This window comes from Panulirus ornatus, chromosome 20 (genome assembly GCF_036320965.1).
Source record: "Panulirus ornatus isolate Po-2019 chromosome 20, ASM3632096v1, whole genome shotgun sequence".
NCBI lineage: Eukaryota > Metazoa > Arthropoda > Malacostraca > Decapoda > Palinuridae > Panulirus > Panulirus ornatus.
In genome coordinates, this window is record NC_092243.1 from 10295421 (window position 1) to 10439599 (window position 144179).

Below are 144179 nucleotides of genomic sequence, written 5' to 3' on the forward strand. Positions count from 1 at the left end.
ACAGTGTAAGGAATGATTCGACTTATGGCAAGACGTTAGAATGTATCAGCAATAACAGTGGTGCCAGCGCTGAGCATTGAGGAACCCCAGTGCTTGTTGTCATTGTCCATCTCAGCAAGTGCTCCTTGCATGAAATGTCACTGTTCTGTGACAGATGGTCAAGGGTTTCTCCAGTAAGACAAGAATACATGTTTCTCTTTTCTATGATGTTGTTTACACTATGGTAGATACCTGTAGATGTTTCGTATATGATCTCATATCCTTCTGGTCACACGATACCCTTCATAGGGGAAGTTCCTATTGGCTGGAAAGCCGTCATTCTATTTTCCTGCTAATTTTTCCCCATAGCTTTCAGACAACACGTCAATGACTGATTTAGAGCTTTGTCCGACCACTGCTGCATGTTTCTCCGGTCCCTTTGCATTATCATGCCGTTGTTTTCGCTTCGCATTTCTTTCATAGTTTTAGCGTCACTAGCAAACATAGTCAAGTATGACTTCACCTCGTTTAGTTAATCATTTATAAGAATAAAGAACAGCTATGGCTCCAGCAATGACCCCTGAAGGACCTCACTGACACCCACACCCAGCTTGAGAAGCCCCTGCTAACATTTGTTCTCTGTCCCTACCCAGCTAGGTCGTCGTTAATCCATTTGGACGTCTACTTTCATCATCGGTCGTCTGTAGGGGATAGTATCAAAGGCTTTCTGCCAGCCCAGGAATATACAATCCACCCACCTACCTTTTTATTCATAGGATGTTGATTACTCGTTCGTAAACATATCTAGTAGATTCGTCACACAATGATTGTTCCTTATGAATCCATGTTAACTCCCATTGAGACAGGTTATTCTTCTAACTGCTTCCTGATTATCTTATATATCTTGCAGGTAATGCCCTCTAAGGATACTGGCCTGTAATTCAGGGCTTCCTCTCTCACTTTTTTTTTTTCTAGTACTGGAACAACGTTGCCTCTCTTTCATTCCTTCGGAATCTTTCTTTCACTGAGTGAGATGTCACGGAACATCAACATGTTTTTAAGGAAGGCTTCCACGCACTCTCTGACTACAGATGGTAAGATGCCATCTGGACCAATGTTTTGTGAGTGTCTACTTCCTTCATGAGCCTCATCACTTTCGTGGATCAGTGCCACTATTTTCTAATATATGCTTCCCTTCCCTGGCTAGTCGTAATGTAACTTTACAATGCAGCCTAACTCTATTGTTTCTTAGGTCTGTTTCATAACGTCTCCCTCCCAGTGTACCACTGCTTTATTACATCTGCGGTCAACCTATTCCTTCATATTTTAACCTCCTTTCCCATTTCATTCTTCCTTATTGTCGGTACACACTTCACACCCTGGCCCCAGACTTCACGAAATCTACACAACTTTGCTGCTCTGTATCAAGAATCATGGACTTTAGACTCCTAGTAAGTGTCTTTAAAGTAGGCATTTGAAGGCTTCGTGATTTCTGTCTCTATATCTTATATAATTCTGGACTGAATTTCAGCCTTTGAGCATCTACCTCTATAATCATATACAGGTCAACTCAAGTGCTAAGTGATCAATTTCTTCAAGCGGAGGTTCATGTACAAGGAATATTCTAAATTCCTAGCCTAACTGTCTGCAAAAAAAAAGAAGCCTAGCCTTGTTGGTCCATCCATAACTCTAACTGATGACCACTGATAACGCGTCGGTACAAAACATTCTCCTACGCCCAGTCTGAGAACTTGAACCTCTACGTGTTCTCACCCCCCGTAATGATCTAAGGTGTTCCGGTATATTTCCTTAGAGCTGAGGATCCTTGAAATAAGACTTTTACCACCGCTCGGCATGGCTACTACCTCCGCCGCTTCTCTACCATCAGCAATATTCCATCATCATTATTACCAAACAGTTAATCTAATTGTTCTGATCTTCGTGGGGTATTGTGCAACGATGAGATTATTAGACATTTCGTCAGCTGTACTTTTTCATAGACTGTGCGGATTAAAAGACCTCTCTGTTTACCATTACCTCTTTGGATTTTGTAGTTTCACTCAACAGTAGGGCCAGGCCTTCCCATTCTCTGTCTTTCTCGTTATCATATTCTCTGGAAAAGCTACGTGTGATTTAGCGTCTTTTGATGGATTTTGTCTCCACTTTGCCTGTAATTTCTGGCTGCTCTCCTCCACTCGATCCTGAAATCAGGTCCAACCTTCCCAGTCTGCCACCGGTCCATTAACATTTATGTACATGATCTTTGGCACGACCCCTCGTTTGCTGACACCTGTTGCTCTTGTACTTGCTTCATCTTAGCTGTTTTTCTCCTCTGTTCTCTCTGAATTCAATCCAAATCCTTTCTTGCTCTTCCCGTTATATATATATATATATATATATATATATATATATATATATATATATATATATATATATATATATATATATATATATATATTATATTCCTATGAGTCCACGGGGAAAATGAAACACGATAAGTTCCTAAGTGCACTTTCGTGTAATAATCACATCATCAGGGGAGACACAAGAGAGAAATATAAGTCAGTTGAAATACATCGGAGACGAAGCTCTGTATGTGTGTGTTTTGTGTGTGTGTGTGTGTGTGTGTGTGTGTCTGTCTCTCTGTCTGTCTGTCTGTCTGTCTGTCTGTCTGTATGTATGTATGTATGTATGTATGCACGTATGTATGTGTGTGTGTGTGTGTGTGTGTGTGTGTGTGTGTGGTCAGAGGCAGCTGAACGGACCCATGTATTCCACCAGGTCACCAGCCTTCCGCCTCGCTCTCCAGTAACCTGATCCCCTTACATTTCATCAGATCCTCAACAAAGACCAGTTCAGACCAAAAAAGAATTTCCTCGGTGTCCGTCTGGCTTATTAAACTAGTCAGTGAGTTAACCGCAGGAATGCGTGAGCAATTTCAAACTGAAGTAATGTGTTTTGTTCTTGTTAGATATCACACACACACACACACACACACACACACACACACACACACACACACACACACACACACACACACACACATCAGGCGTACCGCTGGGCCCTTTCCTGAGTCCTCAGGTCTTGATCTGCGTGAATGTCTCGACAGAAGTCTTGGACTCCTACTTGACTACGCTTGAGGCTGATGCCAAAGCCATGAGGGAGGTAAAATCGGAAGAAAGATAGCATCAACTTACAGAGGGACGCAGACAAATTCCAAAGTGGGTCTGACATACGGTTGATGGAATTCAACCCAAGTAAAGGTAAGATAAAGAGTATGGGACATGAGGTGAGGTGCAGGAATCTGTATGTGAGAGGGTCCCACGTCACACACTCTTATCATATACCTACTTTCTCCTGGAGCAACTCACCCTCCTCTCATCCTACTCGCACACACCCTTCAGTCTAATATCTCCTCATTGCTTCATGTAGCTTTTCTCCAACATCATATATTCCTAAACCCTCTACAAGACCTTTCTCTCGACAGATCGTACGTTTTCTCCAGATCATTAGATATCACATAAAAAAATCTTTCTTTCTCCAAGTATTTCTCACAGAGATTCCTCAAAACAAACACCTGATCCACACATCCTCCCTCACTCCTAAAACCATATTGGTCCCCCTCAGTCTGATGCTCTGTGCATGCCACCACCACAATCACCGCCCTCCCCTGCACCCTTCCAGGTATACTCTACAGACCGATACCTTTGTAATTCGAGCATTCATTTTCTATGTCAATTGCCTTTATATAGGGGCACTAAAGTATACGTGCATTTTGTCAGTTCTTAGACACATTACCTTGGGTTATATATACACTGAGAATCATGATTGACTGATCAATAAATAACACTGTCATCCCTTTCTTTGAGAAGCATACTTGAAGTTCCATTCACCCCTGCTGCTTTGCCGCACTTCATCTTTCACATTACTTTCACAACCTCCTCTGTTCACGAAATCATTCACTGTGACTCCTTCGTTGCATATACCAGTCGCCCCAGAAAGATCACATCAGACACCCTATCATCCAACCCGTTTAACAAGTCCTTGAGAATAATTACTCTATTTCTTCATTAACTTTTCAAAACCTGTTGCTACTTCCCCATGTATCATTCTTGCTGTTGCTCCCATTTGATTTATGTTTTCACAGTGTTCACTTCCTTCCAAAACATTTTCTCATTCGTGAAGTTCATCGTTACTCTCTCATCCTATGTTTTTGATTCGCTTTCTTTATCACTTCCCATATCTCTCCCTTGACCTGCTTTCTCTTGTACATCTCCGAATCACTCACGATCCATCCTTACAGATGCTGTCCATATGCATCCCTTTCCTCCTTCATTTGAAACTTCTTAAGTTCTTTATTCCACCACTCACTAACCTTTTCTCGTACACCTCCATCTCACTCCTTCCGTATATGACACACTTCACCCGCGCATGTAAGCAATACTTTCCAAAATACCTTCCACTCTCCGTCCACATCCCATGTTTCATTCACTTCACCTTATGTCACTCATCACTCACTATCTCTTGCCATCTCTGCACACACAGACTTTTTTTTTTCCAAGTTCCTTATTTTCACTATTTCATTTGCATACGTCACTTCCTCTTATCCCTAAACCCACTCACGCTCACCATCACCAAGAAATGGTCAGACATCCCACCTGCATCCCTCCTCAGCATATTCACATCCAAAACCTTCTCCTTTGCATGTCTTTCCATCAGAACGTAATCCATTTAATGCCCTTTGATCCCATCTCATGCACATTTTCTCACCCAAGTATCCCCCATTCACCAGTCCTTTTTTTCTAACACAACTAGACAAGTTGTTCCAGATCACCAGTGTAGTAATTTTTTTTTTTTTTTCAAACTATTCGCCATTTCCCGCGTTAGCGAGGTAGCGTTAAGAACAGAGGACTGGGCCATTGAGGGAATATCCTCACCTGGCCCCCTTCTCTGTTCCTTCTTTTGGAAAATTAAAAAAAAATTGAGAGGGGAGGATTTCCAGCCCCCCGCTCCCTCCCCTTTTAGTCGCCTTCTACGACACGCAGGGAATACGTGGGAAGTATTCTTGCTGATTGTTTTTATAAACTTTAGGCAATTGATAGTTTTTGAAATTTCAGACACCCTCAACTGGAGAGTGGTTGGTATCAGGTAAACAAAATTCTTTATACTCAAGTTGGGAAAACTGTCTTAAGTAATTACTCTCATCTTTGTTTGTACGTTTGTTATTTGTAGTAATACAAATGAAAATATGTATATGTATCACAAATGCTACTTGATTTTAAGTTCATTTCGTAAAGCAGATATACGTATGGAACAAAACGTTGCCTTATTATTATTATTATTATTATTATTATTATTATTATTATTATCATCATTATTATTATTATTATTATTATTATTATTATTATTACAGTTTGACAATTTTGATTTTGTTTCAGTTTTTAGAGAATTTTGGAAACAAATATTTCCAAGGTGAGAATGTAGGTACAGGGTGTTCCACATTTTATAATTTATATGACAGCATACATTTACGACACAGAAAGAAATGTCCAGCAGCGCGGTACAGTCCGAGCGTTTGGGATTTATTGTCGGTCGTTCTTACTTTTAGTGGACGTCACCCGCTACACAGGCGTCCCTCAAATAGTTCACTGACCTGAAGAATTCACGTATTTCCACAGATATATACAGTAAACCTGAACACTGAAGTGTAATGGAAGAAAACGGAGACACGAAAGTGAAATTGAATACGCTGATCATAGCTAAGACAATCATACCTATAGAGTCAAAGTTCGAGCTACGCTAGGGATAGCGACTTGAACATAGCTGAAGGAGGCAACACTGCCACGGGGAAAATCAGAGATACAAACACAGGAACGGAGATGGATGTACAAGCTCGTCTTATGCAGTGAGAGCGTTGTATGGTCTTATGATTGTCTTCATCTCCTGAAGAAGGTGTTGAAGATTTTTCGATTAGTGGTTATAACTTGACATTGACGGCCTTAATGACCCCGACAGTTGATAGGCTTGGAACCCAAATAACCAAGTGATTCATGCGAGTCAAACCCGCCAAAAGATATGAAAAAAGAATATCTATGATAAGACTTTTGTCTTGAACTCACAGACGGACCCAAGGCCATCCGATCGACGAAGTGGTCAGTGGGGTTCGAACTCACACGATGCGGTATCGACAAAAGAGTTACGCTAGGTTTATTTGAGTGGGAACCATACGCCAAACTGGGTTAATGTCGGTTTTGTGGCAGTAATTCTTTTTTTTTTATAGGTCACCAAACGTCACGAGGACGTATTTGGTGATACCCTGCCGACACTAACCCCTGGAGGGTTCAGCCGTGGTATATAAAACAAGAGCCAGTCCATCACCAGTACCTCAACCGAGGCCAACGGACGCGGGAGAACCAACTTGCCGCCGATGGTCGCCGACATCGCCGACACCCTCCAGCGATAGGAACGGAGAGCTCCGACGAAGTACAGCGCCGTGTGTGTTGTAAGGGAGTATCATCCAGGTCCAGTGAGACAGACGGTTGGTTAGGTCGCAGCAGGAAACGGCATCAGCGGACATGGAGGCGACGCCTTGGCTGGTGGTCGTAGCCTGCGTTCTCGTCGCTCATGCCACCAGTGCTGCCGACGCTGGACGACGGGAGGGTGGAAAGGTAATCGTTGGAAGACCTCTTTGGCGAGGGACTTCTGGGAATTCTCTCTCTCTCTCTCTCTCTCTCTCTCTCTCTCTCTCTCTCTCTCTCTCTCTCTCTCTCTCTCTCTCTCTCTCTCTCTCTCTCTCTCTCTCTCTCTCTCTCTCTCTCTCTCTCTCTATCTCTCTCTCTCTCTCTTGGTCATGGGGAGCTTAACCAGCCTTTATTTACATCCTTTCCCCCTCAGACTATGTATGACTCGTGGGTTTTTACAAGAGTGTGTCGTACCGTGCACATTTATGAAGGATCTTACTCAAATATAAAAGAAAAAAACTAACTGGAAGTTAACTTCTCTCATCACGCAGTCTGTGTCCAAACTCTCACTTTTTTTTTTTTTTTTGTTATAGCTTAGTCTTTATCACACTCAATGATGCTTTTAGCAGTGAATTAAACGTTCATATCTAGTCTGTATGTAGCCTTTGCTTGTAACACAGCGTTGTCTAAACTCTGGTAACCGTCTTTGTTATTCTCATTCGTACCTCCTCCATATCTGTGCATCTATTTGTCTATCTCCTTGTCTCTCTGTCTGGGTACTTGAAGAAAACACTAAATGTGAATAATGATAATCTAAAATGACCTTCTACTTCACCATTCATTGTATGATATTTTTGGAACAAATTACGGTATTGCTTCAAAAGGATGATAGTAATGTAGAAATTGATAATGGTGTTACGAACTTAGAATGAGTTCATTGTGCATATTCATAAGCGTCCCGTAAAGATTTTGATATCTCAGATATTACATTGGGCAGCTGTCGAACCATAATGCAATATCGTAGGATTTGTGCTTTGTGCTTTCTACAGTAGTCTAGAACTGTTCAAGCTTTGTCTTGACCTGACTATTATATCCATCTCTCATGGGACGAATGTTCTATAAGGATGAGGATTTCAGTGTCCCTGTCGCATCCTGTGACGTGCGTAGACGTCCTTCATTGCCCTTGTCCTATCCTGTAAAATCCTAGGACACCATGTATGACCCTGTCCTATCATGTAGTGTCCTAGGACGCCCTGTCTGGCTTATCTCATCTTGTAACGTCCTAGAACAACCTGTCTGACCCTGTCCCATCCTGTAACGTCCTAGAACACCCTGTCTGACCCTGTCCCATCCTGTAGCGTCCTAAGACACCCTCTCTATCCCCGTCTCATCCCGTGACACCCGTGGAACACTCTCGGAACGCCCCTTCTTTTTTTTTTTTTCCACTGCATGACGTATGATCTGAGTTCAGGAACGTATCACAGGCGTCGCAGGCGGCGGTGGTGGAGGAGGACGAGGCAGCAGCGGGCAAGAGCTGCGACAGGAGAGGAGGGACGTGCGTGTGGAGTGAGGCAGATTGCCGGACACCCCTCCTCAGCCAGGACGACGATTGCCCCCGCGGAAACCTCTGCTGCAAGCGTGAGATTATTACACACACACACACACACACACACACACACACACACACACACACACACACACACAACACACACCTGTTGGCTGGGCCATTGCTATATGCACATCTGTCCCGGTCACTGATGGCTAGATACAGACGATGACAGGTGTCCTCGTAACGGTTTGGACGATGTGTACTCCAGAGACACACCTGTCTAAGATGTGGGTCGTATAAAAGTATGTTTTGACGGTTCCAGGGCTGAGGGAGGGTACAATCTGGTACAGACAGACACGTAAGAGGCAAGCTACAATACAGTGCTACAGGAGGAGGGGAACAGAGAGCCGTTTTTGTGGTGACTAAGTCGTCGACGTTCTTGATTTCCTGAAAAGGTTGATGTAGAAGTAGACAGGTAGGGTTTTACCTATAAATATTCTTTAACACACTGTATACCGCTAGCTATATACTGTATCACAAACGCTTAACAGAGATTTGTAAAGTATACATACATCTTATCTTAACCTGAAACTTACAGATAAGACATACGAGATACTCAGGTATTACATTCAGTGATTACAAGTGGAGTAACACCCTGTACACGTAAGGAATACGTGGGCAGTATACTTTCTCCGCTATCCTCAGGGATAATATACATATACATATATGCATTGTACCTTCTTGTTACATATACAGGTAAATCATTATTGTATCCCCTATTTACGCACCATCCACTGAGATGCACGATTATTGTACTCTTCTTTACATAATGAATACAGGTGAACCATTCCTGTACCCCCATTTACGTGATATCTAGAAACATATCATTGATATACCTCCCTAGCTGTGTAGCATACTCAGGTGACACAATAGTTTAAAGCAAAACCCCTTGACACAAATCGTATGTGTATAGAGTGCTTGACACTCAAGGCATGCAGGTAGGGCCGTACCCCTTGACATGTTATATGCAAGTAGTGTCATATCCCTCGACACAATGTGTAAAGGTCGTGTCATACGCCTTGACACTTGATCTATGCAGATCATACCACACCCCTTGACACAGTGCATGCAAATCGTGTCGTACCCCATGACACCATGTAAGCTAATCGTGCCACACCCCTCAAAAAAATGTGTCAAACAACTTACCACGGCGTAAAGAGAAAGCGCCATGTCCCTTCATACCATGTATGCAAATCGGTTCGTGCCCCTTAACACAGTACGTATAGGTGTCGTATCCCTTGACACCTTAATGTAAGCAGGGAGATAGTGTACTACTTGACACTTTCTGTCAACAGGTGAGCCGACGCGACCGCAGAACAATCGGGGGAAATCCTCTCCTGGACGAAATCCCAACGGCAATGGTGAAGTCGGTGAAGAGACAAGGAAACGCGAGAGGAAGTCAAGGAAGAGACCGAACGTGAAAAATCGTAGTAGTGGAAGTAGGAAGAATATGAACAAAAAAACACGAAATGATGGAGATAAGAAGAGTTTGAACAAGAAAAGACATAGTGATGAAGCAGGAAGAATATGAACAAAAAAACACGAAGTGATGGAGATAAGAAGAGTTTGAACAAGAAAAGACATAATGATGAAAGCAGGAAGAAAATGAACAAGAAAACACGAAGTGATGGAGATAAGAGGAGTTTGAACAAGAAAAGACATAATGATGAAAGCAGGGAGAGAAAGAACAAGAAAACACGAAGTGATGGAAAAAAGAAGACTTTGAACAAGAAAAGACATAGTGATGAAAGCAGGAAGAAAATGAAAAAGAAAACACGAAGTGATGGAGGTAAGAAGGCTTTGAATAAGAAAAGACATAGTGATGAAAGCAGGAAGAAAATAAACAAGAAAACACGAAGTGATGGAAATAACAAGCGTTTGAACAAGGTAAGACATAACGATGTAAGCAGGAGGAGAGTAAACAAGAAATCACGAAGTGATGGAAAAAAGAAGACTTTGAACAAGAAAAGACATAGTGATGAAAGCAAGGAGAGAATGAAGAAGAAGACACAAAGTGATGGCAATAAGAAGAGTTTGAAAAAGGGAAAACATAGTGATGAAAGTACGAGCAAAATGAACAAAGAAAAACATAGTGATGGAAGCAAGAGGAAGATGAAAAAGAAAAAGCATAGAAATGAAACTAGGTATAGAATGAATCAGAAAAAGCACAATAATGGAGGTAAAACAAGAATAGACAAGAAAACACAAATTGATGGAAGTAGGAAGAGTGTGAACAAGAAAGAACATAGCGATGGAAGTAAGCACAGAATGAACGAGAAAAAACATGGCAATCGAAGTAGAACGAGAATGAACAAGAAGACACATATTGATGGAAGCAGGAAGAGTATGAAAAAGAAAAAACTCAGTAATGAAAGGAGGAACAGAAAGAACAAGAAAAAACATAGCTCTGGAAGGACAACGAGAATGAACAAGAAAACACACAACGATGGAAGTAAGAGGGGAAAGAGGACAAGAAAAATGAAGAGAATAAGCGTCGTCTTGAACGTAGAAGGAAGAAAAAGAAGAAGGAAGGAGTGACAAAAAGCAAGAGGAGTCGTCATGAACATCGCATGAAGAAAGGAAGCGAAGGCATAGCAAAGCGTAAACGTCTCAACGGAAGGAAAAAGATAAGAAAGTGAACAAGAAAAAAAGTAGCCTGAAACGAGGCAAGGAGAAGCGGTACAGGAGACAGAAGAAGGATCGACGTCGTAAGGGAAACCGCAAAGATGACACAGGAATGCCCAAGACGGCACGACGAAGGGGAGACCGCGAAAGAAATGTTCGACGACGAAAATCCAAAGCTAAACGCAAGCATACGAGCTTAACCAAAGCGCTACAAGAAGAAGAGGAAAAGGAGGATATTCGTGATCCATTGATCAGTGGATCTAAACCCAGGAAAGATTGTTACAAACGTCTGCAGACTGTATGCAAGAAGTTTGGAGGAGTTTGTAATACTGACGGTAAAGTCTGTCAAACCACCCCCAAAACTTTATCCGTTGGTTCCTGTGCTCCCTATTGTTGTTGTAAACACTGTAAGTAATGCCTGTTGTATCTGTTGCTGCCACTTAGTGTTGTGGCTATTGCCAACACCCATTGTTGTTTATGTTGTGGTTTTGATATTCAATGTCTTCTATATTTGTTGTAAGTAATGTCTGTTATATCTGTTCTGTCACTTAGTGTTGTGGCCATTGCCAACACCCGGTGTTGTTTATACCGTGGCTTTTGTTAACACTCATTGTCGTGTATATCGTTGTGCTGTGACTGTTGCTAGCACCCAGTGTTGTCTGTGTTGTGGCTCTTACTGGCACCTAGTTTTGTAGCTGTTGCTGACACGCAGTGTTGTGTTGCGGCTGTTGCTGACACCCAAAGTTGTCTGCGCTTCGGCTGATATGACGTCCAATGTTTGTTGGGTGGTTTTTGCCAACACCCAGTATTGCTGACTCCCAGTGTTGGCTGAAGTGCGTATGACATCATTTTACACGTTAGCGTAATTATTTTACGTTTATAACTAGTTTTACTGGTCTTAGTTACCATTTTTTCATTTTTCTTTATATTTTTCTGTCAGTAGATCGTTAGAGAGAAATGTAATCCATGATTTGTCTGGCAGCATAATGTGAAAAAAACCATTGTTTTTCAACTATGCATTGCAATGGATGATATACAGCAATCAGTTGACAATCATGTTTCCATTTCCCAGTATCATCGGAGGATGGAGGACAAAATGAAGACGGTAAGCAAAGTTCAGAGGAAGAAGAACGAGGAGGAGAAAAGTCAAGCAGCAATAGAGACGGTCACTCGAGTAAGTTCCTGGTTCAGTGAATCACTCTGCGTCGGTCAAGTCAAAGTCCTCTCGGGCCCGCTGTCTGTCTTCCTACTGGATCGCTAGATAATCTCCACCATTATGATTTATCAAATGATATGCATAATTATCTGTCCTGTGTCCGGAAAGATAAACACTTTGAGTATCAGTTATCATAATGCATTTAGTGAAATCCAGGAAAGATTTCCGATTGTGATTCATTCCTAGAACTCGCTCAAGAAACTGAAGTAAGGACTCTCGATCGTAATCAGTGTCTTCCGAGTAGTCTTATAATAATCACACAATCTAAGGACAATTATGAAGTCAAACGGACGTTGCTTCTTTCCTTAATCCTGAAACAACATTTTACATTTTGTAATAGTTATCCAAAAGAGTTAGAAATTATGGTTTTAGAGTTAGGTTTGCGGGTTTTCATACAGCTGGAGGTGTCTTCCTTTTGAGAAATGTCAGAAGCGAAAAGGGTTCAAAATTACATCATTATTATTTTATTTACATTATGCACATTGATCTGTTAAACCTTGACCAGTATCATCATATCAGCGTTCAGATTGTGAGAAATATCCGATGATTTCTTTCAAGCAATTGTTCTGTAAGAATGTTATTATTGCAAGAAAGATATGAGTTCGATAGTTGCATTCCCTATTATCAATGACCGTTCTACGTGTTTTTTGTAATATTCCCGGTGTTTTTTTTTCTTTTTCTTTACTTAGAGTAAAAGAAACATTCTTTAATACTGTCTGCCAACAGAGTGCAAACCTAAGAAGAAGTGCAAGAAGGTTGGCGGATCGTGCAAGAAGTCGTGTTCGGCGGAGGAGAGCGGGTTGAGGAAGGGCTGTAAAGGGCGAGGCTGCTGGTGCTGCGTGGCGCCAGCTCCAGGTGAGCAACGCTGAAGTTCTGTGGCGTTATGTACCCACAATCCAACACGTTGCATCTGTGTAGAAAAAAAAAAAAAGAGGAATGAGGTTGTTATTCATCTTATTTTCATGGTTATCTTAACTATCTTTAATATGCCTAGATTCAGGAGTTGCAGTAAAACCTTAGATAAGGTTTTACCATCGTTAAGACGATCAAAATATCAAGAAACTCCACTGTGATTATGTGAATGACAGACATCAGACATTAAACTCGTCAATACCAGAGCTATGATGTACCCTCACTCACAAGGTACGTGACGTTCCCAACAAGACGATATGGATAGTTAACAGTTACCTTCAGTGGGGTGAGGAGGGGATCATCATGATTGTATCATGTTGGTGTTTAACGGTATAGATTCTCCCTGCGATGAGTCATGGTTGTGCAGTTTATCCTACGGGATGATCATGGTAGTATGCGATCTCCCGCAGAATGCTCGATCACGAAAAGATGCAAGAAACGGGGCGGCACCTGCAAGGATAAATGTTCGGTCGGTGAACAAGAGATTGCTGGTGGTTGTGGTGGCGAGAACTGCCGGTGCTGCGCTCCACCTCAAGAAAGTGAGTAGAGATAACTTTAAGTCTCCATCGCTCATGTATGTTACATCGCGAGAATGATGAAGTTGTCGGATGTGAATCTATTCGATATTGACCCGAATGTCCATCTACATCTTTAGAAATACTGTTGGGAACTTTGGTATTTGATTATATAGCATACTTTAGGATGCATGAAATGTCTCTTATGTATACTTTCTGTTTTATCATGCGGAAGAAGATATCCCGAAGATACGCCAGCAGTTTGTTTTTATGTAAGCTATACTGTATATTGTATATGCTACGACGGAACATCTCTTGATTTTCTTTATCAAATGCTCCTTTCTCTTGTACACAAGTTTTATCTTTAGAGTTGCTTACCTATGACACGTAACCAAAAAAAAAAAGGAGAAAATCTGTGCAAGACGAGAAGTTCCCGCTGGAGAGAACTCTGGAAAAGTAAGAAATTCCCATGAATTGATCTTGTTCTTGAACAGACTGCAAACCCAAAAAGAAGTGCAAGAAGGTTGGTGGGTCGTGCAAGAAGTCGTGTTCGGCGGATGAGAGCGAGTTGAGGAAGGGCTGTAAAGGGATAGGCTGCTTGTGCTGCGTGGCGGACGCTGGAGGTGAGGACCCACACTTGTCTAACAGTAGATACTGAGGAAAATATTCTTAGCAGACATTGAGAATCTTTGACAACACATGGTAAGTGGAGACGTGCAAATATCACAATTCTTTGAGAGGTATTTTTTTAACTAAATAAACAACTATGCCCAGTTAGGTTTCATATCAGTATATTTAGTTCGTAAGCTTCACACACAGAACTTACACAAAAGTACAAAGTTACATTGTCATGACATCACTAAAACGCAGAGATGTATATGTTCTTTCAGAATGTATTCCTAAGAAGAAATGCGGTAAAAGAGGCGGAACTTGCACAAAAGACAGCTGCTCGAGTGACGAGCGAGAGATTAAAGGAGGCTGCAAGGGACAGAGCTGTCAATGCTGCGCTCCTGCAAACAGTAAGTGTCGCAACTATCAAATGGTTGGTGTATATATATATATATATATATATATATATATATATATATATATATATATATATATATGTATATATATTACATAAACAGATGGATAGATAGGTGTTACCGGGCTCCGCCTGCAAGAGGTTACTCTTCAAATGAAAAATCACCTTTGGTAAGGCTATATCAATGGGAGTACAGTCTTGTCAAAGAACCTCTTACTCCTGAGGAAGTCCCTGCTATTGGGAACAGAACAGCCTTGGCCTGCAGGAGCCTTTAGCTTTAAAGGGGTCTTGGGTAAAAGCCCAGTGCATATTTACCCTTTCTTTTTTTCTATTTTCAGTTTTTTCACCGTAACTTTTGCTTCATCAAAGTGTGTATAAATTTCCTACATCAATTTTCACTGTATTCTTGAACAGGAGACGTTTTGGATACACTGACACTACTCATCTTCAGTCAAATTCATTGTAATTGACACAACACGACATAAAGAATAAAACAGGAATGACTCACATCTTGAAGTGTTACAAGTGAGGGCAGTGACGTTCATAATATGTTAATTAGTGGACCATGTATCCTCGGAGTTCATGCGTGGTAATGTAGTCGGTAGGAGTTTTTGTCAATGGTTAAGGGGTTTATCTGGGGTAGTCCGGTGGAGGCAGAGAGCAGATTTATTTGGGGTGCGGTAGGAAATAATTGTATAGTCCAAGATCGTCCTGTGTTTCAATGATTTATGAAGGGATTATAATCTCTTATGTACATAAGAGAATATAAACCCTTCATTTTTGAAGAGCATTATATGAGTATGTTTGTGTGTTCCCTGGAGGAAGAGATTTTACTGGAATGGATCACAATTGCTTAGAGTTAGGCCTGGACTGGTGCGATAAGACTGGACTTTCTTTGATGGGCGCCAAAGTTGGTTGCTGAGGGTCTTGTGATTCAGTGTGCTGAGGAAGGAGTACCAAGTCTATCTATCTTTCAGTGATTGGGTTAGTGATGATGTTATATAGAGTGTGGATTTGTTCTCTGATTTTTCTTGATGATGAGCTGTTGTGTATGAGCGGGTTTCTTTGGTGAATGAGGAGTGCAGCTTGTGTGTCCTTATCACAAAAGCTATTATTCCCTACATGTTAGATTAACTATTGATAGATCAGGTTTAGTTTTCTCATTATGACGATCAGCGCTTAAAGGTTCAGATTTCCTATTTAGAATTGTGTATAGACTACCATCCCAACGTGGTATCGGTTACAAACGTCGACCTGAATTGCAAGTTTCATGTCCTGTGACATCACGTCATTTGACCAACGAACGAAAGGTCCGCATCATGTGAACTTCTTGGTAAGAAAGCACCAAATGGTGTATTTAAGAAAAACGAGGCTCATATGCATTTTTTTTTCTCTCTCTAACACTGTCTGGATATCCTATGAAGCAGAGGTGTGTTCTTCACCCAGGCTGTGAAGCCCAGCCTTCTTGTGACCAAGGCTACGGAGTGTGTCGAGCCTCTTGCCACCATGGGGAGCGCGAAGTGCGAGGCGGGTGTGATGGAGGACATAAATGCAAGTGTTGCTCTTCGCGTCCTCCTCTCTGCCTGCCCGACCCTGCGTGTCCGGGCGTGTGTGTGGACAAGACGCACTGCCCTAAGCCTCTTCCATATTACCACTGTGAGGGTTACGACTGTATATGTTGCGATAGTAAGTACCTGGTATATTTACCGTCCTGTTTCGTTGAATCTTGACCCTCACAAAGGTGGGTAAGTGTCCGGTCTTGCCGCCAAATGTTTATCCCTAAACTTTTATCAGATGGTGTCTGGCATATATTTATAGACATATGATTAGATAAGCAGATAAACATGATGCTGAAAAAACTATATATATATATATATATATATATATATATATATATATATATATATATATATATATATATATATATATATATATATATATATATTTTTTTTTTTTTTTTTTTTTTTTTTTATACTTTGTCGCTGTCTCCCGCGTTTGCGAGGTAGCGCAAGGAAACAGACGAAAGAAATGGCCCAACCCCCCCCATACACATGTACATACGTCCACACACGCAAATATACATACCTACACAGCTTTCCATGGTTTACCCCAGACGCTTCACATGCCTTGATTCAATCCACTGACAGCACGTCAACCCCTGTATACCACATCGCTCCAATTCACTCTATTCCTTGCCCTCCTTTCACCCTCCTGCATGTTCAGGCCCCGATCACACAAAATCTTTTTCACTCCATCTTTCCACCTCCAATTTGGTCTCCCTCTTCTCCTCGTTCCCTCCACCTCCGACACATATATCCTCTTGGTCAATCTTTCCTCACTCATTCTCTCCATGTGCCCAAACCATTTCAAAACACCCTCTTCTGCTCTCTCAACCACGCTCTTTTTATTTCCACACATCTCTCTTACCCTTACGTTACTCACTCGCTCAAACCACCTCACACCACACATTGTCCTCAAACATCTCATTTCCAGCACATCCATCCTCCTGCGCACATCTCTATCCATAGCCCACGCCTCGCAACCATACAACATTGTTGGAACCACTATTCCTTCAAACATACCCATTTTTGCTTTCCGAGATAATGTTCTCGACTTCCACACATTTTTCAAGGCTCCCAAAATTTTCGCCCCCTCCCCCACCCTATGATCCACTTCCGCTTCCATGGTTCCATCCGCTGACAGATCCACTCCCAGATATCTAAAACACTTCACTTCCTCCAGTTTTTCTCCATTCAAACTCACCTCCCAATTGACTTGACCCTCACCCCTACTGTACCTAATAACCTTGCTCTTATTCACATTTACTCTTAACTTTCTTCTTCCACACACTTTACCAAACTCAGTCACCAGCTTCTGCAGTTTCTCACATGAATCAGCCACCAGCGCTGTATCATCAGCGAACAACAACTGACTCACTTCCCAAGCTCTCTCATCCCCAACAGACTTCATACTTGCCCCTCTTTCCAGGACTATATATATATATATATATATATATATATATATATATATATATATATATATATATATATATATATATATATATATATATATATATATATATATATATATATATATATATTGATGTATGTAATGTATTTCTTACGTCATGTATTTCGTGCGCCAACAGAGGGAGTTTTAACAACAGCAGTGACAGCTACCACAGAGCTAACTTCCACAACTACAACTACAGCGCCTACCACAACAACTACAGAATCAACCACCACCACAACGACCACAGAATCAACCACCACCACAACGACCACAGAGCCAACCACCACCACAACGACCACAGAGCCAACCACCACCACAACGACCACAAAGCCAACTTCCACTACAACAACCACAGAACCAACTACTACCACAACAACCACAAAGCCGTCTACGACCACAACAACCACAGAGCCAATTACCACCACAACCACAGAAACAACTACCACAACGACCACAGAACCAGCTACCACAACAACAACCACAGAGACAACTACTACCACAACAACCACAGAAACAACCACCACAACAACAACGACAGAAACAACTACCACCACAACAACCACAGAAACAACTACCACCACAACAACCACAGAACCAACTACCACCACTACAACCACAGAAACAACTACCACTACGTCTACCACCACAGAACCAACTACCACAACAACAACCACAGAAACAACTACCACAACAACTACAGAACCAACTACCTCCACAACAACTACCACAACAACCACAGAAACAACTACCACCACAACTACCACAACCACAGAACCAACTACCACCACAACTACAGAAACAACTACCACAACAACGACAGAAACAACTACCTCCACAACAACTACCACAACAACCACAACAACCACAGAAACAACTACCACCACAACAACCACAGAACCAACTACCACCACAACAACCACAGAAACAACTACTACCACAACAACCACAGAAACAACCACCACAACAACCACAGAACCAACTACCACAACAACCACAGAAACTACTACCACCACAACAACCACAGAACCAACTACCACCACAACAACCACAGAAACAACTACCACCACAACCACAGAAACAACTTCCACAACTACAGAACCAACTACCACTACAACAACCACAGAAACAACTACCACCACAACAACCAGAGAAACAACCACAACAACCACAGAAACAACTACCACCACAACAACCACAGAATCAACTACCACCACAACCACAGAAACAACTACCACCACAACAACCACAGAAACAACTACTACAACTGCCACAACAACAACCACAGGAACTACTACCACATCAACAACCACAGAACCAACTACCACCACAACTACCACAACAACCACAGAACCAACTACCACCACAACTACCACAACAACCACAGAACCAACTACCACCACAACTACCACAACAACCACAGAACCAACTACCACCACAACTACCACAACAACCACAGAACCAACTACCACCACAACTACCACAACAACCACAGAACCAACTACCACCACAACTACCACAACAACCACAGAACCAACTACCACCACAACAACCACAGAACCAACTACAACCACAACAACCACAGAACCAACTACAACCACAACCACAGAACCAACTACCACTACAACCACAGAAACAACTACCACCACCACTACAACAACCACAGAACCAACCACCACCACCACCACCACCACCACCACAGAACCAACTACCACCACTACCACCACCACCACCACCACCACCACAACAACAACAACAACAGGCAGCAACGCATAATTACGTCACCAAGAATGACAAATCCATCAGTCGAATGTCCAAATGATAATACAGCTCCTGAACCAGGGATGTTCTTGCTGTGTGACCTGGCCAACAAGGAAAACGGCTTAGATAACTATTACCTCTCACAATCCGATGAAAAATTAGCAGGAAAAATCAGGACATCGCTTTATCTACCTGTAGCCTCTCGCCACTTTCCCTCATAAAGAACATCCACAATGAAATGAAATGAGTGAACGTCTCTGGCGTCTACCACATAGGTACTAGTCATCTTCATAAACATTTATTCTCTCAGCATCCAATTTCTTCTACCCACATGTGTCTACCACAATGCACCACCTGAAAACAAATCTTTTCATGCCATTATATCTGATGGACCCATATTATTTGAGTGATTTTAAGACATAGATAGCACTGAATTGAATATATATATATATATATATATATATATATATATATATATATATATATATATATATATATATATATATATATATATATATTCTACAGTGACATCAATGGGCTGTTAACCCCAGTGATAATAGAGAGAGAATAATGCCCAGTTGTAGAAGGCGACAAAAAGGGGACAGGAAATTCTTCCCATCTATATTACTTATTATATTCTAAAAGAAGAAACGGGAAAGAGAGTTTTCCTCTGTGGCCCAGCTGTCTGTCTGTCTCTTCCTAACACAACTACATCGCGGGACGCGGGAGCAGCGAACATGTCTGGAAGAAAATGAAATCTTATATCTGTAACTCAGGTGGAAAATTTAATTACATTTTGTGCATATATTATGCTTAATAAAGAACACACGCATGAAACATCTTTTAATCATCGTATACACTAACCTCTCCTATTGTTATGTGTATAGCAAAATCATATCAAACTGGTTGTAATGTATTTTCTTTAATAAAGTAAAATTTTTCCATGTTTTCAGAATTATGAATTCGTATGTTTGTCTGAAGATGGTATAGAGAATCATTTATATTCAGGAATCAGATTACATATATGCAATTAAGATAACCCGTAATGGAAGTTTTCTGACCGATTACTTTGGTCAGAATTACTGTGGACGAGAGAAAAAAAAGTCTTGAGAATTGGTTCAGTTTCATACACGGGACAACGGGAATTTCGAAGCTTACAAAGATGTCATTCAATTCATCCGAGATCTATGATTTATACCTAACATTTTGAGAAATAAGTGTGTCACAAATTTGGAATAATAAGCCATAAAACCTGGGGAACTGTTTATTACTTTCTAAAGAAAATTTTGATATATTTCTCAATTTCTATAGACATAAAATTCTTCATTTCCTGTTTTTATATCTTTGAAATCTTGCTTCCTCACTGAAGGAACTTTTTTCAGGGGAATCTAGTCTTCAATTACGTTCATATTGCATCGCTGGGAATTATGTTATACTTCCTTTTCCCTTTGATGATCCTCTTAGTAATCCTATGGCCTTTACCGTAACCTCTTTCCGTGGTGTCCGAAAAGCTCTTCTCTCTCCCTGGACACAAAAGAAGGCTTATCGTCCAAATGACATCCATCCCCGTGTACTGAAAGACTGGGCTTCTGAACTTGCGCCTGTGCTTGCTCGTCTTTTCCATTTCTGTCCATATACCAGTTTTTCATTCGTATTGGAAGTATTCGCTGGTTACAGCCCATCTCTTAAGAATATAATGACCATTCTAACCCCTCTAACTATTGTCTTGTTACTTTGACATCTACCATTTCCAAAGACTTTAAATTTCTCCTTAATTCCCATATCCTCAGACATCTTAAATCTCAGTCCTCTATCTGAGCACCAGTATGGCCTCCATAGGGAGAGATCCACCAGTGATATTTTGGAAGTACTTAAGGGGATTCTAAATGGAGGCGACGGTTAAGAGGGAAAATACGTATAAAAAGAACATTCACTGAAAATATCTGTAGGAGTCTAGTGCTGAGACTCCTTTGTTTCCTTCTGAGGGACATTTCGTCTGAAAAATACTGTGCGAAGGAAAGTTTCCCATTTTCCATTCACAAGGTAGAATTCCCTCGTGGGTTGTTAAAAGTGAAGCTTTTCCAATTGACACTCTATATAGGGGGCAATTAAGTAGGTCTCACTCGCGACAAGGTGAAAAGTAATACGGTCAACGCCCTAACGGATTTCCTTCCTCTCTAGAAGTAGTTTATACGGTGTGTAACGAAGACAGTCTGCAAGAAAGTAATCCATTTTCTTTCTAGCAAGCATTTAATAGTATCGGTATTTACAAATCCATTTCCTCTGGATCATCCCATTAATGACATTAATATTAAAGCGATTGCATCACCCAGGTATAAATTGACATTACCTGTCAAAAAATTCGTTCATTTATCAACTGATTTATGATATGCAATTTTATGAAGCGACAATGGCAAGAGAAAACGAGAGTGTGCCATATCTTTAAATGACCAAATATGTTGACATTTGCTTTCGTCACTAAACTTCATCGCCAAGTTGTAAACAAATTCTGAATGAACTCGAAACGTCAACAAATTTAACAAAAGAGCATCGTAGTAATAGTGAAAACTCTTTAGATTATACATTTTCTTTACAAAATAGAAACGGATTGGCTTCGCTATCGTGAAGAATCTCTTTAAGAATTACTATTCAGTACCTTATAGCCAGTGTTTTGAGTAGTGTGTACCGGCAGCGGCAGGTTCAGTCAGCTGGTTCGAACTTAGAGATTATGTTGGATATTGTGCTCTTCCGTGTAGATCAAGGGGGTAACCCTGAAATCGTCAGAGAGTCACAGAGAAGGAGGTACAAGGATGTAGCAGCCGTAGATGCTGTAATAGAACTAGACACGAAATGGAGGTCAGGTGAGAAATCTGAACCACGTGAAACCGTAGACTACCCAGCTTCCCACGTTTTAATTTTTTGCTGCTAATCATAAGGTATCAAGTGTAAACACTTAGGATTTAATTTTTGATGTCAGGTGATGAGCATTGCTGTACTTCTTGTGATGCAAATAGAGAACGAAGGGTTAAAGTACAGCTGTGAGTAGTAAATAATTGTACACTTGCAAGTTTCATTTGGAAATTTTTCTACAGTTTTGTCTGTAGTTCAGGTGTAATACATAAGTAATGATAAAATTATTGTATAGCTGTAGCACTGTATTTACGAAGTGATTTGGTTAAAGCCCATTATTTAGATTTTATGATTAATATGATTTTATGTTATATTGATAGTATGATTAATATGATTGTAGAGGGGAGAACATATACAATACTGATTTGAGTGATGTAAGGTTTGGGATTCACAAAGTGGGCAGGGATTTGAGATCATGGAAATCGTGGGATAGAAATGTGGAAAATGAATTAACATTTTGCACACACCAACAAGCCAAACTAAACGGTTCTCTTAAACAATGAATAGCAGCGAATATCACCAAGTACCTCATAATAGATATGATAGAATGAAACTATATACACATCTAGAGATGCATAGAGGTTTGTGGAGGATGAGTATACACATAGGCATCAGTAGCAGGTGGAGTTTATGCAGTTATTTAAAAGAACTTTTTGTCACCTGACGAGATATTTCAATGCCTGACTGCACATCATATACTGTTACATCAGTACTAAACTTTCACTAAAGATTTATTATTCCTTTGTGTTAATTGACATGTTTCTTGTTTGTTTTAGTTTTCTTATATAATTTTTATTAATTTCCATAGTGAGAAATTGTTTTTTACCTAGGTTGCTAGAAAAGCACCTATTTTTCAGAGACTAGGAAGTATGCCGTTACATCACCTGGTTGGTGATTGCATAACAAAATTACATACAGTTAAGTAATAGTTTGTTGATTTAGATATATATTTTATTAGTCCTCTGGGTCTTATGCAATATCGCTGGTGTATTTAACGACTCTATGGCAGTCCTCATGAATTTTGTCGGTATTTGTTTTTGTTTTGTGATATTGGAGTTTGGGGATATTGTAATCAAATGTTACCAAGTTATTATCCAGAACTGCTTTGCATTGCTATTAGATATGAATATTGACCAAATGTATTCTGATATGCTAATGTAGTGTTTGGAGACTACCGTAATTGATCATATTAGTATATCAGGAAATACATTGGGTTATGAAGATAAGTGTTGGAATACACCTGTAAAAAATTGGCAGATCCTGCCGAATTAAAACCACCTTACCAAATAATGAAAAATATTATAATGTTACACTGGTAGAAATGTCAAACAGAAGAAAGTACAGTTCAAGAACACAGTCAGTGAAATAAATAGTAGAGCACAATACACTGAGAAAAAAAGTCCATTTCAAGAGAACCATTTTAACTTACTGTAAAACACTAGATGTTGGTTAATTTGATGATATGTCTAATGTTTTAGTTCATCATTTAATGCAGTTGTGTGTTTCATAGTACACACTGTATGAGATGAACAAATGGCCAAGTGGAAAAGAAAGCACAGATTAAGGCTAAATTAGGTATAATGTACAAGACAGGTGATAATTTAGTATGTAATATGAATTCCTGTTTTTCAACCTTTCATTCCCGTAACCCCACATTTTCCCTCACCTCTTCTGCCCTACCTACAGTCAGATAATCGATAACATAAGATGAAAAATGACAGTGCATATTATAATCCTTTAAATTACCTATACTAATTGTAAGGAGTCTAGTCTTTGTATTTCAATCGAATCCATGCTATTTCTGTAGTGTTGATGAGGTATAATTACATTAAGTGATCTTGTGATAGATGCAGTGAGCGGCAATGGGGAGGGCGTTATGAAGATTAAGGAAACTGTGATCAAACAGAGACAAAAAAATCAGCAGAACTTAGGAAAATTTGTTTATGTTTGACTGCTGAAATTTGCCCAATTTTTTATGGCATTTAAGGAAAAAGATTGTTTTGTTCTTGTGTTTCCCTTTATTTGGTGGGAGATTTGTTCCCAGTGTTTATGCTATCTCAGTCTGCAAAAAGCCACTTCTAACAAACACTTGCCTATGCTGCCAATGACATTGCTATCAGCAGATTTTGACCTTTAGGTAGGTTTTCACTCCTCTTGATTTTGGCAAATGTTTTTCCCTCTTTTAATGTTAATTAACCTCATAGTTTTGCTGATCAAAGCGCTCCCTAATTAAAAAAAAATTCATTTAAGGAATCCTTTGATGCTTATTTATTTCATATATGTACATTAGCTCCACTCTTCTACTAATTTCAGTAACTGTGTACCTAACTTACGTAAGTTTCTCTAACATCCAGAATTTATCTTAATTTTCAGTTATTGTTTAGTAAAATTTGCCAATGTTAACCCTTTACATGAGTGAGGTGCATGAAAATAGAGAAAATTTGGAATTTAATATAGATTATATTCCATTATAGACAGATTGAAGATTAGGTTGCAGAACCAAGTTAAAGACTATGAATTTCATTCATGTTGTAGATGAGTTTCATGGGAAGTTGATAGATGTATTTGATTTGCTCATGTTTTACAACATATGTATATGTTAGAATGTCCCAGAAGTAAGCTCTGAAACCTAGATTATAGACCATAAACCTGTTATTTCAGCACGACACAAAGGCGATCTTTTGAACAGAATGGTCAACACTATTTCCAAGACGATTGGGGAAAAGAAAAAGGTGAGTACTTTTTATATTGCAGTAACTTTTGCTACACAAATACACATTTTTGTATATTTGGATTCATGCATTTGCAGCTACATTACCATCGTGTACTTATGAGCTTTTCAGCAATCAGTACATTTTGAGGAATTAATTCTTGTAATTGTTTGTTAGTGTAAATGTGAAAATTTGTGAAATTGATTTTTTCTAATTAATTGCAGTACTTGATTATTGTATTATTAGTGTGCAGAGATATAAATATTCTTATGCCAGTATTTAAAGCAGGGTGAACATGTTCAGTCTCATCCAAAGTCATTGACAATGCCATGTCTTTCCTTCTGCTATTCTGTATGATTCTACTAATGTAGAGTCTGGAGTCCCATGTTATGCACTACACTCATTTTGACCCTAGTCTGGGCCCCTCATGGGTGAAGACAGAAGGTAATGTAGTAACAGGAAAATCTCATAGGTAGAAATGGGATGAAAAAACTAGGTCATGTGGTTATGGGCCTTTATTGTGAATGATACTTGAGAGACGAGGAAAGAAAGGAGAATTGATAGAGGGTTAAAGAATGGAAGGTTGGATGTATTTGGAGTTAGAAAAATACATTTGTATTGTGTGGGAGGTAGGGGACAAGCAAGATGACAGGTTATGGGAACGATTAAATGTGAAAGTTGTTTGGTCAGGATGGGATTGGAAGTTATAAAGGACTGGCCAGAAGGACATATCCCTAAGGTTTCAGTGGGTGTTATAAGGTATGAATGTGTCAATTTTAGAATTGTATGGGTGGAATATAAGATTAGAGAGGACAGATATGTCTGTGTGTTTACACTCCTGTAAACAGAGAAACAAAAATAAGTAAGTCATAGATATAATGACAGGAGCAATTTGATGATGGTATAAAGTATTCTTAAATGGGAAGAAAAATAGTTGTGTTGCAGAATGTGAATGCTGAAACTGTGGAAGGTATTGTAGGAGGATTGGTAGGGAGCACCAGATGTGAATGCAAATTATGAAGTTTTTGATAGACTTCAGTGCTTGAGATAGGTATGCAGTTTGAATAAATGAATACATGGATAAGTTTTACTATCTTTTATGTTTGTTTGCTGTTTCCTGTGTATCAGAAAGGGCTTTGAGGGAATATACTCATGGCTTCCCCCATTTGTTCATTTTTCTAGAAAATATTAATATATGAAGGGAAGATGTTTATCTCATTCCTACCCCTCTGAGTTACCTTTTTTGACTTATGGGAGGTAATGGGTAGTATTCTTTCTACCCTAATCCTTGGAATGATTCTTAGATGATCATTGAAAAAAGCTGGTGAGGGAATGAACAAAAGGAATTGATAGATCATAATGTAGCATAGGAAAGGATTAAGAAGTGTTGTATATGAGAGTAGTATGTGGAAGTTTTTGAACTCATATCAGTTTAATCTAATTTCATATTTGAGGAATGAGAAAATAATTAGTGCATTCTTATTTTACCAGTTAGCCACACAGAAATTGACAGTAGATATTAGTTTTGTTTTGCAGTCATATAGGGCAGAGAAGAGAATAAAAGTTGTTTTTTCTGATATAGAGCATTACATTTTATTTCGTAATACTGGTATCAAATGAGGTGATGGTGGTGAGGGTTATGAATGTCAGGGATGGTATGGGATGTGAATATAGGTGAGACTTTTAAAGAATCAACAGAACCTGAGCCTTGGAAAATTATATCTAACCTCCCTTACAGATGAAATGTATCTTAATTTTCAATATTCTAGTAAAAATGTACCTGATACACCTATGATTAAACTTCTTGTTGACTTTCTCTGAATATCAGTAGATCGATGATATATGAGCACTCAGGCAGGTAGTGCCTGGTCTGTTGCCTCTGCCCAACCTTCCCATGTAGTCTCCATATACAGATTGTATTAGTGTTAGTGTATTTCTACTATAAATCTTGGCTGTTAAAGGAGGTTAAGTTGGGTTTCCATTGGTTCTGTTGATGATTTTATGAAGTGATTCTTATTTTTACCTGAACTGACTCTACGTTTTCCTTGATCCCTGATGTTCATAACCCTCATCACTATGAGCTTATTTGATATCACAGAATACAGCATGATACCTTATGTTATTCTCTGCAGCTTTTTTCATATTTTCCAGACACTGCAGCACAATTGAACAAAAGCTCTCACCAAGCAAAGCCAATTTTGTTGGATGTTAGACCTGTAATTTACTTCCTTTTTTTTTTTTTTATATCTTTCCATTTCCCACCTTAACTATATTTGCATTTTCCACCTTAGCAATATAGCATCAGGAACTGATCACTGAGCCTTTCATTGAGCTTTTCAGGCCTGGTTCCATTTTCTGCTCCTTTTCTTAAAGCAATACTACAAAAGGGAAGGATTTCCAGGCCTTACCCCATTCCCAACTTTCTTGTAACCCACAACACTTAGTAAAAACATGGGTAGTCTTCCTTCTCCCCAGAGATAATTTACCAGATTAAATATGAAGAGATGAAGGAAGCAGAGGAAAGATTGAATGTCCTGAAAATGAAGCTGGAGTACTAACAAAAGGTAAAGGAAAAATTTGCATTGTGTGGAGACAACGAAGGAGGGTTTGGAGGGTAGATGGTTGGTTTATTCGAGGCAGCAAAGGATGGCTTAGGTTAGAAAGCAAAAAGGAGGAAGATAGAAAAGGGGTTGTGTGTTTTGGAGTGAAGTAGTAGGAAATTCACTAGAGAACAATGAGGCAGTCATAGAAGAACTCTTTGCTGAACAAATTTCTGGGGAAAATTAGTAACAGAATGAAATGAGTATCAGGAGTATGGTAAAGAATGCATTGGATGAAGGTGGAAGGATAGAGAAAAGTAGATGGATGACCTTGAAAGAAAGTTGAGTGAAAGGTTTATGGAGAAAAAGAAAATAATGGAAGGAAATTAAAGAAAAAAAGAAGAGGGAAGGTAGTAGAAGTAAAAGAATGAGAAGCAAGAGACTGCCTTTGACTAGATCAGATGACATTAAATCAATGAAATGATTACCTTAAAGAACTCACGGCATCAGCGATTGGGATTGAGGCAGCAATATAATTCAAGGGGATATAGTGAGGGAGAGGCAAAATTTCAGTGCAGGGTATCCAAGGATGAGGTAAAAGCAACTTTTTACAGGTTTGATATTGGAGAAATTCCTTGAGTGGATTGGGCCTAAACATGCAGGAAGGTGTGAAATATGATTTTGTTCAGTGTTATGCACTTGGGGACAACATGCCATCAGTGGGCTGAACCAGGGCATGTGAAGTAATCAAAGGGAACCATAGAAAGATCTTTTGGGCATAGCTGGGCTCTGGTGTTAGTGCATTATGCGTGACACGTAGAGAGTGGATGTGAATAAACGTGGCCAGTCTTTGTTCCTGACTCTATCTCACTATGCAGGAAATAGCAAGCAAGTTTGAAAGAAAAGTATGTATACATAGTCATATAGGTGTTACCGGACTCCAAGTTGTCTTTGGTGAGACTTTATCATTGTCAGTGGATGGAAAGGAGTACAATCTTATTGAGAACCTACTTATTCTAGAGGAGTCCATCATTTCCTTGCTCTTGTTTTGATTGCAGCCTTTAGGCTGCAGAATTCCCTTTAAAAGGGTCTTTGGGTTGTATGATACTAATGGTATATAAACATATGTTCAAGTATGTCACAAAATTAGAAGTAGAGTAGGCATTTATGGTTGCTAGGACTGAGATTGGTTGTGGTATCATGTCAGGCATCAAGGGGAAAGGGTGAACAAGAGGAAGAACCAGTATGTTTGGCACCAGATTTGGATGCTTTGGAGCACCAGCTGACTGAATACAGCTACATCTATGGTCACATGCCTTGCCAAAATGATCATCAGTTGGCAAGTCGACTCACAGTTCCCCCATCCTCAAACACCCACCCTGCAGTGTGTCGATGGTACAACCACATGACCTCATTCTCTGCTGTAGAAGTAAAGGCCCTGCCTGAGCCTCAGCAACTTCCCTCCAGGGTTCCATTGGTAAGCTGCTAGCTCTAGTGAATGTAGTGATGAAATATTCTTTCAGTGCACTATATTTGCTGTGGTTAAGTTGATGGCTTTAAATGAATGCTTACCTTTGATTATTTCTGTAGTGTGCTTAATGTAATTATTTTTTAATTGAAGATTAAGTTTGCAATAGATTCAGGATAAACAGAGATCAGATGTCCACAATAGATGAAAGGATAGACTAAAACCACATTTGAGAAAAGAACATTGCAAATGTGCAAAAAAGCAATGAAATTTAAGTACTTAAAGAGAAAACTGAACTTTTTATCTTTCCTTTTACAATGACATGGATCTTCATGTGTTTCCTGTGCCATTGCCATTTACTTTTTTCTTTTTTCTTTTTTCAGTCTCATGATCTTTCTGCTTCATATGCCATAGTTTTGAGAGATTCAGTGTATTTAGTCAATGATTTGTCTTTATCATCAGTGAAAGCACAACCATTGAAGAGATTAAGGATTTTACTTTTCTTCTTTCTGTAGTTGTATTGTGTTGTTACAGTCACATTGTAGGAGGGTCAGTGGTGTGCAATACACACTCCATCCCCACTCTGTACTTTTGAGTAGAGGTATGTTATTGTTTACCCTTTTGCACTCCCAAATATTTTCTCTTCCCTATATGTTAGTTTCCTGAGGCAAGCTTTATTTAGTTTCATAATGCAATCACCTACACTCATATTATAGCCAAACTGAGCTCACAGAATACATGAGAAAACATAATGAGCATTGCTATATAGTCCTCATCTCTGATAGTGTGGAAGTAGTCGCTAACCAAAGTGCATGTGAAAACTTTCTGAACATTTCACCTTGCTTTAAATGTGGAAATATTCACTGAACTGCATTTTATTTGGAGAAAGGTATGATTGTTAATAACCCTATACTGGATGTTTTTTGTTTCTTGCCTTTTATTATCTGTATAGGTGTAAGTTAAACCGGCCCTTTTAACCCTTTAACAGTTGATTTGCCCTCTAATGGAACCTTCCAAACAATGGTGTTTTGAGATATTCGAAAACAGTTAAAAAAATTTCTGGTCAGATCTGTAGATAGAAAATACAAAAAAGAGAAAAATGTGATGGATTGTTGTTGTACAGACATTTAGATTATTGCACATTATGGACTCAGCTGATCCTATATATGTTGACTTCTTGCTCATCCATCTTTGTCTCCCCACCGCCAATGGATTACTTTTACGCAAAACTCTCCCCACTGCTGATGGAGTACTTTTACGCAAAAACTCTTCTCACTGTTAACAATGTAACATCCTCCAAATTATTATCGAAGTGAACTGTGCCCCAGTATATATTATCTGTGTTTGCCTTTTCCATCATCCATGAGGTAGAGTTAGGAACAGACACAGAAAATGGCCTCATTTGATTGCATCCACTCCTTATCTGTTTTGCATAATGCACAGGCCCCATAGACCTTTCCATAGTTTACCCCAGATAATTCACATACCCAGGGTCAAGGCATATCCACATTTATTTCCTCCTAGTTCTCTCCATTCAAACTCACACTCCAAATGAGCTCTTTCTTTTTACTGCTAAACCTAATAACCTTGTTTTTATATACATTTATTTTCAATTTTCTACTTTCACATACTCTTCCTTACTCAGGAACCAGTTTCTCTCTTGAATCTGCCTCTAGTGCTGTATCATTAGCAAACAAAAACTGACTCACATCCCAGCCCCTCACCTCTCACCTGAAGTAGACTGCGTACTTGCTTCTCTTTCCAGGACCCTTGTATTCACCTCCTTCACTACCCCATCCATAAACAGATCAAACAGTTATGGTGACAGAACCAGGGCATATGAAGCAGCCAGAGAAAACCACAAAAAAGTCTGTAGAGCCTGGTTATGGACACAGGGCTATAGTTTCAGTACATTACACTTAGCAGCTAAAGAATGGATGTGAGTGAATGAGTCCTTTTCTGTGTCTGTTCCTGGTTCTGCCTTGCTAGCATGGAAATTAGCTAACAAGTACAAAAGAAAACGGTAATAAACAAACCTCTAATGACTTATTGAAAAGATGATTATAGTATAATTTGAGGGACATCGCTGGAGAACTGAGTCAGCTACTTGGATGATGGTTTGTTATGGTTCATCATAGATAGAAAATATGCATCTTGAACTGTTCCCACCCTTTTTTCCTGGTTTTACATTTGTTCTGTCTCTTTTTCTTCATGAATTGGAAAATATGTAAAACAGTATTTGTAATGTTCTTTTTGAAAAAGCATGTGCAAAATGCTTACCTAGTGTTCAGTATTGGAGAAACACAGCTATGTCCTTTCCACTTTTCTTTGAGATTTTAACACTAAGATGTCTTGAAACCCTCTGTTAATATGAATAAAAATTTCCAATTTAGTGATGCTTGTTTCTATGTAAAAACAAAAAATGGGAAAATGTTGATTTAGAAGTATCTCCAGCATATATTTCGATGCTGTAGCCTCAGTCGTAGTGATTGTTCAAAGGAGCAGAAACTAATGCTGTTGATCAACAAACCAAATTTACATATTAACATCATCATTTCACTTCATTAATGATTTAGGTGATTCCCTTTTATAACATCATGAAACCCTGGTTAAAATGTATGAATTCATCCAGTTCAGTGATGATTGTTCCTCTGGAAAGAAAGGAACCATTGGGGGAACTGTAAATCTTTAGTGATTTTAGATGTAAGGCAAGTTAGGCTTAGGTAGCACTGATCAGGTGGTTGCTGCATGCTTGAGAAATTAGAAAATTTTTCCTTGATATTCCCTTCTAGATTTGGCTTGCATCTAATGTGGTGGGAAATACTGTACATAAAAAACACACATACTCATGCCTCTGCACATACATTTATGCACAAAAGAGAGGCTGGGTGTATTGTTTGTACAGTATCTGGACTGCCAGAAAGCATTTGCACTTGGGAACTTATTATTTCATTTTCATTGTGGTTAAATACATATGGTTTGATCGAGTAAGTAATGAAAGGGTAAGAGAGGTGTGTGGAAATAGAAAGTGTTGTTGAGAGAGCAGAAGAGGGTGTGTTGAAATGGTTCGGACATATGGAGAGAATGAGTGAGGAAAGATTGACAAAGAGGATATATGTGTCAGAGGTTGAGGGAGCAAGAAGTGGAGACCAAACTGGAGATGGAAGGATGGAGTGAAAAAGATTTTAAGTGATTGGGGCCTGAACATACAGGAGGGTGAGAGGTGTGCAAGGAATAGAGTGAATTGGAACAATATGGTATACAGGGGTCAACGTGTTGTCAGTGGACTGAACTAGGGCATGTGAAACATCTGGGGTAAATCATGGAAAGGTCTGTGGAGCTTGGATTATATATATATGAAATGCTAACTGTATATGATGTTAAACTGCTTTTAACTTTGATTATGGTGAAAATATAGGGAAACCATAATCAGAGTTGTAAGAGTGTTTGTGGATCATCTGTTTATTTACATTTGCATTAACTGCCTTATCTTATAGATGGCAGCTTCCTGTGCCATTTGATGTGCATTTTTGAGCCCATGCAAGATGAAGCAAGTTTTGCAGTAGAGGGGAAAAAAGTTTTTGGGTGCCATGGTGAGATACTGATTTTTGCATTCACTAGTCAAACATGCTATTTGCATGTATGTACTTTTTTGGAGCAGATGGGGTAATCAAGTTTCACTGAGAACATCTTCCATCACATCATAACTTCAGAATACAAGCTGAAATATTGAGGGCTATATGATCATTTTTCACCTTGAATTACTGGGAGAAACAGAAGCAGAGCAAAGTGATACAGTAATTGTAGTTTAACTTGTGACTCACTGAAGGCAAAAGTTTCAAAGTGATGTGCAAGATACCTAATGCCATATGGGCTGATGGCTTCATTTTGTTTTTTCTTTTCACCTTTGGTTTGATATCTAACACAAGCTTCATTCAGACATGGGAGTTAGATTTTTATATAAACAGGAGTGTCTCCTGTATTTAAGAATAGATTCTACATATATAATTTTGGTTCATGTATCACTTACCATTGCATTGACTGTATCAATTATTAGCCACAGGAAAGTGTCCCCGGAAAATGTGATTAGCCCCAGACCTAATGGATCTGAAAAATAAGTTCATCTTTCCATGCAGTGAATATTTCAACATACTGTTTTTTCAATCATCTTGAATTGTTGTATAGTATATTTATCTTTCAGTTTGATTATCTTTAAAACATATGAAAAGAGGTGGATGCAGTGTATATTTATTTTCATATCTCACTTCTGATTTTTTTGTGTTTTGATTTACATTGGACTTATACTGTAGTATTCAATTTACCATCTTATTATTTTAGGCAAAAGAGGCAGAGGGCACAGATATAAAGGTTCCAGATGAAATAAAACAAAAGCTTACAGAACTCACAATGGACCTTCTTCGACCACTTACAGTTTCACAACTGAAAGAAGTAAGTTGTTTTAATTTAGTCAATATCTAACAGGGAATTGGAGTAAAAGAAGCATTTTATGCACAGATTTACGATATCTATTGTGGATTTTTATTTATATGATTTGTGCTAGCACTGCTATGAATATATATATGTCAGGTTTTTATATGCTAATGAGCTATATGATAATGATCATATTGATTGTATTGCACAGAAATCAGAGTGTACCTGTGGAATGGTAATATCAACTGCATAACATGTTTTTGATTTCTGCTATGTAAAAAGGATGTAAGCTACTTCATACATAAATTGTGGGACAGTGAACTGGCTTTATCTTATCCATCTCATGCAAGTTAATTAACAGCATTGAGTTTTAAAGTTATTGCATTCAGAATTACAAATGTTTTCTTGAAAAGTTTGATATTCTCATTCCTGAATTGAATATTATGCATTTTTTTTTTTACTTTTTAATTCATATTTCTAAGCTGAAAGGACTATGGAAATAATTAAGAAAATGTGATGTTAATGGAGAAATTATTGATATAAAAGTAATTAGATTTCCTTTTGAATGCTTGAATAATTTTGTGATTGTGTGTCTTTTGAGATCTATCTACCTATCTGTCTATCTGTCTGTCTATATCTTTGATGCCTGTTCCAGTTAGAATTCCCTCATAGAGGTGGTTACAGCAACAGATTTCCCATAACTAAAGAAATGTAGGGCCACTCTTTAGCCTTTAGTGCCTCACCCTAAACAGGCCACTGGCAGAGTGCAAGTGTAGTGCATTGTTTGCAGAGGCTCCTATCTAATGTTCCTAATGACTTCTTCTATCTAATGCTCTTACCTACTACTTCCATCTGATGTTTCTACCTAATGCTCATGCCTAAATCTTCCTACCTACTACTTCTGTCTACTGCTCCTACCATTTTGCTAAAAGGCAAGGTAAGCATTTAGTGCTCACCACAGGAAAATCTAGTTATGAAGAATGAGCTGCATGGGTTAAGTGTTGTCAAGTGTTACACATGACAAGAAGAGATTGTATGTTTGTGGACAGAATGCCAGTAGTCCACATGTTAGTGAGGCAGAAAGAAAAGACAGCTACCTGGGTCAGAGAAGTGCAACTTAGCAACCACTAGAGTGCTGGCTCACTAAGCAAATGTCACAAACCTTCCTGATACCCAGATGGGTAGTACTGGTGATATACCTCCTTGGTTGTTGTCCGCCTACCGTTTACTACTACTACCTTCTGAAATGATAAGACGATTAGAAATTCCACCTTATGTGAAACTGCATGTTTCAGTTAAGAAGCAGTAATTTTGCACTTCACATTAAGAATGACTTTGGCAGAGAAGAGACTTGTTTTTGCTGAAAATATGTGAGCTATGAAACTTACGTGTCTGCCACACAGCCTTCTCTTATTTTAGTAATATATGAACGCCTTAACTGTGAGCTGGTGGTTTGCAGGAGGTCGTGGTGAGGGTGTGGTGCATATGCGATTGGCTGCTAGCTGCTGCATGGTGATTGGTCCAATCTGGCAGCCTGCCATGCAACTTTTGGTGGGTTCTCTTTTTAATGTTAATCACCCCTTTTGGATAACTCATGTCCGGTGCAACCTCCTAGGTATAACAGAGGGAACAGATGAGTGATGTATATCTAAGACAATGCAAAAACAAGCTTCTTCAATGTCAAAGCTGATTGTATGTCCCTTGATAGAGTGGAAGTGGAATGAGCTTTATAGTTCCTGTTTATTTCACTAAATGAACATTTTTCTTTCGTCTTTGTACTGATAGGGGTATCACAGTGTATACACAGCTCATGAGATCTGGTTTCAGAACTTGGACGTTTTTGCCAGAGTGCTATTTGCTTTATGTGTAAACTAAGCCAGGCACTCCTGCATCAGAAAGTCAACTTCGGTCACTGAGCTCACAGTTTGGCCGCATGGGGATAGGATAACTATTTTCAACCCCCTGTTGAGTCAAGTGGAAAATTACATAGAAATGGACCTAATAAAGGTTTTCTTATCATGTTTGTAGCTTGTGAGTCAGGCTAGTTACTGACCAGCAAAATGATTCAGTGGCTGTTGGTTTGAAGACTGTAACAGGAGTTTGGGGAACATCTCATTGTACATCATGCCATAATTCCTCTCATATGAACCTTATGCTAGTCTTTCCTAGGAGGTTGCAACCATGGGAAGTAGCATGAAGGATTGTAGTTAGATTATGGTGATACTTCTGTATTTTATGTGATAACAAAGTTTTTCCACTAGGTGAAGAAACTTGTAGATGAAGCGATGACCCAGAATAATGAAGAATTAACGAAGACAGAAAATGACAGGGATACTGTTCTGAAGGAGATTGGAAACATTGTATATGATGATGTTCCTGTTAGCAATGATGAGGTTAGTTTTCTTTCAGTTTTATATTGATTAAGAAAAGATTGATAAGTCCAGTTAGTGCAGTTTAAATCAGTGGATCTAATTTCATTTCCTTCTACTTTGCAAAATCATTGTAGCTTCTTGTATTGCTCTTGATAACAAGCAAGCCACCTCATGTGAAATTCAACATTAATTGATACTTTAAACCATGTCTTTATTAGTAAATTCAACATTAATTGATACTTTAAACCATGTCTTTATTAGTGTGTTCATTTTGTGTGAATATTTTGGAAGAGAGCTGATTTATTATGTCATAATATTAATTACGTTAAACAGATTAAGGATGAAGCTTTTCTTTTATTTATAGGATAACAATGCAGTGGTGAGGACATTTGGAGAAATAAGTAAGAAAAAATATTCACATGTTGATCTTATTTCTATGATTGGAGGATCAGACTCAAAGCGAGGAGCCGTGACATCAGGTTCGGACAAATTCAGTTTTGTAATGAGCATTTGGGCATATGCAAGTGGAAAAAGTATTGAGAGATCCACTGGAAATTTAATAGTTCAGATGTGCTAAACTATTTCATTTTTTATTTTAATTTCATTGTGCTGTACTTGTTTTACCATTTATGAAATGTACATTTTTCCTTTATTTGTAGCATGAAGTATAGTTCTTCCTTAATATTTTAGTCATAGACTATACTCTCAATTATCATTAACCCAACTGTAATGCATGAAATGCTTCTTGGAAAAATTGAATATCAAAATGGATATCACATACATTTAACCTGTTCTTTGCTTGCACCAAGAAATAACAATTTAAAAGAATGAAGAATGTTAGAATGTCCATAACACCAAGGAAAATGCAGAAGTGTAGAGAAGTAGAAAAACAAAGACAGAAGAACAGGAATAGAGAAAAGGGAATGAATCATTGTATTTCTGCACATTACATGTTTGCACATGCAACACAGCCAGATGGCATAGACAGATATGTCACATGCCTTTGTCTTTTCACAATTTGACAAAGTGTTCAAACATTGAGTTGCTTTTACTCCCTCATTCAGTTCTTGCACCTTTCCTGTGATCTCTATCCCTTTGTTTTTTTCTTGCATATGAAAAAATTCAGTGATAGATCATTAATTCTGACATTTTACATTAGCAACCAATGTTTTTCTACATGTGAGCTTCCTGGTTTAACTTTTTGGCTGCTCTAATTAAGTAGAACCCCAGTGTAGCACTTTGCATTAAGTGAAAAAGAAATATTAACTTGCCATACCATCTCAAGAGTTGTCTTTCTCTGAAACAGAAGATATACATATACAATGATATAGTTAAACTTTACTTACATGTGTGATGAGCTTCCTAGATGAAACATTTTCTGTTAGTATGATGTATCCTTTATGCTGCCAAATATACACATTTCTCTATTCAGTTATGTTACAATTCTCCAATTTCCAGTTATATATGTCCTGTTGTTTGTATGCATTTGCATACTTTGTTTGTATAAATTTTTCTCTACTTCCCTGGTAGTTTCACTTTTGATGTACTGTCCTCTTCAGCATTTTGTTGGGTACTGACCAGCTGATGGGAAGGAAAAAGTATGGGCAAGAGATGTGGAAACATTGTTTGAGTTGCAATTAGGTGTTTTCTGACTCTTTATTTCTGTACATAATGTGTCTGGGATTATGGAAAGCTAGACTGCATACTGTAGACACACAGTCAGCTGCCAGAGGCATACCACATAGTGTATGGTTGATTGTATACCTCACTATGTGTGCTCATGTCCACTTGGAGCACCATCACTCTTATTACAGAAATTATAGTTTCTATTACATTCACAGTTTTGAGTATAATTGTGTACGTGTACGTGTACGTGTACAGTAGGGTTGAGGGTCAAGTCAATTGGGAGGTGAGTTTGAATGGAGAAAAACTGGAGGAAGTGAAGTGTTTTAGATATCTGGGAGTGGATCTGGCAGCGGATGGAACCATGGAAGTGGAAGTGGATCATAGGGTGGGGGAGGGGGCGAAAATTCTGGGGGCCATGAAGAATGTGTGGAAGTCGAGAACATTATCTCGGAAAGCAAAAATGGGTATGTTTGAAGGAATAGTGGTTCCAACAATGTTGTATGGTTGCGAGGCGTGGGCTATGGATAGAGTTGTGCGCAGGAGGATGGATGTGCTGGAAATGAGATGTTTGAGGACAATGTGTGGTGTGAGGTGGTTTGATCGAGTGAGTAACGTAAGGGTAAGAGAGATGTGTGGAAATAAAAAGAGCGTGGTTGAGAGAGCAGAAGAGGGTGTTTTGAAGTGGTTTGGGCACATGGAGAGAATGAGTGAGGAAAGATTGACCAAGAGGATATATGTGTCGGAGGTGGAGGGAACGAGGAGAAGAGGGAGACCAAATTGGAGGTGGAAAGATGGAGTGAAAAAGATTTTGTGTGATCGGGGCCTGAACATGCAGGAGGGTGAAAGGAGGGCAAGGAATAGAGTGAATTGGAGCGATGTGGTATACCGGGCTTGACGTGCTGTCAGTGGATTGAATCAAGGCATGTGAAGCGTCTGGGGTAAACCATGGAAAGCTGTGTAGGTATGTATATTTGCGTGTGTGGACGTATGTATATACATGTGTATGGGGGGGGGTTGGGCCATTTCTTTCGTCTGTTTCCTTGCGCTACCTCGCAAACGTGGGAGACAGGGAGACAGCGACAAAGTATAATAAAAAAAATAATAATCTCTAAATAGTAAACCATGGAAAGTTTTGCGGGGCCTGGATGTGGAAAGGGAGCTGTGGTTTTGGTGCATTACACATGACAGCTAGAGACTGGGTGTGAATGAATGTGGCCTTTGTTGTCTTTTCCTGGCGCTACCTCGTGTGCACGCGGGGAGAGGGGGGGTGTCATTTCATGTGTGGCAGGATGACGGCAGGAATGGATGAAGGCAGCATGTATGGATATGTACATGCTTATATATGTATATGTCTGTGTATGTATATGTGTGTGTGTGGGCGTTTTTGTATATACATGTGTATGTGGGTGGGTTGGACCATTCTTTCGTCTGTTTCCTTGCACTACCTCGCTAACGCGGGAGACAGCGTCAAAGTGTAATATCAATAAGTAGTATTCTAGTTGTTACCAGATTCTACCTACATGAGGTTACACCATGAGTAGGAAGTCACCTTTGGTGAGGTTGTACATCATCACTGGATGAAAGAGGTACAATGTCTTTGAGGATGTTCTCACTCCAAATTGGTCTGTCGTTTCCGTACTACTAATTGTAGCACAGCCTTGAAGCTACAAGAGTGACTGGAAAAGTATTGTGCATTAATCAAGGTCTCATGCATGGTTACTCTTATATGCATACATATAGCAGAAATTTGAAAGTATTATAGTTTTTTTTAACTATCTTGGTTAACAAACTGGGTCAGCCAATTTCATTATCAAATATTTTCAATTTCTTATGGTGTAAGCAAACCAGACGTATGTACTCAATACATAAATGTTGGAAAATGAATTTTTATTGTTGCTTGGTCTTTGACTCCTGATTTTGTGACTGTATAGTAACTAAAGTATTCATGGAATAATTCTCTCATTTTGCTTTTACTGTACCTGTAGAATATGCATAAAATTTGGAAAATTTCATATCAGGAGGTCGTGGGTACTATTTAATGGGCCCAGCAGTATTCTTGGAGCGGGCACTAATGGAATTATCTCTGAGGATCCTCAACAAGAAGGCATACATTCCCATAGTTACCCCATTCTTCATGCGTAAAGAGGTTATGCAGGAGGTGGCACAGTTGTCACAGTTTGATGAAGAACTCTATAAGGTACAGTACAATGCCTGTATTCTGTTCTCTACTTCAGTAATGTAGATAGTATTCCTTTTGGTATATTTTCATGTGTGAAAGTTATATTTAGATGATATATGTTATATATATTGTATATTATACTTAGTCGCTGTCTCTCACATTAGCGAGGTAGCACAAGGAAACAGACGAAAGAATGGCCCAACCACCCTCATACACATGTATATACATAAATGCCCACACACGCACATATACATACCTATACATTTAACTTATACATACATATACAAACACAAACATACATATATACACATGTACATATATTCATACTTGCTGTCTTCATCCTTTCTTGTTGCCACCCCACCACACATGAAATAGCACCCCCTTCCTCCAGTTTTTCTCCATTCAAACTTACCTCCCAAATAACTTGTCCCTCTACCCTACTGAACCTAATAACCTTGCTCTTATTCACATTTACTCTCAGCTTCCTCCTTTCACACACTTTACCAAACTCAATCACCAACTTCTGCTGCCACCAGTGCTGTATCATCAGTGAACAACAACTGACTCACTTTCCAAGCCCTCTCATCCACAACAGACTCCAAACTCTTGCATTCACCTCCCAAACAACCCATCCATAAACAAATTAAACAACCATGGAGACATCACGCACCCCAACACAAACCGACATTCACTGGGAACCCGTCACTTTCCTCTTTTCCTACTCATACACATGTCTTCCATCCTTGGTAAAAACTTTTCACTGCTTCTGTTAACTTATCTCCCACACCATATACTCTTAATACCTTCCACAAAGCATCTCTATCAACCCATCATATGCCTTCTCCAGATCCATAAATGCTACATACATATCCATCTGTTTTTCTAAGTATTTCTCACATACATTCTTCAAAGCAAACACTTGATCCACAGATCCACACATCCTCTATCACTTCTGAAATCACACTTCTCCTCCCCAATTTGATGCTCTGTACATGCGTTCACCCTCTCAATCAATATCCTCCCGTATGATTTCCCAGGAGTACTCAGCAGACTTATACCTCTGTAATTTGAACACTCACCTTTATCCCCTTTGCCATTGTACAGTGGCACTGTGCATGCATTCCGCCAATCCTCAGGCACTTCATCCCGAACCATACATACATTGAATATCCTTAACAACACAGTCGCCCCCTTTTTTTTTTTAAATTCTACTGCAGTACCATCCAAACCCACCGCCTTGCCGGCTTTCATCCTCTGCAACGCTTTCACTACTACTACTGTGTTTGCCAAACCATTCTCCCTGACCCTCTCGCTTTGCACACCAGCTCAACCAAAACACTATATCTGCCACTCTATCATCAAACACATTCAACAAACCTTCAAAATACTCACTTATCATCAAACACATTCAACAAACCTTCAAAATACTCACTCCATCTCCTTCTCACTTCACCACTACATGTTATTACCTACCCATTAACCCCTTTCACCAATGTCGTATTTGTTTTCTTGCCTTACACACTTTATTTGCCTCCTTCCAAAACATCTTTTTATTCTCCCTAAAATTTAATGATACTCTCTCACCCCAACTCTCATTTGCCTTCTTTTTCACCTGTTGCACCTTTCTCTTGACCTCCTGCCATTTTCTCTTATACATCTCCCAGTCATTTGCACTACTTCCTTGCAAAAATCATCCAAATGCCTCTCTCTTCTCTTTCACTAACAATCTTATTTCATCATCCCACCACTCACTACCCTATCTAATCTGCCCACCTCCCACCTTTCTCATGCCACAAGCATCTTTTGTGCTACCTCACTGCTTCCCTAAATACATCCCATTCTTCCCAACTCCACTTAAGTCCTTTGCTCTTACCTTTTGTCATTCTGCATTCAGTCTCTCCTGGTACTTCCTCACACAAGTCTCCTTCCCAGACTCACTTGCTCTCACCATTCTCTTCTCCCCAACATTCACTCTTCTTTTCTGAAAACCTCTACATATCTTCACCTTCGCCCCCACAAAATAATGATCAGACATCCTTCCAGTTGCCCCTCTCAGCACATTGAAATCCAAAAGTCTCTCTTTCATGCGCCTATCAATTAATACATAATCCAGTAACGCTCTCTGGCCATCTCTCCTACTTACATACGTTTTTTTTTTTTTTTTTTTTTCATACTATTCGCCATTTCCCGCGATAGCGAGGTAGCGTTAAGAACAGAGGACTGGGCCTTTGAGGGAATATCCTCACCTGGCCCCCTTCTCTGTTCCTTCTTTTGTATATCTGTCTTTTTACACCAGGTATTCCCAATCACCGGTCCTTTTTCAGTGCACAATTCTACAAGCTCTTCAACATTCCATTTACAACACTGAACGCCCCGTAATAGATAGGGTTGTGCAGAGGAGGGTGGATGTGTTGGAAATGAAATGTTTGAGGACAATATGTGGTGAGGTGGTTTGATCGAGTAAGTAATGAAAGGGTAAGAGAGATGGTTTTTTTTTTTTTTTTTTTTTTTTTTTTTTTTTTTTTCAAACTATTCGCCATTTCTCGCATTAGCCGTGTGGTAATATAAAGAGTGTGGTTGAGAGAGCAGAAGAGGGTGTACTGAGATGGTTTGGTCACGTGGAGAGAATGAGTGAGGAAAGATTGACAAAGAGGATGTGTGTGTCAGAGGTGGAGGGAACAAGAAGTGGGAGACCAAATTGGAGGTGGAAGAATGGAGTGAAAAAGATTTTGAGCGATTGGGGGCCTGAACATACAGGAGGGTGAAAGGCGTGCAAGGAATAGAGTGAATTGGAACGATGTGGTATGCTGGGGTCGACGTGCTGTCAATGGATTGAACCAGGGCATGTGAAGCGTCTGGGGTAAACTATGGAAAGTTTTGTGGGGCCTGGATGTGGAAAGGGAGCTGTGGTTTTGGTTGCATTACACATGATAGGTAGAGACCAAGTGTGAACGAATGTGACCGTTTTTTCTTTGTCTTTTCCTAGCAATACCTCGCACGTGCGGGGGAGTGTGTGTGTGTGTGCTATTTTTCATGTGTGGTGAGATGGTGATGGGAATGGATGAAGGCAGCAAGTATGAATACGTACATGTGTATATATATGTGTATGTCTGTGTATGTGTATGTATGTATAAATTGAAATGTATAGGTATGTATATGTGCATGTATGGGCATGTATGTATATGCATGTGTATGTGGGTGGGTTGGGCTATTCTTTTGTCTGTTTCCTTGCGCTACCTTGCTAATACAGGAGACAGCAACTAAGTGTGATGAAATAAGAAATAACAATACGGATAATGCAACAAATCCAAAGTCCACAATCCCTAGCCAAGCTCCAGAAACCATTCTGTGATTTTTCCTGCCCTTATCATATGCCATGGTTCCACCAGTTACAGCATCTTACCCCCTTATACCACATCATTCCTCTTAAATCTTTACCATGCATGCTTCTTATCCTCCATGATGTTCAGGACATGACAGCTCAAGCTCTTATTTACTCTAACCTTCCATTTTGTTGGTTACTCCCTCACCCTTGTTCTACCCACCTCGGATGAAGATCCTCTTTGATGGTATTTCTGTGCTCATCCTTTCCATATGTCCAAACCTTTTCAGCACACAGTAATCAGCTCTTTCAACCAGAATCCTTTTATGACCAAGCTTCACTGTCATTCCTTACACAATCAGCCAGCAAGTCAATCCTCGTCTGTTCCTTTGCTGTAAGAAGTGTTAGGTAGGCATTAACCTGGAGTGTGCTATCACCTAGATGTTGGGAATAATAATGATAGCAGCACACTGCATTGTCTGTGATGTTTCACAGTATTTCCTCCCTTTTTTATTTCACTTCCAAAGATTGTCTTACAGTCCAGGTGACACAAGTGTACCATGGAACATCCATTTGATTTTTGTTGCCATTGTAGTATAGCAAACACTTTGAAATTGCTTTGTATGTCATTGTGATCATCCATCCACCTTTGGCCATGGAACTTGATACACATATTTAGAATATTTTCCATATAGGTATTCTCCCCATTCTTATTTCAGGCCCAGTAACTATGCTTCAGTTCAGGCAGTGCTTGTGTTCAGTGGAACACCCTTCTAGTTCTGTCACTTGTGCAGCATAGCACCATGTAGGGATTGCTGTATCTATCATTGTCATCATCCATCACCCAGCTGTCCATCACTTGAAGTCTCACCATGTTTTGATAAAGGTTTACTTGACCTGTCCTGTAAGAGTAGGTCAAATGCTTCAAGCTCCGCATTTGTTTTCATCAACATTTGAAGAACTGGTTAACATGAGACCCATAAGCGTAGTGTGGATTTTGCTTTACATACTTTTTATAAAAAGGTGTATTGTGGTACATAACTTGGCTAGCTTTTCCATCTCTAGCCATGAATATTTATTTATATTTGCCAAACAGTATTTCCATTCATTCTTATTTCAGTCTCTGGTCATCCAAGTGTTCTATGGCACACACTTTTCTATCATGTTTTATATCTAGCCTTTCATAGTGTCAGGTAAAGAATATTGCCAGTCAACGAAAGTTGTTAAATAGATGTCATTGTGATATGATTTATTTGCATTTTCTTTACATGTATATAGGTATTAGGTAAGGGAGACGTGCCAGGCTCAGACCAAGTAGATGAGAAGTATCTGATTGCTACATCTGAGCAACCTATTGCTGCTTTCCACCGTGATGAATGGATACCCACAGACCAGCTGCCAATTAGGTTAGTTTGAAAAGCCATAATGTTTTAATGAGTATTTTCTTCACTCAGTACAACAGTTATGTAACAGCAGAACACTTTTTTTACATTTTCGTTTTGTATGTTTAATGCTTATATGTTGATGGTGAATTTAGAATTGGATTTGTGTGCTTTAGCGTTTGTTTGTTTCTTTCTTTCTTTGTTTTTTAATTATCGAACTAAACCGTAGAAGATGAGATAAGATGTTTAAAGGGAACTTATACTTTCCCAATTTTGGGCAGTCGTTTAATATAGGACTAAAAGAGATTTTATTAAGAAATCTATTGGGTTGAAATATTTTGTTTAGTATGGTTTTATTTATCTTGTCTCCTTGCCTTTCCTACTTTAACAAAGTAGAATAAAGAGTGTACAACTAAGTCTTCATGGATTAACCCTGCTGACTCCTTCATTTCCTACCTTTAGAAGAGTAGTAATGCTGGAGGGAAGGATTTCCATCTCCTTTGCTCCCACACTCTCTTAATTGACTTTTACAATATTTAGGAGATGCATGGGTAGTATTTTTTCTTCCTTGTTCCTCATTATGATAATATAACACAGCAATTGATTGGGTTTCCAGTTTTTCTCATGCTATGTAATTTCAGGTATTCAGGATTGTCTTACTGCTTCCGCCAGGAAGTTGGATCTCATGGACGGGACACTCGAGGTATCTTTCGTGTGCATCAGTTCCAGAAGGTGAGATTGTTACAAAATTACATGTAAACCATCTACTTGGTTTATATGTTTGATTGTCAGCTTTTAATGTTGATTATTTACAAGACAGACAATGTCATGGAAGTTTTAAAAAAGATGATTTATTTCCACTGTGGTCCCACACATGAAGTAAACTTCGAACAATTTCAAATTGTTAGAGCAGATGGAACTCAATTCAGCCAAGAAAGCAAAGCATTCCATGATGTGCTTGAAGAAAAACAGGTAATGAAGATGAGCCACACTAAATTGAGCTAATTATAGTGAGCATTTCAACCTAAAACATAATAAACATACTATCATACAGGCCAAAAAATAAGCTTAATGACTTTAACCCCTTTTCCTTACAATCCCAAGCATGCTGGGGTAGAGCTTTCATGTAAATGAGTATTATCTCAACTTAACTCAGGCCACTTATGTTCTGGAAATTGTTATCTATATCCACCAATATCTCTGATACCTGTTCCCTCTAGGAACTCCCTCAAGAGGGTGGCTACAAGAAAGTCTTCATAAGTGGTGAATTCCATTGCTGCTTCGTAGCCTTCAGTGCCACTCCTGTAATAGGCCACTGGCAAAGGTTGACTCTAGCACAGTGTTTCTAGAGGTTCCTATCAGATGTTTCTACTTATTATTTCTACCTAATGTTCCTGCCTGATGTTCCAACCTACTACTTCTACTTAATGCTCCTTCCTAATGTACTCATCTACTGCTTCTCTCTTTTGCTCATGCCATTTTGCCAAAAGGCAGGCCTTGTGCATAGTGCTCAGTGCAGGAAAATTTACAGTTACAGAGAATGAGTTGTGTGAGTTAAGTGTTTTTCAAGTATTGTTTGACAAAGAGAGCCTGTATGATTGTGGACAGAATGCCAGCAGTCCACATGTGAGTAAGGTAGAAAGAAAAGACAGGTAAGAAACAAAATTAGATTACGGATGTTGGTACAAATTCAAAAAAAAGATTAATGGATCAACGGACAGTAGATAACAGTTCCAAAGACTAATTGATTTATGTGAATCATTCAACCTTGAACAGATAAACCATAGACCAGCACAAGGGAAAAGTGAAATAGACCTTTTCACTACAAATAGAATTCATATTACTTACTCGATCAAACCACCTCACACCACGTATTGTTCTCAAACATCTCATTTCCAGCACATCCACCCTCCTCCGCACAACTTTATCTATAGCCCATGCCTCGCAACTGTATAACATTGTTGGAACCATTATTCCTTCAAACGTACCCATTTTGCTCTCCGAGATAACGTTCTCACCTTCCACACATTCTTCAACACCCCCAGAAACTTCACCCCCTCCCCCACCCTGTGACTCACTTCCGCTTCCATGGTTCCATCCGCTGCTAAATCCACTCTTCTGTTATTAAATACACAAAGAATGGTAACATTAATGTTAGTGAAGGCCTAAATTAGATAGCTTTATTGTTGATAAGATTTGTAAACAGTTCCCTTTCTTGTCCACATAATGAATTTTATGATATGCACGTTGCCAGACTTGAACACTCCCGACCTCCATTTGGTTGTCTCTTGTTTACGAAATGGCTTCCTTGCTTCGTCACTTCCTTGTATATCAACTTACATATATTTCTTTCTTGTATCTCCCCTTATGATGTGATCATATCATTAAAGTGAACCAGGAACTTATCATATTTCATTTAAATCCTCAGTTTAACAGACTATTTGGGCGAAGAGGTGTCCATTAATGCCAAAAGTCCATTAAACCGAGAATGTAACCTGTGGTCCATTTTCTAATACAACATACAGTTACACGCTTTCTTTTAACTCCTCTATCATGTGATGCCATTTTGAATTGTAAGTCACCATTCTATGTATACAACCTCACCACCCAGTAGCTTGAGGTAGACTTTGACTGAAACAAAGCAAATATACCCTGCACTTTCAAAAACAAGTGCGATATGAAATGAGCATGGTGTGGCATTTGAATTTTTTTATATTTCTATGATTATTATTAGTTAATGTATTATTTTCATAAAATTTTATGCAGTCAAAGCAGACTAAGTTGTTTACAAATTTTGTCTATGACAAAGCTATCCAGTTTATATAGACCTTCACAGATATTTGTGTAACGCTTCTTTCTTTATTTGACTAGAGAAGATTCATTGATATTTCTCTTGATCACAGAGTTCAGGTTTAAACCTGATTGATTGAAATCATAGCTCATTATAGTGCTCTAATCGTTATGCCACTACAAATGTGTTTTGAACTGATAATGTTGTTGTGATGCTTCAGGTCGAGCAGTTCTGCTTGACATCCCCTCATGATGGTGCATCATGGACTATGATGGAGGAGATGATCACCAATGCAGAGGAATTTTGCAAGCAATTGGGTCTTCCATATCGTGTGGTCAATATAGTCTCTGGGGAGCTTAACAATGCTGCAGCAAAAAAGCTTGATCTTGAAGCATACTTCCCAGGATCAGGTAAGCTTGTAGTAGAATAAGAATGATCAAAATGCTCCAAATGTTAATGAAAACTATTTATATTAAGTATTTATTTTTATCTATTATACATGATCGCCGTTTCCTGCATCAGCGAGGTAACGCCAGGAAACCGACAAAGAATGGCCCATCCACTCATATACATATATATATATATATATATATATATATATATATATCCATAAATGTCCATACATGCACATACATATACTTATCATTTACACATATAAATACACATACATATACATATATATACATCTTTACATATTCATACTTACTTGCCTTCATTCATTCCCTTTGCTACCCTGTCCCACAGGAAACAACATTGCTACCCCTTGCTTTGGCGAGGTAGTTCCAGGAAAGCAGACGAAAAAGGTTACATTCATTCACACTCAGTCTCTAGCTGTCATGTGTAATGCACCAAAACCACAGCTCCCTGTCCACATTCAGGCCCCACAGACCTTTCCATGGTTTACCCCAGACGTTTCACATGCCATGGTTCAGTCCATTGACAGCATGTCGACCCCAGTATACCACATAATTCCAGTTTACTCTATTTCTTGCATGCCTCTTACTCTCTTGTATGTTCAGGCCCTGATTGCTCAATATCTTTTTTTACTCCATCCTTCCACCCCCAGTTTGGTCTCCCACTTCTTGTTCCCTCCACCCCTGACACATACTGTATATCCTCTTTGTCAATCTTTCCTCACTCATTCTTTCCATATGTCCATATTGAGTAGCTTTAAGTATTTCCAGAAGAAAAATTTTACTTCATTACCAAGCACACAGCCCCAGAATAGTTTACTTTAGGGACTTGTTATATCAATCTTTTAGCTACAAATATCATGTTGTGGTTCAAGATGTGCTTTCTTTTATTCAAATATGTGTCATAGAAGTGGAGGGAACAAGGAGAAGCAGGAGACCAAATTGGAGATGAAAGAATAGAGTAAAAAAGATTTTGAGAAGTCAGGGCCTGAACATGCAGGAGGATGAAAGTTGTGCACGGAATAGAGTGAATTGGAATGATGAGGTATACTGGGGTCAATGTGCCATCAGTGGGCTGAACCAGGGCATGTGAAGCATCTAGGGTAAACCGTGGAAAGGTCTGTGGGGCCTGGATGTGGATAGGGAGCTGTCTGTTTCCTGGCGCTACCTTGCTGACGCAGAGGGTGGTGATGCTGTTTCCTGTGGGGTGGGGTGGTGCCAGAAATGGATAAAGGTGAGCAAGTATGAATATGTACGTATATATATATATATGTGTGTGTATTTGTATGAATATGTATATGTATGTACGTATATGTACATGTATGTGCATATGTGTATGTGAGTGGATGGGTCTTTCTTCATCTGTTTCCTGGTGCTACCTTACTAACGCAGGAAATGGCAATCAAGTACAATGAAATATATAATGAAATTTTTCATTGTAGGATAAGATGTTAAATAAATTTTTTAATTCTATTAGCCTGTGTTCATGAATATGACAAATCCCTCAGATGCATACAGGGAGCTGGTCTCATGCTCAAATTGTCTCGACTACCAGTCAAGAAGACTCAAAGTTCGTTATGGAGCAACCAAGAAAATGAATGTTGCCGTAAGTGTTTTTTTCTTGTTTACACTTTGTCCGCAGTATCATGTGGTTGCTGATTAAAAGGGAAATGCATCATTCATTTAAGTTATCCTAATGATCGGGTACAGTCTTAAGTTTTTTGCTTTTCAAACAGCTGCTTAAACTTTTCATAGATATATCCCTCACAGGCTTCACTGGGTTTACTCTGGTGAGTAGCCATATTCCTGAAAACTAACGAAACACAAAACTGATTCTTTATTTATTTTTTTTTCACTCTGTAGGTTGAATATGTACACATGCTTAATGCCACCATGTGTGCCACAACTCGAGTAATTTGTGCACTACTGGAGAACTACCAGACAGAGGAAGGCATCAGGGTGCCAGAGGCCATTAGAGAGTACATGCCAGAAGGTAGGATGAATTAGTGTTTCTTCTTACTGACAGACTTAAACTGTTCTTATTTCTTTTTATTCTTCTACAGTTGATTTTGTATGTATAGCAGAAGAGGGAATTGATTGTATGTTTAATGTCATATGTTGGTGTTTTGTTTATTTGAGATGTGTAGTTGTTATAATTGGATTCTAAGATTTTTTTCATTTCTCTTCAGATTACAAGGAATTCATCCCATTCAGATATCCAGCACCCATTGATGAGGAAGCTAGTAAGAAGAAGAAGGGAAAAGTGAAACAAGAAGAATGAATTTTATTGGATAAGATCAAACTTTTCAAAGTATGAGGTGATAATAAAAGATAATTTGCAGTATCAGGGTTTAATTCAATATATAATACATTTTTCTGTTTTTGTTGTGGTACAGCACTTATTCATTTTCTTGTAAGCAACATATGAATCTCCCACAGATTCTACAAATCTTCATAATTTTCTTTCTCGTAAATCTTGCTCTTCACACGTTTCTTATAGTGGTCACCTTTTCATATGCTTTTGATCTATTTGCCTTTATTTATTGAGTTTACTTTTGGTAAAGGGACAAGACCCAAAAAGTAAAAATGATGATTTCTTTTCTGCATTGTCACAGTTGTAGAGGTGGATATCCCCAACATAAATGCACCTCCTATTTTGGAATTTTGCAACATTTCACGTATAATTAGGGAACCAGTTCATTTAACAGAAAGCAAAAACTAGTTTCATTAGAATTTTAATCTAACATAAATTTCAGTCTATCAACTGAAAATGGAAAGTAAAAATCAAGAGTGACCATTAGTCTTATAAACTACAGTACAGTGTGTGAATGATCCACTCAGACTAGGTATGTTATATGATCTTAATTTTTCCATCCACATTTGAAAGAGCCAATGTTTTCCTTTCAGTACTTTTCTGTTTTTGCTGAATGTCACCAGTGTTAACAATATACCCAAGGAAAAATTTTGATCCTTAGGCTGCTCAATCTGCCACTTGATATTCAAACATCCACAGCTGTTTATAAACTTTTGAGCTGAAATTGAGAGAAGTCTTACATTTGTTTTGATATGGCCTAGAACATTGGCACCATGTCATGCATTGTGCTTGTGACTGTTTTTCATCCTTTTTCCAACATTATACATATAGTAACAGCCTCAGATTGAGGAGAAAATTTTATGTGCCAGTGATAGCAGGGGTACAACAGAAAATTGTAAAACAGTTACTTTACATTGAAAATTGGTGGGTTAAAGCAATTTGTAGCATGTGAAATGTCTACCTAAATTTTGAGTCCTAGGACTTGCATTGGCTTGTGTGGGGACGCTACATATGAAAAAAAATCAAATTCCAGTGCTTATGTTTCTTCCCGTGAATTTAAGTTCTGTGAAGTTGGCCTGCCATAGAAGTGATGTAAAAGAAAACACTGAGTGCTGTCAAGAGTGTGGATAGAAGACTGGATTCATCATAAGGATGAACACTGATCATTTTAGTAAGTGTTGAAAACATTATAATTGTTATTTTTTTGCCTTATATGTTATATTATTATTGTTTTATCAAAACATTGCTGAACTTGTATCATGTATATGTTTAAAAATGGTTTTCTGTGTTCTTATGGTTGTCTTGGGGCTAAAGGTTTACATGTAGAAATACTTCTCCAGTTCTGTGATAGGAGCCTTTTGGAAAATGGGTTTTGCTAGTAGGAATCCTGTTAGTTAGCAACTTTTAAAGAATATATATGTGTAAAACATCTGGGGTAAACCGTGGAAAGGTCGGTGGGGCCTGGATGTGGATAGGGGGCCGTGGTTCGGTGCATTACACATGACAGCTAGTAGAGACTGAGTGTGAAAGAATAACTTTTTTTGTCTGTTTTTCTGGCTCTACCTCACTGAAGCAGGGAATAACAATGCTGTTTCCTGTGGGGCAGGGTGGCCCTGAGAATGGATGAAAGCAAGCAAGTATGAATATGTACATGTGAATTTATGTATATGTCTGTGTATGCATATGTATATGTATATCTTTTCTTTCTTTTTCTTTCATACTATTCGCCATTTCCCGCATTAGCGAGGTAGCGTTAAGAACAGAGGACTGGACCTTTGAGGGAATATCCTCACCTGGCCCCCTCCTCTGTTCCTTCTTTTGGAAAATTAAAAAAAAAAATGAGAGGGGAGGATTTCCAGCCCCCCGCTCCCTCCCCTTTTAGTCGCCTTCTACGACACGCAGGGAATACGTGGGAAGTATTCTTTCTCCCCTATCCCCAGGGATAATATATATATATATATATATATATATATATATATATATATATATATATATATATATATATATATATATATTTTTTTTAAACTATTCGCCATTTCCCGCGTTAGCGAGGTAGCGTTAAGAACAGAGGACTGGGCCTTTTTTGGAATATCCTCACCTGGCCCCCTCTGTTCCTTCTTTTGGAAAATTAAAAAAAAAAAAAAACGAGAGGGGAGGATTTCCAGCCCCCCGCTCCCTCCCCTTTTAGTCGCCTTCTACGACACGCAGGGAATACGTGGGAAGTATTCTTAATCCCCTATCCCCAGGGATATATATATATATATATATATATATATATATATATATATATATATATATGTGTGTGTGTGTGTGTGTGCGTGTTGGGCTTGTATGTATATATATGCATATATGATTGTATAGGCCGTTCTTCGTCTGTTTCTTGGCACTTCCTCACTAACGGCAAATATATGAAAAAAAAAATTTCATACATATTTGCCATTTCCCGCATTAGAGAGGTAGTGATAAGAACAGAGGATTAAGCCTTAGAGGGGAAATCCTCACTTGACCCCTTCATATGTGTGTGTGTGTGTGTATGTGTATTGTGTTTTGCAGGGTATGGGAGCACAGTAGCCCTTAAATTGATTGCAATTTTTTTGCGCTTAGTCTTGGCTTATTTTTGTTTGAGCACTAAATGGGTAAAATCTCACATTGAAGAAAACATATGTATGACACAATGTAATCAAAAAGTTATTGAAAAAACTAATACTTTTCATCTTTGTCAGTTTTTCACTTAAAGATAGAAGGATGGTAAATGTACATACCTCATGTGACAAAAGTACTTCAGGAGCTCTAGGTACAGTACAGCTTTCATCTTCAGTGAAGTGTTAATGAAAGGGTAAATGGCTGACTTTATATGGTATCAGCATAGCTAGTAGTGTATGATATTGTTGGACACATGATCTGAAAAAATTGGTTCAAGTTGAAGACGCTAGATAGGGTAGGTAGACTGATGATTTTCTTCCACTGAATATCTCTTTCAGAAAAGAAATTAATTTGTTTAACATGAGAGAAAATTAAAAATTTTGTTAACTGTGGTGTTGGTTAATACTTGAGAAAAAGGATCTTACTGTATTCCTCACATTTTAGGTAATAATATGTTGACAACTTATACTTGATATCCCTGTACATCAAAATACTCAGTTAAAACTGAAAAAGTACCTATGAATTAAAGGATGACTTAGTAAATTGCTATAGTGCAATTAAAGTTTATGAGAATTCTCTCTGTATAGGATTCAGTCTGTGAGATACTTCAAGGTTTGAAATGGGACCAAGTTGATACAGACCTTAAAACGAAATATGAATTTTTTTCATATACACAATTAAGCGTTAAGTAATATCAGAGTTCACCAATTTGAAACCACTTACCTATTCCTGCACTTGGGTTGCCTTAAATGAAGTGTGCCTCGAATTTAGGCAGATATTGCTGTAATGACAACTAGTACTTAGATTATAGCATTCTTCCTGCAAGGTTCTCCATGGAACTTGCATAAACATTTGTTTCCATACAGTGACTGGTTCTTTTTATGGAAATACGTGTACAGTAATCTTTTATCAGCTCACTTCCATTATGTTTCCCTTTCTTCTTCTACTGAAGAATGTATTTTCTGCTACCTTTACAATTCCTCTCATGAATTTTATCCTCTTTGTTTCCCACTTTCTACAGTATATATTTTGTAATTTTGATGGCCATAAGACTAAAATTTTTGTAGTGATTTTTAGTTTTTCTTTGCACATGGTACACGGTAAAGTACAGATGTATACAACTTTGCTATTTATAGTATTTGAAATAAAAATTTCTCTAATTAATGTTTTCTAACCAAAAATTAGATGGCCATATCTTTGAAACGTGGTAAGTCAGTACGCCACTTCTGTGCCTGCAGGCAGGCTGTGGACTAAGTAATTTATTTTTATGGAAACTTTGTTAAACAAAATAAGATAGGGTTATAATTGATGAGTGATGTGCCAAAACTAAAGTTAGTTTTTATACCGGTATTGAGCATCCACCAGCATTAATAAATTTTACTCAAACTTTGGTAGGGTCTTTGACAAATGTAACCATACAGTAATAATGCATAGAATAGAAAGGAAGGGAAAGACAATCATATTAAGATAATGTTGTTGCTGATGGCATTGGCGATAGATTCAAGTTAGAAATATCAAAAGCTGGTGTCTGTGTTTGGGAGAGTGTGTGAAAGTCGAGCGTAAATATGAATAAAAGCAAGGTTATTGGGTTTAACTGTAAAACAAGACAGGGTATTTGGAGTATGAGTTTGAATGGAGTGAACTTTGAGGAAGATGTGTCTTAGATACTTGAGAATGGATGTGTCAGCAAATATAACCATGGGAGCTAAAATGAGCCAAAAGATGGGTGAAGGGGGCAAAGGTTGTGGGTGCATTGAGGAATTTGTAGAAAGAGAGGGCACTGTCTTTAAGGGCAAAGATGATTATTTTTTATTTAGTAGCTATGTCGGTGCTGTAAGGATGCAAGGTGTGGGCCTTAGACAAAAATGTAAAGAGGGTGGATGTGTTTGTCTGAAATGAAGTTTGAGGAAAGTATGTGGTGTGGGGGGGTTGATCAAATAAGAAATGTTATGTGTGTTTACAAGAGGAGTATGTCTATGAGACCTTAAGAGGTTGTGCTGAAATGGTCTGGAGAGGATAAGTGAGTAAAGGATAACTAAGAGGTTGACATGTCAGATATGGAGGGAAGAAAGAAATAAGGAAAACGAGGTGCATGCTTGTTAATATGGCTTGAGACCCAGCCTCCCTCTTTTGTAAACACAAGATATACAGTAGTTTTCTTTCTCTGTACTTCAAAAGAGGTTAGTCAAACAATAACAAGGCAATAGAATTTATTTCTTGACTAGTTCCAATTACATTATTAAAATTTCATCTTTTCAATTAGATGAAAATAAAAAAAAAGGTTAGTCGAGAAAATGCTTCGACTTTGATTTTCAACCATGAAGGCACTCCTAAAATATTACTCGAGACCAACAACAAACATATACATCTTTCATACAGTATAGTTATGCAGTTACAGTCTGACCATGAATTACTTTTACCTTTAGGTGTGATGAATTTCAAACTGGACACTACATACCCCTCCTGTCATCTCATGATTGTGAAGTCATTGCATTATGGGAAGTGACAGGATTAGCATCACTGGTGGCTCCACTTATTCCTGTATAATGAAAGGACTACCAATGTGGAGCCAGAAGTGTGAGTTTTATTTGGAATTTTTCACTGTTTTACGTTGTTCAACTCTTAAGGGGTAAAAGTGATTTATGGACGGACTAGATATACTTAAAAAAAATTGGATTTCGGAAATCCAGTAATTTCTTTCAATAGAATTATGTATTCAATGAAGTATTTTTATTATTGTTATTCATTTTATAAATTTGTGATGGGCATAGACTTAGCAGGAGATATATATCACTAGAAAAATACACTATTGTATACTGGTGTGATAGCTAACAACAAACTCAGCTGACGCACAGCAAGTTGGATTTTTCTAATGTATTTCTCTTAAATATATTCAGCAATTTGGAAAAAAATGAAAAAATCTGGCTATGTTCAGGTCTCAAGCATTCCATATTTTTGGTGATTTACCCTAAATTACATTTCCCAGCTTAAGAGGATCACAAATTGGTTATCATAAAAGGCTGATAAGAATGTAAGACTGGAGAACATTTCAGAGGTCAAGAAAAATTTTATTTATCAGGTGTAGTCTTCTTAGCAGGAACTTGAGGTACAATTTCATTATTCTGTTTATTTAAATTCATGTGCATTTACTAATGGCCAGACTTCGTAAAGCTTCAGTCATTTTGCATATTCTAAACAGATATCTAAGTCAAATAGATGCCTTCTGCTTGAACTTATGAGACTAAAATATTAAGATTATACCTTTTCAGGAAAGGTATACAAATAGAAAGATGAAAAAGTTTGTTGAGAGTAATAGGTTTTTAAATATAAGAATGGCAGATAGGAATGTTTTACATAAATGAGTGTAGCTTATCAGAAACTTTGGCAGTAGGGCGGATTGAGATAGAGATTAGATATTAGCATGTTCCACCTTTAAATCACTGCAATATGGAATATGGTTATGAAATTTATATAGGTGATTGACCAGATAAATAGGTAGTATGATTACCCATTGCTACTCAGCATATTCAGTACATCATGGGCAACATTTCGGCCGATATACCAAATGTATTTGTTTAATATCTGGTTCTATAACAAAGTTGATAATTCCTCATTGAAGAGAGCCAAGGTTGTATTCACATACAGAGTGCATAACTATTAGTAGCTACTTTAAGAAAAATGTTTTTTCTTGTTTGATTCCTACAGTAATTATGTTCTAAAGTATGATGAGGGAAATTACTTCCTGATCGGCAAGCTTTTATAACCTACTTTTCAATAATCTCCATAATTTTTAGTTATCACAAATTTTATGGAATCATTGAAACAATTTATAAAATTACCTTATTCTGTGGGTTAACTTTAACAAACTTTATAGTTAACTGACAGATGTAGAAAGAATGTAATTAAAAAATGAAGTGAAATGAGCACCTTGGTAGGTATTTGAAAAGGGAAAGGTTATCCCATTTTGCAGCAGTGTACTCTATGTAGTAAGATGATGTAACATAAGTTATGTTCAGTTTTAATTAAATAACACATCAAAAATTAAAAAAGGGAAGTAAGGAATTGGTTACCAATATTTTGATAGGAGATACAATCATACAAAGAAACCATTTTATATTTAATTTCTGTTCTGTTCTGATGTTATCAAAGTGATTCCTACTCATATCTGTTCTTGTAATGATTCTTCGTATATTTAGCAGTTAGAGAAGGCTTTACTATTTCAGAATTGTTGGTTAAGAGAGTTATATCAGTAAAGTACATTACTGCAGTTTTACAAACAAAAATTAATGGTGATAAAGTACATAGAGTAGAGATAGATGATGTACAAATACATTTCCTTACAGCGATATTATACACATACATTCTCATATGCAAAAGTTTGTTCCTTCAGTGGTGAACAATAATATTACTACCTTGCATTAGTGATAATCATTGCAAGCGCATAAACTACAACTAAAGACTGGAAGCAGGTAGCATCATGGAAAAGCAATGGCCTCATTTGCACTGGTTGATATTATCATCATATTCACTTGTACTTAATTCATAAGAATATCATGTTTAAACAGAAAGCCCTTGACTTAATTTAATCCAGTCTATATTACTTCTGCAATGGCCATTCATTAAAATTTTGAATAAAGCTTATTTAATACGTATGTTCAATAATTAGTCATAAATATAGATATGAAGACCCCCATTACTTGTACACTTATAAAGTGAAAACCACGAAGTAGTTAACAAGAAATTGTCTCAGGCCCTGACACAAAATATCTTTTGACTACTAAATATAGTATACACCAATACAGTAACTGGTTTGCTGCACTGAAGTATACAAGGGGAATCATAATGTAATTCATGAGCCAAAAAAAAATTAAACTTAAGCCAAAGTAAACTACCTGCAAGTCAATCCCATGCACAGGGCCATTTTAGAGAATTATTCAGGATAGCTCAATAAACACTTTTAGGAAAAATAGGCTAATAACTAGTGACCCATTCTGTGAACAGTGCATTTATTCGCATTCACTGCAGCCAAAACTTGACCCTTTATCTTCTTAGACAACAGGCATTATCAAGAAATAACAACCTGTGTGGAATGATCAACAATGGGATTTAATGATATTACACGTCACTACTTAAATGATAAGAGATAAAGGTACAAATCATTTAAATTCTATGTTAAAAAAAAACTGTAATACATACATTATTAAGTTAAAAAAAAATGCAGGCATGTAAATTATACCACATTTGACTAGATTTCACTCTCACTTAGAGAAACCAGTTTCCCTTTTACACACCAGCTTTCTTTAAGAGTTCATCAGCAAACTGCTCCAGGTCAGCACTAAATCTGCGACAAAAGAGAAAACAGTTAACAATACTTGTCATAGTGTGTTTATACATATATTTGAATTCCCATTGTTATGAAGGTCTATACAGATGTTATGTACCACAAGTTAAAAGTAAACAATCAACTACTGGTGTTCATTAAAGTGACAAATAAAGATATTATTGCAATGACAATTCAAACAAGCAAAAAATTCTGATTAATAATAAGCATATACAGTACTGTATTAATTCCACACCAAATTAGTTAGCCACAAATGTTCACCTAACACAAAGGAAGCAAAACCAGACAAATTTCACTTTTCAATAATTATATGGTCACAGTCAACACTTTCCTCCACAATATTTATTCCAACATGTTAGTGACCTATTTTTCTATTTCCAATTTAAAGGTTATTTTAAACATTAACTCTGTGTCTAGTTATTTTATAACACAATAAATGGGACTAAAGGTATCAGTAATACAGATAAAAAACCCGATATCCATTCATCAGCAACTCAACATCTTTAAAATATGGGAAGTTACTCCTAACTTATGCCCTCTCCATCCTATTGAATATGAAATAATATAGCAAAAGATGTTACATAACTAGGCAATTTTCTTCTATGACAATCACTAACGATACCAATAAAGATAAATGATTTACTGAAAGAGCTGAACCTGAAAATATAAAGCAGGGCTTGATTGCGGATAATAGACTCTAGTTTCAGTATACTACAAATAACAGCCAGAGATCAAAACATACACAAGGCAAAAAAAAATGTCTTGCCTCTGTGAGAAGCAAAGAATATAACACCATGATCAAAGGATACTGAGAAATACCCATTAATAGCCTTGCTTTCATGAAATTGTAATATATCAGTTACAAGCAACTTTTCCCATCATTTGCCATTATATATGCTATATTGATTTCATATTACAATGGAAATAACTATAAAGTGGGGCTATCATAACTGGAAATTTGTCTTTCGTATACACTTACCAACCCTACTCTCCTGAGAAGATACTTTACTAAGTGTACAAATGAGGTCACTGTTTGTATGTTTGGTTATTTGTTCCAGACGCCACCTTGGTATGGCAGAAAAGGCAACAGGGTAAAAAAAAAAAGTTGCTTCAAGAATACTTTCAAAATGTATATATCTTACATTCTGTACTGTAATTAATGAAGCCCATGACATTTAGAACATAATAATTATGTAAGAAATGCCTTTTGAAATCTGAAAGTACTTTTTTTTTTAAACTCAAAAACTTTCAGCAAGTGAACTATTGCAGGGGAAAAATAGAAACGATATGTATGATGCTTAACATGGTATGCACACAATCATCTTTGGAACCACAGGATGGAGGTCTGAAACCCTCGTACTGTTCAGCTGATGGCTTCATACAGCAGTTACAGGAAAAATTTTCAAGTAAATCAATTGGTCTCTCTTATTCACACAACTACTATTCTGGGAGAAAAAAATTCTAAATCAACGAGGTTTATTTCTTCACTCCTCGAAGTGGCCCAATCATCATCTAGACCTTGATTCCCTCACACACAAAAAATAGACAGAGACTTTACACATTTTCAATTCCAGCTTGCCCAGTGATCACTTGCATGATGAGTTCAATTACAATGCTGCTTGCACTTCAAGGGAGCCCCACTGTGACATTTGTTTTTCTCTCTAAACAGGTAAGCTTTGGAACTCTTATCTCCTCATGTCTCTCCTTACAACTATGACCTGCCATTTTTGAAAAGCATATTTTTTTCCATTTCCTCCAAATCTTAAAATATTTTCTTTTTCTTATTTCATCCTCTTTAACCCTTTTCTAATTTCAATTATGGCCTAGCCTCTGTGTAAACTTATTCTATGACTCAAGCCTTCAACATAGAGAAAAAAGTCCATAAATCTCACTTAATAATTACACAAGAAAAAAGTACTAATTATTTTAACCAAGCAGTTGCCTGGTGCATAGAAAAATTAAAGAGGTTACAAACATGTACTAGAAAGAATAAAGCTCTAAGCAATAAAATAATTTTTATATCAAGGCCATTCAGGAAAAGTAAAAAGAAGTATTGAATGCTTAAATAACTGGAAAGGTAATTGCTTCTCCAGATATCAATGACCGTCACTCTCAACACTAATGTTCTTAGTGGTCACACAACTTCGCTAGTAGAGGACTAAATGCAGCTTTTATAAAATCTGAGGCTGATTTAAAGCCTGTAACTAAAATACAAGCACCAAAATCTGGCCAATTCAAACAATGCTACATGCAGCTTCACCCTGAATTGATGGAATGTGACAAACTGAATCTGTTACAATTGAAAGGCAAATTTCTAACCAGTTTACAAAGTAAGTGCCACATCTTGAGCATTTGTAAGAAAGTCAAAATATTACACTGTAGATTTTTATGTTATCTGTGTAGCACAACAGAAACTTGGGGATTGCTTTGTCCATCATCAATGACACTGTCTATCCATCTATCATCAGAAGTCACCCCCATGAGGGTAAAGTCAAATGCATCAAACTGTCTTTCCGATAGCTATTTCCCAACCATCCAAAGAAATAAATGACAAGCCCTATAAGTCTAGTTTGGATACTGCCTAAGTTATGCCTCTGGTAGAAATGTTTAACCTTGAACTTATCAAACTCATAACTTGAAAAAATAAATTTATTCATGGAACTTGATACAGATGTTTGATATTTTCCATCCATTCTTGTCTTGCTCCCAATATCTATGTTTCAATGCAAGCAGCATAAGCGTTCCACAGAACACCCAACTAGTTATGAAAGTATCTATGAACACCAGCAGGTGGATCAAGTACATTCAGCACATAAAATCATTCATACAATCCTCAACCCATGCCCAGTATGTTAAAGTGAAACATGAGCTTCAACACATAAAAGTGCTTCAACTTATTTCACTTCACACACAAAGTTGAGATGTAAAGTAAGAATAACATCTCAATTCACATCACCTCTATTTATATAATGCTTCATTACAATGCACACATTTTTATGTAAATAAGCCTAGTTCAGCAGAGTAACTTTTTATGTACATAAATCTTCAAGCTGACCATACTAATTATGATTTCATGCCTTCATATGACATAAAAGCAAGTTTTCTGTGTTATTGTAGGACAGCTTAACCCTTTCACTGTTAAATCTGCATCTTTCCAAATAAAGGTTTTTCACCTGTCTGCAACATATGAATTTACTCCATGCCAGGATTATGTAGATTTTTTCATAAAACTGCAATTGCTATACTTATGTATACAACATTTCTAGACATTTCGAACATCATATTTATAAGCTTCAAGGTCGAGTTGAGATTAAAAATAAGTACCAAACAAGGACCTTAACTATAAATTTGGTTAACCGGTCATTTTGAGGCACCCCTTTGAAATTTATCTACACAGAGAAAGGGTTAATGATCTTCCAGCAAAACAAGTTTACAAAGGAAATTCACTCTGGGAGAAATGCTTCAACAAGACTTCCTAACTCAATAAAAGGTTCCAGAGAAAAACTTGGGTTTATAAATCTATAATGATGCAAACTCTTGAGACCATACAACCAAGAAAACTCTTTACTCATTACTGACAGGGCAATACTACATACAATATAATAACAGATAATACACAACTCTTAAAATCTAGTCTAATTCTTGGATTAAAACCATATTCGGCATAATGTAGGGTAATGAAGAACACATTTTATGAGCATAGGAAGTATGAGCCACAAAAAGGAAACTATACAAATTTGGGATATAATAATAATAAGCCTTTTTGAAGCTTGGGTTTAAGCATGGGTATGTTGCTGTTTTGTATTATTATGCTCCAGGTATTTAGCTTGCAAGTATCAATGATCATACTTATCAAGAGGAGCAGGCAGCATAAACTTTGCACTGGCACTCCTTCTTTTATACTGCAACCACCTGGACAAAATGTCATATGCCATCAACAATATATTTTTCAATTAAATGCATACAAATTACTGGAAGTATGAAGTCAACTAAACTATGTATCCCTAAATTATCATTGACTGTATATCTCACATGAAAAGCAGGCTAATTACTACTTTACAACAATGATTTCTGCAAAAAAAATTTAAGCATTGATATTACTGGTGAGAAGTGCCAGAATCATTGTGCGGTGCTCTTTAATGCAAGGTGCTATCTACTAGATGTCAATACCTCCATGAGAGAATGGTCACAAAACTAAAATATGGCAAGACTATGTTTTCCTCATTAACATTCACAAAATAAAACCCACTCCTGCTCAATTATTGCACTGTATTGTATAGTTCTTTAACGTGAATTCATCTACTTGCTCACATGTTTACATGGTACACTATTCTCTAGGTTTTACTTTCCTTGAAAAAAAAAATTCAAATAAGCTGAACTGTTCATACTATTTTTCTGCATGAACAACACATATATCAAAAATATATAGAAAAATAATTACTTGGGAACTCTGCATAATTGAAGCAAACAAAGGCTGTTTAATGTACAACCAATGGAAGTAAGAAACACAAAAGGGAACAATTAAAGAAACCAATATGAAATCTTCATACATCAGAAGAAAATACCAAATGAATCCTAAATTGATCATTATGTACTGTGTGTAGCAGAAGAAAGTATTTTCACTGTCATTATCAGATAACCCCAAGAATCCCCTTCTCCAGGGGTATCTGCAGCTTCAAGGCCTCGCAGGCATAAAACTCACTCCCTGAACAGTGCAAATAGATAATTACTACTATCAGTAGCAGGGAAAGGGTGGACTCCTCTGATGTAAGAGGCTCTTTAATGAGACTGTACTGGGATCATGCAACCTCATGGAAGGTATTTTACATTAGCAGCAAAACCACAAGCAGCTGGAGTTCAGTAACACCAACAGTAATATCAAAGCAAGAAATCGTAAGAATTACAAGTTATACCTTTCTTTTGGCAAAATCTTATCATGAGTACTTATAGGTAGGTAGGTACTCTTAAAGGAAATACTGTAAAATAAAAAGAAATGGTAAAAATTACATGTAATCCCTATATTGGTAAAATCTTATCAAAGGTACTCATAGGTAGGTAGGTAGGTACTCTTACAGGGGATACTTTAAAATAAAAAGAAATCTTCATAACTTGATGAGGCATAGGGTAGAAGCAGGTAACCATATTTCAAGAAGGTGGGAGAGACCAATGCTGTCACACCATAATTTCCCTACAAGAAGTCGACCCAGCACACCTCATAATATCTTTTTGCAAGCTCTTAGAAAGAGCAAATCCTTTAACTTTCATATTCTTATATTTTCAACCTCATCTTATTATTTTTGTCTGTCCCCAAATCCCAGAACACTGGGCATACACATACATTAGCATAGTCATGTTTAACATGCATCTGAATGTTAGACAATTAGCCTCGGAGTACTGCCATAGGTATTTTTTCTCATTGAAAAATTCATTTTCATTCAAAATGTTGCAGAGTGAACTTCTGAAATTCTTGACTCACAAAATGAATAAGGAGATGAGGAGTTTGATAAGGACGATGATTTGGATACTGGCTAACTTTGGAGAGAATGACTAAAAATATTCCTAATAATGAGAGTAACAATGACCAACACAAGAAAATAAATGCAACTTGTGTGGTGTTAGCCAATAAGCTGGCCCAACCAGCCTCTCATGTTGCCTGCTCCATCCACATATGATACACCTAAAATGAAAATCTGGTATGTGGACACAGGATGATGTCACACTTTATACTAAAGTGTCAGTTAACAGCCAATTCTAGGTCACTCACCTAGTGGGATAGAGAGTGGTCTTACTCAGCGACCTAACCTAACCTAACCTAACCAGCTTCTAGAGTTTCTCTTTTGAGTTTGCCTACCAAAAGTAGTGTTATTCATAAACAGGAGATACTTATCTTCTTTTTCCCCTGACAACGTGATCATTACACGAAAATGCACTTGAGAATTTATCGTATTTCATTTTATCTCATGGTTATCGGCAAATACTAGTTCACGTGCACTAGTGTGACCTCTAGCAATTATGGAATGTATAAGAAACAGCTTACATATAACTTACTCCCTCATCACTAATTTATGCAATTTTTAATGAAAGCTTCCCAGAAAATGTGGTAACGAGAGCCCAAAATGATGATATGGTGGGATGGGGTGGAGTGAGGGTTACTGGTTAGAAGGAGGGGCACTAGGGCTGTTTTTATCAACCCCTGAATTACTTGTCTCAACATTTTTTTGCCATATTGCAGGGAATAGAAACTTTAAATAGCCCTTCAGAGCTCTGAGATTCTTTTCAATGAAACACTAGCAAGGGTTCAAACTGAAAATTTCTCTCAGTATTCCCTCCCAGAGGAAGCACCAAGCAACCTTTGGCTATACAGTAATGAACACTGGAATAGCATTTTCTTCCTTGCTGATGAATGTCCCGGCCTGCATTCTTTTACATAATGCATGATGAGTAGAGGAATATCTAAATTATCCCAAAACATTTTAACATTATAGGAAAAGAATACACCATATACTACTAATACAATAATATGAGATATTCATTTTTTCAAATCTGTTTGGAAGTTATGAAATCTTACATGTCATCATCTGAGTTTGTAACCCAAGACTCAACATCTGAGCTTGTGACCCAAGTCTCAATAGCTGTAAATACAACAAGTCTCTTTCCAAGACTGTCACTAAGAAGGGGCTTATGGTATTTCGTTTAAGTTACCAACAAGATGATACGAGTCAATTTTGTTTAACCAAAGTTTTCATTTCTAGGAAATTTCCTAAAAGTAACTTGGAGACATCAAAAACTGACACTAGTCTATTGATGACAATTATGACACAGTTCAGCCTAAAAATCAAGTGGAAAGATAATATATACTGTGCTGTGAACAAACAAGTGATATTTTATGTGCTGTGCATTTCTACTCTAACTACTCACGGAGATGGAGTCAACACTTAAGGCGCTACTACGACTTCGCCTCTTTCTCTCACCAAAACACAGCTCACTATGCATAAAAGAGATCAACTACTACAACCCGTTTATAATACAATCATTAATGAAATTTCTTGTTACCAAAGAGTACTAGGCATTTTATCATAAAAAAAATGAAATTGAAAAGAATATGATGACACTAAAAAGGTTATCATAAAAAGAAGAAAAAGAAATAATCTTAATTAACACACATGGTATAAAAAAGTTAAAATATATAGTTCCACAAAATTGAACTGTATTCACAAAAAAATCTACTATGATTTCTCTATATATACCATAACACTTTCAAGTATCTGTATTTCAAATCTCTGTTATCCAGTTATGATGAAAAATTCTGTTCCTGGCAGAAGCCTTTTAAAAAGTCTGATAAAATTCAAATCAACAAAAGGAAAAGAATAAAGAAATTAATATTGAATAAGACAGACATTCCTGCACCATAACATAGTTGTATATTTTTTATGGCAAACCTGTCAGTTTCAGCATGAACAATTCTATTTGGAAAACTGAACTGGTAAATGATTATTTCAACTATTCCCAAAAAATGAGCTTCATTCACCCACTGAAAACTTGAATAATCCAAGAACTGCTAATGAGAAACTACCATAAAGAAAGACTGCCAATGAAAACTGAATAATCCAAGAACTGCTAATGAGAAACTACCATAAAGAAAGACTGCCAATCAGAATTAAAATTTCACTGCAATTAACAATGCAGGTTAATGTAAAATTCTGAGATGTCAAAGAGAAAGAAGTAAATGCAAAAATTTCATGAAATAACAGGGATATCAAATTCCTCAACTTAACATATTTTGGCAAATGTTTTATATCATCCATTCACTAAATTGCTTATCTATGCTAATACTTTAAGAGCATGCTCATGTCACTTCTCAAACTATCAACTGCTACCTGGGTTTTTAAGATGCAAAAGACTTTTTATTACAAGGCCATGTATGACAACACACACGCTACTGTTCCAATATTACCTGTAAATTACCAACCCAAGACATAAAAACAGTCAAATCTTGAGTAGTCTTCTAAATAAGGGTTAAAAAAAAATCCTCACACATTTTCACCAAATGAAAGGCCACGAGAATAAACTCATTCCAAGCACAAAAAGGCAACATACAGTACTCCTCTTATTCTTCCTTAGCATTAATTAAATCATTATCTTTCTTATCCAATTCCCAGTTCTAACTATACTGGTTCTGATTAGAATCAGAGCCACAATTATTTTAACTCATGAAGTGAGAAAGATTACAATCCTTCAAAGTTTAGTACTACCAAAGTCCTCTTTATTGCATGGACTCTTGATTATCTGTCAACTCAACTAAATGTAGTATAAATGCTCTTCTAGCCATCAGAAAAATTATGGGGTGAACTTAATTTTACCAAAACGAACTTGTATGATGCCACAAGGCACTTGCTAAACTGCATCATTCTAATACATCAGCCACCCACAATGAAAACAATGAACTGTACGAGTATATGAAGTGTCATACAAACTGAGAGACTGAAATAAAATGCTGACCTCAACTTTACTGAAAAGGTGGAGCCTGAAGCAACTTTACAATGTGAACTAGAATCTTGATAGCTTGATTGGCTGTCTTTCTTTTCGAGCCGCTTGTCAGAAACTGTGCTTAGCACACTTTTTTCCGATTCACAAGTTTGTCACCTGGAGATTATGTTAACCAACCTCTTTAAAGCCAGTTAATTCTTTAAAATAATGACGTATTTCTCCATGTTTAAACTGATACATTAGCCATGATACTTGTATCTCCATTTGAATGAAGTACAGCAGTGTACCATAACTAGATAAATCCTTATGCTTACTACCAGATATGATCCATGCAATTCCTTTTATTCTAAATTCATAGAAAATACCACTGCTAAATCACTAATATCAAATAAAGGAGCTTCAACTGTATATGGCTATTCTATTCGTATTAATAAGGTAGATTTCTATCATAGATCAAGCATCAGGAATGATAATCTAACATACCATTTCTAGACAGCAAGTACAGTCAAACTGTCTTTATTATATGAAGCTCAACAACTTAGCTTAACATAAAATTCTCATACTTTATTATACGAAACAATAACTTAGCTTAACATAAAATTCTCATTATCATATAAATGTATAAATATATTCATACACTTTATACACTGTAAATCACACAAAATGCTATGGCAGAAGCTCTGGATAATTATGAGCATTCACTCACAATTCTGCATAAGGTACTAATAGAAATCTTTCTGAATTATCAGTGCTCTTTGAAAGGAAAATAGTACAGAACATCTCACCGGTTAGTGTAGTTAGATGACGGTCGAGAGCCTTCAGTATGACCATTGATGCCTGGATATTCTTCACTTTCAGGAGATGACAGCCCATCTGAAAGAAATTAGCACCCTACAGTTATAACCACACAAAGTCATATCTTTCCATGCTGAGAAGAAAACATAACAGACCTTTCCAACTTCTTTTACTTCTCTTACATGGATAATGATATCAACCATTTCATAAATCCAAAAGCAAATCAAAGAAAGCCCAAGGTCTGCTAGATGCCACATATGTTATGAAATCTTATGTGATGTTGTCAGACTCCTGGCAAGAGTTGAAAAAAGTGTTATGGAACCTACAAAAGACCATGTTGAGGTATTGCTAAAATGGCTGGGCTAGCATGTAGCACTCACTGTAAATGTCACATTTCAAAATACCATTATACTCTGGTTTTTTGTAGATGACTATACAACTTAAGAGTATTTAATTCTGCTTCTTATATATATATACAATGAAAATTGTGTACATAAGCATTCTCTCTCTCACCTGAATGTTCTCATCAATGAACCCCTTAACTCACTTATACTAAATATTTTCAATGTGATCTTCAAATTCTAGCTTTTCATTCACAATTCCTACATTTTTACCACATTCCTCTCTTTAACTATATTTTCTAGCTGAACCCTACAACAGTTTCATCATTGTGTTGATACTGGCTCAGAAATCACTTGGAAAACTACTGATAGCAAATAACACTGATATTTTTCCTTTATTACAGTTAATCTGCTACGTTAGTATGCCTTGTACTTGAATACTCCTTAGACAGGAGTCTAATTAGAGCTGCTGAGCAGTGACTCCACAACAGAATGGAAAAAAGTTTTGTTATCTTTTTAGCCAGTACTTATTACACCCTGCATTAACTGCACAAAAGAGGTATATCTATATATCTATCTATATCTCTGATGCCTGTTCTATTCTGAAACTTCTTCAAGGGGTTGGTGGCTTAAACCTTTAAATACAAAAGCTTTACAGCAATTCACTTCCGATTTATTTGTATATGACACCATTCTGTGGTTTCCCCTGGCTCCTATACATGTCCAGACTCAACTATTGGCAACCTGTCCCCCCCCCGATATACCAAATTGCCCCAGTTCATTCATATGTAAAATGATTTTGAAATGTATTTACCTGAATAAAGCCCCTGGTGATCCAACACATCAGAATGATGAAGGTAAGAATGTCCAAGGCCTTCTCCACCAGCCATTTCTTCACCACCCATGGTGTCAATATTCTCAGCTTCTTCTACCATATCCAACCACTGACTATTGTACCATCGGAACTTATGGCACTGAATTCTTATGGCCCAATCTTCATCATTTTCCTTTATTGAAACAAAAATAACTTTCACTTTATACTATAAGTAACTCAAAACTGAATACATAAAAGGGGAATCATTAAATCAATATGTACATTCATATGATTCACAATACATTCAACTACAAAAATATTGAATTCCCTTTATGAGACACATTTCAATTCTTATAAACTGTACAGCTACAATGACCATAGAAACTTCAAGCCCTTGGTAAAGACATGTCAAAAAATCACTTCAGAAGCCAAACTACCAGAACAAGATAGGCTACCATTCTCCATGTAAAGACTATCTAGATCCAACCACTGAAGCATCCAGCAGGTCATCATTAAAACAGTGAAAGCTACACCAAACAAACACAATCAATTCACAATCATACACTGCAAAGCAGCAAATACCTCTAACCCACTTCATTCTCATCATCGCCTCATTAGTCTGAATAAGGCAGCTCCTACATTCAAGGTGTTCAAGAATCGAATATATACCCAGTTAAACACTCTGTGATAGGTGCCACTTGAGGAAGAGTTCTCCAATGTTTAAAGATTTTTCAGGTAGTGGTTATAAGTTGATGGCAAAGGGAGACAAAGTGTTAAAAGAAATCATCAGCAAATGAGTGAATACCATTAATTGCCATGCTATATTTGACTATTTCAAAATGGTTTGTTTTGCAATCTTGTTTGGAAAAATTACAAAAAATCTTCACAGCACAAATTACTAGTTGTCCACTGCAGTATGTGCAAACTTATCAGTTCACAACTAATATCTTGTATCTTACATCATGTATCTACTTGAAACTCACTAACAGGCTGGCCCCTACACATGGTTCTAACACTCTCCTACAAATAATTAAGTAAAATCATAATACTGTTTTCAGAGTATCTCTTTCAATATTACTCACTATAAGACAACCTGTGAAGGAAAATGATGATTAAGTACAGTTATCTTTTGTCCTTTCATGATAAAAAGCAGGGATCACACATATGTGTTATAACCTCAAGGTGTTGCTCAAGATGTCATGCTGTCTGTGGTTATCATGTAAACTGGTGTTACTGGACGCCATTTCCTTGGGGTTGCACCGCGATTGGAAAGTCACCTTTGGTGGTGCTGTATCGATGGAGTACAGTCTCATCAAAGATCACCTCACCCCAAAGGAGACTATATTCCCCTGTTACTGAAAGTAGTGCAGCCTTGAGCTGCAGCCTTTAGAAAGGTCCTGGATAACACCATGACTATTTCTTAAAAATTGGTTCTGGGGCAATTATAAATAATAGCATAAACTCTTTCTTTCAGCCTACTATAATTCAATCATAATTCTTATCCTGGTATCACTGACTACATTGGTAGTACTTGTTAGGCTTTGACTAGGGAGGTTTATTACTGGTACTTCTTGCCAGGGTATCAGAAGGGTAAGTGATGGCTGTGTAGTGAGCCAGCACTTCAGTGGTTCAGTGGTCGTCAAGTTGCACTCTTCTGAAACTAGGTAGCTGTCATTTCTTTCTGCCTCATCTACACATGAACTGCTGGCATTATGTCCACCAACATGCAGTGTCTCCGTATCACACATAACACTTGACAACAATTAACTCACACAACTCATTCTTCATAACTCTACATTGTCCTACTGTTAACCCCATGCAATAACCCTGCCTTTAGGCAAAATGGTAGGACCAATAGAAAGTAGTAAGTAGGAACATAAGGCAAGAGCATTACAAAGAATCATTAGGTAGAAGTAGTAGGAAGGAACATTAGGTGGAAGCATTAGGTAGAACCATTAGGTTGGAACATTAGGCAGGGACATTAGGTAGAGATATGAGGTACAAGTAGCCAGTAGGAATATTAGGTAAGAGCCCCTTGAAACATTATGCTAGAGTTGCCGTCCGCCAGTGGCCTGTTACAGGTGAGTCACTAAAGGCTGAGAAGCAGCACTGAAGTTCACCATTTATAACGAACACTTATATTTTCCCAATCAGAACTTTTTGCATGTTTATATAATCCCCTAATCCTTTCAATGCTCTACTTGAAACCAAAATAACATCACTTTCCAACAACTTTACAATAACATTCACTTTACCTTCAATCTTGCTATTTACCATTAATAGTTCACTTTCAACCGACAGTGCAAGGTATCCCTTAATGAATTGTCCAAGCAACAGCAGAGCCTGATTATCTCACATAAAAGATATTACACTACACAAAAGAACAAATTCTTTCATTAAATCATAGGGAAAATTCAGGCAAAAAGCTGACTGAGCTAGCATAATCACTTTCCAAGTCAGTACAGAATGGGTTCTTCTCATGTTATGGCTCAGATTAGCTGCAAACTCTCCTCTAAGGAGACACTCATCCTCCAACGCATAAAGAAATTGCATAACATTAAACTATCAAATAATTTTTTCCTTGATCTAAAGCAGAATGGCTCATACAAATGCCCATTAAATATTCTAAAACAGTAACATCAAATGAAGGAGTCCCCATATCAATGCAATTATGAAATCAATGAAGCAGTCATCCTTGTATACACAAGGAAATAATATTAAGAGAGAAAACTGCAAAATTATCTAGAAAAGTAAGCACAAAGGGAAAAGGAAGTAAATATTCAGATAAAAGTAAAGCAGAAATATAAAAAATCAAAAATAATAATGAAAAATAACTGTTTCTGATTGATGGAAAACAGTTTAAGGCAATACCAAAGAGTGATGTCAATTCAAAACATTCTAGGTATGTGTTAACTATGTCTCAAAGATAATTTCACAGTAGCTACTTGTAACTAGGTACCCATCTCCTTATAATCATACCATTCTACACTTGTTAAGAAAAGTAAGTTCTTTTCAACACTTTAACATTCAATCAACTACAAGCAAATACACTTACACATCCAATAAAAGTAACCAGAACTGAATACTGTTATACAAATTTTATCATAAAAAATAAACACCTACTATCAGAGTGACATAAAAACCTACTAACCCCAATAATATCAAGTGTTGTATCACACACTCTTCGGATTTCTGTGTTCTTATCATGCATAAGATCAATGAGATAAGCAGGGACTTCAGTTGTGGATATGACCTCAGGTCGGGTTGCTTCATGTCGAGTTAGTTGGTAGAATACATATACAATCTGCAGCACCACTTCATCATCCTCTTGCTTAGCTGAAACATGGAGAAAATTTACTTGAAATACATAATGCTAACAGCATAATAGCATATCAGTGTTATGCATTATAATTTTTTCCATCACAAGAGCTAATTTATCCATCAGGTACAAAATGTTCTCCCTAAATCCCATATGAAAGAAAAATTTACCCCCCGAAAAAAATCATAAAGTTTTTCATAAAATACATACCATGTACCACTGATAATATCAAGAAATTCTTTTTATTTTTCCATATACATTGAATGAAACCACATGCTGAGATCCATTATAACTTGGTGAATTTTCATTATCTAAATCATTATCACTAATGATACTGGATTCAGAATTTACATTGGAACAGAAATAAAGGATAATTCAGTATCAGTCTATTTTCAATTTAATTTCTAAAGTTAACAAAAATTTTGGACCAAATGCCATATCAACTATTTACCAAATACATATACTATGATTTACTCGGTGGAATGTCAAGCTCGGATTCTCATGGTAAGTATCTCTCTCACAAAACTTGATGTAAACAAGTGCATCACTAACTCCTAAAATGATTCCTACATCTAAGTTGCTACCAGACTATGTCTGCTTGTAGATATGCCGCAAGTGAAAAGTCACCCCCAGCACGGTTGTATCATCAGAGTACTGTCTTGGGAGTCTAGGGTTATATAATAAAAAGAGATTAACTTAAAAGTTAATCAATCAATACACAGATCTACTGAGACTGTTAATGATCCATAAATGCTACATACAAATCCATTTGTTTTTCTGAGTATTTCTCACATATATTCCTCAAAGCAAACACCTGATCCACACATCCTCTACCACTTCTGAAACCCCACTGCTCTTCCCCAATCTGATGCTCTCTACATGCCTTCACCCTCTCAATCAATACTCATAACTGTACAGGTATGTGTAATTGTTTTATTCAAGTCTTCATGTATATCTTATCAAACATACCATTTCTTCGTAAACTGAAGCTTTTTCTTTTTCTACTTATCCACTCTGAAAACACATGAAACAAATGAACAAGAGCTTCATTTGCATATACTCACTCTGGTTGTCATGTATAATAAACTGAAGCCAGTAACTTCTATCCACAGTCAAGCCCTACAGACTTTTCCACGGTCTACCTTGACCTGGATGAGCCTTCTGACAGCATATCAACCACTATATAACACATACACTGAATTCATTTTGCCCCATATACCCCTCTCACCTCCATCTTTCCATTTCCTTCTCAGTTGTTTCCTGTTACCCCCTTGACCCCTTCACTTAAATTAGTGTTTCTTCACTCATCTTCTCAACTGTCCTAGCCACTTCAGCACAGCCTAGTAAGCTCTCTCAATCTGACTGCACTCTTACAGGTATTTCATTTCTAAGTCAAGCTTTGTTTCTTCTGCATTCAAGGTCTAAAACTGACATCCATAAAACCCTGCTGGGACTACTATCCCTTCAAACATGCCCAACACAATCCTAACAGACTGTGACCTCTCCTTCCACATGCTCCTTAATGTACCCAAGACCTTAGCCCCCTCTTCCACTCTATGACTCAATTCAGCCCCTACAGTTTCATCTCCTCCTTTCCACTTCCTTCAAGTCCTCCCTACTGATGCTTATACTCAAACCATCCTGTTTCATGCCCCTAGAGCACCTCATTACTGTAACTTATACTTGTTCACATTCACACTCTCTTTCCCCTTTCATGAACTTTTTCCTAAACTTTTTCAGCAGCTTCTGGAGATCTAAGAGGAAAAAATGAGTTATCAAGAAAATGACAGCTACAGAATGAATGTGAGTGAAAGAGGCTTTTTCTTTGTCTGGTCCTGATGCTACCTTGCTAATAAGGGAAACAGCAAACAAGTATGAAAAAAAAAAAAATTGGAGAGATTAAGTTTATAAGAAGCCACAGTACACCCTACATTTGTGAATGATACTGAAACAGGTCTGTGCATGCAGAATAGCTATTAGGCTGCAGGAAGCTGAGACAGATTTTTTGAGAGGTGGATGTGGAGTCATAAATGTGAATGGAGAAGAATGAAGAATCACTGAGAGATTCAGTAGCCTAAATGGAGCAGTTATGTAAAAGGTGGAATACTTGAATGGTACAAACTCATGCAAAAACTAAAAATAAAGGAATGATTAAATTTTTGTAAAAAAAAAAAAAAAAATCCACAGTAAGTGTAGAGGAAGACTAGTGAGAAAGAATACATTTGTAAAAGGGGTACTGCCTAAGAAGGGATTAATAGAAATGTGAAAAGATCATAGTGTCTGGAGGCTCTACATGAGACAAAGGAAAAAATAGGCAACAGGGGGTACCAACTGACTGCACTAGGATCCCATCCTCTATCAAGGAATAAAGTATTGAAATTATAGAGTACTGAAATTATAAAGGTAGCTCAAGAAACAAATATAATTATTTATCGGGTTTACATACCGTTAAGAAGATTGACCAGAGAATGAAGTATACCAGTTTCAACAATAAGTTCTGCGGCAGCTTGGTCTCCAGCTATAGTTCCTAGTAGTACAACTACCTCAAGAGCAAGATCATCTTCCACTGCATCTGAATAAATCCAGTATCATCATTAGCAATTTTTCATTAGAAGCAGATACCATCAAGAATTTCACATCACTGGCCATTAACATAATCTCAAATGATTACACAGTTGAAAAAGATTGATCAATCACAGACAACATGAATTTTCCTCTTCCTTCCATTTTCATGTAATGCTGTCTCTATGAAACCTAGTTACTGAATAATCCTACCATCAGTTTAATTTTAAATCTTGCTCTCTCTATAAAATGTAATTAAGTATTCCTAATACCTTAGTTTTAAACCCAACGCTTTCTCCATTTCATATTCAAGCACAAATGTACATATTTCTGAAGAGGGTCAGCAATCTAAGGTTATGTTCCCAAACCTTTCTTTATCATTATGGGAATATATTTATGATTAACATGGTTTTCTCTCCAAAGGACTATGATGCACTACTATATCAGTGAAGCCTCAAATACCCTGCAGAGTAGAGGCTGGGGGCAGGAATTCCTCAGACAACAGCACTAAAGAATGACAGATACAGTTTAGGCCTATATCTTTCTATTTACACACATTTTCACCATCAAAGCCTTAGGAGAACTTATCAGATCAACTAGTATTTCTTTCCTCACAACATGGTATATTTTCTTGATAATGCTACCCAGTGTTAAAGTTAAAAACAAATTCAAATGCACGAAAGTGTCATACTAAATATACATTTTTCACATTACTGAATTTCAATAAATTTCTTTAGGGTAAAAGGACGCCCATGCCTATTTGTCTAATACTGACAGATGCTCTGAAACTAATGATTTATTCACCTGTAGCAAAGATAATGAACTATCTTCTGTTATAATTTGCAAAATACTCATTCCTTACTATTATGCATTCTGAAGTTCTAAAGTAAGCAATATTACCTGGCTGAAGACTCTCCTTGATCCAGTCTATAAGGTTATATTTGGACAGCAGCTGGCAGTAGTCCAAGTCAGGCAAGGATAGATTGCCCAGTACACCAACACACTCCAAAATAAATTCATCACCTCTCCCACCGCTTACCAATTCACAGAGCTCACCCACAAATTCCTGAAAATATTTTCAGAGTACAGTATTTCTCATTTTACATTAGTTTTGTTTGAATATTCCATGACTTTAGTGCAGTATGGACTGAGCTTTGTGAAATGTATACAAAGCAAGATGGATTGTGTGTAAATGATGCCCTTGTTCATTAATTCATGATGCTACCTCACTAAAGTGGGAAAGGCTTTTATGTATATATATTCCATTCATACATATTCACCATTTCCTATGTTAGCAAGGTAGCATCAAGAACAGAACCGAGTCTTAGAGGGAAAATCCTCAACTGGCTCCCTTCTCTGTTCCTTCTTTTGGAAAAGTAAAAACTGGAGGGGAGGATTTCCAGTCCCCGCTCCCACCCCTTATGGACGTGAAAGAGTGGGTGGAGAGCTGAGCGAAAGTTTTGGGAAACACATAAGTGTGAGGCAGGGCTCTGTGATATCAATGTGACTTTTTAACATATGGTATATGGCTGGAGTATTAAGAGAGATGAAAGCAAAACTAGGGAAAAGGGGTGCAGAGATGGAGTGTGGTGGTGAGATATGGTGGCTAGAGTGGCAAGCCTATTTAAGGAGGATACTGTGTGGTAAACGCTAGGAGAGTAAAGTAATGGTGTTTGAAAAGAAACAGAGTGAAAGTATAGATTTTGCAAAACCATATAGAGTGAAAGAAAAAAGTGTACAAAACTGTGCTGTGGATATCAGAGGGAAAGACCTGAAGTCAGGGAATTTAAGTATCTAGGAGTTGTCTTAGGTAAGTGTGGTGATATGGAAGGAGATAAGGGAGAGAGCAGTACAGGGTAGAAGAGTCATTGAATAAGTATGGAAGTGAAGAGAGGATTAAGGGACAGCATAGTCCTCCCAACCCTGACCTATGCAGCCAAAACACAGACATGCAATGAGGTACAGAGGTCAAGAATCCAGGCTGTGGAAATGAGTTATTTGAAAAGAGCTTGTGGTGTAACTAGATAGAATGAAGAAAGAAATGAAAGGGAGTATGAGAGATGTGGTATGGCAAGGAATGCAAAGGGAGAGAAGCGTGGAGTGGAAACAATATTTACAATTCATCAGCATGCTTAAGTAGTTCTACACCTAAAGGTGTCAAGAGAATAAGCATGGGCTGTCACATAATCCTGATCTATTATACATGCATATGATGCATCATCTTTACTAGTTCATGCGAGACTATCTTTAGTAATTTAAGAACATGAGAATCACAATTAATGCTTTCAGCTGACTATATGACCTTGACCTCTGACCTCTTAAGTGTTTGACTAAAAGACAACTTTAGGAAATTAAATCTTTTCTAATCAAGTTTTTCAAACTATCTATGGTAAATTCTGATCTACAAGCAGGGCAAAAGAGAGTACTGGTTGACTTATTGAAATGAGCCTCTTTTAGGTGAAATTGCTACTGTAGGCATGGGCTACTGATGAGCAAACATCTAGATAAATAATGTTGCATTTTCCCTGCAAACCATGCAAAGTGGTAATGAAAAAATAAGCAATAAATCTAAATGAAATATAATGTTACATACTGTGAAAAGAGCTCTGGTTGGTCCTTCATGCTGAGCAATGTTCCTGATCATTTTTGTGAGTAATGGATCCCTGTATTTTAGTGCCCTCTTCATCAGCAACTTCAACCCAGCTCCCTCACAGATAAGTTGGGCATTCCGCTTATTTGCTGCAAGGTTCACTGCTAAGGCCATCAGTTCCAGTGGAACTTGAGGCCCTTCAGAGTTCAACACTAATTTCATTACCTAAAATAAAAAGAAATTAAGAAAAATAATCATCTAAATACACTGAATTTCAAGTTTCATATGGTTTAGAACTATATAAAATGTGCACCTTGTCTCATAGGTTATGTAACAACTTATGGATGAAATCCACTCAAATGAATGTTTATCAACCTATAAATATCTTCAATAGCTTCTCTTATAAAGCAGTTCTGCATGTCCAGCCCTCTCAACTTGAATTCTGCAATAGGTTAGTGCCAGAGTAGCACTAACCTGTTGACACCATGGTGCTCTGTCACTGCCTTGTTGGCATCATAATGCTCTGGCGCTACCCTGATGACACTAGGCAGCGCTGTCACGAACCTATTCTGCCAATTTTCCTCAATACTTCCACATAATTATGTTGCATTCCCTCACTCTTCCAGTCCAATTCACCTTTCCTTCCTCTTTATTTCATCCTACTTACCTCATTTAAATACTCTTTTGGTTAATATCTCCACAAGTCTAACTAGCTAAACATTTACTTAATCAGCCACTCCTTTCAAGATAGTTTCCCCTTAGTCAGTCATTACTCATTCTGAAACCTCCCTAACTCCATATCCACTTCTTTAAAAATTCTCCTCAACTCTCCATTCCATTTGCACTTTTACATTTAACTTCTTATTTCAAGATCATAACTGTGTGCAAGCTACAAAACATTACCGATACATAATGTCATCTTTAATGGCTTGCAAATTCTATATCACACTCTTTATAAAGCTCTAAAAATCTACTTGCTTTTTCATCTCCTTCCAAATAATTTCTATTTAACTAGTCCAGCTGAATGTAGAATTTAGTTATCTACACCCTCTTACCTTTTCAAAATTATGAATGGCACATTAAATAAACAAGACCAAATTAATTAGATGTCAACAAGAAATTACACAGGAAACATGACAGAAAAGATGTGAAGAAATATCTCTACATACTTAATGTACGATGTGTCACAGAAGTCAAGAATCCAGGCTATGAAAACAAGTTATTTGAAAGAAACATGAGGTATGACTATATGGAATGAGGAAAATAATGATGGGGTGTATGAAAGGTTTTGGTATAGCAGAGAATGCAAAAGGGATGAATTATGGTGTGTTAGAGTGGGTGAAACACAATATTATGAGGTGGTTTGGGCATGTGAAAAGAATGCAATATGAAAAGTTTACAGGAAGAATGTATCATCATACAATTAAAGGGGTTAGTATGAGAGTGGAAGAGTATTAGAGGGATAGAAATGGAGGAAGAATGCATGGAATGGTGTACGTGAAAGAGGCAAGTAAGGACAGGGAAAAGTCAAAACTCTTTTGCCAAAGCCAACCTTTTCATGGGAGTTCCCAGAGGGAACAAGCATCAGAGATACAGAACAAGCACAGTGAATAAACAGTGAATGTAACGCCCCAAAAAATTAGATAAATTGTATGACAGCGAAAAAAGGTTAAGAGATGGCCAGTGTAAAATTCCTCCTCCCCATAATGTACAATTAGCTAGATAATCTTTCCCACACAAACACAAAACACAGCTGTAAGGAGAGAGATCTACATAATTTTCTTTGTATTACAGCATGGACACAGACAAAAACACAATGCCAATGGCCTCAAAGGATGGGGAAACACTTATGTAGGTCGCAGATAAAGGAAACTGGGCAAGAGAAAAACAGTGGACATATGAGGCAGACAAGAAAACATAGTTACTGGAGAATGGCATATATGTCAGAGTATTGAGGCTTAACATTATTATACATGATAGTGAGTAAGGTTTACCAAAAACATTCATAGAGGTATCAAAGAAACTTTATCATCTAATTGTGTAACAAGAGGTTAAGGTGGAGATACATCCAAAAACATGCCCTTTGTAGTAGTAAGAAGGAAAATGAGCAGAGAAACACTGAAAGCAGTGAGTACATGGAAAAAGTATGGGAGACAAACTACGTAGCCATCTGCAATACAAAACTCTGGTTAATGGTAACACAAGCATGGCTAGATTGGCCTATAAAAATCCAACAATGTGAGATCATAAGCAAAAATATATTGCCGTTCCCTGACCACCTCCTTAATTTGAAGTATACAACCAGATATCAATACTGGTGGGTTACTCACCGTTGGAATACAATCTGTGTATGTAAACATTGACTTGCACTTGTCATCAACACTCAAATGGTAAAGAACTGCCAAAACTGCTTGCTGGTGGCGTTCCTCCCCTAAAGAAGAGCAGTTTAAAATTTAAGATATATGCATAAATTCAAGAGACAGGAGTCTCAAAGAATAATTTCATCTTAATTCAAACTAATCAAAAGGAGAGTAATAACAGATATAAAAGAAGTAGAACGAATGATAGGAAGATTAAATCATAAAAAGAAGAATGGAATACTCAATAAAACTTTGGAAATCATGGAAGGTGGTATAATGCTTCTGGAACACTAAATCAAAAGCTGAAAATAAGTATGAAATAATTCATGGAGGAATACTAAAACAAAACCATATAATAATACACCAAATGTAAAACAGTTATGTCTGCTCAACCAATTGTGAGACATGAACGGACAGATGTAGAATTTCCATACCTCAATATGTATGTATCAAGTTAGTCACTTTTTATGAAGAGGAAAATGTAAAAACATAAAGAAGGGAGATGGTAAGAAACTGAAAAGAAATTAGTTTCATCTGGAGGGATTAATTATTGCACTTTGAAAATATTATAAATGAAAATCTCGGAGGGATTAATTATATTGCACTTTGAAAATATTATAAATGAAAATCTCATCTCAATCATTAAAGCAATGGGAGAGGTATCCAGCTAATTCAAACAAAATATCTGCCTCCCCAGATAACCACTTTCATGTGAGGGGGAACAAAAAGTACTTTCAGCCTAAAACCATACAGCTGTCAAAATAAATCCAATACACAAGTAAGCTAGCCTGAATGCAGCTATTCACCAAGATGGGTGGGTTATGTGTAAGTCCATACGTCAAGATCTGTGATAAAGAATAGAAAACATTTCTCAAAAAAAAAATGCCAAATTTAATCTCACAACACTGTTCAAATGAAGCAGGCTAATCATATGTATACACAGGTAATAAACATGGGGATGATATCTTCAATCACTAGATGAATTCATATATCTTCTCTTAACTATATACTTGATTACAATACAAGATAAAATGATAATGGACCTTGATTCGCTTTGGGTTTATTCAAACAAATTCTAAGGCAGGTAAATTGAAATGTAACTGACACCAGAGAAAAAACAAGCTACAAATCAACTCTGGACCAAGAAAAAAATAAATTTTAGACTTTAACAACCACATTCCTCAGAATCACTGCTCACAAATGTCCAAACAGTATGTACATGTAATGTTAGCTATTCATATCTGTGAATTGTCAATTTCAATTGCGTATTTTGAAAATTTATCTACAGAATGTACTGTATCAAGCAAGAAGCATGTCTCCTCACTGTGGTGTCAAAGGAACTGTTTCAGAAAATAAGTAACTGTAATCTGAGTACAAAAGCCTCTTCAAGGTCACTGGTGGTATCCATCCTTCTCCAATATGACTTCACAACTGGACACATGCTTCACAAGTTGCCACTATGCACTCTCCTATCTTTCATATTCTTCAGAATATGAGAAGCATGCACATTTAATCCTCTTACATTAAACAAGGAATTCATTTTGATAGCTTCCTGGTTTTGCTTGATAAACTGTGGATTGATATAGTACTTCTTTACTCGTGCTGCAACTAGATGGCCTATTTAGAAATGAGAGCTTTGGGATATAAGCACTACTCAGAAGAGAATCAGGCTTGCCATAAGTGGTTCCTGCTGCTTTAGTGGGATGGATGAGGAAGCCTGTCCTTGAAATACTGTTAAGCACAAAAATAATGAAGGGCTGCCGGGAAAAACTGTACCATCTAATTTACATTATGACAATGATTGATGAGTTTGTAATGCAGCAAAATGTTGGTCTAAGGGTAAAAAGGGGAATCTACTACTGTATATGAATTGTATACGAGGCACTATGGGAACAGTAAACATAGGGCAAACACAATTTTAAGAAAGATATAAAATAAGGAAAGAGATGGGTAATACTTTGTTGACCAGGATGTCTCCAGCTGTGATGACTGCATGACAGACTTTCTTGACTGGGATGAAATTCTCCAGCCTTTCTTTTTTGACCTACTAACCCAACCCACTGGACAACAGACTCTACCTTTAAGTGGTTACATCACAAGCAAGAAATCACCTTCCTCAAAAGGAGTCCATTATATCACTGCTTCTGCAAGGAGTACAACCTTAAAGCTGTAAGAGCACCATGGTAAGGGCCCATGAGCTGTATAATAATGCAACCTATTTCCTAAACTGTTCATGTAAACTCCTGAAATTTCTTCCAAACAAGTGTCAATATTCAAGGAACAATCACATACTTTCCTTGACCACTTTAACCAAGCTACCAGTGTAGAAGAAATTGAATAACACATTAACATAAAGAATGTTATGAAGCATATCTGTCACATAAATAATAAAGAATACCTTAAAATCTTAATGGAATTCGCTTGTAAGTGCAGGAATAACTAGCTTAAACACAAAAGCTACCGGAAATGATAACATAAAAAAGAAGTAGCCTGTACACAGACTGTGATTCATCTAAACTCTGGCCATTCACCAAAACTCATAAGTTACTAATAATGATAAAAATTCAAAAAGCATTGAAGTTATATATAGCAATCTAAAAAGCATAAGAAGGATATAAAATCAAATATGCAAATGACAAAAATACAAATTTCTAGAGTGTAGAAATCGGAGTCCCACCCTCATGCACAACTCTTATTGCCTAAAAAGACTTTGTCTAAGATAAGCATTCCACATTAGACTACTATGCCTGATAAACTAGGTTCTCTTACTTCTCAATATGTTTCTTTTAGCACATGTTCTCCCAGACATATTCAATCAAAAACAAATAAGAAAGCTACAGAAAAAGAAGCCATATATAGAAAAAACTTAAAACTTACCAATGAGTGCCACCAACTTCGGAAGAAGGCCAACTTTGATCATCTTGCCTCGCATACCAGCATCAAAGGACAAGTTTAAGAGAAGTCTCACTGTGACATTGAGGAGGTCACTATTTTCTGTGGCCACCAAACGGCTTACCTTCTCAACAATGTTCAAATCAGCCTGAAGTGAGATGAAGCAATACAGCATTCAGCACTATGATCATAAAAGATGGATAAAAATAAAAGACACATATCAACAATACATACACCAAAACATTCTTCTTTTTCATACTTGTTCACTGTTTCATACAACATACAAACAGTGATCTCATTTGCTCACATCCACTCACTACCTGCCATATATAGTGCTATGAAACCAGATCACTTGAAACATAGCCAAGTACCACACATCTTTCAGTGGTTCCCCTGATTGCTACATATGTCTGGTTCAACCCACTGACAGCATATAAACCATATTGCTCCAGTTTGTTTTATGTCATGCATGCCTCACCTCCTGAATGTTCAGAAACTGATAACTCAAAAGCTCTTGCACTCTAATATTCCATCTAATTTTTTACCCTAACTTCTTCCACCATTTTCTAGGGTCGTGAGGTATTACCAGAAACATATGAATTATGGCCCTCTCTACCTGTCATGTATAAAGCACCAAAACAAAACCCTCATCAACAACCCAGGTTCAAAGTCCATTATGTGGTTTCCTCTGACCACTTCATAAGCTTTGGTTTAATCTAAAGTATCTGCAAGTTACCTACCCCCTGCATGACGCACTGCTCCCACTGGCTCTAGCTCTGACAACTAACGGCCTCTTCAGTCCACCCTTCCACTTCCTTGGTCTCCCCTTCTCCCTCATTCCTTCCACTTCTGACACATATATCCTCTTAGTCAGTCTCAAACCATTTCAAAACACCCTGGTAAGCTCTCTCACTCAGACTGTACTTCCTACCACAACTTTCTCTTACACTATCATTCTTTACATGATCAACACACTTTACACCACATATCATCCTCTGGAATTTCATTTTCAACATGTCCAACCTGTTCCTTTCTTTTGTGTTGAAGGTCCTAGACTCACATTCAGAGAACAATAGCAGGACTACTGTACTTTCAAACACATCCATCCTTTCCCAAACAGACAATGAGCTCTCCTTCCATACAACTGTTGAAGCATCCAGGACCTTACCTCCCTCTTCTGTTCTATCACACTTCAGCCCCCAAGGTTCCATTTGCTGCCATGTCAACTCCCAGGTACCTTTAGCACTCCAATCATGCAAGTCCTTTCCATTCAATTATACTCAAACCATCCTGTCTCATTCCCCTAATGCACTTCATTACCTTACTTTTGTTCACATTTGCCCTAAACTTTTTCCTTTCATACACTCTGCCAAACTCTGTCACCAACTTCTGGAGTTACTCTCAGGAGTTTAGTATCAAAACTATGTCCCCTGTAAACAGAAACTTATTCATCTCACATGTCTCATTACCTTCAGCATACCATAAAAACCATCCTTCGATTTAAGGCCCTTAAATTTACCTCCTGTGCCACCATTTCTGCACACAGATTAAAAAACAGTAGTGACATCACACATCCCTAAAACAGACCTAATTCAAACAGGAACCAGTAGTTTTACTTCCTTCATACTTGTATGCATGCCTCAATCTTTTGGTTGAACCTCTCATTGCATTTAGCAACTGTCCATTTACCTCATAATTAAAACATAATATGGCATTTTAAGAAAATGGGAAAATCGTACAGAAAAGATAACTCACCATATCATCCTTATTTTCCATGTATACAGATAGCTTCTTGAGGAAAGACACAACCAAAAGTAGTAGATCTGGAGAATCTCTCTCAAGCATGCGAACAAGAAGGCCTACAATGTTCTTCCTCCTCATTTTTTCCTCAACACGAACATCTTCAGCAATATTTAACAGAAGATAGGTGCACACACGTAAAACCTGATCAAAATAATTTGTACCGTATTATGAGGCATGAGTATGGATATATCAGTGCTTCATATTTCTTCAGTCATTGGTTAAAGCAGTTCGGAAATTTTATTTCTTGCTGAATCTTTTGATGACAAAGATTTTCTGGATTCTCTAAAAGGTGGCTTTAGAGTTCTGGGACTGGACAGAATGGAACTTGTGCCCTCCACTTCTAACAAGTACAGCCTTTTAGTCAAGAAACATAAAATACTATCTACATAATACAATATTCCTATGAGTCCACAGGGAAAATGAAACATGATAAGTTCCCAAGTGAACTTTCGTGTAATAATCACATCATCAGAACAGTCAGTTAATAAACATCGAAAAGACGAAGCTAGGATGCCATTTGGTAAACATGCATGTTTACCAAATGGCGTCCTAGCTTCGTCTCTTCGATGTATATCAACTGACTTATATTTCTCTTTTGTGTCTCCCTTGATGATGTGATTATTACACGAAAGTGCACTTGGGAACTTATCATGTTTCATTTGCCCCGTGGACTCATAGGAATATCTTGATCACACACAAAAATGTGATCCCTTCCTCCATAATATTATAAATCTGAATTACCTCTGAATGATTTCTAAAAACTTAAAGATATCTATGGAAGATTATATTATAACTGTCTTTTCTTAAACCTCAAAGCTTTGGAACTCTCTTCCCTTTCATGTCTCTCCCAATAACTCTGGCCTGGCACATTTTATAAGATAAGGTTTTCACTTCCTCCGAAATTCATGAATGTTTTCCCTCGTCTCTTCTTTTTCCTTTTCATAATCCTTTCTACATTTCAATTAAGGCCTGGACTTGATGTGGATTTTTGTGCATGACTGGGGCCTCAAATGTAAAAAAAAAAAAAAAATCTAAAATCATACATTACTGGACTCTGTCTGCTTGAGGTTACACCGAGTGATATGACACTTTTGATAAGGCTGTAACATTATCAGTTGGCAAAGTAAGGGTACAGCCTTGTTAAACAACTACCTGGTTCAAAGGTGCCCATCCTGTGCCTGCCAATGAGTGCAGCCCAACTCTGAAGCTGAAAGGGTCCCTTGATGAGGGGTCATGGGTCTGCAAATATTTGCAGACCCATGCAAACTCTGAATATGCCTCCTAAGTCTGCTCAATTTCCAATTGAATTCACTGCTATTATCTTCCTAATGTTGGAGGCTCAACCAGCAAACCAAAGTCCACATCAAGGCCAAGCCTTACTTGAAAATTAAAGAGGTTAATGAAAGGGAAAAATTTTTTTGGAGGAAATGAAAAACCAATCCTTCAAAATGTGCCAGGTCATAGTTACTGGGAAAGACATGAGAGGGTTAAGAGTTCCAAAGCTTTGAGGAGTAGGAAAAGAAACAGTTATCAAATAGGCCTGCCCGAGTTGCCATCGACCATGCAATAATCATGTGATGCAGCAATTTGCCAGGTATTGCATGGTCTAGCTAGTGGTGGGAACACACATTATGAAGCCAGCTCTTAGGAGGAAAAACCAAAGTAATACCTATAAAAGAGGGAAAGTGAACCAAAATTGTAGCATAGATCAAGTGGGTCAAGATTTGAAGTTAGCTTGGGAGAGTTGAGAAGTCAGACTGCTTTCAACTCGGCTCTGTCATGTTAGGAGGCAAAGCTAGAATCACATTCAGTTTACTCAAACTTTCTTTACAGTCTCACTCTTCAGTTATGCCCAACAACATTAGTTTCTAATCACTCTAGAAATAAAACAAGTAACAGCAGCATCACTGGCCTGCCACACAAGGTCAGTCACCCTGTCAACAAATACAACATTAATATTTCAAGAAATTTCCCCTTCTTTCTTCCTGTCTTGCACCTGACTGATTAAATTGGATTCCCTGATACCTCTTTCATTTTCTATATCAAATCTTAGTCACTAAAATGTGATGTAAAAAGAATTTCTTTCTCCAATAATCTTCCTCCTAGCCAACCTCCTAAATGATATAATCTTTAGTTCCTCATTGGAAACACAAAAATCCGCAACAAAAAATCTAAAAGAATGCAATGTGGGTAGAATAAGAACTGGTTTAAATGAGTTATGAAGCCAGGTTGGAATCCCTTGTTACCCACACAAAGGGAAACAAGGGTATAAGTACTGTTCTAATCCTTCCTGAATGGAAAGGCTCTAAAATTCATGCCTGTTGTACTAAGAAATGAGAATTCACATTAATTCTTTCTCACCAATCAATATATATCTTTTTTTAACTCACACTCTTTTAAATCCTTAACATGAAACTCTTTATCTCTGCCACAGTGCTGCTCCTCTCTCTCTTAATTATATGAATACTGCTTTGGCTGCAAACTAGAGTTGGCTGCTTGTGTAACTCCTCCCTTGGCAAAGTTAGGCTACAATCAAGTAAGCCATTATTTCCTACAGATATTGTGGTTGTGTTATGGTCTCAATGACTGACTGATTTGATGTCCATTACTTTCCTTCCATGGCTAGACTGTGGTACTCGTGTTCTCCCCAACTCCTGCAATCTCTCTTCATGAACAAAACAAGTCTTTTAGCATTTGAAGAACAGATAACACTTTCCTATAATTCCCCATTAGGCCTTTTCTGATTGGAAAAATAAAAGTAAAAATAACAATTATGATTTGGATGGAACACAAGAGTCCAACACTCACTAGGTGAAGCCAGTTAAGACCTCCTAGCCTTCCCTAACCGATTAACCCCTTCCTCTGTCTAAGGAGAGGCTTCTTTTTCATGCATACCAAAAGAAACTGTTACAGGCCTCTCCCTGGCAAACTACTTTGATCAGTTCCATTAGGCCTCAGGCATATGACCTCGCTAAATTAATGATGAAAAAAAGTTGGAGTGAGTCATGGGAGAAAACAGAGGTGGCAATGAAAAAGGAGTGACAAAATTGCACACAAGAATACTGCTGCTGGAAGAAGAGGTTTTTCTAATTTCAAAATCTAGTGTCTTTCTTTGCAGGAAGAAATATTTTGCGAGAATACAATGTTTAAAAAAAATGTGAAATGAGAGGGTTTTAAAAGAACAATCAAATTCAGTGTAGGCATCCCCATACTAAAGAAGGTAACAGTTTTATGGACATATAACAATCCATTAAAATTAACTCCAATCCCATTTACATGGGCTGAATAAGATGCATAAAGAATTAAAACATTTTTGGGAACCATCTTTACAGAGGTGAGATTTCAAATTCTTGCTCTGCAGGCTGGCAAATGGCAGGGATGTACAACTTCCTAAGGTTGACTTCCTACCCTAACCTGAACACTCTAATGTTTATAAAATAGAATATCAAAAAAAGTCATCCATGCTAAACCCCCACAAACTGAATGATATTTACAGGACTTGGTATCTGATTATTCAGTTCTACAAATTGTAAAATCTAAGTAAAGCAGACTAACTCCCACTTCCAAAACATCAATACACTGTACCTATTTGTACACCTAAACCCAAAATGATATAAACCCACTCAAATTAAATGACTGGCACGGATTAAGAGCATATTTTCATGAGAATTAAATCGTGATCTGAGCACTTCTTTTGCTCATCTATCAAGTTAATCGTTAAAAACAATAAAAATGTAATGTCAAGATGGCAAAGATTAAGATATCTAAAAATGAAGAGATATTACTGGTTAGCAAAATACTGGTTAATATCTGTAAGTAAAACATATCCACCTGGTCCTGCTTCTCCACAACAGTCTGGTACTTCTTCAGATTGCGTTCATAGTCCTGCTGTAGTTTTGCTGGATCACATGTCATATCTCCACCTTTCTTTCGTTTTGTTAGCTGGTCCCGGTACTGGTCAGTTCGCTGAAGTTCACCATCGATGATGTCCATACACAGCGATCCAATCTAAAGAAATAATGAAGAAAAGTTCAGATAACATACATTTCTACATGCAAATACAATCAAGTTGAAATAGGAGGAGAAAGTGTAAAGCATCGGATATGACTGCCAAGTAGAAAATTTTTTAAAATCATATAACCGACACTCCTTTAACAAGGTTCCTACATACTCAAACTTATGCTACAATCAGTAGCTGAGAAAGAATGGACTCATTTCAAGTGAATTCTCTGCCAAGATTGTCCTCGTTTCATCCACTATAAGAAATAAAATGAACAACATGGGATAAACCAACCGAGACTTAAAATCTTTGAAACATTCATAGCTAGGCTTTAAAGTGAACATTCGCTATTCCTTGTCTGTTTCCTTGCGCTGCCCCGCTAACATGGGAGACGGCAATAAATATAATAAAAAATATAATAAATAATCTTCTAAATGATATCTTTTCCCTTCACTTTTTCATTTTATGTCATTCAGCACAATCGTCTCTATGCCATTAGCGTCCAATGCAGCTTCATAAAGATTTTCTATTCTTGTCTTTGCAATCTACAACTTTAACATTTGCCACTCTCATATCAAAATGTAAGCAATAATCCAAATTCACTTCCTGATTCTTATGAACATGAGTAATTCTTATTCAATAAACCTCATAAATTTCTATTTAAATCTAACTTCAGACCCATTTAGTAATAACAATATCGATTTGAAATAGTTACATCTTTCTTTTTTTCATGTCACTATTATGTATTAAATAGCATGCTCTATGTAATGTCAAAAAATTTCATACACAGTAATTGAAACACTGACCTTGAAATGAGATATGACAGTGTGAAAATTTGAGAAGACAGAGAAGCAGAAGAAGGTGTACACAATGTTGTAGCTGAGATCAAGGCTCTTCTTCCAATCCTCCCGTAACACTCTTGCCAATGCTCCTAAAACTGTCTCTGTTGGTGTAAAAGCATTAACAAAATCTGTGCAGAATCAAAGTCTTACCAATCCAAATATCTTTAAATACAGATAGATATTAATCTATTACCTTTATTCACTCCCATTTACACTTGGTGCATCAGGTGCACAGATGATGTAACATCCTAAATGGTACTGAAACACATGAAAAGTTAGGCATCTGTGACATAACAAACTATCTCTCACTTTCACAGTGGTGCAGCGTAACCTGAACCTTTCCTAAAAATTTCAATTGCTCTACACCATCAATTGTCAAAGACAGAGATGCACCATCTAAAACATTTCCTTAAGAGCTCAATATATTGATTTGGTTATTACATGTGTGAAACATGCACCACTTACTTACTCCAAGAACTATGAATCTGGAAACAAGAAAGGGCTGTCAGTAAGTTTACAAGAATTACCTAAAAATGGGCAGGTATGAGAAAATAGAGAACAACAAGGAAGCAATAAACTATGCTATGCAGTGAAGTTTGCAGTACATGAATGTCTGAATGGAATATTTAAATAAAAATAATGTTAAGCAACAGTGATTTCTTTGTTTCTCAGTATGTAAGACAATATCAACTGAGCTTAGTCTAATGCCAGGTCAGATGTAATCAGACATCTCTTATTAGTGAAAACCCAAAATTTACTCCTTTAATGAAAAGCCACCAAACTACCACACCAACAAGCTCCTGAAAAGCAATGAAAAGTAATAAGTCAATAACTAAATATTTGAAACCTGTCACAAAAATACCTTACCAGCTTGACCATTAAACTTATCACTTTAAGACAAAGACCATGATGGTAGAGAAAGAGTGCCAGACATGAGTTACATACAAATTATTTCAACTTAAAAGTGCAAATACAATGAAGTCATTTTACTAAGGGTGCTCTTTTTTATCAACCAAAAGAGCCAAAGGGATTTTAAACCTCAAAATCGGATACAAAAGCAAGTGATATCAATGGTAGTTACTGCATTATACTTAACAAAGGTGAAGCTGCCTTTCATTTTAAGACAGCAAGAGAATAAAATATCCTTTCAAACACAGCATTCCACAGCATCTATCTAAAAACCTCATCAAAATCCCATTTAAAAATACTAAATAAACTTGATACTGAAATCTTGCCCACAGCACTAAAATCTATAAACCATGTTATTTGGGCTGTGAAACATATCTATGCAGAACCAAACATGTAGAGATCATTTGTCTAGAAAACTCAAGGATGTCCTTTTAAAAAATATTCATTACACTGTGCAGTATAACAGTTATGCTTTGTCCAAAATCTTAACCTTGTAAAGACATTCATGGGATGAAATTTCATTGCAATCCTATGCATTTTCTCTGTTTATCTTACCTTCCTGTCCCATAATGCCTTACGGAAACAACCTAAACTGGTATAAGTCAAAATGCCAAAACAGTAAATCCCAATAATTGACACCACAGGAAAATGGGTAAGAATCAAGACAGGTGTATGCAGAACAAAATAATTATATACATGTACCACATGTATCTTTTAGTTTTGGGAAACTGTGTAATATATAATCCAAATCAAGATTGGCTAAACGTATGGAACACAAGTATTCAGTATTTGCAAGTGGGCATAAAGATTTAGGGATGCTGGAAAAAGGGAAGAAGTAAAGAGAGCATATATACACAAATACGAAAAAAAATGACAATCACATACAAAAAAACATAAAAGGTACATAAAGAGTACAAAGGAAAAGATGGAATAATATATCATACAAAAAATTTGTAACATTGTGCGATAAAAGAGCAATAAGAAATCTACCATTTTGAAATAACTATTTCAAAAGAAAGGAGGCTACACAAAGTATCGATTACCTAATAATCTACTTGGTAAAATATTACTTCAGCCAACAAGCTTATGGAAAAGTAGTTTCAACCTACCGTTTTGACAAAGTTCTTCTAAATAATCAGGATTCCTTGCAAGCTGCAGGATGAATGATGCCCCTTTTACTTTCTCTGCCATATCTTCATATAGCATCTCCATGTAGGAATCCAGCTCATTTAGATTAGCTGGTTCAGTCATGCCATTAGGAAGACCTGGATTTGGATGATCAAGGGAAATGTGTCCATCTGAAACAGAGTTCATCAATGTCTCTTGTTCTAAGTTTAGACTAACTCAAAGCTTATACGTGTCTACTGAAGTGAAAACCAGATGAGAACGTCAAATTATTTCAAACCTAATAAATTTGAAAATTTATAAAGGATGAAGAACATAATTTTTACAACTAAGTATTTCAAGGAAAAAATTATTCTTCTTTTTATCTCTTAACATCACGACAATGGTAAATTCTATCATCGTTAAGAACTTATTTCTATAAACTTTACAGCTAATTAGTATTACTCATACATATATATATATATATATATATATATATATATATATATATATATATATATATATATATCTTCTTTCTTTCTTTCTTTTAAACTATTTGCCATTTCCCGCGTTAGCGAGGTAGCGTTAAGAACAGAGGACTGGGCCTTTTTTGGAATATCCTCACCTGGCCCCCTCTGTTCCTTCTTTTGGAAAATTAAATTATTTATTTATTTTGCTTTGTCGCTGTCTCACTAATGAAGAAGTAATGAGCAGGCCCACGGCAAACATACTGACACAAATCACGTTACCCCACCTACAAGTGTTGGTGTCTGCCTGTGAAGTTGATGCCCTCTAGCACAAACCTACAATGGCAGGAATTACCCACCTTACAAGCAACAAAATAGCTTTCATAGTTGCACTTTATTAGGGAAATAAGCTTGATATCATGTGAAATACCCTGGAAAGGCCAGTAAAACCTTTCTGTATATTCTAAATGTTCTCAAATATCAAGTGGATGCAAATCCACACTTGAGTGCAAAATGATTAAAAGAAAAAGCCCTAGACTACTCAGTGATGTATTGGTAAGGACAGAGCAGCAATGCTTACATGAGGCCCTTACATACATGAGCTGCTGGCTATTTTCCAAACCACTTGTGACCCAGGCACCAGGAAAAAAAGTTGATTTTTGCAGGAAATACGTAATATCAAATACAGCTAAGCTCAGAAGCATCTTATGGATTGTTAAGTCCACTTTTTCTGTAACAGGTGGCAGTGGTGGGTATCTATATGGTAAACTAGGCTGCGATCCATTTGACCCTAGACACAATGTGAACGCTACAAAGTTCCCTGTTTCATTTATGGTATGGGATTGTTGCATTATTATGTTGCTGGGAACCTTGTAGTGTTCCCAAAGAATAAAACTATGAACAGACATAGTTAACTTGAGCTAATGTTTAACCATTTTCCAAATGCATTTAAAAAATGCACAGCCAAAGTGCACATACAGAATGGGCCCCCACAACACTGCCAAACTAGTCGCTGATTGGCATGAGTACTATGTGGCTGAGTTTTTCAGTGACTGGCCTGGGAATTCATTGGATTTGAATCAAGTAGAAAACTTGTGGGAACTTATGAAAATGAAATTACATCACAGGGATACTTTATCACTGCCTAAGGTGGACACACTGCCATTCCTGAAATCTGGACAAAGATGGACCCTAAATGGTTTCAGAACCTTGCTGATTCAGTTCCTGGTCATTTCAAGAAGTGTGTAAAGAAAAATAAGAATATAATACTATTGGGAGTGAATAAACAGTTTTCATGGTTTTTATTTCATGTTCATCCTTGATGGTTGCACTGCAGTCCCTAATGCCTACTTCAATGGTGGGCACCTACACCCGATAAAAACTTCTCACTGCTTCTAGCAACTTTCTTCCCACACAGTATAATCATAAGACCTTCCACAAGGAATGTCTATTAATATCTCTAATGTCTGTTCCCATTGGGAACTCCTTTGAGGGGGTGGCCATGGCAAAAGAGTCTCCATAACTTAGTCATGAAAAAGATTTCTATAAAATTATAAGAAAAGTATCATACCTTTCCCAGAGTCTTTTCGTGAGAGGAGGTAGCTGATGAGGTGCTGGACTTCACTGAGTTTGGAAGGATGAATGAGTTTACATTTATCAACCACTTCTCTTGCTAAAGCTGCAACATCTGTGTTGTTGTCCAAGCTTTTCAATCTTATTATCTTTTGGCATTCCTGAAAATATTCACCTAATCAAAACCTTTTTGAAAAGGACAAAAACAAAACAGGCAGTGTTAATTCATTTATTTCCATATAAAGCATACCCTACTTTAAGATTAATGATAAACCCATTCATGATAAGCTTACATTCAAAATTAATAAACATCCTTAATCAATTTTCTTTTGGTCATTCCAATAAATGTTTATTTACTGTATATAGAGCAATGTGACTAAACGATGTAATCTTATCAATACATATGTAAATATATACACATATATGCTTAGACAGACTGGGCAAATGATACCGATGGTCCAAGGTTTTCTGACCAGGATATTTAAAATACCAGTACCTCATCAAGCATAAAAATTTCCAATCAAACCCCCTCTTACATCTTTGATTTCAACTTCCTGTTCCTCCTTTTTACATTTGGTCCTCAAAATTTCAAATACTACTGTGACTCCTACAACTCCTATAACTCAGATTCTCCATACTTCTTCCACCTCATTTCATACAGCTATGTTGACATCATTCAGCTTCTAATCTAATTTCTCTCAGCAATCCAGTCTTATCAATTATGCAACCCCAGGACCCCTTTTATGGGACTCACACAGTATCAAAGTTGTACTCCAATTAGGAGCACAGATATGATGCACTCTTCTGAAGAAAATTCCTCCTCAAGACTACTCTCCTTTCATCTAATGAAAATAATACAACCTTGCCAAAGATGATCTTTCCCTCCAGAGTAACCAATTACATGCAAAGTGTGGTCACACCAATCCACTCGTATGATTACAATATCTGGTATATAAGTAATCCATGCCTGACATTCCTTTCTTTGCTAAACGGCAGGGTACCAAGCAAGAAACATTTCTCCACACTCCTCTGGATTAATACCTTCAGAAGAATTTACAATTCTGAACCTGCCCTACCTTTAATTTTCTGTGTTGAGTCTCAGTTACCTATGTAAGTTCTGTTTCATTAACCACAGAAGATTGTGAAATGTTTAACCAAATTACCTTCTTGTCTCCCAGCATAGCATCCCCCAGCTGACCAAGGATCGTGGCTTCCAGTTCATAGTTAACAACAAGCGCCTTCTCAGTTGGATGTACATCTAGCGAACCAACCTTTACCTTCCTGGTCAAAAACATTTTGATTTTAATCAATTACCAAAATAATGATATTTCACCTCTTCAGTATACAATCATATTCATGTAAAATCATAGATATTACATATGTCCTCACCTTCTCAACTGGATAGTTCAAACAAAATCTAATACACACACATAATCTCCACATCTCTGCAGGTACTACTTTCATAAAAGTATCACTCACATGTATATTACAATACCTGAATATATCCATCTTAACGCTGGTATGTCTCAGTAACTACTGCCGCTCAACTTACACAAGTATGTACTTTCATCATTCACTCAAAACTCCTTTTATTTTTTCAACATGACCATACTACATCACTACTTCATCCTTGATCTTAGAAACCACTCCATGATTTCTTCACTCATTACAACTCAAAACTCAAACCTGTTTCTGAAAGACCTCACTTCAACACCTTGCTTTCATTACCTATTTCAATTATTACAAACCTGCTACATGATGTCACATTGGTCATGTTCACTTTGGTTGGTTTATCATTCTCCTCAGGAGCACACTATAACTACCAATTCCATTATCTTTTTTCTTTCTAATTCCTCTTTCTCATCCACATATGCCTCACATGATGTTCCAGAATACACAAGCACTCTGAAACTAACCATTTGTATGTTTATTATACAGTACCTTATCAATTAGCATTTCCTTATTCATCATCCCTTTAATACATATATATCCTTCTCTTTATCTACATACCACATCTGAAGCAGTCTCTGAGACCTGATATAAGACATACCACAAGATTTTAAACTTTACCTCCTTTAGCATCACTCTGGTGTAAAGCATATTTTTCTTCAATTTTCCATCAATACTAGTATGCATATCAAGGTCAAATTAAATTTTCATCATTCACTAAGCATTATCATGAATACCTTTTAATAAATCTACATAATAAATGGTATAATTCTGCCACTCTGAAAGCTGATTCACTATTGAGCTCTTGGCTTTTTTTGGAATTAAGATGATTTGCTACAGAGGTCTAGGCTTTTCTGTAATTCTATAAAGGTAGCAAAAATCTCTGAATATAAATGAAATGGTTGCATCCATTATTTTCATTCACTGCTTTAAACAAAATCTGTAAATCATCTATACCCAAAATGTCTGGAAAAATGTTTGCAAATGATAATATTGAAAAACACTATACGTTATGAGAAAACTATTGAAAAACAATATACACTATGAGAAAACTGATCACTTTGAAGGTTAAAATGGAAGTACTCATGGGTAAGAAGTAATGCTTTTGGTAAGCAAAATTTGTGATGTTAATCAGGTGGACTTTCAAAGACAGAGTGGAGGATATGGTTATGCCTAACGTGTATATCATGACGATCTTAAATTTTGGTGTTTTAAAATTGAACAGAAGGAAACAAATGATTCTTAGAAAGAAATAGAGAGAGAAACTGCATTCTAGCAGCATTAAGTTTTACACAGTTACTGCTTCCCAAATCTTGAATGTTGCACAGGTCAGAAGTGAGACAGGAGTTATGATCAGTGTGAGACAGAGACTGAGTATTAAGGGAAGCATGGGGAGGAAAAATGAGCAGAAGTATGTAAAGTGAAATCATCAGTATTAAGGGAAGCATGGGGAGGAAAAGAGCAGAAGTATGTAAAGTGAAATCATCAGTATAAGAGTAAATTGAGTTAGAAGAGACATCATTTATTGAGGGAGGAAAGAGAATAGGAGATAGGACAGAACCCTGAGGAAAACCACTATCGATATGACAGGAGAGGAAAATTGCTCCAATGACAACAACTGCAATGGAGTGGACTGTGAGGAACCTGTGCAATAGTGAACAATACGAAACCGTAAAACCAAAGGAAAGAAGATTAGAATGGAAAAACCTAAGCCAAATCCTGTCAAATGCTTTAATTTCAAGGGCTATGACAAAAGTTTCACCAAAATCCCAGAGAGAGGAGGACCAGAAGTGAGTCACATAGGAGAGACCACCAGTAGACCTAGCACTGGAAAAATCCATACTGGTAATGCAAAATTAAGTAAAACACCAACAGAAATCAGCAGGACTAATCAAAACCTACACTTACCTCTTCTAGCAGTCAAGATTTATTCACCCTTTCGGTGTCACTGTCAAAATATACCAAACACCCCTGCAACAGTGTGTTGCATCAGCTGGTAAAAGTGTAAAGAAACACTACACTAAACAGGTGGTGATGCTGCTCCGCAGCAAGCAGTGACTGCAAAAGGTTCCCAGCAGAAGGCCACATCAATGCTGGTGTATTTCTAAAACAAACATAAACTGCTAAAGGAAGTTAAAGGTTTTCATAAGTCTTGTTGATTTGTCCATCTGACTTACTTGTCATTTAAATGAGCCTAATTCTTTCCTCATGTTCACAATCCTCACAAAAATCAATTACCATATCTATTATCACAGGATGAAAAAAAAAGTCCAAACCATGCAGTGCGGGTCTGATCCATTCTACTCAGAGCAGAGAATGTAATGATTCTAGTCATATCCAATTCCAATAAGAGAACAGAGTGACAGGTTTAAGCTATTACTTTACTTAAGGTACTGTAAACAGTGGAAGGTAAGAGAAGTTGGATGTGGTTCTCAAACATTCCGCCAGTTTCTGCAAGTGTTTTGGTCATTACAAAGTTGAACAGCATCACCTGAATCCATTAAAAAAATGAACGGTTTTATTTTGCACTCACGGTATACCGCATTCACAATAAAATGAGAACATTATGCTTTACCTGGAGCATTACTTTTCATTGTATGATAATAAATAAGTTATACATGGGAAGACCATGAGGCTAAGTTCATTTAATGGGGTAAATTAGAGTAAAAGTAGGAGAAACAATTGTAAAAATTATCAGAACACTATCAATCTAATCAACATTTCTATGCAGCTGAGATTCATTTCAATTTCTAATGTTTTACTTGAATATCACACACCCGTGACTTCAGTATCATGCCAACTGCCCATAAAATATTACAAAATGACACATCAGGCTGCATGTGAAGCTACCGCTCAACCTCTCTACAAGTAACCATTGCCCATAGTCCCCAGCTGCTTGGGAGTTTAGCTGACATTTTCAAGGATTCTGTTGATATATACTAATATCTATCAACTATTTACATTTCAATTTATCACAACTTCCCTGATCTTCACAACTCTCCCCACTATCACCAACCTATTATCAGAAGTTTTAGAATCAATGCTTCGAATCAAATGCCCCTGATTTTGTCTTAGTGGATACATATGTATGAAGTATCATTACAAAATAAAATCAATGCCATTCCAAAGTAATCTAAGCAGTACCCTTAGATTTCATAACTGCCAATGTTTCATTTAACTAAAACAAGACTTTCTCTGATGTTCTTAACTCTCCCTACCCTTCCTTAATCATTTCTTTAGAAAAAAAATAAATGCATCAAATCACAGTCCAATGGTCTTGTTTTATTCCATACGATTAACCACTGATGCATAATGAAATCAATCATATTCAAAAGTTGTATCAGACATGATTTTACACATCCACCAGATCCATCTCCACTCACAATTTCTCATATCTAACATTGAATCAATTACCCAGTGAAGTTATTCTTTGAAATAAAATGATTCAGGTCATGCAAACTTACTTTAGGAGCACCAGAAAAATGACTGCGTGTAGGAAATGCCTATCATCGAACTTCCTACACTCATCAGAAATTATCAAGACTAGCACTGCATGACCTGCTTTATCCTCTGATAATGAATAAGTAACAGTGGTAAGGGGTATAATTGAAAAAATGTGCAGTTAAAAAAGATGTTGGTGAATCGTATTAATCGAAAGGACATATGATTTCCTCACCTAACAGCTACGTTTTGTAGCAGAAATATATACCAGGTAAATGGGGGAACAATGTGAAAGACAGTCAGAAGGAAGGCTGGGGGACTTTGGTGCCACCAGCTGCTATTCTTTTCTTTCTTAAGTTTCAGCAACAATGAAATCATGGGCGTGTCTCGTAGAGAAGTCCATTAGACCAATGAATAGCAATTCAACTCTCAATAGGTTTTACCGATTTCTGCCAGTGTTTCATCTACCTAAGCATTAACTGGCCCTCCCTAATAACCACTCATCCCATAATATGGAAATATTCTCTGTATCCCTTAGAAGAGCTTGTCCAAATACGGTAAGAGTAAGGAAGACAGTATGCGTTTATAGAAGATATATACTATCTTGAGATACACCTTCAAAAAAGTATATCCTAATTGGCTGTATAAGCTATTCATTAAGTCAAGTCTTCAATGACAATGAACGAGCCATAAATCTTATTCTAGAAACACTAAGGAAAACCAACCTAGTCATGGTCCACCACTTATATATATCTAATGTCGTTTAGAGACCATGTTTATTACCAGTTAACTGCAAGTTAGTTTATAAGTACACTTACTTTTTCAGATATCTTGCATCCTCTACCTGCATCATCCTGTTGTCCTGGTCTTCCTCTTCTTCAGCTGTCAAGTGTCAGGGGTCGTGTCAGTGGGCCATGTTTGTTGACACAAACATTCGTCCAGCCAAGCCCAGCCCAGGTGGTCGAGACAGTGAATCACAAGGGTCGAACTGTCTCTTTAGTTTGAACCCATTAGTCGAGCCCCCTACAACAGGAAAAGAATGAATAATTTAAATGATATAAGACATTGAATCAAACTGAAAATAAAGGATTCCAGATATTGAAGGGGAATGATAACTAAGTAGAGAAATTTAAAGAAACTTAAAGAAAAAAGTTGAAGAAAAAAATCTAAAATTCACCAGCATCTATAATCTTTTCCCTTTACAGCAAAGATTTTTTTTCTTAATGTGGTAACATGCGTACAACTAAGGAAAAGGGAAAGACATGAAATTACAGTAATCATACGTAGCAGACCAAATCATGATAAATTTGGAAAAAGGGGAGTAAATGGATCAATTTGATATACTAAAAATATGTTAAAAACATGCCAGACCACAATAAAGGTTGACAAATAATAATGTATACATTGAAGGGCTTCTGAAAAGACGAAGCTTTCCAGCAGTATGAGTTGAACTGACCAATAGTTTGACTCATTGAGTCTCTTGAGGAGTAATGATCATCTGTTCAAGCCCTTGAACCACTAGATCGAACTATCAAGGTAGTTCGAACCTGTGTTTGATGAATACTGTAGACTTTCTAAAGCCTTCATAAGACCACCCTTTTGCAGCTAAACAATATACGATAATCTTAAGATGAAACACATGGTATTATATATATATATATATATATATATATATATATATATATATATATATATATATATATATATATATAGTTATAAAAATCACAGTGTAGGGATTAGTTAAGCGAATAACTTTACAAGTGCGATAAGTGAAAATTAAACTTTATTTCATTGCACAGAAGAGTGATTTCCTTCATTGCCACTATCATAACTGCCTGCAAATGGAGTTTTCAAGCTACCATCCCTTTGAAAAGTTTAAAACCAAAACCAGGAATGATATCTCCCTTCACGCACATCCTTATCTAAATTTAGAGTCTTAGTTTGCCAGGATCTGGGTCAGATTAAATGACCCTCAAATGTGACACTGTAACGCATTAGCATAATACATTCCACAGCTGTTCAAATGAATATATATTGATAATAATGATAACGATAACGAATAACAGCCGTAATCAGGATACGGACATTTTTTACATAAATAAATAACTGTACTGGGTGCTGGCTGGATCAGCTGAGCTGCTATCAGTTATGTCATGCAAACACACGTGTAGAGAAAGACCTTGGTGGGGGGTAATGCCCTCCATATAAAGTTCGATATCAAAAGCTCTGAAATGAGATATATTTTAAAGTACATTTTATTATCCGTGGACTTCCCACAAAACTGATAAAATATATGATGCGTAAGACCATTGAGGGTCTGTGCTCCACCAACACACGTACCCTGAGGGTGGACCATGCTGTCCATCAGTCCATTACTATCAATCCGTCATTGAAGATGAATCTTATCAATGGGGAGATGACGCTGGCCTCGTTCATGCACTGGGGATCAGTGAGAGGGTAGTTGTAGCAGAATCAGCTCACTAGTAAACCTGCAACAATGTCATCAATATTACGGGCTTACTCCCACTTGTTGAGGAAGTACCCATTGACGGTCCAGTCACTGCAAACTGGTAAGTGTTATGTAACTCATTTTAAATGAATGAATTATATGCATATAACCTCTCCTTTTTTTAAAGTGTCTTCTCATGTCCTGCGTATTAGAGGTAGGATTAATTAAGGTGATACAAGCGCCTTAGTTTCACCTCGCATGGAGGTTATTAAAGTGGTATGAGGTTTAGTTCTGCATCGCTATTTATGATCATATATGGACAAGACTGGCATCAGTGCATTCCTGGTAATTAGAGAATCTGATATATAGAGGTGAGGTGCGTGATTTGAAGCATTGGTATTTGTCCCGAAACAAGGGGATTAGTAAGGATGATGAAGATCAGGGAAAGTGTCAACAGGTGCCAAAAGCTTATAAAGGTGGTAGTAAGGATAATGAAGTTTAGGGAAAGTTTCAACAGGTGCCAAAAGCTTATAAAGGTGGTAGTAAGGATAATGAAGTTTAGGGAAAGTTTCAACAGATTGACGTCATAAGCTTACCATTTCTGGTCTGGAGCTCCATACCCAGTAGGCTCTGGTATATTGTTCATTGCCTATAGTTAGGATCCTTTTTTAGAGCTGGGACAATTGGGATGAATTAAATTTGTAGGGTAGGGGTATCATAAATTTAACTGGAACAAGTGGGATTGGTAAATTTATAGGTTAGAGATACCCAAAATCTGAGATATCAGTGACTTTGTTTAGCTGTGACGGTGGACAATCTAGGAATATAGGAGTAAGGTAGTATAACTAGGATTCTTTTTATTATACGATCTTAGGAAATTTAATGGGGAGGGCTATGGAGTTTAGTGATGAAGATCAGTAATGTGAAATTTAGTTGGGAGGGCTATGAAGATCAGTGATAATGTGGTGTCGATCATCATAAAAGTACGTGAAGCAGAAGCTTTGAAAACCCTACGTAAATCCCCAGAGCAACCAATGTGTACCTCATTTTAAGTTTATTTGTAGACATGTGATTGGTATGATCTGCTTCCAACCACTCACTGTATGACCTGCATTTGTGATCATTGTGAGGAAAAATCTTCATCGTTCTCACCTGAAAACTTAAGAACAGATTCTTTTACATCATTTCTTTGTAATTCCAAACCTTACTCTAAGAAGAGTCACTGGTAGGTCAAATGCATGAAATAAAAACTATAAAACACTTTCAGTTCATAATGGAAACAGTATCATTGATGTAATCCAACTACAGTATTGAAAATTAAGTTAGTGTTGAAAATTAAGGTTAACTTCAAACATTAACTCCTTAAGGAAGTCAGGTTTGCACCGGTTTCATTGATATCTTGAAATGTTTTGCCTATTTTTATGTTGATTAACCTCCACATTTTCTGTGACCTTCATAACCTTCCCCATTATAGAGATTAGGTCATAAGATGTGTAAAAAAAAAGGAAATGATTCCAATCACACTCCTATGGTCTTGCATTCTTCAGCCAGTGCTTAATAAAGTCAATGATATCGCAAAGTTAGGCTTTTAGCTACCCAAAACTTTCACTTAACTGTAGGATCACTTTGTACTGAAGATTCTTACTCACTCTATTTAAATTTATCCATTCACCATAGCTTTTAGTGCACCTCCAATTCTCTTTTCTTGAACCATTCTTAAGTTTACCTTCAATATCCTCAGTATGTTCTCTGTTAAACTTTACTTCCTGATGCATAGAGCCATCAACACCTTCAGTTCTTTATTGTTCAAACCCGTTATATTTCTTTCATATCAGTAATCTGTCCGAACTGTCCCAAAGTTTCAAAGCTGTACTAATTACTGATGACATAATGCTTCATTCATTTAAGGAGGTAAGCACTATAGAGTACTGTTTGATCAGTATCAGGATTTATTGTGACCTCAGAAAGATGAATGACTGAAAAAAAATTTTTCTAGGTACATTGATGGGTGCCGGCGATGTATTGTCTCAAGTTTTTGTTGAAAAGAAGTCTGTAAACGAATATAAGTGGCAACATACTGCCCGCTTCTTTGCACTTGGTGTTTTTATGATTGTAAGTAAAACCTCTGTAATTATTAGCACAGTTATTTTATGAATTCCCTCAATATCTCTGTTAATCATGTGTCAATAATGTAAAGATATTTCAGATGGTAATCATACATGTTCACTCACTTTTTATAGTCTCTCTGCAGTCTTTGCAGTAGTTTATAGACTTATGTGATAAGAAGGCTTTGGGTACTATAAGCGGTTATTTTTTCCAGACACCTGCTCTAACAACCTGGTATGGAATCTTACATCGTAAAATTGGATCGGGTAAAGGACTAACAGCTTTAAAAAAAGTGGCCTTGGACCAAGGACTCTTTGCACCCTCTTTCTTGGGAGTATTCCTGACTGTGCTGGGACTTGTACAAGGGAACACTTTTGAGCATATTAGGGAGGACCTCAAAAAGAACTACAGAGATATTTTGCTTGCTAATTGGAGTGTAAGTGTTTCCCCCGAATGAGGAGTAGGCTGTAGTGAAGGTATTGTGCTATTCACTTATCTGCCATCTGTCTGTGACATACTTTTTTGTATGTTATGGTAACTCTTTTTTTATATCAAATTTGAAATTTTGCATAAATTATCATATTGGGCAAGAGTTAGTGCATTTGTTAATAAAGAGCTGAATCATACATCTTCATGTCCATGTTTGCATGATTCAAACTTTGGTGTCTGGTATCGGATAATCAACCACTAAATGGCAGTGATTTTAATTCATACATGTTGAAATTACTCATTTAATCATTTCTAAACTCTTCAAATATGTCATTGAATTATGTATCCATTTGTGTCATCTCCCTGTTTTGTTGAGAATCTTCTGAAAATTTGATTCTCTCTCTTTCTCTGGTAGTAGGCAATCTGCTGCCACAAACCAGGGAGGAATTATTGTTACCACTTGCTTGGTATCTGGAGGGTTAGAGATGGCTGTGCAGAGCAAACATTTCAGTGGCTATTAAGTTTCTCTCCATTGGCTCAGGGTGCTGTTTTTTCTTTCTTTTTCACCCATATATTGTGGGATGCTGGCTTTCAGTCCCTAACACAATCCCTCCATTTCACACACAGCACTTAACAAATAATTTTTACAACTCTTTCTTAGGAGCTCAAGATTTTCCTGCAGTGAGTGCTTAATGCTAGCCTTGCCTTTCTGTATAATCTTGTTATAGGTACTCTTAAATGTGTATGTGCATGTGTGAGATGCAAGAAACTATACCAATGCCATGCACTATAACATGAAAGATTATTTACTGTCATAGCAGGAAAAGTAAGAAACATGCTTGGAGTGACTACAGAAAAATTTAAAAGATTATACTCATGTTTGGAGTGGCAACTGAAAAATTTAAAAGATTATACTCATCACTGCAGTCAATGCCTGATCAACCTTGAACTGATATTAGACAAATGGCTGAAGTCACTAACTGATCAGCCTTGAACTGATAAGCATGGAAAGGGTGTAGCAACTAAGAGGAAAATTGTAACTAAACAAGCAAAATCCATTTGGGAACAATATGCACTAACAATGTCTACCACACCAAATCTTGTACATACTTATAGATAGGCTGGTACTCACTCTCTTTCTCAGATACTCTTGAAATCCACGTGGTTATAACAATTTCTTTTTCTTTAATACGTTTACTATTTCCTGAGGGAGTGAGGCAGCATCCAGAAGTGAGCTGATTTAAAGTTTATGTTCCACCTCTCTAATCACTTAGGGTGTAGATTGTATTTTAGCAAGTTTTGACTCCTTTGGTTCAGAGAATCTTTATATATTGGTTGATCCTATAGTGTGTAGATAAATAGTATTTGTACAAGTCTCTTCCCATTGTAATCTCTATCCTAATTAGCAAGTGGTTGTTTGAGCTACTGAGCTGACTGGCTTTGTAAGCTTTCCAAGTTCCTTTCATTTGTACCTCATTGTCCTTTCACATTGTTTATCTGGTAGTTGCAAAGATTTATTCTAAAAGGGCATGTTTACAAAGTCCTACTGAACATGCTTACCAGATTTTTTTTTCTTTATTGTCTTATCAAGAAATATTTGATGAATGTAAGGCATGATGAACAGACCAGTATTTAATGCTTTTCCAATATCATATCAAAGTTTTCCATCTTTATGTGGAAGAGGTTGGCAATAGATGTGATTTGTAACATGCAAGTCTTCAGGTTTCTTTCCCTCATATGTATTTATATCTGGATTAGGTGCATTAGAAGCATGTAGGATTGCAGTTCTAGCCTTGTTTTGTTTTTTTCAGTCTGCTAATATCTATCAAAAATGTGTATGTTACAGGTATGGCCAGCCGTTCAGATTGTCAACTTCAACTTTGTTCCCCTACATCACCAGGTGCTTGTGGTTCAGACATTTGCACTGCTTTGGAACACCTACTTAGCATGGAAGACTAACAGAGACGTCACTCATGAGTCACCTCAGTCATTAATAATTGTCAGGGAGGATTGACTTTTTCCTGTAGATATTATTTGTATGTGTTGTAAAGATCTGTGAGTGGGTGAGACACTTTGAAAGATAATTAAATAGGTATTAATGGTTTTGAAAAACATCTTTTGTGTATTTTTGTTAATTAAGAGTTCTTTAGAAATATGAGATTGAAAAAAAAAGTTATGCTTGATTTTATACTCAAAAGAGATCCTCCTCCTGTTGATACTATAAAATTGTTAGTGTAAATTCTATACATATTTCACATGCTATAGCTCATAAGTGTGATGTGAATTTCAAAAATTTGAGTTGTGAATTTAATGCATGACTTTCCTCGTGACATTATTCCAATTATACAATCTGTGCAAAAAATATTCGACAGTTACCATTTAGAATAAGGCTTTCATGCATCAGGTTTTATAGGTGTGACAAATGCTATTACTCACTTGTGGTGGGGATGTAAATTGTCTGGCAGCATGGTATAGTCTTAGAAATCAGATGACATGACTTGCTACCTGGCAGCATGGTATAGTCTTAGAAATCAGATGACATGACTTGCTACCTCTTTTACCTTATGGTATTGATAGTGGACGATGTAACTGAAGCTCGCTGTTCCTGTGTTTTGTAATGTTTTTGCTGTTTCTGTTTCATGTGATATTTTTCCTTAGCCAGTAACTAACCATATGTCCTAAAAAGTTGGAAGCAAGAAAATGTGTATACCGTCAAATTTTCAAGACATCCTAATAGAGCCAAATTCACCATCGACTTTTTTTTTCATCAAATGTCATCCCTCCCTAAAAGGCTTTCTCTGGTCAATTTTAGAAGATGAGTAAAGAGACTGACATCCTGATAGGAATGGCTATCTCATCACATGCTTCATGAGCTTATAGAAAGAAGGGTAAAAGCTTCATAAGTCAGTCCTTGTATGGCTGGTCTTCACACAAAAACTAGTAAGTGATGGGAACGAGCAACCAAAGGTGTGCTGCTGGTCTTGGTCAGAGGACCTTTGACACACATGGACAGCTCACAAAGGCATTGGCCACAATATAACTGAGAACAGAGGGAGGAAAGTAACATCACAGCAGACAGATAGGGATGGTTGAAAAGAGTTGATAGGAGAAGAGCTAATAAAGTAAAAGGCTTTTGATTCCATGCAGGCTTTGAGGAGCTGAATAAGAGCCACCAAGTAACTGAACAGTACTCTATATTGGGACAAATTAGGCCTTTGCTGTAGGGAAAAGTTTCTCTCAAGAAAAATTAATGTAGCACTTAAACAACTCAAAAATTTGGGAAGCATATTTTGCCATGCTTATTAGATGGGTTTCCCTTCAGATAGTAGAAGATAAGAAGATATGGTCATGCCTAATATGATTATGTTATAGCAGGGCTGAGTCAAGATATTTCAAAACTGAATTGTTGGAAAAGACTGAGAATTAGAAAAAGACAGGTAGGAATTGCCTTGTGGCACTGATGAATGTAGCCAGGTTACTGCATGCACAGGGCTGAATTAAGAGAGGGACAGTCTTCACTGCACAACAAAGAACAAGTAACAGTGTAGAAGGAGAGTTGTCAAGTGCAGACTGGAATCCTTGGCACGAGTAAATAGGATAGTACGTTAAATAAAGAACTATGAGAAAAGAAAGAGGGTAAGCCATAAGACTGAACTTTAAAGGACACTACTATTGATAGGGTAAGAGGGAGAAATCAATAATCAATAATTACTTCAGTAGAATTATCAGAAAGAAAACTATGAGTTAGAAAACAAAGGTAAATGAAAAAGCTATATGTCATAGGAAATTCGATAAGCAAATACTTTTATTACACTGTCAGCTGCCTTAGAGATATTGAATGTTGTGACAAAAGATTTACCAGTATTCCCTGGAAAGGAATGGCCAAAGATAAATTATAAAGAGAGAAGATCACCAGTAAATTGCACTGCAAAGCCATATTGGTGATTTTAAGGAATGAAATGAGATTGTAAATGCTTAAGGGAGTGAGTTAAAGAGAGCCTAGAAGACTGACATAACATAAGTGAATGCAATGGCATGGTAGTTAAAAGAGTTTTGTGTGCACTCTTTTCTTCAGGATGGGCTGAACCAAGGAATGCTTCCAAGAAGAAAAGATAGGATTTTTAGATGGATGAAATGTGAGCAAGGACTGAAGCTAGCTCAGAGGTGCAATCCTTCAGGACATGAGGAGGTATGCCATTTGGTCCATGTGTTGTCCACCTGTAACTGAAAGAGAACTTGAGAAGGACCTTGCATGGGGCAAATTGTAAGAGAGTGCTTAGGCTCAGAAGGTGGAGTGTTGGAAGACTAAAAGTGGAATAATTTAAATTAGAGTTGCAGGAAAGTTTTCTCTAAAAGATTGGCTCTATCAGCTGGAGATTAAGCTATAAAGTGATCAGATTAGAAACTAGGAGGGAAGGTTAAAGTTAGAGAAGTTGGGGATACTTTTGTTAAGGTGCAGAAAGATATATCATTTGAAGAAGTCAAATCAGAGCACTACTTTTATGAAACTGTGCTTGACTCGACGAAGAACAGGTTCACAGTGGTTGTAAGTGTAGATGAAAGGAGAATGATGTGCATCTACAACAAGAGTGCCACGCCCAAGATTTACATAACCCTGAAAACTAATAAGGAGCCACCCTTACATGGCAGTGTAATTCTAATGGTTCCTTGGTCATTCTGAGACTTATACAGCAAAACATGTATTGTTATGAATATTGTAAATCTTGAATGTCAAGAATATGTTAAGTTTACTGAATCAATAATCCTGATTCAAAAATTTCACCATTATATTCCTGATGAGTTTGTCAAGCAATATGTTAAAGATGAAACATCTTTCATGCTAATTTTTATAAAAAGCAAAGGAAACGGTTTTTAATAATATTTCTGCGGAAGATGAAAGCCGGCAAGGCAGCAGGTTTGGATGGTATTGCAGTGGAATTTATTAAGAAAGGGGGTGACTGTATTGTTGACTGGTTGGTAAGGTTATTTAATGTATGTATGACTCATGGTGAGGTGCCTGAGGATTGGCGGAATGCGTGCATAGTGCCATTGTACAAAGGCAAAGGGGATAAGAGTGAGTGCTCAAATTACAGAGGTATAAGTTTGTTGAGTATTCCTGGTAAATTATATGGGAGGGTATTGATTGAGAGGGTGAAGGCATGTACAGAGCATCAGATTGGGGAAGAGCAGTGCGGTTTCAGAAGTGGTAGAGGATGTGTGGATCAGGTGTTTGCTTTGAAGAATGTATGTGAGAAATACTTAGAAAAGCAAATGGATTTGTATGTAGCATTTATGGATCTGGAGAAGGCATATGATAGAGTTGATAGAGATGCTCTGTGGAAGGTATTAAGAATATATGGTGTGGGAGGCAAGTTGTTAGAAGCAGTGAAAAGTTTTTATCGAGGATGTAAGGCATGTGTACGTGTAGGAAGAGAGGAAAGTGATTGGTTCTCAGTGAATGTAGGTTTGCGGCAGGGGTGTGTGATGTCTCCATGGTTGTTTAATTTGTTTATGGATGGGGTTGTAAAGGAGGTAAATGCAAGAGTCCTGGAAAGAGGGGCAAGTATGAAGTCTGTTGGGGATGAGAGAGCTTGGGAAGTGAGTCAATTGTTGTTCGCTGATGATACAGCGCTGGTGGCTGATTCATGTGAGAAACTGCAGAAGCTGGTGACTGAGTTTGGTAAAGTGTGTGGAAGAAGAAAGTTGAGAGTAAATGTGAATAAGAGCAAGGTTATTAGGTACAGTAGGGGTGAGGGTCAAGTCAATTGGGAGGTGAGTTTGAATGGAGAAAAACTGGAGGAAGTGAAGTGTTTTAGATATCTGGGAGTGGATCTGTCAGCGGATGGAACCATGGAAGCGGAAGTGGATCATAGGGTGGGGGAGGGGGCGAAAATTTTGGGAGCCTTGAAAAATGTGTGGAAGTCGAGAACATTATCTCGGAAAGCAAAAATGGGTATGTTTGAGGGAATAGTGGTTCCAACAATGCTGTATGGTTGCGAGGCGTGGGCTATGGATAGAGATGTGCGCAGGAGGATGGATGTGCTGGAAATGAGATGTTTGAGGACAATGTGTGGTGTGAGGTGGTTTGAGCGAGTAAGTAACGTAAGGGTAAGAGAGATGTGTGGAAATAAAAAGAGCATGGTTGAGAGAGCAGAAGAGGGTGTTTTGAAATGGTTTGGGCACATGGAGAGAATGAGTGAGGAGAGATTGACCAAGAGGATATATGTGTCGGAGGTGGAGGGAACGAGGAGAAGAGGGAGACCAAATTGGAGGTGGAAAGATGGAGTGAAAAAGATTTTGTGTGATCGGGGCCTGAACATGCAGGAGGGTGAAAGGAGGGCAAGAAATAGAGTGAATTGGAGTCATGTGGTATACAGGGGTTGACGTGCTGTCAGTGGATTGAAGCAAGGCATGTGAAGCGTCTGGGGTAAACCATGGAAAGCTGTGTAGGTATGTATATTTGCGTGTGTGGACGTGTGTATGTACATGTGTATGGGGGGGGGGGGGGTTGGGCCATTTCTTTCGTCTGTTTCCTTGCGCTACCTCGCAAACGCGGGAGACAGCGACAAAGTATAAAAAAAAAAAAAAAAAAAAAAAAAAAAATTTTTCTTTTCAATCACTCTGGTGTGAAAGCCTTTGATTGGCACTTCTTTTTCCCAGCTGCTCCTACAGTATTTTGTACTCCCAACTGCGGCATCACTTTGCTCCTTGAAAAGAGTGCACTGGTTTGTGATTTTTTTATTGAATTAGGTAAGATTATACTTAACCTACCCTAGCCAAGTCCGCTTACTTGTGTAGAGTGATCCAAATTGATGTTGGACATCAGTGTTCCATTATGTGCCATTGATTCTCTTATACATATTTTGAATTCCTCGTTTCTGTAGCACATGACTATTGTTTGTTAGAGTACATTAATATCTATTTGTGGTTTTTATACTTACTGCTATCGTTTCTATGTAAGTCGTGTACCACACATTCCCATTTTATTCCTCTCACTTCAATAGAATTCTTTTCTGGTAAGGGACATTTCTTAGAGTATGTATAATAGTGGCTTTACCCTCTGGATAATGATATATCTGTTATTTGAATGTTTTGAAAATTATCTGTTTGAAAGTATGTCTGTTCCTTTAGCTCTTCCATTTAACTCAAAATTATCCTAAAATGATAAGTGATATGTGTTTTATTCTAGTATGGAGGATGTATGATGATGAATGCCATTAGTTAACACTTTGTCTCTCAATTTTATTGTTATAAGTCGCTTAGAATATTTAATTGTAGAACATTTTTATACAGTCTTGATTTAAATGAATGCCATGTTTCCACTGTGTAAATGGATGGGATGAGAGCAGTGACTAGATGCTATGATCATGCTCAACTTATGTGAAGGACCTATATGTTGTGACGATACACTTGTTGCATCCTATCATGACTGAATTTGGTTAATAATAGTTCCAGTATGATGAAAACACTTATGAAATTCCTGCAGAAAACAGAATAGTTATGTTCTTAGGATGAATTAGCGAGGAATATATAGATTGTGGCTTTTAAGCAACATATGAAATTTGCTAAAAGACAAGGGCCATTCATAGTTTTAGAATTATCTTAAATAGATCATTCAGTAGGTGGTTATGACTTGACATTGATGGCCATAAGAAGCCTGGCACTTGATAATTGACATGAAGTCCAAATAATCAACCAACCTTTATAAAAGGCAAAATTTATGACTTGAAGGAGACTCGGATAAGATACAACAAGGTATACAGATGTAATAATCATGTTGAGATATTGATAACTCGGTTCACTCATCCCATGTTCTTTTCTCAGGTTGATAAAGTGGTAAAACAAGGCTTATGTTTCGTACTTTTTCAGTGCAGTTATAGAAGCTGTTGCTCTGTCAGGAAACATGTTTTATGGTTCTTACAGGGTAGTGAAGTTTATATAACTTTCATGAAAATGAACTGTAAGGTTTGCAGTCTTATATGCACCTGAGAACATATAAGTAAAGATAGACCCTTTTGCATCAGTATGGTGGTATCATAATAAAAAAAAATCAGTGTGACGTACTCATGTACTTTTTTTACTTTAGTTTTTAACAAACCTCAATTTCTGTTTAACTATCCTTATTTTCTTCTTAAGTTGTAAACTTTACAGAGAGCAATACTACATACAAAGACAGATCAATCCTTTGTATAAATGTAGCATCTGTTTGGAATAAAAGAAACTGTGACATGTAAACAGGACTCCCAGGTTTTTAAAAGCAGACCTAGCTATTTCCGTAAAGTGGGGTTTTTCAAGATAAAGTGGATGTTACAGTAATGCCAAGTATATCCACTGCGTCAAAGAAGAGAGGAAAGTTGTTGGGAATTTTTGGTAGAAGCTGGGTCTTGGAGGCACTAAACTTAACCAGATTCCATGTACCCCAATGAGCTATCCTGTTCAAGTCTGAGTTTCCTTAGGAAGATGTGTTGAAACAAAATACAGATTGAATGAGAGAAGAAGAATTGAGGATTACAGTGTTGAGTTGTGTATGAGTGCATTTGATTATCTGTGGAAGAAAGGAAATACTTGATGAAAAGGAGAAAAAGTGTTGGAGACAGAACAGAACCTTGTGGGACACTGTTGTTGATGGAGAAAGGGGGAAAGCTGATCCATCAATAACCATAAAGATAGATCAGCCAGAGAGGGAGCTAGATATGATGAAGTAAAGTGAGGAAGGGAAGTCAAAAGAAGGGAGCTTAGAGATGAGCCTGATGCCACACCCTGTCAAAAGCTTTAGATATGTCAAGGGCAATTAAATCTTTCAGTGATGATGACAAGATATTAGGAGGATAGGCAAGAATATCACCATTGGATCTTCCCACACGGAAGCTCATATTGAGAGAAGACTGTAAGATTCTAGATGTGTGAGAATATGAGAGTTGAGGAGGGATTCAAAGACTTTGGAAATGGTAGATGTCAAAGTAACAGGACAGTAGTTAAAGGTGTCAGAATAGTCATCTTTATTAGGGATGGGATGTAACAATGCATACTTCCAAAAAGAAGGAAATGTCTTGATTTTTAAGAAGAAACAGAACAGATGAGCAAGCACAGGTGAAAATTCAGATGCACTGTCGGTACATGGGGATGGATGCTTCTAGGACTATAAGACTTGCTTGTGTTCAGAGAAAGCACTTTTTGGGCAGTTCAAAAAGAGATTACAAGAAGGGGCATAGGATTAGTAAAAGAAGCATCAAAGGGTGAAGGAATGTTTAGTCATCCAAGGTAGAGGTAAAAAGCAATGGGAACCACAAAGAGTTGCTTTGTCACCAAGAGGGACAGCTTTTGTACTGTCAAAATGCAAAAGTGAAGGAAAGGTACAGCAACAAAAATTACTAACGATGTCCTTAGATAAAAAGCAGAAAGATTATCAGTGTATGATAGCAAATGTGGAATGTCTCAGATACTCATAGAAGTATGTGGATGAAAGTCATACCAAATGGTTTGGTTAAAAAAAAAAAGGAAGTGATGAAATTCTTGTGTACAATGAAATTTTGCAAAACTAATGGATTGGATGGGAATAAAGTTGAATTTCTTAAGAAAATGGAATGACAGTATTGTTGACTAGTCAAAAATTTCAACGTATGTATGGCTAAAAGTGGGATGCCTAAGGATTGGTTGAATGCCTGTATAATGCCATCATTTAAAAGCAAGGAAGGAGGGGAGGGGCAGACAGGAATGCTTATAAAGAGAAGCTTTAATCTACTGAGTACATTTGGTAAGAATAATGGGAGAATGATGATTGAGAGTCTGATGGCATGCATAAAGCATAAGATAGACAACAAATAATTGGCAACATGGTTTTAGGAGTGGTAAAGGATGTGTGGATAAGGTATATGCTTTGAAAAATTTGGGTAAGAAATACTAAATGAGAGAGAAGAAATTATGTGTGCATAAATGGATTTGGAGAAAGCATATGATAAGTTTAGTAGATGTGTTTCGTCGAAAGTGCATGAATATATGGTGTAGGAGGAAAGCTACAAGAAGCGGTGAGGATTTCTTAATAAGAATAAAGTGTATGTACATGTGGTAAGAGAGGAGTGGGTGAGTGGTTCCAGGAGGTGGGCCTGCATCAAAGGGTGAGATGTCACCTTAGTTGTTTAATCTGTTATGTTTAATGCCATGATAGAGGTAAATGGCCCCTCTCTTGCTGAGAGAAGTGAGTTTACGGTCTGTTGGGGTTGACATAGCGTGGAAGTTGAGTCAATTACTGTTTGCATATAACACTGCTCTAGTGGCAGACTTAAGACAGCAACTGCAAAAGCTGATATCTGGTTTTGAGAGAGTATTTGAAACAAGGTAGTGAAGTGATTTTATGGGTAAAAGTAAGGTTTTGAGGTTCAGTAGGGAAGAGAAATCAGTTTCAGGGTAAGTTTAAATGGAAAGATGCTAGAGAAATTATGGTGCTTTAGATACCTTTGGTGGATATGGCAGCGATGGAACTAAAGGAGATGAAGTGAATCACAGTATGAGAGAAAGAGCAAAGGTTCTGGGTGCATTAAGGAGTGTGTGGAAGAAGAATTCACTGTCTCTTAGGGTAAAGGTTATGTAGTTTTTTTGGTATTGTAGTACTGTTGTAGGGATGGTAGTCATGGGCCCTAAATGGAAGAGGGTGGATGTGTTTAAAGTGAAATGTTTGAGGACAATAGGCAGTTTGAGAAGGGTTGATTAACTAAGGAATAACTAGTTAGAGAGGTGTGGTATTACGTAATGGGTGTATGTTTGAGACAGCGGAAGAGGGTGGTCGAAGCTACAGACGTATGTACAGGATAGTGAAGAGAGATGAACTAAGAGGGTATACATGTCAGAAAAGGAGGGAAGAAGGTGGGGGTGACCGAAGACGAGATGGAAACATGGAGTGAAAGGTGACGAGTTTTCGGGGCCTAAACGTGCAGAATCGGTGCGAAATAGTATACATGAGGCGATGTGCTGTCCATGGGATAAAGCAGGGCATATGAAGTTGTCAGGGGAAGTCACTGAAAGGTACATGGGTACTGGATGTGGATAAGGGACCTTTGGGTTTGGTTCGTTACACATGACAGTGGAAAGAATGTGAGCAAATAACGCATGTCGATTATACCCAAACGCAAAAACATATGAACAGGTGTATATATATATATATATATATATATATATATATATATATATATATATATATATAGAGAGAGAGAGAGAGAGAGAGAGAGAGAGAGACTGGCTGCAACTGGTAACACAATTAGCTAGACGTCAAGTAGACCAGGTTATATGATCGTCTAAATCTTAACGTTGAAGAATTTCCGGCATCATAAGAGACCTCTTCTATATTATGGTATGGAGCACACACACACACACATATATATATATATATATATATATATATATATATATGACGTGATCAGATCTTCGAGACCAAATGGTAACTTCACCTTCTTAATTTGCTAATGCTCGTTTCTTACAAACTTATTTTTTTTGGCCTCTATACTTTTCTGTCATACATCTTTTTAAACCGTAGGTTAGCTTCGTGAATCAATTAAATTCTTCTTACTACATTTATGACATGTTTGCTTTGTTTTCCTACTATCAACTTAACGTGAGTCCATTTTGCCTTTCAATCAGCCATCTACTTCCCTAACATTCTCTCTCTCTCTCTACTCACCAGGTCCTTCAGTTCCCACTTCTCCCTTCTCCTTCTGTTATCGCGTTTTATCTGTGGCGTCCATTATCGGTGTTTTCCGGCGCCGTGACCCTCACAAGGCTGACCACAAAGCCACCAAAACACTGACCCAGATAATGATCTATGGTGGACTGCTGCTGTTGTTGTCCTCTGGGAAAACTGGTCGTTGGTCCTTGTAAAGTGGTCATGGCTACTGGGGGAACAGCTCGTGGGAAGGCTGTCATAAATAGGTATATATATATATATATATATATATATATATATATATATATATATATATATATATATATACTTGATTTCTGTTTGCCGTTTTAGTGAGGTAGCGCCAGGACAGATAAGAAAGGCCGCATCCGCTCATAGCTGGGTTGTACATACGAAAAAGGGACGTGAGAAAGCAATTCCTCAGCAACAAAGGTGGAGACTCATGGGGGGAAAACTGAGGCAAATGAGAATATCTCTGGAAAATAGGAAGAAGATAACACTACAGCACAAGAAAACATCAATATGACAAGGAAGGCCTCTAAAACAAAGTTTAAAGCTCTCTCCTCTTAAGGAGAGATAGACAGTGATATACACTGTATTAATAACAATACACACATACACAATATCGACTCAGAATTTTGGATACAAATGATCAGAAACACCCAGGCAGAATTCTGTTTATTACGTACAACAATAGAAACAAATCTATACAGTACTATATGTATCTTACAGAAAACTCATATATATCACATTAAGGAATGATATATATATATATATATATATATATATATATATATATATATATATATATATATATATATATATATATTATACTGTGACTAGATTTAATCTTTGGTATTGAGGGAGATAATGACTAGAAAATAAGTCTATACAGTTCCTTATATATACAAATGAATGCCTATGGAATTTGATGTTTGCTTTCCGAAATAAACCGCTGCAAGATGTAGTTAAAATATCGATATTTTGATGAATACACAACAGGTGATTAACTGAGCGCATGTTATTGTGTACATATGACCTTTTAAGCACAACAGAGCGACCCTAGAGTACAACTATGCGACCTTTGAGTACGAAGGTACTATTGAGTACGATGTACGACCCTTGAGCACGAGAGTTCGGCTCCTCGAGTATGACTTTTTACCCGACCCTCAAGGGTCGTACCCTTGTACCCATAAGGATTAGACTACATTCCCGTCAGAATCATTCACTGACTATTTCAAATGACATCTTCAGTATTATATCTTGATAGTAATATTAGAAGAGTTTCACGTCTTGGTACGATCCATCTATAATTTGATATGTCAACCCCTACATCACGTTATTTTCCACTCATTCTTGTTCTAGGCGAATCCCTCACCCTAGTATAGTATAGATGTAAAAAGATCTGAGCTTCTTTCTCTCGACACTCACTTGTATCTCGTTCTTTGAAAATGATGGTGTTGAAACCCTCCTCTCTCTAAATAGGATCCGATGTTCAGTCTCGCGACTCAAGATCAGTTAGTCACCCCTAAGTGAGACTTATGATCTCTCTTTGTTGATAATGACGGAAAATTGTCTGAACATTTTCCTTTAGCATCTTTATAACCAAAAAGTTGCTATAAATGGAGTGATTTTTTTTTTTGACAGTTAATTCATTCATTTGATACATCAAGATAATGAAGTGAGGCAGACGAGACCATAGGAATAACTAGCCATTTATCGAAATAAAGAGACATCTCATCCACTGTAATGTGGAAATAGTATTTTACCTATTACGATATTTGCTGCACCGGTGATGCAGGTCAGTGAGTAAATATACTTCGTAAATCAAGGTATATTGAGTTCGTGTGGGGGTGTAGAAATTGATCTGAAGGTGGAATACGAGTGGGTCTTCTTCAGGAGGAAGGAACCCACCTACTGAGATCTAGAGGACCCCCAGCAGGTTGGCGCTTCCCTGGCTGAGCTTAGGAACCCACCTACTGAATGACAGTCCTCGAGATCAAGAGGACCGCCAGCAGGTTGGCGCTTCCCTGGTTGAGCTGCTGTACAGCCATGGCTTGGGATACTTACGTCCAAGTGTTCTGGGATATTACAGACGAATGGAGTTTGAGGAATGACTGTACCCGGTTGTTTAACAATTTCTCAAAGAGGTTCTTGGTGGTTTAGAATGTAATATCCATCTTCTTTTTTCTGTTTTAGGACAGCCGCTCAGAACTTTACTCTGGGAAGTAGTGAAAGTTTCTATATCTTGTGTTTTCAAGTAAAAAAAAAAAAGATCGTTCCCTAAAGGAAATTATTTTAGGCTCAGGGACTCGACTTCTTCATGGTTCCCATCTTCGTTCGGACTTCGACGAAAACGACGTTCTCTCTCTCTCTCACTAAGGCCTTAGAGCTTCTGTGTGTGTGTGTGTGTGTGTGTGTGTGTGTGTGTGTGTGTGTGTGTGTGTGTGTGTCCCATCTACCCTTCACCTCCATCAATGGGATCAGTTGTTGAGGGAGTCAGTGGTGAGGGAGATGGAGGAGAAGATGGAGCGGCGATTGGGGCTCACGCCCAAGTTCTCCCAGTTGATCCACGAGAGTCTGGCCGTCAGATCTGTTGAGGACGAGAGGAGGGTGGTTACTGTGCTGAGGTGTGGAGCTCGTGTGTGTCTGCTGGACTGGTGGAGTGTGTCTGCTGAGCTGGTAAAACGTGTCTGATGGACTGGTAAAGTGTGTCTGCTGGACTGGTAAAGTGTGTCTGCTGGACTGGGAGAGTGTGTCTGCTGAACTGGTAAAACGTGCCTGATGGACTGATAAGAGTGTGTCTGCTGGACTGGTAAAGTGAGTCTGTTGGACTGGTGGAGTGTGTCTGCTGGACTGGTAGAGTGTGTCTGTTGAACTGGTAAAGTGTGTCTGTTGGACTGGTGGAGTGTGTCTGCTTGACTAGTAGAGTGTGTCTTTTGGACTGATAGAGTGTGTCTGCTGGACTTGTAAGTGTGTCTGCTTGACTAGCTGAGTGTGTCTTTTGGACTGATAGTGTGTCTGCTGGACCGGTAGAGTGTGTCTGCTGGACTGGTAGAGTGTGTCTATTGAACTGCTAAAATGTGTCTGCTGGACTGGTAAAGTGTGTCTGCTGGACTGGGAGAGTGTGTCTGTTGAACTGGTAAAACGTGTCTGATGGACTGGTAAAGTGTGTCTGTTGGACTGGAGAGTGTGTCTGCTTGACTAGTAGAGTGTGTCTTTTGGACTGGTAGTGTGTGTCTACTGGACTGGTAGAGAGTGTCTGGTGGACTGGTAGAGTGTGTCTGTTGGAGTGATAAAGTGTGTCTGCTGGACTGGTAGAGTGTGTCTGTTGGACTGAGTGTGTCTGCTGGACTGGTAGAGTGTGTCTGCAGGAGTGTGTTAAATCATCATAGTGAACTATTACGGGAATATCTATAATAGTTCTTTGGGACTATAAATGGAAATGAAGACCTCTTGAACTACTATAGGCCTACTGGAAATATAGGTCTACTGGAACTATAAGCCTACTGAAACTATAAGTCTGTTGGAACTATGGGTCTAAGCCTACTGGTGCTAGACATCAGCTGGAAACAGAAGCCCACTGGAACTATAGGCCTATTTTCACCCATGCATTAAAACTTTCCCGAGACATCTTCCTTATAGCCACCAGGAGGTTCTCGAACTGACAGCTCGGCCAGCAGGACGCTCTCGAACTCACCTCTTGGCCAGCAGGAGGCTCTCGAACTCACCTCTTGGCCAGCAGGAGGCTCTCGAACTCGCCTCTTGGCCAGCAGGAGGTTCTCGAACTCACCTCTTGGCCACCAGAAGGCTCTCGAACTCGCCTCTTGGCCACCAGGAGGTTCTCGAACTCACCTCTTGGCCATCAGGCTCGAACTCACCTCTTGGCCACCAGGAGGCTCTCGAACTCGCCTCTTCGCCACCAGGAGGTTCTCTAACTCACCTCTTAGCCAGCAGGCGGTTCTCGAACTCACTCTTCTTGGCTACCAGGGGGCTCTCGAACTCACCGCTTGTGTTCCAGATGTGACACTGGTCGGAGGGAAGCTCTCCTCGAAGGCCCTTCTCGATGTGGGTGACCGGGTCGAGCTCCGAAGTCAGAAGCTCCCGCAGAAGGGCGATGTAGGCGATGGCCAGGCGCAGGGTGTCGATCTTGCTCAGTCGCTTCTCGTACGGGAAGGTTGGGACGTGAGTTCGAAGCTCCTCGAAGGCTGAGTTAATGCTGCTGGGGAACCAGTAGGTACTAGGATTATTACAACTCACTTGTACACACCAGGAGATTAATACTAGGATCTGAACAATTGACATTGTGGATACTAGGAGTGTTAGTAATGGCTTTATAATATCTCATTCTTAAATGGATTATTTCAACTCACTTGTAAACTAGGAGACGGTACTAGGGTTATCAAAACTAACCTGGATACTAGGATACTCTATAAACATTGTAACAATTGACTTGTAGACATAATGAGACAATACTAAGATTATTACAACCAACTTCTAGAAACCAAGCTATCACCTGGCTTGAAGATACAAGGAACCAGTATGAGTACTTGTAGATGCAAGGGACTATGAACTAGTCATATTGTCAATACAACACTCATATATATATATATATATATATATATATATATATATATATATATATATATATATATATATATATACATTAGTTGCTTTCTTCCACATGAGTCCCTTCTGTTTTCATGAGGCTCCTGCAGCACTCAGGAAGTTGGCCACGTCCATCGGTCAGGACAATAGTTCATAAATTGTTATGGTGTTGCATGTGCGTTCCTGTGCGGCGAGTGCAGGGTCAATGAACATATGATAAATGCAACGTGGGCATGAAGTGTCTCGGGAGAGGCTGGAACGGTGTTTGTCGTGATGGGTGATGTCCAGAGCATATATGGGTAAAAGTGACTCATGTTTGTCAAGTTGTGTGTGTGTGTGTGTGTGTGTGTGTGTGTGTGTGTGTGTGTGTGTGTGATTACTATACACACTTGAATTTGTATCTGTCTTTACTGTCATTACACCTATGTGTGTATGGACACACACACACACACACACAAATGGACCTCAGCCTAAGCCAGGCAACCATTTAAAAAAAAAAAAATAGCTCCAAGGGGACGAATGAAGACCTGGGTATAGTTAGGCCTGACTGCCGTGTCCAATATTCGAACCCACGTGGGCCTGGCGTGGAAATCACCCCCTGTGACTCATGGTCAGTAACGCTAACCACCACACCATTAAAGCCAGTCAGTGTGTCTGTGTAAACCCTACGGTTAATTTGTTTTTAAATTGGACTCCCTCGTTACCTATTCCCCAGTTAACATTACACCACACCAACCCCATCATAAGGATATCATTTGAGGAAATTCAATACCTTTTAGGAGAAAAGAAAATATATTAAAAAAAAAATAAGACAGGAACGTACGTATGTATGTATGTACTACGTTGTGATGGTGAGTTGGGAGAGACGCTGAGTAGCGCTCTGACGGACGCACGGAGAACCGTGGCTGTGTTTACCTCGCAATCAATCATGTTGGCGTCATTTTTGTGATCAAGAGCTTACAGGTTACGGTTAGGAAATTCTTACAAATAATAATAGTAATAATAATAATAATAATAATAATAATAATAATAATAATAATTATTATTATAAAGCTACTACTAATAATTATAACTATTATTATAATTAGTAGTAGAAGTATTAGTATTATTATTATTATCAATATTTTTATAACTATTATTATATTATTGTTATTATTATTATTATTATTATTATTATTTTGAGGGTTCCTGCCACTTCAGGGCTGTGCTACAAAGCCTAATATAAACTACCACATCATGGTCTCATGATGGAAGACCATTAGAGACACACACATCTTACGGAGTGGCTGTTAAAGAGGTTCTCCAGTAGAAACCCAGAAGATGACGACTTTCATTTAAAAAAAAAAAAAGAGGTAATAGATAAAAAAAAAGTTTAAAAAAAATGCTTCATGGTTCTGTTATGAAATACGGCGTGTTAGGAACATGGAGGTCTACCTTCGGGTTAAAAAAGGTGGGTGGAAGATGAGTTTGGGTTCTGAGGTGGGTAAGGATGGGTCATCGAGTGAGGTGTGGTCACCAGGTGGGCTGGGTCACCAGGTGAGGTGTGTTCCCCAAGTGGGCTGGGTCACCAGGTATGCAGGGTCACCAGGTGGGCTGGGTCAAGTCACCAAGAGGGCTGGGTCAGGTAGGCAAGGTCAGGTCACCAGGTAGGCTGGGTTAGGTCACCAGGTAGGCTGGGTCAGATCACCAAGAGGGCTGAGTCAGGTCACCAGGTAGGCTAGGTCAGGTCACCAGGTAGGCTGGGTCAGGTCACCAGGTAGGCTAGGTCAGGTCATCAGGTAGGCTGGGTCAAATCACCAGGTAGGCTGGGGTCAGGTCAGCAGGTAGGCTGGGTCAGATCACCAAGAGAGCAGAGTCAGGTCACCAGGTAGGCTGGGTCAGGTCACCAGGTAGGCTAGGTCAGATCACCAGGTAGGCTAGGTCAGGTCACCAGATGGGCTAGGTCATGTCACCAGGTAGGCTGGGTCAAATCACCAGGTAGGCTGGATCAAATCACCAGGTAGGCTAGATCAAGTCACCAGGTAGGCTAGGTCAGGTCACCAGGTAGGCTAGATCAAATCACCAGGTAGGCTAGGTCAAGTCAGCAGGTAGGCTGGGGTCAGCAGGTCAGATCAGTCTACTCACCTGAGCATACGTTTCCTCTCGCGAATGTTGGCAGCGTGGCGCTGCACCCGGTACGGTGACCCCGTTGGGTAGTATTCATCCTCGCCCTCCTCACCTGCAGGTCAAGAGAGGTCAAGCAAGGTCACCATTTACTCAAACGTACACCATACACTTGCCTTTAAGATGTTCAACAAAGAGACAGGTCGACATATGAGGGCCAAGGACACAAACCACCATCACTAATTAGGTTTTACAAAAATGCAATTAATAAGAACGTTGTAAAAAGACTGTCTTCCTTCTAATGTAGAGGTACTGAACTATTCAAAGAAAACGATCTTAGTAAAATCAAATCAAAGAAAACGATCTTAGTAAAATCAAATCAAAGAAAACGATCTTAGTAAAATCAAATCAAAGAAAACGATCTTAGTAAAATCAAATCAAAGAAAACGATCTTAGTAAAATCAAATCAAAGAATAGGATCTTAGTAAAATCAAATCAAAGAATAGGATCTTAGTAAAATCAAATCAAAGAAAACGATCTTAGTAAAATCAAATCAAAGATTTTTTTTCTTTTTCTTTCAAGTCCATGTAGCTATAAAACAATTAATGTGAATGCTGATGTGTCTGGATGTGCCAGGGTTTCAAAGTGTCTGTCAATTAGATAAACCAGTGTGTGTACATGTATTTTTCTGGATTTGAGCTTGTTTGGCTGTCTTTTTTTCTTGGGGGGGGACTATTACTAAATCAAAATCAGATCTTTGTGAGAAAATCTCAAGACTCGAAATGGACAATGAAACATCACATCAGATGGTGATATCCATTGGCTAAACACCATCGTCTTTTGTCTTTTTCTCAAAGAAAATCTTTCCATCATTTCATATTATGATTTATCCTTTATCCTAACTCATTTATCACTCGCCTATATCTCACTTATACATTTGATCATCCACTTATTGATTAAAGAGATGAGAATCTAACTTATGTATAGATTTAATATTAGTCTAAATGTTGACACAGTCATATACACAAACGTACTTACTTATATACTTATACTATAAGTGAAAAGAGAAAGAGAGAGAGACTTCAATGTCTAATTAAGTTTTAGTACTGAATGTATTCGGTCTTATAATCATTACGTTGATCTTGAGTAATCTAAACTTGGGATTAATCAACTAGACAGTACAAGAAATAATGAACGCGATCATTCTTACGGAAGCATTAAACCCTCTGCTCACATGTCAATATAAGGTGTTTGAATACGGTCAGCGAGGCAGGTAGATAAATGATAAGGAACACGGAGAGAGATAATAGGTGGACTAATTCACTGGCTCAGTGGGTGATAGACAGATAAATAAATAAATTCATAGATAATTAGAAAGACAGACAGATAGATAATAGATAAATAGGTTCATAGATAGGTAGACACAGATAGATAGATAGAAAGATATCTGGGTGAAGCGATTGAAATATAGACAAAGAGGTCGATTAGAATCCAAAGATTAAGAGATGCGTATATAGATTTATAGACAGGATGATATAGGTATGACGAGCCGAGTAGATGAATAGATATATCTAGATATATATAGATCAATAGAGAGAACAAGGTAGTTCGATAATAATAGAAAGGAATAATGAGGTGGACAAAATCGAATCGGCTGATACAGAGAGAGAGAGAGAGAGAGAGAGAGAGAGAGAGAGAGAGAGAGAGAGAGAGAGAGAGAGAGAGAGAGAGAGAGAGAGAGAGAGACGTATAAAATACTTCAGATCAAAACAAAAACTAGAATGAATAAAGAAACCCAAAGGTGTGTGGCCCCTCACGGCTGGCCAGACTCCCTCCTCGCGGAGGCAAAGAGGAGAGAGAGTCTTCAGCTCCGCCATTTTGTCGGCGCGAAGACGGAGGAGGTATTGATTTTGGCGGGAAAGCTTCCATCTTGAGCCGCTCGTCCTGCCAGAATGACGTCCTATCCCCAGGACGAACGAGGGAAGCGTCTGGTATCCCCAGACAGTAGGATGGTTTAGAGATTGCTTAAGGTTGATGGTGGCTTGACTATAAGCGTTATTATAGCGTTATCTGGGACGAAGTGGATCAGTTTGTATTGGAGTGGTGGTTCGTGGCTCCGCTTCGGGGTTAGTTTGAGGTACGATGGTTGAACATGACGGTACGATTGTTAAAGACGACGGTACGAGACTTGAACGTGACGGTACGATCTTTGAGCACGATGGTACGATCCTTGAACACGATGGTACGATCCTTGAGCACGATGGTACGATCCTTGAACACAACGGTACGGTCTTTGAACACGACGGTACGATCCTTGAACGCGACGGTACGATCCCTGAGCACGATAGTACGATCCTTAAACGCGACGGTACGATCCTTGAACGCGACGGTACGATCCTTGAGCACTACGGTACGACTCTTGAACGCGACGTTACGATCCTTGAGCACGACGGTACGATCCTTGAGCACGACGGTACGATCCTTGAGCACGACGATACGATCCTTGAGCACGACGGTACGATCCTTGAGCACGACGATACGATCCTTGAGCACGACGGTACGATCCTTGAGCACTACGGTACGACCCTTGAGCACGACGGTACGATCCTTGAGCACTACGGTACGACCCTTGAGCACGACGGTACGATCCTCCGCGTATGATAAGCATATCTTTGGCCTATCTCACCCTCCCTATCCACAGTTCACTTCCACTATCAAAACATCCACGTACAGACAGCATGGCGACCAAGGCCCGAAACCCGATCATACAACTGAGGCAATAGAGATGAAGAAAAAAAACAAAACAGAAAAATTGATAGGTTAATATGAGTACAAAAATCACCATTAAGATTAAAAAAAACTTACAAAACTCACCACACCTACACACCCCCACATCCTTTCCCCCCTCAAAAAAAAAATCATATATTTCAGAAACAGGTATTTTCAGCTCACACACACAGACACATTCTCTCTCTCTCTCTCTCTCTCTCTCTCTCTCTCTCTCTCTCTCTCTCTCTCTCTCTCTCTCTCTCATTTCGCTCATGGGATGAGGGAGGGAGGGAGGGAGGGAGGGAGGCAGGGGGAAGAGACTGCGTCTGACAACCACAGCGCTAAGGCTTAACCGCGAGCAACCGATCGATCGGCTCACGCGTAGGAGGGACCTAAGGGAGAGAGAGAGAGAGAGAGAGAGAGAGAGAGAGAGAGAGAGAGAGAGAGAGAGAGAGAGAGAGAGAGAGAGAGAGAGAGACCTCACAGCCTATATCATAAATACTGTGTGGATAGACGACGTCTTTGGCCTTGTTCAATGGAGCATATTTGGGGGGGAGACTCTGGTCCTTGGCAGTCTCCGATTATTCAGTCTTTGCGATAGATCTGGTCTATTCAGTGAAATAGATAGGTCGAGTCTATTCATATAGGTTGATAGATGAATGTGGTCTATTCACTCCGAGAGGTCGAGTCTATTCGGTCTGATAGACAGATATGGTCTATCTACTCTGAGAGATGGGTCAAGTCTATTCAGTCTGATAGAGTGATACGATCTATTCGTTCTAATAGATGGTTCGTCTTAATTCCGTTTGACAGATAGATATGATCTATTCTCCTCTCATACATAGATCGAGTCTATTAGGACTGATAGATAATATGGTACTCTGATAGATCTGGTCTATTTATTCTGACAGATACACCCAGTCTATTTAGTCTTGTAGACAGATCTTATCTATCCGAATAGACGTCCGAAGGCACCTTTCTAAACAGCATATTTGCATTAGATAACACCTCTGTACTGGATAACAATAGAAGATATCTGTGCACGAGATAGCCGGTCTGTCTTAGATAGCAGTTCTAAACTAGATATCAAGCAGTGCGCTAGATAGCGGGTCTGCACTGAATAGCAAGGCTACATTGGATAGCAGGCTCTGAGCTAGACAACCGTTCAGCACTAGATAGCAGGCTCTGAGCCAGACAACCGTTCAGCACTAGCTAGCAGGTTGGCTGGACTATCAACAAATAGCCCAGCATTTGTGATATCTGTTTCTTCACCTTTACGGCTAAGCTTTGGAACTCTTTTATCTTCACTACGTCTTACTCAACAACTATGATCTGACCCCTTTTTCTGGAAAATCGGGGTTTTCCAAGTCCTCAAGCACTCTTAGATCCCCCATTCTATCACTTCTCTCCTTATCTATCTTTCTTGCGTACAAAGTATCATAAAATACTCATACACATAACAGCTGTCGACACAAAAATACAGCTTTATAGCATTCTCAATATGTTAAATAATCGTTATGTAATTCATACCGTATTCTAATTAGGGCCTATGTGAATTATGCTACTCTGGAGTTAGACCTTATGTGATTAAATGCTCTATGTAAATCATGCCTTCTATATAACTGGATCTCATATAAACGTTTGCCTAAAGTTCATTGGTGTCTTCAACTGCGTTGTCAAAGGTGTGATTCCTCTCTGTTTTTGTCCTGTGTTTTGCCCTTGCACTGAAGGCTTGGCTTACAGAAGCCTCTAACATAAAAAAAAAGAAATACAGAATCAATCAACATCAACATCAAATAAAGTGTTGAGAAAGAAACGGTCCGCGTGCAGCTGAAAAGCAGCCAATATATGGTTATAAATGAATCAGGCAGTACGTGGAGGAAAGTACATAATGAATCAAGGCAGTACGTGGGGGAAAGTACATATAGTGAAGGACGTCAATTGTAAAGAAATACACACACACACAAAAACAAACTTAGATTCTTACGGAGACACAAGTTCTTGAAGTATATACAATAAAGTTTTCTGTAGCAGCATGTTGGGAAGCATACAAGAAATATAATGGACTGATACACCATCATTATAGACATTATCTTCGTACATACTACTATAGTTGATGACGATATCATTTACGATACACTAACTGGGGGAAAAAAATTGATCATTCAAGGCAGAGATGGAACGACCAGAGGCCATAACGTGAAATCGAGCAAAAATCTTAAAGAAATTAAGAACATAAAGAAATTAAGAAGAACATAAAGAAATTAAGAACATAACGAAATCAAGAAGAACATAACGAAATCAAGAACATAAAGAAATTAAGGACATAAAGAAATTAAGAAGAACATAAAGAATTTAAGAACATAAAGAAATGTTCTTAGAGGAACAAAGTAGTGGATGAACAGATATGAAATGAGTGATGAAAGAGAAGGTGCGAACAACAGCATACACAAATTTACAATGGTGTATGATGGTAGGAGAAAGCTCATGAGATGGAGGCCCCCTCCACGAGAGTAGACTTTCTAAGCACAGAACAAATAAGAGGCAATTATGTCATTATGCTAATGGATGCATAGACAGACAGAGATCAATGGACGGACTGAAGCATAGAATGAAACACACACACACACACACACACACACACACACACACACACACACACTACTAATCTTAAACATAACACTTGTAACTCTCAAGTCTCTGTTCCTATCTGTATATTTTTTGCGGTGAGTACTACGCGCTGTCTATCGACGAAAATCTTTGCATAAGTAAAAAAAAAAAAATAGAAAAATACGTGCTGTCTATCGGCAAAATCTTTGCATAGGTAAAAAATAAACATACGCGCTGTCTATCGGCAAAATCTTTGTATAGGGAAAAGAAAAAAAAAATACGAGCTGTCTATCAGGAGAAAGATAAGAAAAACGCGCTATCGGGAAAATCTCTGCATAGGTGTAAAAAGAAATCAAGATATGGGGCTCTACTATTAGACATTTCTCTCCCCATATAACTATACAAACAGGTAGTCACACAGAATCAGTTGCAAAACGTCAAAAATTAACACTTCATCATAAGACGCCATGAGAGAATAAACTGGATGCCATAACAAGAGAGAGAGAGAGAGAGAGAGAGAGAGAGAGAGAGAGAGAGAGAGAGAGAGAGAGAGAGAGAGAGAGAGAGAGAGAGAAAAGTTTTTGTTTGAATGGATGGAAAGAAGTACAGTCCTAGTGTAAGGCTGGTGGTTGGATGGTTGGGAGAGAAGGACCAAGGAAACTGTGAATACCGCCGGTATAAAAATGGTTTTAGAATAAATACTTGATGGTATAGAATATTTCAAAAGATGTGTCCCCTCGAGTGTAGAACACACTCTCTCCTCGTATCGTACAACTAAGTTTACACAAACAGGTGATTACGTATCGAATTAAATCATACAGATCCCTGCGTCATCTATCATTAAATGATAAAAATATTCATAGAGTAAAAAAAACTATTCTAAAAATACAATGTAAAGAATAATCTGTCACAAACTACATAGGTACCTAGACCTGTGTTATGAGATGACAGTTGGAGATGTCAAAGGCATATGACAACTTGTGTGTGTGTGTGTGTGTGTGTGTGTGTGTGTGTGTGTGTGTGTGTGTGTGTGACCATCTCGACAGATTGCTAAATTTGTTTATACAATATTATCAAAAATCCGTTAATGTTAATCTAAATCCTCTAACAGATAAAGGAAAAAAAAATGATATTACATGTGCGAAGGAGAAAAATTCTTTCGCATTACACCATCTGCCTCATTTATCTCTACTTCTGATAGATTTTTAATAACATTCATAAACTGCACGACAGATCTATTGGCCACAAGAAATCTCAGCACTAACCCTCACACTTATTTCTAAAAAAAATTTTTTTCATGGCTCTTCTCCGTCAAAATATAAAGCTATCTCCCAACGGTTAGTTTTTACTACTATATGTGCCAAATCTTTAAAATTATATCTCAAACTATCTAACAAATAGTTGAATTACAGGCAAAAAAAGAGACAAACATAAAATTTAGCCTTTGAGCATGTAGGTACGACCCAAGAGCACAACGGTACTACAACCTTGGGTTATGGTGGCCTGGCCTTTGACCTCATCCTTAAAGGTCAGGTCAAAGGCTCAGGCCATCATACCCAACAGTAGCAACACCCGTGCTCAAGGGCCATACCGTCGTGCTCAAGGGCCGTACCATCGTGCTCAAAGGTCGTAGACCGTCGTGCTCAAAGGGCGTACCGTCGTGCTCAAGGGTCGTACCGTCGTGCTCAAGGGCCGTACCGGCGTGCCTGATACGGTAATTTAGGCAATAGGAAGAACAAGCAACAAGAAATATTTCACCATAATCTCAACACTATTTCATTTATTTTTGAATGCGAAAAGATAATTTCAGATTCCACTGTAGTAATTATTTGACCTGCCACAATGAATACGATTTTCCAAAAGTAAAACTTAAAAATAAAGATGTAAATGTAATCCTAATCATTTGGGAAAGTATAACTGTCTTAATTACATTCAGACAATGGTATACGGTTTTCGAACAGACAGACTCACAGAATCGGCTCTCGAACAGACACGTACACAAAACACTGAAATAAGAATTGCAACGGAATGAAAGAAATATAATTGAAGAAGAGATACATGGCTGTACAGAGAACTGAATGAAAATATAGATAAACAAGAGAAATAGAAATCTTAAATGTGTATAGACGAAGTAAGCGACACCGAGAGTACATTAAGAATACAAGCGTGGCTGAATGCCAAGAGACGAGATTGGATTCTCTGATGAAAGGAATTGAAAGGTAAATGAAATATATATATATATATATATATATATATATATATATATATATATATATATATATATATATATATATATATATATATATAATCCCTGGGGATAGGGGAGAAAGAATACTTCCCACGTATTCCCTGCGTGTCGTAGAAGGCGACTAAAAGGGGGGAAGCGGGTGGCTGGAAATCCTCCCCTCTCGTTTTTTTTTTAATTTTCCAAAAGAATGAACAGAACAGGGGGCCAGGTGAGGATATTCCCTCAAAGGCCCAGTCCTTTGTTTTTAACGCTGCCTCGCTAACGCAAGATATGGCGAATAGTATGAAAGAAATATATCAGATTGGGGAAGAGCAGTGTGGTTTCAGAAGTGGTAGAGGATGTGTGGATCAGGTGTTTGCTTTGAAGAATGTATGTGAGAAATACTTAGAAAAGCAAATGGATTTGTATGTAGCATTTATGGATCTGGAGAAGGCATATGATAGAGTTGATAGAGATGCTCTGTGGAAGGTATTAAGAATATATGGTGTGGGAGGAAAGTTGTTAGAAGCAGTGAAAAGTTTTTATCGAGGATGTAAGGCATGTGTACGTGTAGGAAGAGAGGAAAGTGATTGGTTCTCAGTGAATGTAGGTTTGCGGCAGGGGTGTGCGATGTCTCCATGGTTGTTTAATTTGTTTATGGATGGGGTTGTTAGGGAGGTAAATGCAAGAGTTTTGGAAAGAGGGGCAAGTATGAAGTCTGTTGGGGATGAGAGAGCTTGGGAAGTGAGTCAGTTGTTGTTCGCTGATGATACAGCGCTGGTGGCTGATTCATGTGAGAAACTGCAGAAGCTGGTGACTGAGTTTGGAAAAGTGTGTGGGAGAAGAAAGTTAAGAGTAAATGTGAATAAGAGCAAGGTTATTAGGTACGGTAGGGTTGAGGGTCAAGTCAATTGGGAGGTGAGTTTGAATGGAGAAAAACTGGAGGAAGTGAAGTGTTTTAGATATCTGGGAGTGGATCTGGCAGCGGATGGAACCATGGAAGCGGAAGTGGATCATAGGGTGGGGGAGGGGGCGAAAATCCTGGGGGCCTTGAAGAATGTGTGGAAGTCGAGAACATTATCTCGGAAAGCAAAAATGGGTATGTTTGAAGGAATAGTGGTTCCAACAATGTTGTATGGTTGCGAGGCGTGGGCTATGGATAGAATTGTGCGCAGGAGGATGGATGTGCTGGAAATGAGATGTTTGAGGACAATGTGTGGTGTGAGGTGGTTTGATCGAGTGAGTAACGTAAGGGTAAGAGAGATGTGTGGAAATAGAAAGAGCGTGGTTGAGAGAGCAGAAGAGGGTGTTTTGAAGTAGTTTGGGCACATGGAGAGGATGAGTGAGGAAAGATTGACCAAGAGGATATATGTGTCGGAGGTGGAGGGAACAAGGAGAAGAGGGAGACCAAATTGGAGGTGGAAAGATGGAGTGAAAAAGATTTTGTGTGATCGGGGCCTGAACATGCAGGAGGGTGAAAGGAGGGCAAGGAATAGAGTGAATTGGAGCGATGTGGTATACCGGGGTTGACGTGCTGTCAGTGGATTGAAGCAGGGCATGTGAAGCGTCTGGGGTAAGCCATGGAAAGCTGTGTAGGTATGTATATTTGCGTGTGTGGACGTATGTATATACATGTGTATGGGGGGGGGTTGGGCCATTTCTTTCGTCTGTTTCCTTGCGCTACCTCGCAAACGCGGGAGACAGCGACAAAGTATAATAATAATAAAAAAAATAAATATATATATATATATATATATATATATATATATATATATATATATATATATATATATATATATATATATATATTTTTCTTTTATTCATTTATTTATTTTGCTTTGTCGCTGTCTCCCGCGTTAGCGAGGTAGCGCAAGGAAACAGATGAAAGAATGGCCCAACCCACCCACATACACATGTATATACATACACGTCCACACACACAAATATACATACCTATACATCTCAATGTACACATATATATACACACACAGACATATACATGTACATAATTCATACTGTCTGCCTTTATTTATTCCCATCGCCACCTCACCACACATGGAATAACAACCCCCTCCCCCCTCGTGTGTGCGAGGTAGCGCTAGGAAAAAACAACAAAGGCCCCATTCGTTCACACTCAGTCTCTAGCTGTCATGTAATAATGCACCAAAACCACAGCTCCCCATCCACATCTCGTTTTTTTTTTTTTTTTTTTTTTCTTTTAATTTTCCAAAAGAGGGAACAGAGAATTGCGCCAGGTGAGGGTATTCCCTCAAAGGCCCAGTCCTCTGTTCTTAACGCTACCTCGCTAATGCGGGAAATGGCGAATAGTTTAAAAGAAAGAAAGAAAAATATATATATATATATATATATATATATATATATATATATATATATATATATATATATATATATATATATATATATATTCACTCTTCTTTTCTGAAAACCCATACAAATCTTCACCTTAGCCTCCACAAGATAATGATCAGACATCCCTCCAGTTGCACCTCTCAGCACATTAACATCCAAAAGTCTCTCTTTCGCACGCCTGGGGATAGGGGAGAAAGAATACTTCCCACGTATTCCCTGCGTGTCGTAGAAGGCGACTAAAAGGGGAGGGAGCGGGGGGCTGGAAATCCTCCCCTCTCGTTTTTTTTTTAATTTTCCAAAAGAGGGAACAGAGAATTGCGCCAGGTGAGGGTATTCCCTCAAAGGCCCAGTCCTCTGTTCTTAACGCTACCTCGCTAATGCGGGAAATGGCGAATAGTTTGAAAAGATATATATATATATATATATATATATATATATATATATATATATATATATATATATATGTTTTTTTTTGTTTTTCTCAAAGAGGGAACAGAGAAGGGGGCCAGATGAGGATATTCCCTCAAAGGCCCAGTCCTCTGTTCTTAACGCTACCTCGCTAACGCGGGAAATGGCGAATAGTATGAAAGAAAAAAAAAATATATATATATATATACATATATATATATATATATATATATATATATATATATATATATATATATATATATATATATATATAATTTACATAGGAGTCCAGGCTTTATAAAGTGGTTGCAGACAACAATATAAATTAGTAGTATCTTGGATTTTAAAATGATAACGTTCCTGATATCTGTCTATAAGTTGAAGTTAAATTTCAGACGCATCAAAAAAGTCTAAATTTCTCACTGACATTTATAATGCGGCTGAGGGAGAGAGAGAGAAAAAAAACTGATCAACATTAACATGTGTTTGTGTGTTTTTATGAAAGGTTTTGGTTATATTGCAGTACTTGTGTGTTTGGAAATAGACATTGGTAGATATATACACAGGGTCCCATCACGTCCTAGAAAATGTTGATGGTTAGACAGATGTTCTGCCAGTAATGTACATTTATGACTGTGTTTGTTTTTAATGTATTCTCGCAGTCTAAATGAGCGAATACATAAGTACTCGACACACACACACACACACACACATACACACATACAGACACACACACACACACACATACAGACACACACACACACACACACACAAACACCTGTCCCAACCCTTGATGGGGTAAGACATGTGTCATGCCGATCTGAACTCTACCTTTACCCCCCTAGCTAACGCGGGAAATGGCGAGTGATACATATATACATATATATATATATATATATATATATATATATATATATATATATATATATATATATATATATATACATATATATATACATATATATATATATATATATATATACATATATATATATATATATATATATATATATATATATATATATATATATATATATATATATATATACATACATACATATATATAATTTTTCCTGGACTCACTCCATCTGCAGGTGGCAAGAGCGCGAGCGAGCTTAGGTATTCATCATCGGCAAAACGGAAAGTACAGCGTCCGTCCAGTACTTTCCCGCCGCAAGGGAGGTCATTTCACCCTGCTCCTGGGTGGAGAGCAGCCTCGAAGCTGCAGAAGCCCTATAAAAGGAGCTCTGGGGTTAAATGAATGATGATAATAGTAACAATGATGGAAGAAGTACTACTAGTAGTAGTAATCACGGAGCCAAAAAGTAGATTTTGAAACAATAAACATTACGAAACAGGACATTTAAGTAACACTTAAGTAACACTTAAGTAACACGAGAATCAAATCACCTATTACTGGGTGGCCATTTCTTAGCTCTTACGAGACAGTAAGGATTCTTAATGATCGTTTACCGGATATGGAGAAAATATCGAAAACTGTGACGGATGAGGGAGGGCTAAACTGTGTCGGATGAGGGAGGGCTAAACTGTGTCGGATGAAGGAGGGCTGAGCTGTGCCGGATGAGGGAGGGCTACATTATGCTGGATGAGGGAGGGCTGAACTGTGCCGGATGAGGGAGGGCTGAGCTGTGCCGGATGAGGAAGGTTGTGAGGTACAGTAACGTCCCCGACAAGAAGTAGGTGTAAAAATCCTACTGATGGAGAGTATGACATTAGCAAATAGATACTGGAGAGAGAGAGAGAGAGAGAGAGAGAGAGAGAGAGAGAGAGAGAGAGAGAGAGAGAGAGAGAGAGAGAATAATATTCTTCTAGTACTTATTTCTATCATAATATCAATCTCTTTGTAAATGGCAACAGAACTCACTAAAAACCCCTTGCACACCACTAGGGTCAAGGCAGTGTCAGGTCAGTGTCAAGGGGTGCGTTTAGGGCAGTGTCAAGAGGGGTGTTAGGACAGTGTCGAGGTTAGTGCCAGGGCAGTGTCAAGGGGAGTGTCAGGGCGGTGTCATAAGCAGTGTTACCTTAATCTTAAGTGTAGCGAGTGTCAAGGGGTGTTAGGGCAGTGTCAAGGGGTATGCATCAGTAGTGCCATGAGGGCTATTAGGAAAGTGTCAAGGGGTATGCATCAGTAGTGCCATGAGGGAGTGTTAGGGTAGTGTCAAGGGGAATGTAAGGACAGTGTCAGGAGAGGTGGTGTTTGGGCAGTGTCAAAGGAAATGTTAGGGCTGTGTCAAAGGAAGCGTTAGAGCAGTGTCAAGGGAGCTTTAGGGATACAAACTTGCACCAAGGCAATACCAGGGAAGTGTCAGAAAAGGAGACGATTCGAGTGGCACGACAGTGTCAAGGAGGAAAGTGGAGATTCTAAAGGAGAATAAGAGGGGTTAAGTCAGTGTCAAGGAGGAGGAAAGGGAAGTGCAATGGAAGCACCAGGGAAGTGTCACAGTGTTTCAGGATAATATAAGGCGAGTGTGAGGGTCTGTTTTAGGACGTGGGAGTGTCAAGTCGGTGTACAATGGAGAGGGCGGGGGGTTTCAAGTGACACTGTCATGATATGACAAGTGTGTCATATGACATTACTATAGGGATGTTAAGGGATGGTGGCATGGCATGTTAAGGGACAGTGTTATGAGTGTCATGTGACAGTATTATGAGCTGTTAAGGGACAGTATTATGAGGGTGTCATGGCACAGTAGTATGAGTGTCAAGTGACAGTGACATGAGGATATCAAGGGACGTTGTCATGGGATGTCAATAGATACTGTCATGAGGGTGTCAAGTGACAGAATCATGGAGGTGTCAAGAGACAGTGTCATGGAAGTGTAATTTGAGTATCGTGAGGTGTGTCAAGGAAGAGTGTCATGAGTGTCAATCGACTTTGCTGTTGTGTCAAGATGGTGTGCCATGTTACAGTGTCATGAAAGTGTTAAATCACAGCGTCGGGGAAGGGGTGTCAAAAGAGTGTCATTTAGCGCCAATGTGTCATGAGGTGGCAGGGGTGTTACCAGGGAGTGTCAAGTACGGTGTCATGCGAGTGCCAAGTTACTGTGTCGTTGGCAGAGTCATGTGAGAGAGGTGAGCATGAGTGAGAGAGATGTGAGAGTGGGGTGTGAGCGTAAGATTGAGAGAGAGATGTGAGAGGGGGTGTGAGCGTAAGATTGAGAGAGAGATGAGAGAGAAGGTGAGCATGGGAGTGAAAGAGGTAAAGCGTGAGAGAGAGAGAGAGAGAGAGAGAGAGAGAGAGAGAGAGAGAGAGAGAGAGAGAGAGAGAGAGAATCTGAGAGGTGTGAGCGTAAGGACTAAGAGGTGAGCGTGAGAGATGTGAGCGTGAGAGAGAGAGAGAGAGAGAGAGAGAGAGAGAGAGAGAGAGAGAGAGAGAGAGAGAGAGAGAGAGAGAGAGAGAGAGGCGAGGCGAGCTTACCGTGGACTAGGAAGGGCAGGCCGTGCAGGTGGGGGTGAGCGAAGGCGCAAGATGGCAGCTCCTCCTCCTCGCAGTAGGCGCCCTGTTGCTGCATGCTAACCTGCTGCCTGCTGGTACTGTTATTATTATTACTGCTGTTGTTATTACCGCTGCCGCTGCTGCTGCTGGTACTGCTGCTGGAGGTAGTGGTACTGCTGCTGCCGCTGCTGCTGCTGGGGTTGACAGCGCCACCTGCCGCCGCGACGCCGGCCGTGAAGACGGCCCCGTACTCCCCCAGCTGGAGGCCTGGGTTGTTGGTGACGACCTGGCTCACTACGTGGCCCAGCTGGGTAAGGCAGGTCCCCACGCTGCTGGTACTGGGTGGACTACTGTTGCCGCCCAGGTCTCCCGCCCTCACCTGCTGCTGCTGTTGCTGTGGGTGGTGGGCGTAGGAGTGGGCGTACTGTGGCGCTGGGGGCGTATGGCTCTGGGGTAAGGAGGTGAAGAACTCGGCGTAGGGCGGGGTGACCTGCTGGGCTCCTGGGCCGACGACCTGACCACAGCCGACCTGGCGGGGTACTGACGCGGCAGCCGACCCGACCAACGCCTCGGCCATCTCAAACCTTCCACTTTTTGTCCTCTGTCACGAAAGACTGACGCTCGCGGGGGCTAAAAATTGAAATTCTGACTCCGCCAACGGGGGTTCCTCCCGCACACACACCCCCTGGAATTGACAGTGCTCCTAATGGCCGTGATGTATACCGCTGAATCTATTTCTCGCCCGAGTGGTGCCACTTGCCCTGGGTGCTGGAGGGGTCGGCCCGGCCCACCAATGAGAGCGCGCGCCCTGATTGTAGTGCCGAGTGGCTCTGACAGCAGACATATTGGTTCCCGGCCCTTCATCTCCCTTATACTACCCCCTCCTGACAAGCCCACCTGACTCCCCGCCAACCAGCGGCCTCCTAGCGGCGCCTAACACATCGGCGAAGCTCTCCTGACTCTGACGTCAGTGTATTTAGCCAATCAGAATTGCGGAATGTCTCTGTACCGGACTTTCTACTGGTTAATCTCTTCAGTCCAGGCCGTAGCTGGAGTGTGAGCGACTCAGGTTTCACAAAACAGTTCGGATGCGACAGACTCCGCCCAGACGGGATGGGCCGCGCTGGTTGGCTTGCGGGTACGTAATCGATCCAACGTCGGCCAATCGTGAGTTAGAGCGATCCACCCGGACCAATCACAAGCCACCTGCCCGAGTCTGGGAAAATTGTTCCGTGCTCTGAGGAAAGAAAACGTCAAAACAAGTGAATCCCAGAAAGGATTATTCAAATATATTTTGATTTTCGAATTTATTACATAAAAAAAAAAAGAATGAGCCCTACGAACAGGATATTTTCCATATTTCACCAACTGAAGGTTTGTTGAAAAATTTGCGTAGGATCTTGTTACGAATTTTCTGTATTGGAATTCTTTTTTTTCGAAGAGCCCATTGAGGATAGAAATATCACATGGAATATGACTAATTTACAATATCATATCAAAATAGGGGCTCAAAAGGCCCAGTTTCTTAAGGGCGGGGAGGGTGAAAAATGGGCCCATTCGGGAAAATGGGCCTATTTGGGAAATCGACCCGGGCACATTAAAAGATACACTGGATACCTAATATATATATACCAGGGCATGTGAAGCGTCTGGAAAGTTGTGTGGGGCCTGGATGTGGAAAGGGAGCTGCGGTTTCGGTGCATTATTACATGACAGCTAGAGACTGAGTGTGAACGAATGGGGCCTTTGTTGTCTTTTCCTAGCGCTACCTCGCACACATGAGGGGGGAGGGGGTTGTTATTCCATGTGTGGCGGGGTGGCGATGGGAATGAATAAATGCAGACAGTATGAATTATGTACATGTGTATATATGTATATGTCTGTGTGTATATATATGTGTACATTGAGATGTATAGGTATGTATATTTGCGTGTGTGGACGTGTATGTATATACATGTGTATGTGGGTGGGTTGGGCCATTCTTTCATCTGTTTCCTTGCGCTACCTCGCTAACGCGGGAGACAGCGACAAAGCAAAAAAAGAAAAAAAAAAAAAATATATATATATATATATATATATATATATATATATATATATATATTATTCCCCTAAAATAGATATAGCTATTGAAAATATGCCTTAACTAGAACGACAGATCAAAATCTACACGCAGAACTAAACATATTGATATAAGAAATAACTGAAATCTATACGACATTGAAAATTACAGACAGGATAGAAGACACTATGTAAAAGTCATAAACTTCAAAGAATATGAACTGAAAACTATACTACACAATGAAGATATAAAATACGACTTAGTAATGCAAGAAATTCCTCTGTGATCCATTTCCTCCCGAACCTCCTCAAATCACGTCGTGTTAAGACTTTGCCCACTGAACTCTTGCCACAATGTGCCGTGACTCTGATTGTCTTTGGCCACCGTGTGTGAATCTCTGACTGGCGACTGACACCAGTGACGAACCTGATTGTCTGTCGCACGTCATCAACTTGTCTGTCTCTATATCTATCGTATAGTTTAAAGAGGAATGAAATGGAAATGTTGGTATATTTTCTTATTTTGTAGGATATAGATCAAACTATCAAACTAAAGTTATCTGAAATTATCTTTAGACAAACAAACAATAGTATATATATATATATATATATATATATATATATATATATATATATATATATATATATATATATATATATATATATATATTCCTATGAGTCCACGGGGAAAATGAAACACGGTAAGTTTCTAAGTGCTCTTTCGTGTAATAATCACATCATCAGGGGAGACACAAGAGAGAAATATAGGAGTCAGTTGATATACAACGAAGAGACGTAACTAGGACATGGTAAATTGTTTACAAGTTCTATCAACAATAAAGTTATCTAAATTGTATGGACCTTCACTAATATTAAGATTATAATTCTTTGTGTATAAATAATAGAAGATTCAATGATATTTCTCGTGGTACTGGAATTAGAGTTAATAACTGAGATGGCATTATTATCCAGTCAATACAATGATCATAGTTTTTATGAGAGAGAGAGAGAGAGAGAGAGAGAGAGAGAGAGAGAGAGAGAGAGAGAGAGAGAGAGAGAGAGAGAGAGAGAGAGAGAGAGAGAGTCAGAAAGCGACATTGCAGTCTTTAGCATATGGTACATACATGGCAATGTACACTTGCCCAAGATGAGTTCAGGGTCCTGAGCACGACGGTATGAACCTTAAAGCACCACGGTCATGATTGCACGACCTTTGACCTGACCTTTGAAGGTCAGGTCACAGGCTTGTGCAATGATACAATCATTTGATAGAATACAACAATCACTAGATATGATGATACAATAACTTAATAGAATACTACAATTACTTGATAGAATACAACAATCACTAGATATGATGATACAATAACTTAATAGAATACTACAATTACTTGATAGAATACAACAATCACTAGATATGATGATACAATAACTTAATAGAATAATACAATTACTTGATAGAATACAACAATCACTAGATATGATGATACAATAACTTAACAGAATAATACAATTACTTGATATGATGCTACATTTACTTAATGTAATGATACAGTTAATATGATAATGAAATTATTCAATATAATTATGCAATTACTCAGTGTAATGATACAATGACTTAAGGGTCGTACCGTTGTACTCAGGGGGTTGTACCTTCGTTTCCAAGGGTCGTACTCACGTGGTCAAAGGTCGTAACATTATTGACAATTGAGTTAAGGATAAAAATTACATTCCATGACCAATCCTGGCAATCACATCTTCCTCTATTTTGGTCAAAATCACCTGTTCTCTATTTCGAAGAAAAACCCAAAATTGGAGGTGTACAGTTTAAATTAAATGTCATAGATTTAAAGAACATGATTGTTTTTACTTGAGTGTTTGGCTCAAGTAAGTGGAGTATATATAGAACAACGTAGAACAAGCAGGTAAAAAAAGACCTATTTGCCTGGAAACAAAAGGATTATTGACCTGGAAACAAAAGAACTATTACCTTGGAAACGAAAGACCTATTGGCCAGGTAACAAAAGGCCTATTGTCCCGGAAACAAAAGAACTATTAGCCTGAAAGCAAAAGACCTATTGGCCTGGAAACAAAAGAACTATTGGCTTGGAAGCAAAAGACCTATTGGCCAGATAAGAAAAGAACTATTGACCTGAGAACAAAAGACCTATTAGCCAGGTAATAAAAGACCTATTGCCCTGGAAACAAAAGACCTATTGGCCCGGTAACAAAAGATCTATTGGCCTGGAAACAAAATCATTGGCCTGGTAACAGAAGACCTACTGTCTTGGAGACAAAAGACCTATTGGCCAGGTAACAAACGAATTATTGGCCTAGGAACAAAAGACCTATTGGCCAGGTAACAAACGAATTATTGGCCTAGGAACAAAAGACCTATTGGCCAGGTAACAAACGAATTATTGGCCTAAGAACAAAAGATCTATTGGCCTGGAAACAAAAGAACTATTGGCCTGGGACGAGGATACTCTGCTGGAAGAACTGGAGATCTTCATATATCTGTTTATGTTCATTTAGTGACGACTAACTCACTGGAAATGATTGGATCATTTCCCTTGGCTTTCATTCGCCCGCAAGAGGTTACACCGCGAGTGGCAAGGTACCTTTGGCAAGGGTTTATCACTGGGAGTACAGTCTCGTCAAAGAATTCACTCCAGAGGAGTCTATATTTCCCTGCTACTGGAAGTAGTGCAGCCTTTGGTTTCAGGAATCCTTTAAGAAGGTCCTGGATAACACCAGGAAAAAATTGGGCCCCGGGGCTATTTCAAATTGGTCCTTGGATGATTGTAAATAGTAATAAAACATGAGTAATAGGCAATTCATTCCCGTTTTCCATCCATCCTATTTGTAAAGAGACAGCGGCCTGTATGACTGTATGAGTGTCCTTTCAACTTTTAAGCTTTAACCCATTATTTCTAGCGACAGAATCCCCACTGTGTTTGCAGCAAAGCTTTTGAATTGATCTATTTGAGTATCGTGAGATCTATTGAGTCACACTGGAGCCCTGGCTTTTGCTTGAGACAATAGACCGAGTTCATTTAACCTTTCCTCATATGGCTGTTAGCTCAGTGCAAGTACTAACCACTGTTACCTATTTCTGGCCCCCTTGCTCGAGCCTCTCTTGATCATAGCTATGCCACAGACTCAAGACACACTATTCGTAGAGAGTTATGGTAAGTCCAATATGGTGTCAGAAGGTTTTACAATGAATATCTCTCTTATAGAAATATGATCGGCTATATTTTGATGAGCGGCTGGAGTTGTACTGTGTACAACCGAAGAGTTCAGATAATTTCTGATGATAATTCCGAGTTCCTTCACTTCTTTTGGATCTTTGATAATGGCTTCCCAAACATGTACAAGTCCTTTTTCAAAATCATTTTCAAAGTGCTATACTTTACACCTCTCAACACTGAATTTCATTTGTCGCATTTCGGACAGGGTTGAAAATCTACTGAGTTCGTTTGAGGATATTTCTATGACATTTCTAGAATTCATTACAACTTCCTATTTTCGTATCGTCTGGGAATCTACAAGACTTTTGACGTTAAGTTCAGTTCTAGACCATCTACGAGTAGTGTATACATCGTAAAAATAATCGGTCCATGGACTGAACCTAGTCAGTACTCTACATGTTATCTTCAAGGGTTACGATGTTTATCTCCGTCTATTATCATTCGTTACTTCCTCTTACTAAGGTAGTCTGTAATATATATATATATATATATATATATATATATATATATATATATATATATATATATATATATATATATATATATATATATATATCACATTTCATTCGTAATGCAGTTCTAGTAACGTAGGACCTTTTTATTGTACATATCAATTCCTTCAAAGTGTATATCTATCAAAGTCTTTTTAATTGAGATCTCAGTCTTTGTGTACAATTGTAAAATGTAATTGATTTTTTTTAAAAGAAATAATCTATCTTCAACGGAATCCGTGTTACCTAACCTATATCAAATTAGTATTTGCTTTAACAGGCATACATAATAAATATGTACATGATCCAGGATAATGATATCTAACACAAGTTCTTCAGCGATAAGGGTGAAGTCAATGAGACGATAAATCTACGGCAGTAGGTACAATACAACGACTGAGGAGGGTGACAAGGAGAAATCAAAATTAGGAACAGATGAAGGAGCCGAGTGAAGATTTCCTAGGGTTACTTTAAGATCCTGTTCCTGATGCTGACTTGCTGAGGTGGGGAAGTAAGGCGAGGATATGCATATTCAGGTAACTATTACAACCACCAAGTCCCTTTTACCGGACCTTCCGGCAGCTCCAAGGCTCCGTCACTACAATCAGTAGCAGGGAAAGGATGAACTGCTCTAGAGTGACTGAATGCATTAAAACAAATTACATCCAGCGAGAGTTTACGTCCACAATTAATGTAAAATAAGTACATACAGTCACATGAGACACACTGTTATAAAGATGGAAGTGCGACCTCATAAGAAATTATTGAGAGAGAGAGAGAGAGAGAGAGAGAGAGAGAGAGAGAGAGAGAGAGAGAGAGAGAGAGAGAGAGAGAGAGAGAGAAATTACGTTGGCTTCAGTAAATCAAAATAATCAATGTCATTACAGTTCTAGCTTTCAACAGCTCTAAACAAACTTCCATTAACGTGCCTTTGTCCTCTAAACAATTCTTATTTTCCGACCAAACGAGCAAGAAATGTCTTTACTTTCAGTTTCTGGCAAATACAATCTACGCTTATTGATAACCGGAGATGCAGAGTTTATCTAGAAAACAAGAAAACACTTTAGATTTTATTCGACAGTCAATAGTAAGTTGCAGTCTTGTCATGGCTGGAGGCTGGAGCGCTCACCAACCCCGCACTAAGTGTTGGTAAACAAGGGGCGGCAGGTTCCATATTGTGACGTCACGTGGCGCCACATTCAAACTCACGGCTGCCATAACAACTACGCAGTGCTTTTCGTCACGTATACTGCTTTATATATCAAAAGAAATCAAGTTCTCTTATCTAAATCTTAGACGATAAGGTTTAGAATAAGGGACGGAACAGCCAGATGACACTATACCTTAAAAGGAATCAATAAATAAGCGAGATAAGGAAAATATTTAGTTGGTTGAGGTTGATGGCATCATGGCCTCTGTGGGTGGTGGCGGGACCCGTACAGTAGCCTAGGGGCAAACCGAACCCATCATCACGCGTGCCCAGTAAAGAGCGGCTTGGTTGGGGGTCTAGCGGCACACAGGGAGGGGAGAAATTATTTACAAATATGTGTATAGATGTGTCGAGGGGAAGTGAGTGCTGGAGGCAGGACGGAGGGAGGGAGGGTGACTGAACGGTTCATCCAAGTAGCTTGGGATGGGAAAGGTGTAGAGATAGGATGGGTGGACAGGAAGGGGGTTGCGTATATATGGCTCTAGATTAACTCTTATACAGACTTATAGGAATATATATATATATATATATATATATATATATATATATATATATATATATATATATATATATATATATATATATATATATATGTTTTGAACAATCACATGTTTACCAAATGGCGTCTTAGCTTCGTCTCTTCGATGTATATCAACGGACTGTTATATTTCTCTCTTGTGTCTCCCCTGATGATGTGATTATTACACGAAAGTGCACTTGGGAAATTTTCGTGTTTCATTTTCCCCGTGGACTCATAGGAATATCTTGATCACGCGCAAAATTGTGATCCTTTCCAATATATATATATATATATATATATATATATATATATATATATATATATATATATATATATATATAGAGAGAGAGAGAGAGAGAGAGAGAGAGATTCGGGATAAATAGATAATGTGTGTGTGTTTACAGGTAATTATACATTATCATCTCCCCTGATTACCCAACACATTTCTCCTAATTAATTCCAGCATCACTGCCATTTCGACATAAGCATCATCAAAGTGTACACAGGCTATTTCCAAGTTCGCAATAAGGGTCAAGGACAAAGGTCAGGCTAATACATCCATGGGTACTCAAGGTTCGTACCATTGTGCTAAAAGGTTATGTCATCGTGCTCAAGGGTCGTACCGTCGTGCTCAAGGGTCGTACCGTTGTGCTCAAGGGTCGTACCGTCGTGCTCAAGGGTCGCACCATCGTGCTCAAGGGTTACACCGTCGTGCCCAAGGGCTGTGCTATTGTGCTCAAGGGTTGTAACACCGTGCTCAAGGGTTGTAACACCGTGCTCAAGGGTTGTAACACCGTGCTCAAGGGTCGTACCATCGTGCTCAATGGTCGTACCATCGTACTCAAGGGTCATACCGTCATGCTCAAGGGTCGTACCATCGTGCTCAAGGGCCGTACCATCGTGCTCAAGAGTCGTACCGTTGTGCTCTAACCACCTAAAGTTCTTTCATATATAAATTTTCTTTCAAAGATATTACTCTGTTTCATTTATGGGAAATATACTTCTGGATATCCAGTTTCTCATTCATTTCAAAGACATTTCTAACCATTTAACATGTGCCAGTTTCATCCACTTTCGCAACTCATATGCTAATTTGATGAACTTTCCACATTTCAGATTTCTCAATATTTGGCCCAGTAATTTCTAATTCGTTCGAATATGAATTTTGATTTATTCAGTGTAAATGTCTGATGACATCACAGAGTTTCCATGCTTCCAACGCTGTGCAATTCAACATTTCGTCAATCAACACTGTGTCATTCATCATTTCGTGGTTCATTAATCTACACTTCTTTCTTCTTGTGGTGTTGGCTCAGTTCACTTTCACCTGTAATCTTGTTCACAGATTTTTGTCTATTCTTTGGAAAATATCTATCTGTCAAACACTCAATCTTTTATCATCTATTTTGCCTCATTTATAAGATAAGGTACACGTCTATTGTCTATTCTTTGGAAATATATCTATATGTCAAACACTCAGTCTTTTACTATCTATTTTGCCTCATTTATAAGATAAGGTACACGTCTATTGTCTATTCTTTGGAAATATGTATCTATCTGTCAAACACTCAATCTTTTATCATCTATTTTGCCTCATTTATAAGATAAAGTACACATCATTCCACTGTCTTGAGACTTCTAGTCTTAATACCTCTTTGGTCCTATCTACGCCTTATCTATGGTATAGATAGACACAACCCCCCACCCCTCCCCTCTCCATGGTCTAGACACTCCCCCATCCATGGGCCCCCCCTGTCTATGATATAGATCACAGACAGCCCCTGTCTATGATATAGATCATAGACAGCCCCTGTCTATGATATAGATCATAGACAGCCCCTGTCTATTATACAGATCATAGACAGCCCCTGTCTATGATATAGATCATAGACAGCCCCTGTCTATGATATAGATCATAGACAGTCCCTGTCTATTATATAGATCATAGAGAGCCCCTGTCTAATATATAGATGACAGCCCCTGTCTAATATATAGATGATAGACAGCCCCTGTCTATTATATAGATCATAGAGAGCCCCTGTCTATTATATAGATCATAGAGAGCCCCTGTCTATTATATAGATCATAGAGAGCCCCTGTCTATTATACAGATCATAGACAGCCCCTGTCTATTATAT

General features: G+C 38.1%; 5 protein-coding genes across 8 annotated transcripts; 3 read left to right on the forward strand and 2 right to left on the reverse strand.

Annotated features, from left to right (window-relative positions):
• Nucleotides 1-6341: 6341 nt before the first annotated feature.
• Nucleotides 6342-19266, forward strand: LOC139755913 (uncharacterized). Its single transcript, XM_071674662.1, has 10 exons — nucleotides 6342-6647; nucleotides 7925-8078; nucleotides 9345-11081; nucleotides 11747-11848; nucleotides 12617-12745; nucleotides 13213-13341; nucleotides 13812-13940; nucleotides 14208-14336; nucleotides 15788-16027; nucleotides 17490-19266. The coding sequence occupies exons 3-10, from the start codon at nucleotides 10787-10789 to the stop codon at nucleotides 19124-19126; spliced, it is 2790 nt and encodes a 929-aa protein (XP_071530763.1). The 5' UTR covers nucleotides 6342-6647; nucleotides 7925-8078; nucleotides 9345-10786; the 3' UTR covers nucleotides 19127-19266.
• Nucleotides 19267-21732: 2466 nt separating this feature from the next.
• Nucleotides 21733-49600, forward strand: SerRS (Seryl-tRNA synthetase). Of its 2 annotated transcripts, XM_071674666.1 has the most exons (13): nucleotides 21733-21972; nucleotides 24683-24753; nucleotides 28480-28749; nucleotides 33079-33189; nucleotides 35433-35564; nucleotides 35908-36022; nucleotides 39188-39366; nucleotides 43949-44076; nucleotides 44694-44784; nucleotides 47064-47253; nucleotides 48765-48862; nucleotides 49120-49249; nucleotides 49446-49600. In XM_071674666.1, the coding sequence occupies exons 1-13, from the start codon at nucleotides 21840-21842 to the stop codon at nucleotides 49535-49537; spliced, it is 1740 nt and encodes a 579-aa protein (XP_071530767.1). In that variant the 5' UTR covers nucleotides 21733-21839; the 3' UTR covers nucleotides 49538-49600. The 2 variants fall into 2 exon arrangements, with proteins under 2 accessions (XP_071530767.1, XP_071530768.1); XM_071674667.1 differs by lacking the exon at nucleotides 28480-28749 and having other exon boundaries at nucleotides 21772-21972.
• A 4810-nt stretch (nucleotides 49601-54410) lies between these two features.
• On the reverse strand, nucleotides 54411-98275 carry Kap3 (kinesin associated protein 3). 2 transcript variants are annotated; one of them, XM_071674664.1, is made up of 17 exons: nucleotides 98120-98275; nucleotides 93575-93692; nucleotides 92410-92572; nucleotides 90378-90566; nucleotides 88324-88460; nucleotides 87349-87525; nucleotides 83470-83658; nucleotides 81700-81862; nucleotides 78793-78893; nucleotides 76466-76687; nucleotides 74773-74938; nucleotides 73757-73882; nucleotides 71143-71327; nucleotides 67992-68184; nucleotides 66827-66914; nucleotides 61404-61466; nucleotides 57354-57554 (listed from the first exon to the last, which is right to left on the reverse strand). In XM_071674664.1, exons 1-17 carry the CDS (start codon nucleotides 98152-98154, stop codon nucleotides 57497-57499), a joined length of 2373 nt encoding a protein of 790 aa, XP_071530765.1. In that variant the 5' UTR covers nucleotides 98155-98275; the 3' UTR covers nucleotides 57354-57496. The 2 variants fall into 2 exon arrangements, with proteins under 2 accessions (XP_071530766.1, XP_071530765.1); XM_071674665.1 differs by lacking the exon at nucleotides 61404-61466 and having other exon boundaries at nucleotides 54411-57554.
• A 1180-nt stretch (nucleotides 98276-99455) lies between these two features.
• Mpv17 (Mitochondrial inner membrane protein MPV17) lies at nucleotides 99456-110388 on the forward strand. Its single transcript, XM_071674663.1, has 4 exons — nucleotides 99456-99871; nucleotides 101747-101862; nucleotides 102071-102292; nucleotides 104132-110388. Exons 1-4 carry the CDS (start codon nucleotides 99799-99801, stop codon nucleotides 104297-104299), a joined length of 579 nt encoding a protein of 192 aa, XP_071530764.1. The 5' UTR covers nucleotides 99456-99798; the 3' UTR covers nucleotides 104300-110388.
• Nucleotides 110389-116299: 5911 nt separating this feature from the next.
• Fer2 (48 related 2) lies at nucleotides 116300-135232 on the reverse strand. Of its 2 annotated transcripts, none has more exons than XM_071674670.1 (4): nucleotides 134491-135232; nucleotides 120689-120782; nucleotides 117964-118175; nucleotides 116300-116549 (listed from the first exon to the last, which is right to left on the reverse strand). In XM_071674670.1, the coding sequence occupies exons 1-4, from the start codon at nucleotides 135083-135085 to the stop codon at nucleotides 116440-116442; spliced, it is 1011 nt and encodes a 336-aa protein (XP_071530771.1). In that variant the 5' UTR covers nucleotides 135086-135232; the 3' UTR covers nucleotides 116300-116439. The 2 variants fall into 2 exon arrangements, with proteins under 2 accessions (XP_071530771.1, XP_071530769.1); XM_071674668.1 differs by having other exon boundaries at nucleotides 117964-118178.
• Between the last annotated feature and the right edge of the window lie 8947 nt (nucleotides 135233-144179).

Coding starts and splice junctions, on each gene's coding strand:
- Mpv17 (XM_071674663.1), top strand. CDS start 99,799: ATGTCATCAATATTACGGGCTTACTCCCACTTGTTGAGGAAGTACCCA. Junction 99,872..101,746: donor GGTCCAGTCACTGCAAACTG/GTAAGTGTTATG, acceptor AAATTTTTCTAG/GTACATTGATGGGTGCCGGC. Junction 101,863..102,070: donor CACTTGGTGTTTTTATGATT/GTAAGTAAAACC, acceptor TATTTTTTCCAG/ACACCTGCTCTAACAACCTG.
- Fer2 (XM_071674668.1), bottom strand. CDS start 135,085: ATGGCCGAGGCGTTGGTCGGGTCGGCTGCCGCGTCAGTACCCCGCCAG. Junction 118,179..120,688: donor GAGAGGAAACGTATGCTCAG/GTGAGTAGACTG, acceptor CTGGTTCCCCAG/CAGCATTAACTCAGCCTTCG. Junction 116,550..117,963: donor TCACATCTGGAACACAAGCG/GTGAGTTCGAGA, acceptor CGTCCTCAACAG/ATCTGACGGCCAGACTCTCG.
- LOC139755913 (XM_071674662.1), top strand. CDS start 10,787: ATGCCCAAGACGGCACGACGAAGGGGAGACCGCGAAAGAAATGTTCGA. Junction 11,082..11,746: donor CTATTGTTGTTGTAAACACT/GTAAGTAATGCC, acceptor TCCATTTCCCAG/TATCATCGGAGGATGGAGGA. Junction 12,746..13,212: donor CTGCGTGGCGCCAGCTCCAG/GTGAGCAACGCT, acceptor GATCTCCCGCAG/AATGCTCGATCACGAAAAGA.
- Kap3 (XM_071674664.1), bottom strand. CDS start 98,154: ATGATGCAGGTAGAGGATGCAAGATATCTGAAAAA. Junction 88,461..90,377: donor AGAAGAACTTTGTCAAAACG/GTAGGTTGAAAC, acceptor TTACACCAACAG/AGACAGTTTTAGGAGCATTG. Junction 71,328..73,756: donor TCTGGTCAATCTTCTTAACG/GTATGTAAACCC, acceptor TCCATGTTTCAG/CTAAGCAAGAGGATGATGAA.
- SerRS (XM_071674666.1), top strand. CDS start 21,840: ATGTTGGATATTGTGCTCTTCCGTGTAGATCAAGGGGGTAACCCTGAA. Junction 21,973..24,682: donor AGACACGAAATGGAGGTCAG/GTGAGAAATCTG, acceptor CTGTTATTTCAG/CACGACACAAAGGCGATCTT. Junction 49,250..49,445: donor TAGAGAGTACATGCCAGAAG/GTAGGATGAATT, acceptor ATTTCTCTTCAG/ATTACAAGGAATTCATCCCA.